We start from the raw sequence: 144,179 nt of genomic DNA on the forward strand, positions 1-144,179 counted from the left end.
AATTGAGTTAGGGTTGCCAAGTTCCTCCATGAGTCTCTTAAGGTAAAAGAAATGATGTTGCCATGCTTTTGAGCTCTTTCCTATTTGCCTCCTTCATTAGGATTAGAAACCCCACAAATAGGTCGAACTTTAGATGTTTCCTTGCTTTTCTGAGTAGATTTAGGAGGGAATATAGAGATATTTATGAGTCAATTCGCTCCTTTGACCTCTAGATGCTCATTAGGATCCACTAATGCTGTCCCCAAACCAACAAGTAGAGTTAGTAGGGTTACTAACGCTCCCTTAGGCTTACAGAGAAGCTTTATAAAGCATGTTGTCAGTGTATAGCTAGCGTTAGTGTGGAAAAAAGGCTTGTGATCTTGGTCTTTGCTTCAGCTATCATGTCTTTCCCCTCAGAGCGGATGAGGGGGCCATTTTGCTGTATAACAGATGCCCCCTAAAGTGTGAGATCAAAGGCTATGATGATGGCTGAAATACTTTACTTAACTGTAATTTTCCTTCTTTTACAAAAAGAGAGAGAGGATCAGAGCTTTGGGTGGTACGGGAAACCTAATACAACACATATATATAAAACAACTAAAATCATGTCCTGAGTCGGGCATTCCCATGCTCAGTAGCTATGTCAGAGTGATTTTCTCATAAAAGAGATATGACGATGCTGGCCTCTGATAAGTACAACGCGGATCCGGTGTCATAATAGGATCATTTTGATGAGTTGTCTCCAAAAAACAATATATGCAACTTGGGAGAGGAAACAAGGTTGAGTGATGAAAGCCTCTACCCAAGGTCTTGATTTCTGCTTCACTGAACAACATAGATCGATACATGTGAATATATGCATTGATGTTGAACATGCACAAAATCATGTGATTACCAGTCAATAATGGAGACTATTAACAGACGTGAAGAAGGCCACCAATAATGGTGATGGTCTCCAAGATGCATAGTACAATCTAGCAAGTGTGAAAAATGTTTTTGTTGTCAAACACTCGTAGAATCACTTAACTAGGAGCCAATAATGAGAACCCCTAATCAAACATAAGGTGACCTGCCACTAATGTCTGCAAGTACCAAGGCACTGAATGTGTTTCTGGGTTGTCTTCCTAGATAGAGTGTTGAAGTCGATAGGAAGATACCTGTCGAAAGGTAGGCAATAATGTGTCCTACATCAATCGACACGAAACGGGACAAGAATGATTTGTTTTTTGAGGAATATTTGAGCATTGGGTCTAAACGACAGAGGGCATGATGAAAGGATATGCTTGATGGGTTGATGGAGGAAACAAAAGGTTAACCCTTGAACAATAGAAGGCACGACAACGGTTTTAACCATGCAGCACTAGACTCATGAACACCAAAGAGTGTTAGGATACAAAGATGCAAGAACATCGGGGTATTTAGGCTAAACTCATAGGATGGTAGGATTCATATTGAGAGGCCATCACAAGGAAGGTTTATCTGAGGGAGTGCCATGTTCAAGGGAACGACTGCTGCCAAACCACACTTTCTAATACTGAATGCAGTTGTATTGTCTACTTTCCCCATTTGATTAGTTTAGTGAGTCCAGATGGGTAAACTCATCGATATTTTCATATTTTAAGAGTCTGAAAAGGACTGCACAAAGAGTGACTCTATGCTCTATCTGATTATTTTAATGAGTCCAGACAAGCAAACTCATCGATCTTTTCATGTTTTGAGAGTCTGAAAAGGATCGTAAAAAGAGTGAATCTATACCTTGTTTGTTTAATTTAATGAGTCTAGATGAGACAACTCGGTGGTATTTTCATATTTAGAGAGTCTGAAAAGATCGTAAAGAATGACTCTAGGGTGGTCCCTTTGTCATATTTTTTAACTGGGTGCGATAAAAGTTTAATAGTACACCCGGATCGGTTACTTTTCCATTAATCTATTGAGTCTGGATAAAGAGAAACCTATGCTTAATAAATGTTGACCTCATTTTGTTACGAGTACGAGGAGACAGACTAAACTCAATTTTCATCATGAATTTTTAATGAGTCATGCGACGATAAACTCAATATCTTCATCAAATTTTAATGAGTCAAATGAAGAAAACTCAAGGTATATTTTTTCAGTTTATTGAGCGAGGAAAAAGAGGTAAAAGAACTGCTCATTCCTTCTTTGTAGATTTAACGAGCTTGAAGAAGGGGAAAAACTTAGGGATTTTTCGATTTTAAGAGCGAGAAATGGTCCCAAAAAAGCAAGTGCTCTAGTTGCTACCGTAGATTTTTAACTAGCCCGGTGACAAAAACTCAGGATTTTTTAGTTTAACGAGTGAGAAAAGTACCTAAAAGAATGCTCGAATCATCTTTATAAGTTTTTTATGAGCCTAAAGAAAAAAATCGGGAATTTTTTCAGTTTTATGAGCGAGAAAAAGTGCCTAAAAAGAATGCTCTAATTAACTTTTTCTGTTTAATGAACTAGAAAAAGAGCGAAAAAGAGTTGCTTAGACCATCGTTGTATGTGTTTAACAAGTACAATGATGAAAAAATCGGGGATTTTTCAGTTTATTAGAGCGAGAAAATATCCCATAAAAGAAAGTGCTCATTGAGAATTGCATGCAGTGCTTTACTGCTTTTCATTCCTGAGGGTACTTTCATCAAAAAGTAAAAAAAATTAGCAATTCTGATCCGTATGCGTTCATGCATAATAAAAAATCATGGGGAATGGACTACTTCCTCTTTAATGATTTCAAAAAATCATGTCTCCAAAAATAAATATAAGGAAGTTCTTTGAGCTTTCACATTCACCATTTTCACTATTTGAGAACTATGAGAGCATTTTGGAGCCAAAGAGGAGCAGATTTTCCATGGACCATTGTAGGAGATCCAGGAAACCATGTGACGTGCCGTCAGTCTTAGGTAGAGGCAAAAACTTTGCTCTATGAATTTTTTAACCTTTCTTATCAGTTTCTAGGGTGGATTCTTGCAAATATTAGGAGCCCTAATGTAGTGTTTACACACTAACGCCCTCTGGGTGGCTTGTAGGGAGTGTTAAATGCCCTATACGACTTGCTGGAGGGCACTAATCCTCCCTGTGTACCACTGGGGGGAGCGTTAGAGCTTGAGGGCATAGTTTAAAACCCCATGCAGTGATTCCTGAATTTGTATTGCCCCATTTTGACTGATTTTTTTGGTTATTTTACATAGGTTTCAGGCCATAATGACTAGCCTACGGAGAGAACGGGCCCATGATACCCATGGATTGCTGATGCGAAATGATCCAACATGCATACTTGCATTATGTTGTGGTTTATTGAAGTATGCAAAGTTGGAGTTGATGAAAGGGTGGGAGGATTTATTGAGATGGATTATCCAACGCTGGGATGAACACGAGAAAGTGTTTAGGATTGTAGATCATGAGCTGGCTATTGATCGTGATGAAATATACTTTTTAACTGGTCTGTCATGCCGTGGGGCATAGGCAAACCTCACCAGGGGTAGGCTTGATCCATGATCTAACCTAGAGCTGGTGTAATCCTACTGCATCCCTGAGAGTGGACTTGTCAGCAACAGAGTCCCCATAGAGAGGATTAGGTCCAGATCTATGAGGGCCATTTTATGGTTTATTATGTGGTTGGCAGGGTCAAAGAGTCCCCATGTCGCGACAAAGGCCCAATTGTTGCTTGCTGTTGACTGTGTCCAGCCACAGATGTTCAACTGGTGTGAAGCAGTGCTTTGCCAGTTGAAGGCAGAGTTAACTGCATGCAAGACTCGAACCCAACAAATTTTTGGGTATGGTACTCTCATAGTCTCATTCATTCTTGAGAGGGTACCTTTTATGTGCCTAAGGATGAGCTTAGGTCCCTTTGATCCAAGGGATCCGAGATAGGGGCGATGGTCATCACTCGATCCTCACACAGGAGGAGGACCAATATGACATTTATTCGAGGAAGATTTCTTCTAGTGGTTTCATGGCCAGATCATGATGATTGATGACTATGATTATGAGGGCATGGACTTCACCAACGACCTTGACTTGATGTTGTCACCTAGGACCAATTGGGGTCCTCAAGGTGAGAATGATTTTTGAAATTACTTCAAGTATTTTTTAGCTTTTGAATGTTTATGTGATGTTTTTTATGGGTGAACAAGTATTGACATGAAGCTTTATGCTTGACACAGATGTGGCGCCATTACAACCTCCAGGTGAACCTCACCATATGAGATGAAAAGGCCAACCACCTGTTGGCATTATGATTCAGGTTTGGCACTATGACACAGGTGTTGTACTTGATGGAAACCCACTCAAGTGGCAAAACTCTGGAGAACTCTGTTCAGGCTCTCAAAATGATGGAAAATAAGGGGTTCACAGGTGCAACATTCAAAAGGTGCGGACCCGCAAGTATGCCGACCAAGAAGTGCGGACATATACGCAGGTGCTCCGTTCAGTAGGTGCAGACCCCAGTTCACTCACTCCAATGCAGAGAAGCACGCACACGTGGGGTTTCTTATGTTTGGCCCTTGGTATTTAGCCCGTCGATCATGATCCTATGGTTTTGGTCCGTGGTATAGGATCTAAAGTATTGAACCCCGGTTTGGATCCCTTGTATTGGTTTTCGATGGTTTTGTCCCATGGTGTGAATAAGGGCTTGCCTATTAAAAGGAAAGGAGATCACTTGGCTAGTCACTTGTGAAAATTTGAATATCTTAAGATCTGAAATTTTGGGTAATTGATTTTAAAAGTTAGATCTAAATCAAAGTGAAATCTGTAACGTGGAAGGCGGATCTGTTGATAGGGCGCAATCTCTTGGGTGTGTGATCAGATCGGTGGATCTGACAATCTGTGGTACATTGGTGGACTGTTAATTTGGGTCTATTTGGAGGTCCGCAGGTGATCCACAGCTCAGGTGCAGAGGTACACAGGACAGAAGAAGACACAGTGCAGAGGTACGCAGCGCATCAGAAGGCGCAAGTGCGGAGGTACGCAGGATAGAAGAAGGCAAAGTGTGGAGGCATGCAGCGCATCAGAAGGCGCAGGTGCGGAGGTACGCAGCGCGACAGAAGGTTTAGTGCGTGGGTATGCAGAGAAGCAGAAGGATCAGGTGCGGAGGCACGCTGTCGGGCAGACAGTGTAGGTGTGGATCTAAGCAGTGGCATGCAGTTCCGCAGAAGGGCTAAGTGCGGTGGTACGCAGAGCATAAGACGGATCAGGTGCGGATCTGTGTAGTCAAGGCACAAAAGAACTCCGGATATTCGCAGGCTGCTATTGGTGAAGTTGCGGATCCCTTTTGAAATAATTATTGACTGCCTTTTATCTATTGCTGCAGAGTTCTGGGTTTAGATTTCTGGTATTACTTTTCTGTTTACAACATTCTGAGAAGTTGGGTGATTCATTGGTTGATTGTATAAGGAGATTGGGTGATTCACATGTACTTGATGATTATTTGATCTTCTTGGATCCAGTCTGAAAATTAATGAAACATGTTCCTTAAAGAAGTAAAAGAGCTAACGGGGTTGTAGCTCCCTTCCAGGAGAGACTGGAAAATGAGAGAGGGTTGTAGCTCTCTGCAGGTTGCAGCCTGCGTACTGGTAAAGGACTGCACTAGTACAAAATCTTTGTAAAATAAGTTTCTAATTGAAAGAAGATAGAGACATATTGCAGCAGGTGGTTTTCACCCACATTGGGTTTCCACCTTATATCTGGTGTTCTTTGGTGTGATTATCTGTTTTTCTTGTTCTTTCTCATTATTATATCGTACTGACATACAAACTAATGATCAATATTTGAAGAATAAATTAATTGAAAATAATTTGATAATACTGATTCACCCCCCCGTCTCAGTATTATTTCCAACAATTGGAATCAGAGCAGGTCCTTCTGAAGAAGCTTGATCGCTTGAAGGAAGTTCTATCATCATGAGCAACTATGAGAGGGAAGCATCAATCAGGCCACCGATTTTTGATGGGACAAACTTCGTATATTGGAAGGTAAGAGTTACTGCCTATCTTCAATCTCTTGGTACAGAAGTCTGGGATATCATAGACACAGGGTATGCTTTTCCATCAGCAACTCCTACAGATCCGGCTGAGAAGAAGAAATATGAAACACATGCAAAGGTGGTCAATACTCTTCTAGGATGTCTATCTCAATCAGAATTTGTGAAGGTTATGCAGTATAAATCCGTAAAAGAAATATGGGACAAGATTGTTCTAAGCTATGAAGGAGATGATCAGGTAAAACGAGCAAAACTTCAAACCCTCAGAATTCAGTATGAAAATCTCAGAATTTACAATGATGAAAGTGTGGCTAACTATTTTCTTCGTGTAGATGAGATTGTTCATTGTATGAAAAATTTGGGTGAAGAAATAAAAGAGGCTGTTGTGGTTGAAAAAGTTCTAAGATCCTTGTCCCCTAGGTTTGAATCTAAAGTTTCTGCAATAGAAGAAAAAGAGAATCTACAAAACCTTAAAATGTCACAGCTGCATGGAATTCTAATTGCTTATGAAATGAGGAAAGGAGGTCCATCAGATAGGAGAGAAGTTGCCTTCAAGGCTTCAGGCAAAGGAGAGTACTATGAGTCAGGACACGTGTCAGAAGAAGAAGAAGAATCAAATTTTGTCAGAAATCTTCAAAAGGGTACTAGAAGATTCATAGGTAAGTTACCTTTAAAATGTTTTTCTTGTGGAAGAGTAGGTCACTATGCTGCCAAATGTCCTCATAAGGATAAGACTGATAAGGGGAAGGAACCTATTAGATGGAACAAGAAACAGAATGCAAATAAGAAAAGCTATTACACTCATGAAGACAGTGATGGACTATCAAATAGTGATGAAGATGAACAAGGTAATAACTATAAACTTTTAATGGCTTTTGAAGATGATGATTACATGGATGCTATAGATGTGGATGGCTTTTATGAAGAGATTTCTAGACTCAAGACATGTTTAGAAGAAAAGAATGTGATCATTGATACTCTGCAATTTCAACTTGATGAAAAAGAAAAATTTCTTGAGAAGTTAGAATGTGAAATTGTTGGCCTTAGAAAAGAAATTGAGAAAACAAAGGCTCTTAATCTTAAATTTGTTAAAGGATCTGAAACTCTGGATGAGATTATCAATGTACAGCGTTCTCCACTAATCAAGATAGGTCTGGGGTATAATGGAGAAACATCTCAAGCATCCACCTCAAAGAGTTATCTCAATGTAGCAAGAAGGAATGAGCAAAAGCCCAATGGAGATCACCAGGTAAAATAGGGACGAATTACATCAAGAATAAACAAAGACTACCAGGTAAATTAGGGGCAATCCACCTTAAGGATGAACAAAAGCTACAACCAGCCACAAGTAAAATCTTCTCAATTTGCCTCAAGAATGGATGACAATAGAAACTACAATCATTTGGCAGGTAGATTTGATAATCAAAGAAGTTTCTTCAATGGCCAATGTTTCTCTTGCCATAACTTTGGCCACAAAGCATCTCAATGTGTTGCCTATAAAACAATCATGACTAGAGAAGCTCAAAACCAAAGAAATATGACTGGGATCACGAAAAGGACTTATAACAACTTTTCGGCCCTTGAAAATGAAATTGAATGTTCTATTTGTAATAACTTTGGTCATGAAGATTCTGAATGCAGGAGAAGGTTTTGGCAGAAAAAGGAACAAGCCTCAAGTACTAGAACATGGAGAATAAAGGAACCACAACCAGAAAGATGTGGGATAGCTTTTTATGCAGAAGGACAGGAAAATCATTGATACATCGACAGTGGATGTTTGAAGCATATGACAGGTGATAAAGAAAAACTTGAATCATACTCTGCTTTAGAAAAGGGAAAGAAAGTTTCTTTTGCAAATGATACCCCTGCAGCCATAAAAGGAAAAGGCATTGCTCAGTTGAAAGAAAAGGTCAAAGCTGGAAATTTTTTGTATGTTGATGGCTTGAAGCATAATCTACTGAGTGTCAGTCAGATGTGCGATCAAGTAACCGAGGTAATATTTCGATCAAATGGATGTAGTGTTCATGATCTTGATATAGGAAAAACAGTGATCAAAGGCAGAAGAACTCCAAATAATCTATACATATTTGAAGAAGGACAACAACAATGCTATTTGAGCAAGGATGATGAACACTGGTTATGGCACTAGAGGTTGGGGCATCTAAGCTTTTCACAAATAAGGAAAGCATGCAAATACCAGGTAGTTCGTGGTCTTCCAGATATCAAAATTCCAGACAACATCATATGCAAATCATGTCAGTTTGGTAAGCAAACCAGAACTAACTTCCCTGAGAAGGAAGGATCAGCCAGCATGCCTCTTGAACTAGTCCATACAGATGTATGTGGTCCATTTAGGACAAGGTCACCTTGAGGAGAAGAATACTTTATATTATTCATTGACGACTTCTCCAGGATGGTTTGGTTGGGACTTATGAAACACAAGGATGAAGCATTCGAAAAATTCAAATATTTCAAAGCCTTGGCTGAAAACGAATCAGATCAAAAAATTAAGTGCCTCAGGTCTGACAGAGGTGGGGAGTTTACCTCAAATGAATTTTTCGATTTCTGTGAAGAACATGGAATAAGAATGGAATTCTCTACAGCTAGGACTCCTCAACAAAATGGAGTGGTGGAAAGGATGAACAGAACGGTTCAACAAATGGCTCGTGATATGCTTGATGAGTCTGGAACTCCCGCAACCTTTTGGGGTGAAGCTGCATTTGCTGCGGTTGTTATTCTCAACAAAACAAATGTCCGAGTGAACAGCACTCAAACTCCGCATGAGCTCTGGTATGGTGAGACTCCTTCGGTAAAGCATTTCAAAATTTTTGGGAGCAAATGCTATATTAAGAATAATGATGAACAGCTTGGCAAACTTGAACCTAGAGCAGATGAAGGCATTCTCCTTGGTTATTCTCCCCACAGCAAAGCATATAAGTGTTACAATAAAAGACTTGGAAGAATTGTTGACAGCATTGATGTGGTGGTTGATGAAAAAGGAAACATTCCTAGACAAGTAAATTATGAAAATATAGAAGAGGATGAAGACTACCCTCCAAATTACACTGAAGATGAAGAAGAACCTCAAGAGGCACCAGAGGAATAGACAAGGATAAAAGAGAAGACTCCATCCAGGTATGTTCAAAAGAATCATCCAGAATCTCAAATCTTGGGGCAAAAGGAGGCAGGCGTACAAACAAGAAGAACAATTGCAGAAGCTTCAAGCTATTTGGCATTACTCTCCTCCACTGAACCACAAAATGTAAGAGAGGCATGCAAAGATGAATGCTGGGTCAAGGCAATGGATGAAGAACTTGAGCAGATCGAAAAAAACAACACTTGGGAGTTGGTTCCTAGACCAAAAGATAAGAATGTCATAGGGACAAAATGGGTCTTCAAAAATAAGTTGAATGAAAATGGGGAAGTAATTAGAAACAAGGCCAGACTTGTTTGTAAAGGGTATGCTCAACAAGAAGGAATAGACTTTGAAGAAACTTTTGCTCCCGTTGCTAGACTTGAGGCCATTTGAATGTTCCTTGCTCTCTCAAGCTTTCAGAAGTTCAAAGTATTTCAAATGGACGTGAAATCAACCTTTCTGAATGGAGACTTAGAAGAAGAAGTGTACATTGAGCAACTAGATGGCTTCATCCTTGGGAATGATCCAAATCTTGTATGCAGACTGAAAAAGGCTCTCTATGGTCTTAAACAGGCTCCAAGGGTTTGGTATACCATTTGGACAAATATCTTCATCAACAAGGTTTTTCAAAAGGATCAGTAGATAGCAATCTTTATATAAAAATTGAAAATGACAAATTGCTAATACTTGTTGTGTATGTAGATGATATTATCTTTGGCAACAATGAAGAAGCTATGAGTCAAAGCTTTGCCTTGGTGATGCAGAAAGAATTCGAAATGTCTTTGCTTGGAGAACTGACATACTTTCTTGGTTTGCAAATCCAACAAAATGAAGACGGTATCTTTTTGTCTCAAACCAAGTATCTCAAGCAGATCTTGAAGAAATATGGCATGGAAGATGCAAAACCAGTATGTACCCCCATGGTTACAGGATGCAGCCTCAGTGCAAATGATGAGTCAGCAGCAGTGCATCAGCCAACCTATAGATCTATGATTGGAAGTCTACTTTATTTGACAGGTACCCGACCAGACATCATGCATGCAGTGGGAATAGTTGGAAGATTTCAGGCAAATCCAAAGGAAACTCATCTTCAAGCAGTGAAGAGAATTTTCAATTATCTTCAAGGAACTCAAAACTATGGCTTATGGTATCCTAGAGATACAGATCTCACACTTCATGCTTATACAGATGCAGATTGGGCCGGAAGCGTGGATGACAGGAAGAGCACAAGTGGTGGTGCATTCTTTATGGGTTCCAGATTAGAATCTTGGTTCAGCAAGAAACAGAGTTCGATTGCTTTATCTACAGCTGAAGTGGAATATGTGGCTGCTGCATCTTGCTGTACTCAATTCCTTTGGATGACGCAGACCTTGTAGGATTTTCAAATCACTTGTACACCACCTATCTCCATTCTATGTGATAATACAAGTGCTATCAGCATTTCAAAGAACTCGGTCATGCATTCAAAGTCCAAGCATATACCTATCAAATATCATTTTCTTCGGGAACAAGTGCTTGAACAAAAGGTCAAGTTGGAGTATGTTCCTTCTAAGGAACAAGTTGCTAATATACTCACCAAACCATTGCCCAGGGAGACCTTTGAATACCTCAGGCAAAAGCTGGGGGTTGTTGATGCATCATTTTGTTGTTGAATCTCATCTGTTTCAGAGATTGTTGGTTGTACGCAAGTTTCATATGGGGTATACACATACATTTGCTGGGTTACGGATTGGTCGAAGATCGAATGGCACAGGTTCAGGGGGAGCATATATTCTTCTAATAATGCATTGTTGGCATTATGGTAGAAGATCTTGGAGGAAGTACAGAAGGAGAACATGGATGCTGATCTGACTATTGCTGCTAATATGTCTCTATCTCTCTTGGTGTTTGGTGGATTATGGTTCTTCTTGAAGAATTTTTATTTTGCAGATCTGGTCTATAGTCAGGGGGAGCTCATTCAGAAATTTCAGCAGGCACTCAGGGGGAGTATGGACAGCAAAGGAAGAGAATACCTTGGTCCGCCCTTTGCCCTTGATGTCAAAGGGGGAGAATGACTTTGAGGATCTTGGGGTTGCCATCAAGTCCAAAGGGGGAGATTGTTGGCATTATGATTCAGGTTTGGCGCTATGGCACAGGTGTTGTACTTGATGGCAACCCACTCAAGTGGAAAAACTCTGGAGAACTCTGTTCAGGCTCTCAAAATGATGGAAAATAAGGGGTTCACAGGTGCAACGTTCAAAAGGTGCGGACCCGCAGGTATGCCGACCAAGAAGTGCGGACATATCCGCAGGTGCTCCGTTCAGAAGGTGCGGACCCCAGTTCACTCACTCCAATGCAGAGAAGCACGCACACGTGGGGTTTCTTATGTTTGGCCCTTGGTATTTAGCCCGTCGATCATGATCCTATGGTTTTGGTCTGTGGTATAGGATCTAAAGTATTGAACCCCGGTTTGGATCCCTTGTATTGGTTTTCGATGGTTTTGTCCCATGGTGTGAATAAGGGCTTGCCTATAAAAAGGAAAGGAGATCACTTGGCTAGTCACTTGTGAAAATTTGAATATCTTAAGATCTGAAATTTTGGGTAATCGATTTTAAAAGCTAGATCTAAATCAAAGTGAAATCTGTAACGTGGAAGGCGGATCTGTTGATAGGGCGTGATCTCTTGGGCGCATGATCAGATCGGTGGATCTGACAATCTGTGGTACATTGGTGGACTGTTAATTTGGGTCTATTTGGAGGTCCGCAGGTGATCCACAGCTCAGGTGCGGAGGTACGCAGGATAGAAGAAGGCACAGTGCAGAGGTACGCAGCGCATCAGAAGGCGCAGGTGCGGAGGTACGCAGGACAGAAGAAGGCATAGTGCGGAGGTACGCAGCGCATCAGAAGGCGCAGGTGTGGAGGTACGCAGCGCGACAGAAGGTTCAGTGCGTGGGTACGCAGAGAAGCAGAAGGATCAGGTGCGGAGGCACGCTGTCGGGCAGACAGTGCAGGTGCGGATCTGAGCAGTGGCACGCAGTTCCGCAGAAGGGCTAAGTGCGGTGGTACGCAGAGCACAAGACGGATCAGGTGCGGATCTGCGCAGTCAAGGCACAGAAGAACTGCGGATATCCATAGGCTGCTATTGGTGAAGTTGCGGATCCCTTTTGAAATAATTATTGACTGCCTTTTATCTATTGCTGCAGAGTTCTGGGTTTAGATTTCTGGTATTACTTTTCTGTTTACAACATTCTGAGAAGTTGGGTGATTCATTGGTTGATTGTATAAGGAGATTGGGTGATTCACATGTACTTGATGATTATTTGATCTTCTTGGATCCAGTCTGAAAATTAATGAAACGTGGTCCTTAAAGAAGTAAAAGAGCTAAGGGGGTTGTAGCTCCCTTCCAGGAGAGACTGGAAAATGAGAGAGGGTTGTAGCTCTCTGCAGGTTGTAGCCTGTGTACTGGTAAAGGACTGCACCAGTACAAAATCATTGTAAAAGAAGTTTCTAATTGAAAGAAGATAGAGACATATTGCAGCAGGTGGTTTTCACCCACATTGGGTTTCCACCTTATATCTGGTGTTCTTTGGTGTGATTATCTGTTTTTCTTGTTCTTGCTCATTATTATATGGTACTGACATACAAACTAATGATCAATATCTGAAGAATAAATTAATTGAAAAGAATTTGATAATACTGATTCACCCCCCCTCTCAGTATTATTTCCAACACCACCTGCTACGGGGGTGATGCCGACAGTCTTCGCGAGGTTTTGAGGAACTTGGAGGGCTTGAGCATGGGTGTGCCCTCCCTTCCTATGAGGGAGATTCCCGCTCATATGCAGTGGCACATAGTCGGTGTACCTGAGCAGTTTTTGGTTGCTCTTCAAAGGATAGCTAGAGCGGTTTTAGAATTTCAGGAGCAGTAGGCTCTTTTAGCAGGTTTTTTGGCATAGCCAATGGGTGTTTGTAGCTAGGCTTAGTAGCCATTTTGTACTTAAAAAATCCAAGTTTTGGAATATTTCGATGTAAAAGACTGGATTCTATCTATATATATACAAACATTTTGGTATTTTGATGGCGTAAATGTTTTTTAAATGTTTTTGTAAAATTTTTAACTATGTAAATTTGTACTTTTCATGCATGATTCTATAACGAATGAGATAGATGCCAATCTAACACATAGTTTTCTAATGAATCAGTAATTGTATTGAATTCTCTAGGAATGTGTTCATATGTGATAACTTCAAATTGACGTTCCAAGAGTCTTACTCTTAGATAATGGCGTAACAAGGTTGGATGACGAATGTGATAATGATTTGTCAATTGCATAACAACTAGCTGAGAGTCTAACCTAACCATGAGATTGGAGATGTCCCTCGATGACGCTTCAGCGAGAAGTGAAATTACGGACATGTACTCAACAATATTGTTGGTGGCGGTACCAAGAAAGACTCCACGTATCCTACGTATGCTAAGGGTAACGAAGACATCTACATTGCGAGAAGGATGTATGAGACAAATACTCCAATAAATACCAAAACAATCCAATCACACCAAAAAAGGAAGCAAAACTTATAAATACATAAAATTACAAAGCACATGCCTAGTGCAATACTAGGCATAATACTTTTTCAGATAGAGCCCATTTCTAGGCTCGGCGAGCAGGACTCCTTCCCAGTCCTGAAGTTCATATGCCCCTTTTGAGAGGGCTTTCTTGACGACATAGGGACCTAGCCATAAGGGTTGAAGTGTTCCTGCCCCCAAGAGGTCATGTTTTTTATCATAGAGCAAAACAAGATCTCCCTCTTGGTAAGAACGAGGCTTGACCTTTTTGTCATACTAGGCTTTTACCCGACGCTTGTGGGCCTCGAGTGCCAATTCAGCATCTTGACGGGCTTCATCTAGTTGATTGAGGTATAGCAGGTGCTCTTCTTCAACAGTAGTGCCAGGCAGGAGTTCAACGACTATTTGTAGGGAAGGGATCTAACACTCTATTGGTAAAACTTCTTCCAAGTCGTAAGCTAGTTGAAAATGTGTAAAACTCGTGGCAGTTTTGACTAAAGTTCGGTATGCCCATAGCGCCGAATATAACATCCAATGCCAGTTGGTTTTATTATGATTTCCTACCAACCTATAGATCATGGTCTTTAAGATGCCATTGACAGTCTCTACTTGACCATTAGCTTGGGGGTAGTAGGAGGATGATTGATCCTGATAAAAACCTAGCAGTGATGTTAAGTCAGACATCATGTGATTCTGAAAATGAGACCCATGGTCTGTAACGATCATGCGGGGTACATCGAAGTGACAGATAACCTGATTAAACAAGAATAGTGTCGTGGTTTCCCCATCGGCCTAGTAGGTGGGAAGGGCTTCGACCCATTTCATGAAATAGTCCACAGCTACAATGATATAGTTGTGTCCAGCAGAGGAAACGAGATTGCAAGTTACAAATTCTATCCCCCATTTGGCAAAGGGCTGATGGAGATAACCGGGTGTAGTAGGGCCGGAGGAGTGCACATTTTCTTTGTGAATACTTGACAAGGATGGCATTGCCAGATGGCCTTGACACAATCTTTGAACAAGGTCAGCCAGTAATAGCCTGCGCGTAAGATTTTATGTGCAGTAGATATGCCAGAAAGATGACCACCACATGCCCCAGCATGGCAGTCATTTAAAACATGTTCCGCCTCTTCATGAGTGAGGAAACGTCAAAGAACTGTATCTGCACCATGACGATATAACGTATCGTTAATCACTAGATAGTGTCGTGCTTGGTGGTGGATGCGACGATGGTCACCTGACAATAGTTCGAGGCAGAACCATTGTGCTTGGAGGTAGACAAGAATGTCACCATACCAAGGGTCAGTAGTGTCGATAAGATAGACAACTTCATCTGAAAGAGGATCATGGGCTATCTTGTTAGGATCGACAATGGGAAGGTCCGACAAAAGTTCGACGAAGACTAAGGAGTTCTTTGCCTTGGCAGTAGTGAAAACCAAATCAAATTGTTGGAGGATCACGATCCATTTTGAATATTTTCCTCCAATTACTTGACAAGACAAAATGTGTCTCATGGGATTCTCCAAGGTGATGACAATAGTTTGTCGCAGCAGTATGTAGTGTCGGAATCGGTTGAAAGCAAAGACTAATGCCAATGATAGATTTTCAACATATGAATATCTAAGTTCATGCCCATCCAAGCCTTTGGACAGATAATAGATCACATGTTCACTCCAGTCATCATGAGTTTGAACCAAGACCATTCTGAGAAAGGATGCAAGGCTGCCAGGTATAGAAAAAATTCGTGGCCATAGTTGGGAGCGCTAAGGAGTGGGGCTGATATAAGTGCCTTTTTCAAGGCATCAAATGATTGTTGAGCTTGATCATCCCACATATAAGACACTCCCTTCTTAAGTAGGCACATAAAGCCTTTTTTCAACTCAACATATTCTATGATGAACCGTCATACAAATTTTGCTTTCCCTTGCAAATGTTGGAGCTGCAGAACGGATTGTGGTTCGAGAAATTGAGTGATTTCCTTTACCTTATCAGGATCAATCCTAATCCCGTACTTGGAGATAATGAATCCAAGTGAGCGTCCAGACTCGACAAAGAAAACACATTTATGCGGCTTTAGACATATGTTATAAAACCGACACTTAAGAAAGATGGCTCTTAAATGGTTTAGGTGCTACGTTCGTTGCTTGGAATGGGCTAGAAGGTCAACCGAGTAAGCTTGAACAATATGCTTGATATCGTGAAATGTGTAGTCCATGGCTCTTTGAAAAGTTTCTCCAGCATTATTTAAATCGAATGGGAGTTTTTGATAGGAAAATATGACCCAGGGGAAAACGAAGGCGGTTTTGTGCTGGTCTTTGGGTTTTATATCAATCTAGTTGTAACCTGAGAATCCATCCATGAATGAAAATTATTCACAACCAGTGCAGTCGTCGATGATTTGATCGATGAACAGTGTCGAATAATTATCCTTGGGACACACGGTGTTCAAGTCTCAATAGTCGACACATACGCAAATGGTTCCTTGTTTTTTATCGACAGGAACCAGATTGGAAACCCGTTCCGTTAAAGGAATAGGATAGACGAAACTAGCATGTAACAACTTTTCCACCTCATTTTTTATGGCTTCAGTTTTGTGGGGATAGACCGGTCGAAGCCTTTGGAAGATAGGTTTAACATTATCGTAAAGCTTGATATCATGCTTGACAATAGATGGATCTATGCTGGGAATTTCCTCGTAAGACCAGGCGAATACATCATGGAATTCCTTATAAAGGAAGGTGAAGCTTGCAATTTCCTTAGGATTGCAATCAACTCCAATTTGGATGTTTTCCACGATGCATGTCTTGACAGAAATATCAATGAGCAATGTCTTTGAAATATTTCCCATGTTTCCTTCTGCATCCAAAGTTTGGATAGTCATATGGGGTGAGGAAATGATTTTTGTTATGTCAGGTGACAGGATTTGAAGAGGTATCATGTCTGAATCAGATATCGAAACACGATGGTGCGAGTCCTCCCATGGTCGCTCTTCTAAACTCATGATTTCTCTAATAGCTTTGTCTCTAGGTAGGACTTGATTGAGTGGATCAAAAGAAGGAGTAGTTATGGTAGGGGCAGTGGTACCATTGGCCATAACCAAAGTGACAAGAGATTCAGATGAAGATTGAATGGCTTGGTAGGCCAATTCAGCTGGTGACAACGACATTTTTTCTCTGTAAGTGTCAATGTTTGAAGGGGCCAGTAGGATCAATTGATTGGTCTGTTCATGAGTAATGGATGAAAGCATATTGACCATTTGTGAAACCTTGGGCGACTGAAGAGGGAAACAACCCATTAGGGAAGAAGCCTTCAGTAGACCAGTACCGATACTAACATAAGAGTCAGGTACACCACCTACTAGGGGTACAGAGTTGCTTGGTAAGGGGAATAATCAGGGGTGCAAAAGGACAGCTGGTCCACTATGACTACCTTTCCATCCAATGGAAATAGGATGATGCGAAAGATAGTGGACAGAATGGCCAACATGGCATACATCCAACTGTGACCCAACAAGAGATTATAGTCGAGTTTTTTATCGACGACTTGTATGTCCACCATTACCGTTTTCCCATACAAGGTGATGGGGTAGCTAGCTAAGTAACCTTTTGGGATGAAAGTGTGGCCGTCGAAAGATTTAAGGGAATTTAACGGTGGGGATAGGGTTGGAGAACCCAAAGCGAGCCAACATGAAGCCAACATGACGCCAGTAGAAGCTATTGAAATATGACAACAAGAATATTCCAATTTAATTTGTCCTTGAATTAAATTTTGAATTAAAATCGAATTTAGTCTTAATAGCTACTTGGAAATAATTAATTAATTCATTTTGGATTAATTAGTTAGAGAAATTCAAGTTAGAAGTCTTTCTGAAGTCATGAAAGAGTTATCCCTTAAATTAAGGAGATAAGATTAAGTTATATTTGAGTTGTAATTAGTTAATTTAGTTTACTGAGTTAAGTCCAATTAAATTAGTTCCAAACTATTTGAGGAACTAATGGTGAGTTATCAGTCAATTGATGCATGCATGCATCCAACTAGTGCTACTCTAGTTAACTGAAGATTCCCGCATCAGAAACTCATGCATGTCTATTCTGAGAAAGACCCAGTTGAGATTAATGTCATGGACAGTGTACTATCAGTTGTATGTGTTTTATTATAAATAAAACTCATGCATGCAGTCAAGTAATCATTCCTTGAGGATTGCAAAGTTCTGACAGTGTGTCAGAGAGTGTTACACTTGGTAACAGGAGATCATCCACAAGGAACAGTGCAAGGAAATAGGAGCTTGGAGGGTAGAGAGGAAGGCTTGAGAGAAGCCAAGATTGCCTATGATCATCTGTGAGGATTGTACTGAGAGCTGGCTAGATGTGAGAGCTAAGGCTTTGTATAATTCCTATGTATTTCCACCTTGTATGATAATACAAATAGTGGGGTTTTTAGCTAAGGCTTTCCCCAAAGTATTTTCATGTGTATTGTGCATTAATTCTTCTTCTTCTAGTTATATGTGTTCAGCTCGATATTTAAGCTTTCGCAAATTGATAATAGAAGTAGGTTATAGTATTCTGCTTTGATTTATATTGCATTATCGGGTTAACCTACAATAGATTTTCTACATGGTAGCAGAGAGCTAGATTTGTAGGAAATTTATACATGGTATCTGAGTTGTGAACAGTATCCTGAGAAGAGAATTTGAAGTTTGAAGTTCGGGGTTGCAGGTGCAAATTGAATTCATCTCATACTTCAAGGTTGGCCAATGGCATTCTATGGCTTGAGACTCGAGTATGCCTTGGAAGGTAGCTCAAATTACATAGCATGGAAATATAGAATGGAGGCTGTATTAGAAGACAATGGCTTGAAGGATTTCATTGATCAAGAAATCCAAAAGCCAACTTCAACTAATGCACAAGAGTTGACTGAGTGGAAGAAGTGTGTGGCGAAGGCGAGACAGATCATTGTTGAGGGAGTTCGAGACCGTATTGTCTTGAGTCTCCATGAGAAGGATACTCCATTTTCAATGTGGAAGACATTGAAGGACCTCTATCCAGAACAATAGCGACCAGAGGAAATTGGCGCTCAAGGATAAGCTTTGAAGAATCAAGACAGAGAAGGGCGATACTATTTCCACATATATGAACAACCTCACCACCTACAGAGATGAGCTTGGAAGTGTGGGAATAACTACTGCCGATGATGATATGGTGAGCCTCGTTCTCCTTGGCCTTCCAAAGAGTTGGAATAGTTACCAGGACTCTGTGAATGGAAGGGAGAAACTGCTGGATTGGGAATGACTGTGGTTGGATCTTATGTAGGAGGAGATCAGGAGGAGCACTTGAGATGGTTCTTCATCCAAGGATGATGATGAAGAAAATATAGCCTTAGTAAGTAAGGCAAGGAAAGGGAAGGGGAAGGCTTCCCATTCCAAATTGAATTCTTCTCATAGAGGTAAAAAGGGTGACATGTCTAAAGTAAGATGCTTTAATTGTCATGAGATGGGACATTATGCAACTACTTTCCCATCGAAGAAGTCCAAGAAGGGATCCTCAGAAGGATTGGAAGGTGAGGCATTAGCCTCTCGGTTCGAAATGGACTTTACCCTCATCGCATGCATGGTGTCATTGATGATGGGTTGTGTCTGGTATCTTGATAGTGGAGCCTCATTCCACATGAATGGTGATAAAATTTTATTCAGTGCCTTGGAGGAGAAATACCTCAAGATGCGCATAGAGATGGGTGACGATGGAAAGTATAGTGTTTCAGGAGTGGGCATGGTTGCTTTTTAGAGGGAGCATGGAGCTCCTCTCATCTTGACAAATGTGAAGTATGTGCCTGGACTGAAGAAGAACTTGGTATCGGTCGCGATGTTGGAGGAAAAAGGCTATGATGTTGTCTTCAGTAAAGGAAAGGCGTTCCTAAGACACATAGCCATGGGTCAGACTAAGAGGATAGGGATTCAGGTGAAGAATCTCTATAAACTAGAGGTAGATGATTATGCAACATTGAGTACGAAAGCAAAATTGGTGCAAAGCCAAGACATTGGCGAGTTGTGGCACAGGCGGTTGGGCCATTTGCATCATGGGGCTTTGAAGATAATGCAACAGATATCTATAGGACTTCCCAAAGGTAAACTTGAGAAAGTTGACACATGTCAAGGTTGTACCTTGGGAAAGTACACCAAGTCTTCCTTTCATGATTGAGACAGTTGAGCAGAGGCTATATTAGAGTGAGTTCATACTGACGTGTGTGGACCATTCTTGACGAAATCCACAACAAAGCAAAGGTATTTTGTGATTTTCATTGATGACTATTCTCGTAAATGCTGGATTTATTTCATGCAGAAGAAGGACCAAACCTTCACAAATTTTTGTGAGTTCAAAGCTTTGGTCGAGAAAGATTTAGGGAAGAAGATCAAGGCCCTGAGAAGCAAAAATGGTGGAGAATATGTCTCTCAAGAGTTTAAGGACTTCTATGCAGCGGAAGGAATTAAACAAGAGTTGACGGCACCTCATAACCCACAACAGAATGGGGTGGCTGAGAGGAAGAACACAACTATTGTAGGGGAAGCACGGGCAATGCTGCATGACCAAGGCCTACCACTTCACTTGTGGGCTGAGGCATGCAACACAATGCTCTATTTGCAGAATAGAAGCCCATATCGCATACTTGGGATGATGACACCAGAGGAAGCTTTCTCCGGTAAGAGACCAGATGTGGGTCACTTCAGGATCTTTGGCTCATCAGTATATTTCCATGTGACAAAGGATGCATGGAAGAAGCTTGAGTCGAGAGAAGAGTTGGGGATATTTGTGGGGTACACTGATACACCTCACAACTATCGGGTGTAATTTCCTACCAGTCAAAGGACAATGGTTTGCAGAGATATCAAGTTTGATGAGCAGAAGGCCATGCAAGTTTCCCTTGAGAGGGAGCTCCAACTACAGGCTGTGGAGGAATTGTTAGTTCCTAAGGAGGAGGAGCCTCGGACCGATGCGAAGCAACTGCATGCAGAGGTACCAGGAGTGGAGACATCCACTCAAGCAGAGTCTTCCAGATGGACGGAAGCACATAAGAGAAGCTGACAGATTGTTGGAGGATGCGAGAGAGAATGTGTGAGCACCACTTTCTCAGCGCAGACAGAGGAGGCCACTTGAGATGTACACTGGATACATGGCCCTTGCTGGGGAATGTGTTGAGACTAAGCCATCTTCCTTTGAGGAAGCAGTGCAGCAGCCGATTTGGGTTGATGCTATGGTGGAGGAGTATGACTCCATAGTTCATAACAGTGTTTGGGACGTGGTTCCAAGACTGAAGAACAAGTCAATTGTGAGTTCCCGTTGGCTTTATAAGGTAAAGCAAGCTGCTGATGGTAGTGTGGAGAAGCATAAGGCAAGATTTATTGCCCATGTCTTTTCATAGGCAAGGATGATCATGTTGCTTCAGTATATTTCAACAGAGGAGCAAGATGTTGACATTTTGACAAAGGCATTGTCAAAGTGTAAATTCGAGTTCCATAGAGACAGGATCGGGGTGGCAGATAATCCCTTTCTTGTTGAGAGGGAGTGTTGAAATATGGCAACAAGAATATTCCAATTTAATTTGTCCTTGAATTAAATTGTGAATTAAAATCGAATTTATTCTTAACATCTACTTGAAAATAATTAATTAATTCATTTTGGATTAATTAGTTGGAGAAATTCAAGTTAGAAGTCTTTCTGAAGTCATGCAAGAGTTATCCCTTAAATTAAGGAGATAAGATTGAGTTATATTTGAGTTGTAATTAGTTAACCCAATTTACTGATTTAAGTCCAGATAAATTAGTTCCAAACTATTTGAGGAACTAATGGTGAGTTATTAGTCAGTTGATGCATGCGTGCATCCAACTAGTGCTACTCTAGTTAACTGAATATTCCCTCATCAGAAACTCATGCATTTCTATTATGAGAAAGAACCAGTTGAGATTAATGTCAAGGAAAGTGTACTATCAGTTGCATGTGTTTTCTTATAAAGAAAACTCATGCATGCAGTCAAGCAATCGTTCCTTGAGGATTGTGCAGTTCTGACAGTGTGTGAGAGAGTGTTACACTTGGTAACAATAGATCATCCACAAGGAACAACGCAAGGAAATAGGAGATTGGAGGGCAGAGAGGAAGGCTTGAGAGAAGCCAAGATTGTCTGTGAGCATCTGTGAGGATTGTACTGAGAGTTGGCTAGCTGTGAGAGCTAAGGCTTTGTATAATTCCTATGTATTTCCACCTTGTATGATAATACATATAGTGGGGTTTTTAGCTGAGGCTTTCCCTAAAGTATTTTTATGTGTATTGTGCATTGATTCTTCTTCTTTTGGTTATATGTGTTCAACTTGATCTTTAAGCTTCTGCAAATTGATAGTAGAAGTAGGTTATAATATTTTTCTTTGATTTATATTGCATTATCAGGTTAACCTACAACATATTTTCTACATGGTAGAAGAGAGATAGATTTGTAGAAAATTTCTACAGAAGAACCTTCATCGGTGATAGTTCTATGTATATATTTTCCTTTCAAAAAGATTTGCACTTGAAATACAAGCTAGTGGGAAAGGGGAGGTTTAGATTTTTCCATGTCGAAAATTGCAAGCATGGAATCCTGTGGGTCGATACCACCAATCGCTGAAAGCAAAGCTTTCCTTGGACATGTTTGTAATACTCCGAGCACCGACATAGCCAACGACACTTGTGCCAAGTCTTCTACAATGTTGTAGTTTTGGGCAGCACGTGCAGATGTGTTGTGCATTGTGTGTCAAAGTGCCCCTTTAGGGGGACGAATCACAAGGTCAGCAACCGACCTTTCGATATGAAAATCGTTGGGTGGCAGTGGGTTTTGACTTGAGGAACATTCCTCTACATGAGGGACACGAGCTCCATAGCATTTGGCTCTTGTTTGTTGATCTACCATTTCAAAGGTGTAAACAGTAGAGGGTCCTTCACCAGCTGAAGGATGTTGTGAACCACTGTTGCCCCCTTGCGGGGGTTGGGGTTGGTTTGCAATGAGGTGTTACCACTGTTGAGTTGGGAAAGGATTATTAAGGACAGCGGGGGTCCTACCAATATCCCTTTTAGCAATGAAATCTATGAATTCCTGAAGACATGGGTAGCGATAGGTCATGTGGTCTTTAGCACAGATTTTGCAAGGGAATCTAGTGGGTTTATCCTTTCCATCATCAAGAGGCGCAACAACCTTCTGCTTTGGGTTTTGCTGCTTTGTTGACTGCTCCTCAGAAGGAGTGGTCTTTTTCTTATTCTTCTTGTTCTTACCACCGGTTTTTGCATAGACTGCACAAAGTTTATCGTGGTGGTAGGAAGAGCAGTCAATTTGGTAGAGGGGTCCACTGAAATCTAGGTAATGTAACCGCTGAGTTGTTTTATAATAGCTGTGGAGGTTGTGCTGATAATCCCATCAGCATGTGCTCCAGGGTGCTGAGTAGCAGAAGCATTGGAGTTGTGAGGGGCATTGGGGATTACATCGTAAAGAGTGCCAGACTGCGAATATATCAGATCTAAGTGCTGGGCACGACATATGGATTGGTCTTCTATGACTGCACCACCTTAGGCAACATACTTAGCTATTTGGGGGAGTAGGGAATTGCAGAACCAATCTGCTAAGAGATAGTCTGGGAGAGGAGCTTTGACTAACCTCCACCTACATCTCCATTTATGTATATGGTCAAAGATGTGGGTGGCAGTATCCTAACGTAATGAAGTGAGGAGTTCCGTCCCAGTCTCATAGTGGATGGGTAACTGGAAGTGCTTGAAGAATTCCATCGCTAGAGCGTCAAAGGTATTGACTGATGAGTGTGGCAAATCGATGTACCACTTGGCTGCATTGCCAGTAAGGGTACAAGGAAAAAGACGTAACCGGATACTATCATCCACTATGGAGTTAGAAACACACCAAAGATGATATGTGGTGATATGGGTAACCAGATCCTCCCCTTGTTTCCCTTCGAACTTGGGGATGTCTGTCGGTATTTTATGTGGGATTGGTGACCATAGTAAGTTATGATAGATGGGGTCATTTGTAAGTTTGTACAAGTCAGGGATATCCAATGTTTCCAAGAAAGGCAAAGTGTGTGATGCCCCCGAATCGGACCAAGGTGATGACATATGAATTGAGGATCCTTGCGGTCCTCCCATCGTTTGAGTCCAAATATTATACATAGGTTGCATCGTATAGTAGTTTCTTTGGGTTATGGCATTGCAATGTGGATTTCCATGGGGATTGTGGTGCTGGGGTATAGAATTTCCCCCAGGATAAGCAGTGCCCCCTTGACTCATTTGAGGTTGTGAGTAGGGTGCCCCCATGGATTGGTTGGGACCTCCTTGAGGATTCCCGCCCGCCACAGAACTAACCATATGTCCTTGACTGACATAAGGAGTGCTCATGTCAATCAATGACTAACCATGCATGCCTGAAAATGGAGGGGAAACTGTTACGTTCCCGACTGGTATATGCATATTGGGAGTGCCATAGATACTTGAATCTGGGGTTAGAACTATATAATGGATGCCAACCATATTGTTGGTTGAAGGGACCCATGCTAACTGTGCTATATTGAGTGTTATAAGGAGCACTGTAAGTATCACTTGTCAAAGGTAGAGTTTGACACTAGAGGGGTGGAACCTGGCATATGCTAGGTTCCACTCGTGGAGGGTGTCATGTGAGGGTTTGTACCTGGGACAAATGGGATAGTAGGGTTCGCCATCAATGGTGTGGTAGTGATTGTCGACTAGGGAAGTGGTGGGGGACCAAAAGTGTCCAAAAAGTTCCACGACTCGTTAGTCATTGATGGGATGGATGGAAATGTTCCAACTGAAGACAAAGGGGGTACAGGTGCAATGCGAACCAAGAGTGGGTCCAACATATTCGTGATTGGAGGGTTATAGGGAGGAAGAAATCCTACAGTAAAGAAATCCTCCAGTAAGCTTGAATCGTCGGTTGTCCAAACAGATTTTGTGTGAGATCGTGGAGACTGATTTCCCGAAGATGGGGAATTTGGTTCACTGGAGCTCGGTGGATCTTCCATAATGAGTGGAGGAAGTCCTAGCAATCGTCTAGATTGACGATGAGGGCCAGATGTAGACAAGGTGACCGATAATTTTTGTCAATAAATTTTATTGTGATATTTATTAAAGTCTCAATGATAACACTCGGGCGCCTAAAAAAAAAAAAATTACACTAAGTGAACCAATCAACAAATAGAGGGAAATGACCTTGTCTAATAAGCACCAATCATTGGAGATGAAACCCAGTATCACAATGAATAACAGAGAGGGTTGGACAAATGTACAATTACAATTACTATAGAGCTTTGCCCGAACCTCAAATTGAGGGGCCAAGTACTCTCGTGAAGACGAACACCCTCCCAAAAATTGAAGAAAAAGTAGGTCCGTGTATGTTAGGTACTAGGGCCGCCCGCCCCAGTCACCTTGTGTAAGTCCCTAAAAGTATGGCCACTAAGGATACCTCAGATCACAGACACTACTAGCGGAGACATAGTCGTAGACAGTACGTTGTGTGGGCAGGATACCTAAGTCCTCAACTCAACTCCGAAATCCCTGAAGGGATCCCCAATACAAAAAATACCCAAAGGAGTTGTAAGAGAAGGCGGGATACCTTCACTTACAATCTGATGTTGTCTCGTATTTAGCTCCGCTTTGACTGGAGTGGTCCTGGTAGTATGAGTGCAGAAGGAATTTTCTCTCTTTTAATGACACTACTTTTGGTTTCTAATCTTGGGCAGTTTACTCACACTGCCTATCCCAAGATCCTAGCCTGAACTAATGTTTGTTTGCTCTATAGAGAGTTACTGATTGATTTTAGGTAGATTTTGTCTGTACTTTTTTAGTGTCTTCGGTAGGGGTGTTGACGTATGATATTTCGCGGGACTCTAACTCAAAATAATGCAAAAGGCGATGCTTGAAAATATTTAATTCGATGAAATAAGTTGTATTCTACAGGTGAGAGTCTTTCATACATTCATATTTTTTCCATGCATCCTAGTCATTATACCACGAGCATAACCAACATAAATCTTTCCAATGCTTTCTAACAATTATTTGAAACCAAAATAAAGAAGATTTTAACCAGCTAAGTAGAAGAATGAATAAAAAATGTTTATTTTTCTTTTTATAAAATCTTTTTAAGAAAGAAAAAAAATTTGTTTCCTAAAATTTTTTTTATTTTAGGACACAGATCTTGCTAACAAAATACCACTGCAGATCCTTTTTCAGTCCATGAGCAGGTTCCCATCTCTTTGAGTTTACAGACACAACTGCATGTCAAAATTTGGGTGACTAACACTTTGTAGCAGAGGCCACAGAGAGTTACTAGTTCTACTAATGCACTGTTTATGCAGACACAGAGCTTTATAAGGATCTATTTGCTCTACTAACCTGCGTTAGTGTGGGAAAAGAGTTTAAAACAGGGCTTTGGGAATCAGATCTAGGGCTGAATATATGAGGGAAGAATGTAGTAAGGCCTTGATGGGCCAGAAAAGGAATGTAGAAGTATAGGGAGGTCTAGAAGGAGGAGGAAACTAGGAACTGTCCGGGTGAATCAGGAACTAATGTATAGTCCCCAGCGGAGTCACCAATTCTGTTATAGGATAAAATGCACGATGTATGGAGAATGGAGATACCCTCGAGGGTCTTCCCTAGACCCTTGGCAGACTGTAAAATTATTTGAAGCCCTCACAAAGTTACATGCATGTCCATAATCATTAACTAACTATCAAAGCAAAACATATTCATTACCTCAAGCCTCCGTGTAGATTTTCTAGAGAGTACAATGCAGCTAGATGGAAGTCCCCTGAGCTGGCTCCAGATCAAGTCCTACACATAGAAGAGACAAGCATAATCACAACATACAATCTTTATAATTAATACATGAATATATAAAAGACATCTAGTTACACATAACTAAGCTACTCATGCTAAAAGGTATTGGACAAACAAATAAATGAATGATACTACCAACACCACGGAGTAGATAGTACAACTGTAGTTCTATATTAATGTTGGAAGAGTGATTACAAACATCTATTGCATCAGCCTTCCCTTACCCCTCCAGCTCCTCTCTCTCTCTCTCCCTTCTTACCAAATTCTTATGCTTAGATTTGAGAATATGCTCGACAATCAAGTAAGCTATCCTTTCAAATGATCTGACCTCTATTACCATAGCCCTAGCTTTGCTTATGTAGAAATTGAGTTAGGGTTGCCAAGTTCCTCCATGAGTCTCTTAAGGTAAAAGCAATGATTTTGCCATTATTTTGAGCTATTTCCCATTTGCCTCCTTCATTAGGATTAGAAATCCCACATATAGGTCAAACTTTAGATGTTTCCTTGCTTTTTTGAGTAGATTTAGGAGGGAATATAGAGATATTTATGAGTCAATTCACTCCTTTGACCTCTAGATGCTCATTAGGATCCACTAATGATGCCCCGAACCAACAAGTAGAGTTAGTAGGGTCACTAACGCTCCCTTAGGCTTACAAAGAAGATCTATAAAGCATGTTGTCAATGTATAGCCAGCGTTAGTGTGGAAACAAGGCTTGTGATATTGGTCTTTTCTTAAGCTATCATGTCTTTCCCCTCTAAGTTGATGAGGGGGCCATTTTGCTGTATAAACGAACTGTACAAATGGGTGAACATAAATAAAGAAGATAATTTTTTCTTTCCAACCATGCTCGTCATGTATGATTCCTCCAATGAATGAGTGATAAGATTGTGTGATATAGATGGAGGATGTGAAAATTTTAAAATAGATGGATTTTAAATGTGTACAACAGAGTGATGAGGAGCCTAGAAAGATTCAACACATTTATGATCAGAGGTGAAACTGACCTCAATACTATGAGAACTTGACATAACCATCATCTTGGGCTAAAGTGCCTCGATAGCTTGGTGAAGTTCCAGTTCACCATAAGATGGATCATCAAATATCAGTGGTTTAGAAATATCGAAAATGGAAAAATTAGAATCATGATTAGATGAATCAATGAAAAGATCATGACAACCACAATCAGAAATTTCACAATTACAAATAGAGAAATCCTCACGATCTAGTGAATCATAAAGAGAGGATGATGGAAAATGAGAAATTTCACCCTCTATATTTATATAAAGATAAGATGAGAGATTGGGAGGATCATACAAAAAATATTTGTCTTCTCCACATTCAGATGAAAAACTGGTATTTCACATGTTCTGAGAATGATTGAAAGTAGTAACATCAATAAAATTAGATTTTGATTAGATTCAACAAGAATGACATAATCATGGAAAATGTCAGGATAATGTGGAAGAGGTGCGGGAGGAAGGAGGTCATCCTTCATCCCAAATTATTTTTCATATTTAGACTCCCACACATACTCATCGAAAATGATATCCTAGGTTGGTTTTTCAACACCAATTCCATCTAGAATTTAATCCTCATGAACATCAAAAGAGATATTCGAAATAATTGAAAACAACACATCACAATCTGGAGGATCTTAGGGACCAATGGATGGAGGATGAGGAGATAACACTTCATCATAACCATCAGACTCACCATCCATACCTGCACTGAAATTCTGAGTATGTGAGGTGGTAAGAGATGGTGGTAGATCAACAAATGAATTCTCAACTTCTCCCACCTCATCCTTTGGAACTAGAGCTATTTTATGGGAAGGGGATAGAGGGTCACTTGGAACAACAACCTCATTTGTCTCAGATTTAGAATCTATAATATCGAGGTATGTTGGGAGAGGTTCGAAAGATTCAAGCTCAAGTGGATTTCATGAAATGTGAACAAGATATAGAAATCTATCTACCAAGAAAGACCAATCAACATCATCTTCAGGAAATTCAAAGAAAAAATGGAAAAAATGGTCATGAAAATCTTGAACAAATTCATCAGGTTCTTTTTGCAAATTTAAAATATTCTTGCATAGAGTTTTACAATCGTAGAAATCAAAAGCACGACACAAATCTATGAAAATTTGTTCAAAAGAGTGAATGGAGTCATTAGGCAATGTGTTGCACCATTCTTGTATGTGCCCTTCAAACATGAGAACGAACGAACTACAACCAACATCCTCACAATGGATATCATGATTTGTGCATAAATAAAGAAATTGTGCGGTGTGCTCAAATAAGGTTGTTTCACCCTCACCATCGAATTTCAAATTGGAAAAGTCATCAATAATTCTCGTCACCACTTTAAGGTTTGTGTGTCTAGAAAAATTTTCCGGGGTTATGATCTGCGAAGGTCGTATGGGAGGCTCATGGTATAACGGATGATCAGATGAAGAAAGAAATGTTGGTCACTACTTTATAGGAACGCACATTGACATGGTACATTAAGTACTGCACTGATAACCCGATGGCTTCATTAACATATATTCAAACCGCACTGAATAAGGAGTTCAGTAGGCCTAAGTTTGAAGCGCAATCAATTGTGGGATTCAAGGAGATCATGATGAAGTCTAGTGAGAAACCCTGGGATCTGGAAAAAAGGTTGAAGAGCACAATCCACAAAGCCAACATGAATCTTATGGATGGGCGACACCGCGAATGGTCTGTGGCTTCGCTCTTGCCTCATCTTAGGTTACTTTATCGCAACAAAAGATTGGGACCCAGGCAGAAGCCTTGGAGATTGCGATGAGATTGCATGCGGCACTGATGCATGATTCTAATTTGGGAGTTCAGCAGATTCACATGCAATTGCATAATCTTTGCCTAGAATTTCAAAGTCTGAAGAAGGATAGAGCAGTTTGGCTAGAGGTGCATGAATAAGTTTGGTGCCTGAAATGCAAAAGTCGGGGGCATGACAAAGATCACTGCCTAGTCTTCACAAATTATGTTGCAGCAGGAGGGCCAATGCCTCTGAGGCCAGAAGCTCAAGAAAGGCCAAGTACAGGTCCCATGCTATGGTGTGCTATCTGTCAGGTAGTTGGAAAACATGTGACAGAAAATTCTCACCTGCTGCAGAAATTTGTACAGACACTGCAACAACTCTTCTGCAACTTCTGTCAATCGGTGGGTTATGATGAGCGTAAATACTATTGTTATGAGCTAATTATGGATAGAACGCTTGGATATAGAGTGCATTCAGAAACTCGACCTTCGGATCAAACGTTGGGGGAGTGTGAGGAGGATTTCAGGGATGCGAGCGAGGCTGAGGTGGAGGAGGACCTAGTAGGGGTCGAGGACAAGTGATTTGCTACAACTGTGGGGGGCTAGGACACTACGCGTGAGAATGTATGAAATCGACGTGCCTGTCATGTAGATACTGCACTCAGTTTGACCATGCGGCAGAAGATTGCCTTGTATTACTAGCTAAGATACGTGAAAAAGGGGCACAACCTTAGTAGCCTACCTAGAATCTGTAAATGATGAGGGATGAACCCCGTGAAGAGGATCCTAATGTTAACATTGGACTACAAAGTGGAATGAAAACTGGTGAAGATAAGGGAAAGCAGTATGAAGAAGGTGAATGGGTTTGTAAATCTCCATAAAAGGAGGTCAGGTTTGATTTGGAGTGTGCGAGGGAAACATTTATGGAAGCAAAGAAAAAATTTGCTGAGGCTTCTACCTCAGGAAGTCAAGATAAGTAGTTTGAAGAAATGGACCCATCCATGCCTACTACATTTTTGGAGACCTGTATGAAGTTGCTTCGAGATAGCAAGGTCGTAAAGGGATTACATGAGTTGATCAATAAATGTGCTGGTAATACTCTTGACGGACCGCGCGTGGTCAGGAAAATTGGTAAGCATAAGGCAAGAACAGGGTGGGAGATGAGACTCACCGCGAAAATAGGAGAATATGAAATGGACCAAGTTATTCTGGATCTAGGGTCCGACGCGAATGTTTTTCCTAAGTAGACATGGGAGAGAATGGGGAGACCTATGCTGCAGTGGTCTCCTATTCAATTGAGAATGGAGAATCAACAAAAGATTATCCCCATGGGAAGATTACGGGGAGTGACAGTTGATATTGAAGGCATGAGCACGTTGGCTGATTTTGAAGTGATAGATATTGTGGATGACAGAAATATCTACCCTGTGCTCCTTGGAATCATCTGGGCTATCAACATGAACGGGGTGATCAATTTGAAGATGCGGACGATGTCATTTGAAAGAAAATCGCTCTGCATAGTAGTACTATTGGACCTTGTAGAAGGACCGCGCTACATTGAACCTGTCCGTGATTATGAAAGAGATGATGATTTGGACCAGATTTATAAGATAATGATGCGAGATCAATATTGGGTGAATCCGGCGACAGCTGATGGGCATATTGCGTGGGACCACAACAGCTCCTACACATCAGATTCAGTTGAGGAATTAGAAAACTAGCATAATAGATTGCACGAAGTGTCTAGACTACCATGTAACATGATGACCAAATCGCTGCACTATGTATCGTCAGAGGTAAGAAGTATGACTTACTATGATGGTTTAACTGACGTCGATAAGTTTATGGATGAATTTAAAAGGGAAGTGTCAGATAAGCATCGCTTCCAAGCCTTGGACTTGGCACTGCGCACTACGCTTGCAATATGGTGGGGTACGCATAAAGAAAAATTTGTGTTAGAAAATTATATATTATAGAGCAATGGAACACATAGAATATTGCATAAACATAAACACAGAAAATGCATAAAACCAGAGAGACACAGATATATGTGGTTCACCTAGTTTGGGCTATGTCCACCCCGAACAACTAGTCCTTCCTTTCTATTATCCAGCAAAATGAAGAGACACAACCTACAACAGATCTGCTGTAATATCCTCTATTTTTCCTCACAGTCTCACCTCTCTGTTTCTCGCTCATAGAATACACATCTATTACACATCCTCAATACAATGCCCTCATACAAAGAGATGGGTTTCCTTCTAGGGAAAAAAGCCCTAAACTAAACATAAGTAATACCGTCAGATCATCCGCCTAGTGAACGGTCCAGATTGACTAGAAATTACTATACTTTTACAAGGCAATTTTACATCTACTTTTAGCTTCAGGGACACTGCCCCCGAAACCCCCGCTGGGGGACTGCTGGCCCCCGGACCCCCCAGCCGAGCGGGGGGGACAAGTCCCCCCTACACCCCCCCACGTGGAGGGGTGTACAAACTTCCTAGGGTATGCATTTGGCTGAAACAAAGACCTCTAAATAATCATGCTCCACACCCAACAATCTCCCACTTGGAGAATGATTGTAGCAACTCCACCGCTGCTTCATTTGCTGGACAATGACTCCTCTTTGGACCTGGTTGTTTCTCATCTTCATCGTCATCCTTGAAGACCAATTGAAACTGAGCATATTCTCAGTTTCTCCCTGATTACAACTTTTGTTAGCATATCTTCAGGATTCTAGATAGTGTGTATCTTTTGCAGCTTCAATTCTCCATCTTCCAACACTGATTGTATGAAATGATACTTGAGCTGTATGTGTTTAGTCCTGGAATGAAATGCTGAGTTCTTTGCAAGATGAATGGCACTTTGGCTATCACTGTATAACGTGCCCATATCATGCTTCTTACCCAATTCACTCATAAACCTTTGTAACCAAATCATTTCTTTACTAACCTTTGTAGCAGCAACATACTCTGCTTCTGTTGTTGAAAGTGAAACAACACTTTGGATTTTTGAAACCCAACTGACAGTTGTTCCACGTACAGTAAATACATATCCTGTAGTGCTCATCCTGTTATCTCTGTAACCTACCATATCTGCATCAACATATCCCTGTAGAGAAATGTTTGAACCACCAAAGCATAATGCTTGATTTGTGGTACCTTTCAAATATCTGAGAATCCATTTCACTGCCATCCAATGTTCCTTTCCTAGATTGTTCATGTACCTACTTACAACTCCCACTACATGTGCAATATCAGGCCTTGTGCAGACCATTGCATACATTAAGCTTCCAATTGCTGATGCATATGGAACTTTAGACATATAATTGATGTCTTCTTGGGTCTTTGGGCACATTTCCTTACTAAGTTTGAAATGGCTAGCAAAAGGTTTACTAACTGGCTTTGCATTGTGCATATTAAATCTTTTCAACACCTTTTCTATGTACTCATTCTGAGACAATGTTAATTTGTGATTTTTCCTGTCTCTAGTTATTCTCATACCAAGGATTTGTTTTGCAGCTCCCAAATCCTTCATTGCAAATGAATTTGCCAATTTTCTTTTGAGCACATTTATTTCCTGCATGTTAGACCCTGCAACAAGCATGTCATCTACATACAATAAAAATATAATATAACTGCCATAATTTTACTTTTTTAGATAAACACAATGATCAGAGTGACATCTAGTATAACCTTGTTCAGACATAAACTTGTCAAATTTTAGATACCACTGACATGGAGCCTGTTTTAAGCCATACAAGCTCTTCTTCAACCTGCACACTAGTTTCTCCTTCCCTTTTACCTCATATCCTTGTGGCTACTGCATATATATCTCTTCCTCCAAATCCCCATGGAGATATGTTGTCTTTACTTCTAACTGCTCAAGATGCAAATCTTCAACTGCTACTAGACTTAAAATAATTATGATTGAAGTCATTTTAACAACACGAGAAAATATTTCATCAAAATCAATACCTTTCTTCTGTGCAAACCCCTTCACCACAAGTCTAGCTTTGTACCTTTGTTTTCCTCCATCTTCTTCCTTCAGCCTGTAAACCCATTTATTCTTCAATGTAGTTTTTCCTGCAGGCAACCTGACTAAGTCCCAAGTCTGGTTATGCATTAAGGAGTCCATCTCTTCTTCCATGGCTACCTCCCACTTCTTCCTGCTTTCAACCTGCATTGCTTCTTCATAACATTCGGGTTCATCAGAATTAGTCAACAATAAATAATATAATGAAGGAGAGTATCGTTGAAGGGGTATACTTATCTTGGTAGATATTCTAACATCACTTTTAGGTTGGGGTGCCTGTTGCAGTTGTGGTGGTTGCTGTTGTTGATTATTATTATTTTCAGGCACCTTTACTTTTTCAGTGATTTCATCAAGAATTGCGTATTCCTTGTTTTCTTTTTCCTGTTTCTTTTCCCGCAACTGATTCTTATACAAGACCTTTTCATTGAATATTACATCTCAGCTCCTAATGATTTTGTGATTTTCGTAATCATATAAGCAATAACCAAAATCATTAACACCATATCCAATAAAGGTACATTTCTTTGACTTTGCCTTAAGCTTTGTTCTATTTTATTTATTAATATGGACAAATGCCTCACAACCAAAAGGCTTTAAAAAAGAGTAGTTTACCTTTTTACTTGTCCATGCTTCCTCTGGAACACCACCATCCAAGGAACTTGAAGGCCCTCTATTTATTAGATAAACAATAGTATCTACAGCATCTGCCCAAAATTGTAAAGGCAATCCTACATGCAATCTCATGCACCTTGCACGCTCCATGATTGTTCTGTTCATCCTTTCTGACACACCATTTTATTGTGGTGTTCTTGGAACTGTCTTCTCTCTATGAATTCCATGCTCTAAACAGTACCTATCAAACTCTTTGCTGCAATATTCACCTCCATCGTCTGATCTTAGACACTTCAATTTCTTTCCTGTCTCAATCTCAACCAAAGCTTTCCATTTCTTGAAAGTATCAAATACATCAGATTTATTCTTAATACAATAAATCCAAGTTTTTCTAGTTGATTCATCAATAAAAGTAACATAATAATGAGAGCCACCGAGAGATGATACCTGAGCAGGTCCCCATACATCTGTATGCACAAGCTCTAATTTTTTGCTCTTCTTTTCTTTCCCAACTCTGAGAAATTTGACTCTCTTCTGTTTTCCATAAATGCAATTCTCACAGAAGTCCAAATCAACATTCTTCAAACTCGGCAACAAATTCCTTGAGTGAAGAATCTTCATCCCCTTCTCACTCATGTGTCCAAGCCTATGATGCCATAATGCTGCATCTGCTCCTTTGGAAGTTAAAGCATTAACAGAGTTAGAAATACCATTGCATAAATACAATGTACCAACCTTTTCGCCTTTTGCTATTACCAGGGCTCCTTTAGTGACCTTCCAAGCTTTATCTATGAAAGTTGTCACTCAACCTTCACCGCCTAACTGCCCCGTTGAAATCAGATTTTTCTTCAGATTTGAAACATGCCTTACCTCCTTTAGTAGCCATTGGTTTCCATATTGTTGTTTTATAAGAACCTTACCCATTCCAACAATTTTATAGGGTTTATCATCACCCAAACAGACTTGTCCAAAATCTCCTTGAACATAGTCATGAAAATATTTCTTATCAGGTGTGGCATGGAATGAGGCCCCTGAATCTACCACCCAGGAATCAGTAATATTTTCGAAAGAAAGAATCAAAGAATCTTGTAACACCTCACCTGTCACATTTGCTTCATGATTGTTTTCTTGTTGTGCATCTCCTTCTTTTCCCTTCCGAGATCTACAGTCTTTCTTTAGGTGTCCTTTCTTTCCACATTTCCAACACACTATCCCCGATCTGGACTTGGATTTGCCTTTCCTTGATTTATTGTGATATCCTGAGCTCTTTCCTCTTTCCATTTTTCTTCCCCTAGACTCTACACTTAAAGCATTACCTGATGTCTCACCGGAGCTTTTCTATCGCATTTCCTCGCTAAGGATAGCACCGACAACATCATCAAACTTTAAAGTACTAGATCCAGAAACAGAGTTACTAATGGGCATTACTAAACCATTCCAACTTTTTGGAAATGAGAATAAGAATAACAGAGCTCTAACTTCATCATCAAATTCTACCCCTTTAAAACTTAACTGACTTGTAACAGTATTAAAACCATTTAAATGGTCTGCAATAGATCCACCTTCCGACGTCTTCATATTAAATAACTGTTTCATAAGAAATACCTTGTTTGAGGCTGCGGGTTTTTCATATAGTTTTTCCAACGCCTTAATCAAACCCTCTATCATTGTTTCCTTCGAAATGTTGAAGGCGACCAACGCTGCGAGGCACAACTGTACTATTCTGAGTGCCTTTCTATCGAGAAGGTTCCATTCTTCATCTGTCATACCTATCGGCATCTTTGTTTTTCCGCCCAATGGTAGGTACAGATCTTTCTGATACAGATAATCTTCCATCTGCATCTTCCACAATGAGAAGTTTTGGCCGTTAAATTTCTCGACCCTAAACTTACCATCTTCCGCCATTGCTCCCACTCGAACGAGGAACCCTTCTTTCTTGTGAGTTTATCAGCCAAATATACCTTCGACTTTGATACCAGTTGTTATAAAATTATATATTACAGAGCAATGGAACACATAGAATATTGCATAAATATAAACACAAAAAACGCATAAAACTAGAGAGACACAGATATACGTGGTTCACCTAGTTTGGGCTATGTCCACCTCGAATAGCCAGTCCTTCCTCTCTATTATCTAGCAAAATGAAGAGACACAACCTACAACAGATCCGCTGTAATATCCTTTGTTGTTCCTCACAGTCTCACCTCTCTGTTTCTCGCTCAAAGAATACACATATATTACACAGCCTCAATACAATGCCCTCATACAAAGATTGCCTTCTAGGGCAAAAAACCCTAAACTAAACATAAGTTCTACCGTCAGATCATCTGCCTAATGAACGGTCCAGATTGACTAGAAATTACTATACTTTTACAAGGCAATTTTACATCTACTTTTAGCTTCGAGGGCGCTACCCCTGAAACCCCTGCTGGGGGACTACTGGCCCCCAGACCCCCCAGCCGGGGGGGATCAGCCCCCTCAAATCCCCGCGGGGGGGGACAAGTCCCCCCCACGTGGAGGGGTGTACAAACTTCCTGGGGTATACATTCGGCTGAAACAAAGACCTCTAAATAATCATGCTCCACACCCAACACTTTGATGGATGGTGCAAATATAGAAGGATGATGAGGGTGTGGTTTTGTCATCCAAAGGTATGATTAACAGAGAAATATGATGGAAGGAGTGACCTATGCAATCACTTAGCGAAATGGACCAATGCTTATGAAGCAGAACCACAACTTGAGTGGGTGCATCTGTTCTGTCACGCCTTGGATGTAATACCTATGAATTGGTACTTGGAGATAGAGCTTTGCCATGGCACAGATGAATGGGATATTTTGAGACAGGGATTCTTGAAGACGTTTAGATTTGAATATGGATTTGAATGCATTGATGAAGCATTATAGGAGGTCAAAGCAATGATCTTCAGAATACCGCACGATCCCTTGGATTTTATTCAACCGGATTGGACCACCTAGCTGCACCATGCACTAGAGTGCTACAATGTGACTGCTGAAGAGGAAGACAAGGATCCGAGGAACATTAATATCCCGGAAACATAAGGACGCCATGAAGTTGAGGGGCCGCAGATGGAAAATCCAGATATCACCGCACCGCTGAAAACAAGACAAGTGAACATTGGGACAAAGGTGGAGCTAAAGTTTGCAGAGACAAGGGACTACTGGGATGATGGTACGGTGGATAAGGTCATTGAGTTACTCTGTGAATACCAGGACTTGTTCCCTATGAATTTCTCAGACTTAAAGGGGATAATAGGGGACCTGGGAGCTATGAAAATTAGGTTGAAACCAGACGTGAAGGTGATCAAGCAAAGGCCTTATTGCCTCAATCCAAAGTATAAAGAAAAGGTCTGCTTAGAGTTGGATAAAATGCTTGCAACAGGTATTATTGAACCAGTGGAAGAGTTTGATTGGGTGTGCCCAATAGTAGTTCAGGAAAAGAAGATGAAGGATGAAATAAGGATATGCATAGATCTCAGGAAGCTGAATGACGGTTGCGTGCATTATCCTTTTCCAACTTCGTTCACTGATGAAGTTTTGGATAATTTAGGAGGACATGCAGCATATTCATTCACTGATGGGTTCTTGGAGTACCATTAGATCATGATCACGCTGGAGGATAGAAGTAAGATGACCTTTGCAACCGAATGGGGATACTTTCAATATACTGTAATGCCTTTTGGACTGAAGAACGCGCCGACAATATTTTCGCGCGTAGTTATTATGGCATTCAAGGACTTCATTCACAAGTTTTTGGAGGTATATTTTGACGATTGGATGGTGTTTGGGCTACTGAAGCGCCATGTAGCTAGTCTATGATTGATGATGGATACATGTTTGAGGCATAAGATCACACTCAATTTGAGGAAATGTTTATTTTGTGTTCCCTTCGGAATCTTGTTGGGCCATGTGGTATGCAGACAAGGATTAATGGTGGACCCAACTAAGATAATAGTTATAATTAATTTGGAAGTGCCAAGAAGTGTGAAACAACTGCGCGCAATGTTGGGGAATATGAGATACTATAAAAAGTTCATCAAGAGTTATGCCTAGATTACCGCACCGATGGAAAAGATGCTAAAGAAGGATGCTACATTCTGTTGGAATGAGTAATGTCAGCAAATCCTAGATGTGTTAAAGGAAAAGAAGGTCACCGCATTGATCCTAGTATTCTCAGATTGGAAGAAGGAATTTCATGTGCATGTGGACATGTCATGTATTACACTCGGAGCAGTACTAACACATGCCGGTGAGGGAGAGTTGGATCACCCTATAGTGTTTGCAAGTAGGAAGTTGTCTAAAGCTAAGAAGAACTATTCAATGATAGAGTGCAAAGGTTTGTCTACGGTGTACGTGCTCCAAAAGTTCATACACTACTTGCTAGGCAGACACTTTAAGATGTATACAGGCCATTCTGCATTAAAGTACTTGGTTAAAAAGCATGTGTTTGGGGGGAAGATATGCAAATGACTGTTGTTGTTTCAGGAATATGATTTCGAAGTCATTGTGAAGCCAAGACGATTGAATCTAAGACTATATCATCTGTCGTGCATTGAAACAGGAGAAGAGCCTACTAATTTGGAGGAAGGACTGCCTGACGTGCAGCTCTTTGCGGTACGTGTAGCTGACAATCACTTTGAAGATATCATACACTTCTTGATGATGGGAACGACTCCAAAAGGGTATATTAGTCAACAAAAGAAGGAGCTGGTGGTGCGCACGAAATTTTTTTCTGTCATTGCAGGAAATTTATATAAAATGGGCTCGAATGAAATTCTGTGATGTTATGTACTTGAGTTTGAATAGAACAACATCCACGCTGAAGCTCATGGAGCAGCTGTGGGAGGACATTATGCAGAAAAAGGAACAATGCAGAAGATTTTATGTGATGGGTTGTGGTGGCTGACACTGCATAAGGATTCCAAGGCTTATTGTAAGGCATGTGATGCATGCCAGAGGATGGGAAGTCCATCATAGAGGGATGAGCTGCCTTTGAATCCGCAAGTGTCATTATAACCATTTGAAAAATGGGAAATTGATTTTGTAGGCCCGATTTAGCCTCTAGGAAAGAAGACGGGTGCGTGGTATATCATCACCGTGACAGAGTGTTTGACCATATGGGTGGAGGCATAGCCCATGAAGGACTGTATAGTGGCAAAAAGTGAAGTTCCTCTTTGAATATGTGTTGACTAGGTTTGGCTGCCTGAAGATTTTGATGAGCAATCGCAGTACACATTTCCTTAATTAAACAATCAGTGCGCTGACGGAGGAGTTCCAAGTTTATCATCAAAAGAGAACGCCATATCACCCGTAGGCTAATGGGATGGCCGAAGTATTTAATAAGATATTGGAGAACACACTAACGAAGTTTTGCAATGCACAAAGGAATGATTGGGACATGCACGTACCCGTGGTGCTATGGGCTTATAGAACTACTTCTAAGAAGCTGACTGGACAGACACCCTTGAGGCTGGTCTGTGATGTAGAAGATGTGATGCCAATGGAGTATATTGTACCTAGTCTATGCATAGCAGTGTTCACAGGAATGGCGGATCATGGAGCCCTAGAAGAGAGGCCGGCGTAGCTGGCAGAGCTTGAAGAAGATAGATTTTTGGTGGATTCCATAAGCAAGTTTAGTAGGAGAGAAAAAAGGCATGTAACGGTCGACACATCAAAGTGCACATCTTCAAGGTAAACGATTTGGTTTTATTATATTACAAGAAGTTTAATAAATTTCCATGAAAATTTCAGATGCATTGGCTGGGGCCATATGTCATCAAAGAGATTACCGATGGTGGAGTAGTTCAACTGGTGAAATTGAATGGAGATCCATTTCATGGAAAGGTAAATGGCAGCCAATTGAAGCCATACATCGAGGATCCGACCAGATGACTGTATGATGTAAGCACAGTCTTAGTGCTCCAGATAGCTAAAAGGAGTCGTGGGACTATAAACTACATTGTCTGCGTTGTAGAGTTGCGTGACTGGGGGACTATGGGGGATGGAAAAATGTCACAACATCAATAGAAGCGCGATGGGAGCTGTGCTATAGAAGAAGATACCATTTAGGGAAGCCAGAAAGTGACCGTTACGATCACTGTTCATGATTTGACAGTGAAAAAATGGCTAAGAGGAGCGAGGGGGGGAAACATTTAAGGTTGAAATTAAGAGCGAGATCATTGAAGATCTCCAACCAATCTAGCATTTATGAGTGGATTTTTTGGGGAACAGTCGGATTTGAATTTGAATTTGCCTATAAATTACAAATGGCTTCCCAACGAAAAACACTTTACATGTTGAGAGCTTATGTGTCATGTTATCGATTGTGCATGAATCTTGCAATTTTTGAGGATTTGGTGGCTAGTTCAGTGTTTGACAAGTTTCCTAAGGAAATCCAGGAGCTTCTGAATAGCCTTATGTCAGCGCCTGTAGAAACTGCAAGTGTTGGAGGTTCTATGGCCTTTGAGGGAGATGCCCCTAAGATTGTAAGTGTGGAGATGCCCACCACGGTGCCAAAATCACCGAGGTCATCTAAACCGAAGCCTATGTCAGTAGGAGAGGCTTCCAAGAAAAATAAATACAAACAGAAAGTGACACAGCCAGTGCGCGAGTCGCTAAGGAAGCACCAAAAGAAAGAGAAGCCCATCGCGTAGGAGAAAGGCAAGGTGGTAAACTTAGAATTTGATGAGGACGCAAAATAAACTATTATGGGTGCAGAGGAAATTTATATCGAGGGCATAGAACATATCTCAAAGCTACCAGAATACATCCCTCCACGTTAGGGTAAGGTGAAGGTCCCAAAGGACCTAGACGAGGGAAAGTTTCTACTTAATACACCCCTACTGCTAGAGAAGATCACATTTGAAGGACCACACTTGGCTCACATCCCCCATATAAAGCTTGAAAATTAGGACTTGGTGGACATGGAGTGGTTCCGCCACCTGAGTACTGATAATATCATGCAGAGAGTATTCTATAAGGATTCAGGTGTCACCGCGTTGGAGCTGGTGACATGGATTCATGGGGTGGAGAAGACTAGATTGCTGAATCTGCTATGGGTGTCGCATTACCACCACGCACCCGTAAATCTGATAGTTATCAAACAATTGTTATGCCTGGTGCATGACGGGTGCCTATGGTTGGAAGAGTCAATCCCTATAACTGACATGTTGATCCATAGGATCACCCTACTAACCCATTCAAGACTAAATCCAACCAAAGCATTTGGTAGAAAGGTGGGCGAGCGTGACCTCACTGAAAGAATGAAGGACAAGTTTAAGATTGTTAAGAAGCCGTGCGTATATTCAATTTCAAGCATAACCAACCCTGTGGTGAAGGTGGCCACCCATATCTTGGCTGGGAAGGTAATGAGGAAATGTCGCATAGATGAGGTGCCGACACTAGTTGTTTCATTAGTGGCCCAGTGCGAGGAGGGCATACAATTCAATTGGGCGTGCTACTTCTGCAGCGAGTTCCTTGCGAACTGCATGGAGGCGCAGGACCACAACAAAACATTCCAATATTCATGCCTGTTGTTTTCGATTGTGTTGGTCGCATGGTAGTTACCAAAGGACAGTCAATTTCCTCCAATCGTGACATATTTTCCAGAAGCAGGGAAGTTTTCTTTGCTATGGGCCACGAAGGACATTAAGCGGGTCCGTGATAGCAAGGTATTCTGGGTATTGATGAAGATGAGCATCAATATGGCCATCAATTGAAAGGCAAGTCTGTCACCAACTTCCTTTGAGAAGTTGTCAGGATACGCGGAGTTCAAAGCGGACTTCCACTGTATCTCCATTTGGGCACGAAAGGACCCAGAACATAAGTGGTATGATCTCCCATACCTTGCGAGTGGTGCAAGACCTTAGATTTGTCAGACGAGTCTAGTAAGTCTATAGGAAAGTAGAAGAAGGAAGAGGCCCAGTAAAAAATGTAGTAGTTGGTTGAAAAATGAAAAAAGGAGGCTAAGCAAAAAAGCAAGAGCAGAAGCAGAGCGTGTCGCAAAGGAACGGGAGGAAGAGCATGACTCTGACAGAAGTCAGAAGTCTCCTTCACTGCATATGGAGGAAGAGGAGCAATCTGAACAAGGTGGTGGAGACTAGGAGAGCACCCCCTTTCGAGTGAATTGGAATCGAGAGTAGGATAAAGAAGAGCTGCAGAAGAAGACCAAGGCTGTTAAGTCGTTGTTGGACCTAATCACCTTGACAGAAGGTGACTTAAATGACATTAGGGATAAGGTCAGGGACGTGACCGCAGAACTGTTGTAGTAGTTCAAGGAATAGTAAAAGCAAGCCTTGGTGGGCATTCAGATGGGTCTGCATGAGCTGCAAATCCAAACTACTCAATTGTAGGCCAGTGTAGGGAAGAGTAGCGCGACGTCGACTAGTTTGGCGTTGGAGACCACTGGAGTAGCGAAGATGGTTCGATCTTTGGATTCTCATGCTGTCATGCTACCTAATGGAGCCCTAAGCATGGAGACAAAAGATGACAAGGTTTCTTTAAGGAACATTGGTATCAACTTGGCCACGCTCCCCAACGAATTCCTTCACACGTTGCAAGTAGGTGTGATCGTGGAACTGAGGGCCTGAGAATAGTGCGCGCTGAGTGTGATTAGCGAGCAGAAGGTTAACAACGAATAATTGTTTGTTGAGAAGACTTCAGTGCTTGACACATGGAAGATGGTTCAGGAGAAGAATGAGCCCACTGCAGCTGTGATCGTTGAAGCATGTAGGACCATTCTGAAATTGCATATCCCTGAGGAAGCACTGGTGGAAGCCAAGATTCAGAAGCTGGTTTCTGGTGTGCGTGACACAAAGACAGAGCTAGCCAAGGTTTAGTTTGAGTTGAACCTAAAGATTACAGAGCTTGAGTTGAAGGCATCGCCTTCAACTCCTCCAAAAGTCAAAGAATAGTGTGAGGTAGCTGTCAAGAATGCAGTTACTGCTATAGATTCTGTGGTGATGGATTGCATTGCGCTTTTCAAGCAATCATTGGAGGTAATTACTAGTCTGTAGGAAGATCCCAACATGTAGAGGTTAACAACTGAGGTGAGGGAATTTTAGAAGCAGTATGACGAGGCAAGAGCGGTGATGTGTGCCGTGGCTATCACGCAGAAATTGGCAAAGCTATAGGAGGCAAAGGAATTGAAAGAACAGGTGGATGCAATGCAGCAAAGAGAGGAAGTACTCAAGGCCACATTGGAGCCTTGGCTGGAGGAGGCTTATGTGATCACTGCCACCATTGCGAAAAAGTTGACTAACCTGCAAAAAACACAGCAGAAGATCCAGGTAGATAGCACAGGACCAACAACGAAGTAGTTGGTAGAGCAGGTTAAGCAGGCAGCGACACAGTGTATTGCTGAACTTGCAGTGGTGAAAGTGGAGTTGGGAGGCCTTCGCAATAAGATCTCTGCACCTGCAGAGTGACTCAGGGGCCAGTAACCATATTTTTTTTGGGGGCCTATTGGGACAGGGTCCCCTAGGGTCAATTTTGGGGTTAAAATCCCAAGTTTTAGGGCAGAAAGCCCAAGTTTTGTATGTAAAGTGTAAATTCTCTACAATTTGTGGTTGCAGAGTGTGTATATGTAAAGTTTCAAAAAGGGTTTCTGCCCTTCTTTTATGTAAGTTATGTTAGCTTTAGAAGGTCCACCCATGATCCGCGGACCATGGGATTGTATAAAAAGTAGAGTCTTAGAAGAGTCTAAGGCAATTAATTCATTGATGTGTCAGTAAGAGCTAAGAGCGAAAAGTCTTAGAATAGAAGAAAGGCTTTGCAGCTATGTGTGCAGAGGCCTAGGGTAGGAGTCCACAATTGAGTGCGTAGACCCCTAAAGCTGAGTGGAAGATCTGAAGTACTAATAACGAAGATTAATCTGGAATTATCTGTGTTTTGATCTATTTACTTATGTTATGAATAAATGCAGTTATGTTATGCTGAATAATGGTTGCATGATTTAATTCTGTATTAATGTGCGAATCTATATGTTTTACATTGTTATTTGTACGCAAGTAATAATATCTATTTATGCGAAGGACACATTAATGCATATTGAATTTATCAGATACTTAAGATGATCTGGTTAAATACGGAAGTAAGAGTAATTACAGAAGCACATAAGTGGTTGATTCGCCTGGTTAGGGTTTGCGAATGACAGTCGTATACCTTCGCGAAGGTCTAGAGGCCGATTAAGAGAAGTATATCGATAAGCCCTAAAAGGCTTATCGATCTACACAAAGGTAGAGTTAGGGCACAAAACGACATCACTACCATCTCTAGGTGTGGAAACTTGGTTCCAACATCCCCCCATACTACTTCGGGTGAGATTTTAGTCCACCCTCCACGGATTGATGCCAAAAGGGCTAGTAGTGTAGTGATTTGTTTAGCTAAATTAACGCTGAACTTGGGCCAAGGCCCACTAAGCCAACATGTGACATCTTCATTAGAGTGTTTGACAGAGAGAAGCCTTCGCATGTGCTACCAAGCTATGCCTCTGAAAAACTAATCATGCAAGAATATTCATATAACCTCGCTAGAGGGTTGTCAGCAGGGCTTCATAGGAAGAAGAAACCACCATGGCTCGTTCTCTATTTGAAGATCGGATTATATGAGATTAAGAGCTTGAAATATGCAGATGTCAAGGCTAAGGAAATAGTGAAGTTTGAGTTCAACACCAAAGACTTTAATTTGTATGATCCTCACAGCATTTGCAAGGAACACTGTAAGAGAGTGTACTTTCTATGGATACACGAGACATTTCTTTGGCTAGAGGAGGACCCTTTGAAGTACTACTGCAATGCCTCCAGAATCAATGAGATAGTAAGTATAACAAGAAATTGGAAGGCTAATTGTTGGGAGCAGGATCCCCCAAGGGCAGTTTTGGGGCTAAAAGCCCATGTTTAAGTCAATTTTTGTAATATCACTATGAAGATTCTGCATTTTGTGGTCACATAGCACGAAGGTGTTATGCGTCATAAAGGGTAGTCCGCCCTCGGTTTTGTAAAGTAAAGTTAGCTGTAAGAGATCTACCTATGGTCCATGGACCATGGGATTGTATAAAAAGAGCTAAGCTCTAAGTAGTTTGGGAGACACAACATGTAAGAGAGTCATAGCCTTAGAGCAAGAAATCTAAGTCTTGGGTTGTAGCGTAGGTAGAGGCTTTGTAGCTGAGTGTGCATAGGCCTAGGGTCGAAGTCCATAGTTGAGTGCGCGGACCCCTGTAGCTGTGTGCACAAGCTGAATAGAGTCTATAACACTTGGAAGATATTAATAAAAGGAGTTATTCTACAATTTCTGTGTATTTGTTCTGTTGATGGGTTTGGATATTTTGTGTATAAATTTTAGTAAGCTTATATGACGTGTGAATGAATACAATTACATTGAATAATTGAAAACAAATATGAATATCTAAATACACGGTAATAACTTCAAGAATTGGACAAGATAAAGCAAAACACTTAGGATAATTGAGGAATTTACATGGCACGTTGCCATAGGAGCATGAAAGTACCTCAGCCATAGGTTAGGGCTGTGCGAAGGTCGATCGTATACTTTCACGAAGGTATTGAAAGCCGCAATAGAGGGTTTGTCTTACAAGCCCTAAAGCGAGATCACCTGCGTGAAGGTAGGGATCGAAGAAATAAAACAACATCACAACCATCTTAGGGTGCAGAAACTTGGTTCCAGCATCCCCCCATACTACTTCAGGTGAGACTTCAGTCCGTGCTCCGTGGGTTGATACCGAAAGGACCAGTAATGTAGGGATTTGTTTGGCTAATTAACACTGAGCCTAGGTCAGGCCCCCTTAATCCAACAAATGGTTTCGTTGTCGGGACCAAAATTTTCATAAGAGATGTGTGATGTCGTATCACTAGAATCCAACTAAGAAGCAGATTCGAGATTGGTTGGATAGAAAAATCCACAAATTTGCAACACAAGAGAATGGAAACCCACGACTAACAAAAGAATAGTGGTTGGACAGATACCTATATACAGATATCCATGAGATCTTTTTCTACTCCTTCCCTATCGAGCTATATGAGTGGATCGCGAAGCTAGTAGATAGACAAGGAAGGTGGAAACTTGACGGTCCTATTGTGTGGATCCCGGAGCTAGTACGGAGGTTGGAAGCATTAGAGGTTAAGATTGCCCGCACTGTCGATCATAGGAGGATTTGTGAATGAATTCGCCGTCGACACCTCAGTCAGCTACAGCGAGGCGGAGCGACGATTTTTCAAAGGACCACGAGGTAAGTACGTAAAATATTTGAATACCTGGATTAAAATTCTATGTGCCAAAAATGGGTTATGTAGCTAACTTGATGTTCGGGACTACGCAAAGCGGAAAAACTTGCAGGAATGAAGGAAAAAGGGTCAGGAGTATAGCCCCTTCATTTCACCTTTGTGAAGTGATGAAGAAGGGATAACAAAGGTTTCTTCATGAAGTTCTATTCAGTTAATAAGACAAGGATTCTCGCGAGTACCACCTTCGCCCACACCACCTCCAAATTCACCACCCTCACCTCCAACTTCACCCATACCACCTCCACCTCCATCGTGATTCAGTATGGCAAATAGAGCGAAGTTGCCTTTGTTCAAAGACTTGGGAAATGAGGACCCAGACCAATTCTGGTTCATTGTGAGGGCTGTATGGGAAGCTCAAGGTGTTACAAATGATCATATAAAGAAGGCGACACTGGTTAGTGCTCTGCAAGATCATGCACTAACCTAGTATATTAAGTACTCTAACGATAACCCGAATGTTGGAGTAGCAGACATCTAGGTAGCACTAAATAGGGAATTTAGTAGGCCTAAATCTAAGGCGCAGTCGATTGTGGGATTCAAAGAGATCGCGATGCAACCAGGTGAGACACCTTGGGAACTAGATCAGAGGTTGAAATGTACAATCCGTGAAGCCAACATGAATTTTATAGATGGACAACATCACGAGTGGTTTGTGGCTTCGCTACTACCACACTTAAGGAGTGCATTGTCGCAACAGAAGATAACAACTCAAGCAGAGGCCTTAGAGATTTCCATGAGACTACATGAAACTTCGATGCAAGATCCTAATCTAGGAGTTCAACAGATCCATGTGCAGCTGAAGAATCTGTGCCTTGAGATGCAAAGTCTGAAGCAGGACAGGACGGTTCGACTAGAGGTACGTGAGGAGGTATGGTGCTTGAAATGCAAGAGTCAGGGTCATGACAAAGACCATTACCCGGTATTTTCAAATTACATTGCAGGAGGACCGATTCCTTTAAGGCCAAAAGCTCAAGCAGGACCTAGCGTGGGGCCTGCATTATGGTGCACTATCTGTCAGGTAACCAAAAAACATGCCATGGATTATTGTCACTTGCTACATAAGTATGTACAAGCACCACAACAACTGTTCTAAAACTTTTGTAGGTCGGTAGGACATGATGAGCGTACTTGCAGGAGCTATGAATTGATGATGGATAGAACTCTTGCCTATAGGGTTCAAGCCGAAATGCGCCCCCTTGACCAGAATGCAGGGATGGTGCAGATGAGGCTAAGGCGGAGGAGGAACTAGCAGAGGTCGAGGACAGTTGATTTGCTATAATTGCGGAGGACCAGGACATTATTCCCGCGATTTCACTAATCCAACGCATTTGTTGTGCAAGTATTGCACACTGTTTGATCATGAAACAGAAGATTGTCCTACGCTGATAGCTAGGATACATGACAAAGGGGCACTACCACCTCTGCTAACTCAGAACCTACAGATGATGAGGTCTAAGCCACGCGAGGAAGATCCAAACGTAAATATAGTGCTCAAAAGTGGAATCATGACAAGAGATGACAAGGGGAAACAACCAGAAGACAGTACATGGGTTTGCAAAGCCCCAGCAAAGGAGGCTGAGTTCGATTTGGAGCGTGCTTATGAAGCCTTCATGGAAGCTAAGAAGAGCTTCGCTGAGGCCTCCACCTCAGGAAGCAAGGATAAGCCTGAGCCGAAGATGGAACCCTCTATGCTCACAACTTTCCTAGAAACCTGTATGAAGTTATTGCACAATATTAAGGCTGTGAAAGGGTTACAAGAACTCATTAATAGATGTGCTGGAACCGCGCCAGGTGAGTCGTGCATAGTACGAAAGATTGACAAGCATAAAACAAGGACGGGACGGGAGATGAGACTGACCGCACAGATAGGAGAGTATGAAATGGATCAGGTCATTTTGGATCTGGGGTCAGATGCGAATGTCCTACCAAATAGATTTGGGAGTGAATGGGGAGACTTGTGCTACAATGGTCTTTGATTTAGCTAAGGATGACGAATCAATAGAAGATCATCCCCATGGGGCACTGCAGGGGGTGACCGTGGATATTTAGGGAGTGAGCGTGCTGGCTAATTTTGAAGTAATAGAGATAGTAGATGACAACAATCCCTATCTTGCGCTCCTGGGAATTGGCTGGGCTATTGATATGAACGAGGCAATCAATCTGAAGAAGTAATAGATGATCTTTGAGAAGAAACCATTGCATGTAATAGTACCCCGCGATCCTGTTGAAGGATCGCGCTATACTGAACCTATCCGCGATTATGAGAGTGATGACAACCTAGAATGTATCTATAAGATAACATTGTGAGACCAAGATTGGGTGAATCCCACCGCAGATGGATGGATTACATGGGATCGCAAGAGTTCCTGCACTTTGGACTCTGATGAAGAAATAGAACGCTGGTAGAATCGGTTACATGAAGTAACTACACTGAATTGCAACATGATGACCCTGTTACTGCACTGTGTGTCGTAAGAAGTAAGAAATCTGCCTGCTTATGATGGTCTAAATGAGGTAGATATCTTCTTGGATGCATTTGAAAGGGAGATACCAAAAAAGAAGCACTTCTAGGCCTTGGACTTGGCACTGTGCGCTATGCCTGCAAGATGGTGGGGTATGCACAAGTGAAGCTTTGATGATTGGCGCGAATGTAGGAGGATGATGAGAACACGATTTGGGAAGCATAAGATGTGACTGACAGACATGTACGATGTGCAGAACGATCTGCACATGCATTTGGCTAAATGGACCCATGCTTATGGAGAAAAGCCCCAACCTAAGTGGGTGCACCTGTTCTGTCATACCCTGGATGTTATCCCAATGAATTGGTATATAGAAACAGAGCTCCACCATGGGATAGGCAAATGGGATGTTCTATGTGAAGGATTCATGATGACATTGAGTTTTGAGGACTGGTTTGACAATATTGATGAAGCACTACAAGAAGTGAAAGAAATAATATTTAGGATACTGTAGGATCCTTTAGACCTGATTCAGCCTGAATGGGCTACTCAACTGAGTCGCACATTGGAATGTTATAATGTAACTGCTGAAGAAGAGGACGAGGATTCACAGAAGATTAACATTTTGGAAATAGAAGGTCATTGCGAGGTTCAAGGATTGCAGATTGAGAACTCTGATATAACTGTGCCATTGAAAATGAAACAAGTAAACATTGGTATGGAGGCAAAACCCAGATTCACGAAGATTGGAGACTACTGGGATGACGTGACGGTGGATAAGCTCGCTGAATTCTCTGTGAATATCAGGACTTATTCCCTACCAAGTTTATGGATCTGAAAGGAATAATGGGGGACCTAGGAATGATGAAGGTCACGTTAAAGCCCAAAGTGAAACCATTTAAGCAAAAGCTTTACTGTCTCAACCCGAAATGTAAAGAAAAGGTCCACTTAGAGCTAGACAAGATGCTCATGGTCGACATCAATGAGCCTGTGGAAGAATCTGATTGGGTAAGCCCAATGGTGGTGCAAGAGAAGAAGCAGAAGGAAGAGATAAGGATATGCGTGGATCTCAAAAAATTGAATGACGTTTGTGTGCATGATCCTTTCCCGACTCTGTTCACTGATGAAGTATTGGAAAATTTAGGCGAAAAGAAAGCATATTCCTTCACTGATGGGTTTTATGGGTAGCACCAAATCAAAATCGTGCTGGAGGATAGGAGCAAGACAACCTTCACAACTGAGTGGGGTTGTTTTCAATACATTGTAATGCTGTTTGGATTGAAGAATGCACCTACAATCTTTTCACGCATGGTTGTTGTGGCATTCAAGGAATTTAATCATAAGTTCATGGAGGTATATTTTGATGACTCGACTGTATTTGGGATGGTTAAGTTCCATGTAGCAAGCTTGTGCCTAATGGTGGATACTTGTCGAAGATACCAAATCACGCTCAATCTCAAGAAGTGTCTGTTTTGTGTTCCTTTTGGAAACCTATTGGGGCATGTGGTTTGCAGACAAGGACTGATGGTAGATCCTACGAAGATCGTGGTGATATTGAACTTGGAAGCACTGAGGAGTGTGAAACAACTGTGTGCTACTCTGGGACATACGGGATATTACAGAAAGTTTATCAAAAGCTATGCCCAGATCACTGTGCCAATGGAGAAATTGTTGAAGAAGGATGTCACATTCTGCTGGAACGATGACTGTAAGAAGAGCTTGGATATATTGAAATAAAAGATGGTTACCACACCAATTCTAGTCTTCCTAGACTAGAAGAAAGAGTTTCATGTACATGTTGACGTGTCATGTATAGCATTGGGAGTAGTATTGACACAGGCTGGTGGAGAAGGCTTGGACCATCCTATCACGTTCGCAAGCCACAGATTATCCAAAGCAGAGAAGAACTATTCTACCACTGAGCGCGAGGGGCTAGCTATGGTGTATGTGCTCTAGAAGTATAAGCACTACTTGCTAAGAGGCCATTTTAAGATGTATACGGATTACTCTGTGCTGAAGTACCTAGTCAATAAGCTTGTGTTGGGGGGGCGAATCTGCAGATGGCTCTTATTGTTCCAAGAGTACGATTTTGAAGTTGTTGTGAAGCTTGGATGATTGAATGCAGGACCAGACCATCTATTGCGCATCGAAACAGGGGAGGAACCTACTAACTTGGAAGAAATATTGCTTGACGTGCAACTATTTATAGTGCGTGTCACGGATGGTCATTTTGAGGATATAGTACACTTCTTAACAATAGGAACTGCACCTAAAGGATACCTTGTCCATCAAAAGAAGGAATTAGTGGTGCATGCAGCAGATTTCTCTATTATTGTTGGGCATCTATACAAGATGGGGATTGATAAGATATTATGATGGTATGTACCTGAGTTCGAACAAAGCAACATCCTCACGAAAGCTCATGGGGGCGCCACGGGAGAACATTATGCAGGGAGAGAAACAGCGCATAAGATTCTACACGCAAGGTTGTGGTGGCCAACCCTTCATCAAGATTCAAAAGCATATTTCAAGGCGTGTGATGTATGTCAAAGAATGGGCAAGCCATCGTGGAGGGATGAAATGCCTTTTAATCCACAAATGACGTTGCAACCCTTCGAGAAGTGGGCGATAGATTTTGTAGGACCCATTCAACCACAAGGGAAGACAATAGAAAGGTACATTATCACTTCGACAGAGAATTTGACTAGTTGGGTAGAAGCATAGCCAGTGAAGGATTACGCGGGTGCAACTACCACGAAGTTCCTATTTGAGCATGTACTGACGCGATTTAGATGTCTGAAGATCCTGATGAGTGATCATGGTACGCACTTCCTGAATGAGACGATTAGTGCACTGACGGAGGAATTTCAGGTATATCACCAAAATAACACACCTTATCACCCATAGGCTAATTGGATAGTGGAGGCATTCAAAAAAGTGCTTGAAAATGCACTGACCAAGTTTTGCAATGCTCGACGAAGTGATTGGGACCTACGCATGCCTGCAGTACTATGGGATTATCATACGAAATGTAAGAAGTTGACTGCACAAACCCATTTTAAGCTTTTCTATGGTGTGGAAGCAGTAATTCCTATGGAATACATCGTACCTAGTCTATGCATAGCAGTGCTCATAGGTATGACAGATCGCGGAGCCCTGGAGGAGAGGCTTGCACAGCTGGATGAGCTCGAAGAAGAAATATTTTTGGCTGGATTTCACTAGCAAGTCCAAAAGCAACACGAAAAGGCATGGCATGATCGACACATCGAGCTGCGCACATTGAAGGTAAATGACCTGATTTTTTTATATGATAGTAAGTTTGATAAATTTCTAGGGAAATTTAGGATGCCCTGGTTAAAGCCTTATGTTATTAAGGAGATTACAGATGGAGGAGTGGTACAACTAGTCAAATTAAATGGAGAACCCTTCACAAGAAAGGTGAATGGTAGTTGCTTGAAGCCATACACCAGCAGTCTGGACATGTGACTAAATGAAAGTAGCATAGTCTTAGCCCTCCAGGCAGCTACAAGGAGGCGCAAGACTATAAACTACACTGCCCGGATTAGAGAGCTGTGCAATTGGAAGATGGTGCAGAGTGAGGACATGTCACTAGGTCTGCAGCAGCGCAAAAGGATGTTGGCTTATGGGGGCCTGAACCAGGTTCAGAGTTATTTAGCCAAACCAATCCCTACACTACTGGCCCTTTTAGCATCAGCCCATGGAGCACGGAGTGAAGTCTCACCCAAAGCAGTATGGGGGGATGCTGGAACCAAGTTTCCGCACCCTTGAGATGGATGTGATGTTGGTTTAGTCCAACTAAAGCTAAGTTCGCACAGGTTGCTTCGCGTACTTTTCTACCGTTCAGTACCTTCGTGATTTGTTATAATTGACTTTCACGCAACCCTAACTAGGGGTTAAAGTCCTTTCGTGCTGCGAAGGCAATGAACTGTGATATCTCCTAAACTACGCCAAGTATCTTACTTATCTTATTAACAGGTCTTGATTATCTTCGCGTAAACAGATATTATATCTTGCGTTCACTTAGCCAATAAAATTAAACACATTCACGCATCATATAAGCATTAAAATTTAAATTCATACCCACTATAACAAATGCATAAAATAGGAAATAAAGATGCAGAATTGATAGAAACTTCTCTTTATTAATACTTCCACTGTTTACAGACTCGACTCGCCCTATGCACTTAGCTGCAGACTACTAGGCCTCTGCACACTCAGCTGTAGGGGTCCGCGCACTCAGCTGCAGACTACTAGGCTTCTACGCACTCAGTTGCAGAGCCTCTTCCTACGATATGACGCAAAACTAGACTTTACACTTCAGCACTATCTTGCATACATCATTCTTCCTTAGATATTCTGTTGTTAATTAGTTGCCTTAACTACTTAGAGACTTGCTCTATTTATACCATCCCATGGTCTACGAACCATGGGTAGGTCTTCTACAGCCAAAATTACATTATCAAAATAAGGATGGACAACCCTATGACTCTTTAACAACTATGTGCTCCACGCCCACAAAATGTGGAGTCTTTACATTGGAATTACAAAATTGACCAAAATCTGGGCTCTAAGCCCTAAAACTTCCCTTGGGGGATCTCGTGCCCAACAATCCCCCAACAAAAAAATATTGAATCGCCCTTGAGTCACTTTGTAGGTGTGGAAATCTTTGTGCGAAGACCTCCCATCTCTAATTGGATTGTTGCAAGTTCGGTAGTGCACTAAGTGGCTGCCTGCTGAACTTCCTCTACGCGCTGTTTGGTGACTGTTGTCATCAAACTGTTGCCCTGAATCCTCTCCTGAGTTACTTGAAGCTGCAATAGCTTTGCTTCAATGGAGGTTGTAATGGTATACGCATCATCAATCCACAATTGTAGGTGTGCTTTCAAAAATTCTTCCTTATGCCGAGCAACATCCACTTGCTCCTTGAGCGCCTTTGCATTTTGCATCCTTACGAGCCTCTGCATAGTGGAAACCGTCTGTGCAGTCCCTTTTACCTCGTTGTATCTCTACTACAACTCACGCACCTCTATTTCTAGGCACTCTATGTTCGGGTCCTCCTGCAGGGTGGTGAGGACCTCGAATGACTGCTTGAACAACTTCATGTAGTCTATCACTATACTGTTAACCACCGCCATTGCTATTGTGATCGCGGTGGTGCACTATTACTTAACCTCCAGCAAAGTGGAAGGTTGCATCTTCAAATGTAGTTATGTTATATGAAGGTTTAGCTCCATCTAAACCCTGGCCATTTCTGCTCTGGTGTCGCATACCCTTGCTGCTAACTTTCGGACGCGTGCCTCCACCAATTCCTCTGCTTGGATGGCCAACTCCGGGACCATCTGGTAGGCTTCCTCCACCACCTACACTATCTGTCTGTTCTGCGCCACTGCCTCATTGCATTGCAGGCTCAACTACTCAATGTTGATGCACTTCTCGCTCATTACCTGTAGCGCATGACTCTCCCTGGTGTGTAGTTCTGTAGTGACTCCATCCTACAAAATATAGAGTGTCTCCCGAGGGAGCGCAACCATGTTTAACCCGATCCCTTTCAAGCTGCTGACCATAGGCCTGTCGGCCTCATTTTCTGTAACAAGTGCTCCATCTGGCAGCACTATTGTGTTGGTCATCCTGGCATGCAACATTTCCTCAGCCACGGATGTGCCGACTGTGAGGCTGGTTGACACTGTGCTAGCCTGCGGAGTGCGCACTTGAAACTCCTGTCTTTGTGTCCGGAGAGTCCCCAATACCATCTGGTGTTGCTCCTCAAACTACCGAAGGGCCTCCTGATCCAGGTGGATATTAGTGGCCACCTACCAAGTCCACTTGGACCCCCACCATTGTTTCTTTTAGCTTTTTAGTTTCCTTAATTGTATCACAGTTTACTATTTTTAGCAGTTTTTTGGGTCTTGAAATTCGGAGCCGTTTTGAGACCTTAAACGACATTTTTTTGGGAAAACTAGGAGCAACATGGGTCCATGGATCAATGTTGCTCTTCCCAATGTTGTAGTTCTCGGATAGATCTTTCTAACGAGATATTGTGCGTGTCAAATGGAGATCGTATGCCAAAGTTACGACCTCGGGAAGTTGATGTACCAATTTACCCAAACGGGGTCCACAGTTTGGCATTTCATCTTCTAGGGTTAGGTTTTTGGATGTTTAAGGTTTTCCATTATTTCTCAAAAATAAATAGGCCTTCAAGCCTCATTGTAACACAGTTCAAAGGCATGTAGCCGCCACATCTCTTCTCAGAGATAAGCTGCCATCGCCCTAGTTGGTTTATTTGCATTTGCTGTTTGTAAGCATATTTCAGTATTTTACATTAATGAAATGAAGTATTATTTCCACTGCATCTTTGTGTTTATGGTTATCTCTATAATTTGTTGTGTTCTTGTTTAAATCTGGATCAATGGTATCAGAGCAATCTGCTTTTTCTCTGTTTTTCTTTGCATGTCCCCAACGAGGTTGGGATATAAGGAGTTATGGCTTGAACTGGTCAAACCTTTGCAAGATCAGCCTTGCAAATCCCGGTGGCCTCCCATGGCGGATGAAAAGAAAGATGAGGGGGCAGGAGATCCTATCAAAATCTTGCTCGAAGAAGCCCTCGAGCGACAAAGGAACGCGATGATGGACAACTTTGCCCACATCCTTTAGCGGCTACCCAGGGGTGATGCATCGACTTCCAACAGCTACTCTGGAAATGCCACACCGTTTAACGTACAAGTTAATTTTGAAATCCCCATATTCGAGGGTTGGATAGATGCAGATGCCGTCGATAAATGGTTAAATCTATTAGAGGGTTATTTTTTTGTTCATGATTTTTCCAGTCGGGTAAAGATTATTTTCACTCTTCTCAAAGCAGCCCCCCACATCAAGAACTGGTGGGAAACCTACCATGAGCAGAAGAATGAAAGTATAGGCTCACTATTTTTAGCCGCACCCACTTTGGATTCATTTCGGGATGCCATCAAGGAGCAATACTACCCTCTCAGAAGAGATGAGGATAAATACATTAAGTAGACCACACTGTGGCAGGGAAGGGACCAAGACATGTCGAAGTTCACCGATATTTTCCATAACCTTCGCACAAAGTTGGGTATCAAGGATTTAGAGCAGCATTTGGTACTCAAATACTACGACTGCCTGCACAAGTACATCCACGAAGAAATAGAATTCCTGAACTTCCCCTTGCTTGGCATGGCATACAGATATGCCGTCAAGGTCAAGCAAAAGTTTAAACAGAAGAAGCGAGACTTTGGATCTATGAATCCGAAGCAAGGGAAAGGTGCCCCCAAACCACAAAACAAAGGACAAAGCCAAGGCAAGGTGGCCCAAGACAACCTGCCAAAGCTGCAAGAAAAGAACAACGCTGTGAAGTCGAAAAAGGAGACGGGGAAGTGGTGTGAGTTCCATAAGAGATCCACTCACAACATGTAGAAATTTTGAATAATATGACACTTATTCATAGATATTATCCTGATTATACACTATTTGCGGAATGCATGCATAATACATAACCTCCTCTATGTTGATCATCAATTTGCAGAATCAAAACATTCGCATGTGCACATTGAAACACATCAATAACACATATCAACACAATATGTAACCAAGGAAAGCATACAACTGAAAACCCCCAAATATCTGTATATTATAATGATAGAGAACATGTAACAATACATAGTACAATACTCCTCACAAGTACTCAGTACTATCTCCACCTGTTACACACAAACTAGCTCAGATCTGAATCAATCACAGGTTCAAATCTCCTCTGCGGCTTGCTTGCCTCCATTGCACAATCCCGCATGAGAATAGATGAGAATGGCTGATCCAAACTCGTATTTCCCTTGGCTAAACCACGCAATCCTCATTGGCAATACTCAATCCATTGATTGTGCAAATCTCATGCACAACTATAGTCACAACTGACAGCTGTCTTGCCCTTTCACTCACCTCTAAAACTTGTCTCAACTGAACTGTCCATGCACTGAGTTAACTGATGGATTCTTTAGTTGATTTATGATTTAATAATTAGTCAATTAATTAATAATTAATTCACATCACTCATCACTAGTGTATTCTGCAGTTAGACTAAATACAACTAGTTCAACAAAGTCAAACTAAACACAACTCCATCAACTCCTCAATCAACTCCACCAAACTCAATCACTTGAGTTCTAACTGAAGTCCATCATGCAATAGCTCAACTGACCCATAAGAAAAGTGTATTTCCTTCTGACAGTTGCATGTGCCACATTCGTAGCTTTAACTGAAGTGCTCCAAGAGGATAAGATAATGTTTATAGTCCAAATATTATTAAGAGCTAATAATATTCGACTGTTCTATTTTTAGCCTGGCAGTCTAAAAATAGACTCTGCCCATATGTCTAAAAATAGAAGTCCATTTATTTTTACCAACATGACCAATCATCCACAAATAGCATCTTGCAACTCATAGACAATGATCTATATGTCTAAAAATAGACATAGTCTAAAAATAGACATAGTCTAAAAATAGACTTTGCGCCAAAAATAGCCTGTGAGCCCACTTAGTGAAGGTGACTTCTTTTCACTAAGCTCCATCATCTTGTTGCATTTTCAACACTCCCTCTCAACAAGATATGGATTATCTGCAACCCCTATCCTGCAACTCTGGAAGGTTCTGCATGCAACACATTTTCCCAGTCCACTTGCTCCAACAACACTTGGAACAAAAACACTCCCAACTGACCACTCTGTTGGGCTAGGAACATACTCTGATGCTGAAGCTCTACCTGCTGTTGAAAAGTGCTCCCTCTCTGACATCTACGCTACTGCAACATCTCCATGCATCTCACACCATTGCACACCTCTCTGTGCCACCTAGCATTGTGTAAAACACTTGTGCCTCTCGCATTGCTGCAGCCTGCTAGTTATGCGCTGTCCTAGGATTCCATGCACTGTCACTCTCTCTGCCGCTCCATATGCATCTGTCTCTACCCAATCAATCTAGTTCCTACTACTCCACATCGGGGCTCCCGTATCAAGGTCTCATCCAAGAGGTTGGGTACCTCAAGGATCCTGCCCCTCCTCCTTGGGACGATCAATCCACATCACCCCACCTCCTACCTGGAGGTATGGCTGCATGCGATCCCTCAGCCCACCTGGCTCGAATTTCCCCCCTACTGGAGGTCTCTGCATGAGTAGATGTCTCTACTCGATCTCCTCTCAGCTTCCCTTGTTGTGGCTGCTCCACAACCTCCTGAAGCTGCTGCACCAATCGTGGCTCCTCCACAATCGTCTGAGACTTCTTTTGGCTCTGCATGTTGAGAGGTAATATACACTCCCTCTCAACCACCAAGTCTCCATTAGTTGCCTCGCTGCTCAAGGCTTTGCATGCATCTTGAACCTCAAGAGCATACAGGTTCTTGACCCGTGAACCAATCTGCTTCACTTGTCTAGTGATGATGTGTCTAAGGAAAACCTTTCCCTTACTGAAGACTACATCATAGCCTCTGTCTTCCAGCATCGCGATTGACACCAAGTTTCTCTTCAGTCCTGGTATATACTTGACATCGGTAAAGGTAAGGTGAGCTCCATGCTCCCTCTTAAAAATAACCGTGCCTACACCTGAGACACTATACTTCTCATCATTACCCATCGCTATGAGTATCTGGAGATCATTCTCCTCCAAAGTACTGAACAAACTCTTGTCGCCGGTCATGTGGAAAGAAGCTCCACTATCAAGAAACCAACCACTTCCCACCATGGACGAAACCATGCATGCAAAGAGTGTGAAATCCAACTCAAACTATGAAGCAAGTGCCTCACCTTTAGATCCTTCCCCGGATCCCTTCTTGGATTTCCTCCGTGGACAATTTGCAGCATAATGGCCCACCTCATGACAACGAATGCATCGCACTTTCGATTTGTCAACCTTCTTCCCATCATTGGAAGAACTGGATTCGAAAAGAGAACCCTTCTCCTTCCCCTTCTTTGCTTTGGCAGCCAAAGTGCAATTTTCTTCATTAGATGCCTTTGATGAAGATCCGTCCCTGGTATTCCGCTTGATCTCCTCTTGCACAAGATCCGACCAAAGTCTCTCCCATCCTGGCAATTTCTCCTGACCATTGACAGAGTCCTGATAGGAATGCCAACTCTTTGGAAGACCAAGGAGAGCCAAGCTCACCAAGTCCTCATCATCGACAGTCACCCCCACACTTCCCATCTCATCCCTACACTGGGTGAACTTCATGAGATACTTGGGCATACTGTCTCCTTTCTCACACTTAATGTTTCTGAGTTTATCCTTGAGCGCCAACTTCCTCTGGTTGCTCTTGCTTTGGAATAAATATGTCAACACTTTCCACATCAAGTATGGAGAAGCCTTTCCATGCAGGTTGGACACAATGTGATCCTTCACGCCCTCCAACAGAATCCTTCGACACTTTGCTGTCTTCTTTTGCCAAACCTCAACGTGAGCAGCATTAGTAGGCTTTGGGACCTCAACCTCTATGAACTCCTTCAACCCATTGTCATCTAACACTGCCTCCATCCTGTATTTCCATGCAATATAATTTGAGCTGCCTTCAAGAGCATACTCCAATCGCAATCTGTTGAAAGACATTTCAACTTTGACACCAAGAAAACACTACTGCAAATTTGAATTCCACCAGCTCAAAACTCAACCGCTTCTGATCTAAAATTCATGAGAACAAAGTATTTCTCATATAGAGATTGACTGTATGGGCGTTCACTGGATATATCACCTTCCAAAAGAAGGATGAATCCAGAGGCTACCTGGCCCGATTACAGACTCTGCCTGAAGAAATAAAATGTAACCACTTTCTGAATAATAGATCTGATGATCAACTCTGCTTTGATACCATGTAGAAATTTTGAATAATATGACACTTATTCACAGAGATTATCCTGATTATACACTATTTGCAGAATGCATGCATAATACATAACCTCCTCTACGTTGATCATCAATCTGCAGAATCAAAACATTCGCATGCGCACATTGAAACACATCAATAACACATATCAACACAGTATGTAACCGGGGAAAGCATACAACTGAAAACCCCCAACTATCTGTATATTATAATGATAGATAACATGTAACAATACATAGTACAATACTCCTCACAAGTACTCAGTACTATCTCCACCTGTTACACACAAACTAGCTCAGATATGAATCAATCACAGGTTCAAATCTCCTCTGCTGCTTGCCTGCCTCCACTGCGCAATCCTGCATGAGAATAGATGAGAATGGCTGATCCAAACTCGTATTTCCCTTGGCTGAACCATGCAATCCTCATTGGCAATACTCAATCCATTTATTATGAAAATCTCATGCACAACTATAGTCACAATTGACAGTTGTCTTTCCCTTTCACTCACCTCTAACACTTGTCTCCACTGAACTGTCCATGCACTGAGTTAACTGATGTATTCTTTAGTTGATTTATGAGTTAATAATTAGTCAATTAATTAATAATTAATTCACATCACTCATCACTAGTGTATTCTGCAGTTAGACTAAATACAACTAGTTCAACTAAGTCAAACAGAACACAACTCCATCAACTCCTCAATCAACTCCACCAAACTCAATCACTTGAGTTCTAACTGAAGTCCATCATGCAATAGCTCAAATGACCCATAAGAAAAGTGTATTTCCTTCTGACAGTTGCATGTGCCACATCCGTAGCTCGAACTGAAGTGCTCCAAGAGGATAAGATAATGTTTATAGTCCAAATATTATTAAGAGCTAATAATATTCGACTGTTCTATTTTTAGCCTAGCAGTCTAAAAATAGACTCCGCCCATATGTCTAAAAATAGAAGTCCATATATTTTTACCAACATGACCAATCATCCACAAATAGCATCCTGCAACTCATAGACCATGATCCATATGTCTAAAAATAGACAGTCTAAAAATAGACTTTGCGCCAAAAATAGCCTGCGATCCCACTTAGTGAAGGCAACTTCTTTTCACTAAGCTCCATCATCTTGTTGCATTTTCAACACAACACAAGTGAGTGTTAGGCCAAGTAGTCACTGGTGGCCACACTAAAGGTTTCAGAATTAGATGCATGTTCCGACTCTGAGGCAGAACCCGACAAGGGGAATGACAAAGGGAAGTAGATTATTGATGCGGAGCCCAACGCCACCGTTGCAACCACGAAGATCCAGAAGGAGGAACTCGAAGATCCATAAGAGGAGGAGTGTCTCTTTCACTCCTAGATGTGGGTAAAGGGCTCCCCGCTACAGTTCATTGTCAACAGTGGGAGCCAAAAGGACCTCATTTCAACTGAGGTCGTGAAGCGGTTGGGCTTACAAACCACAGCACATCCACAACCGTACACCATCGGGTGGCTTCACCAAGGATAGGATCTTTGTGTGAGCCAACAGTGTTGCCTTCCACACAACATAAAGCCCTTCACAGATGAGGTATTGTGTGACATTGCTCCCCTTGAAGTTTGTGATGTATTATTTGGACAACCATACTTGTGGAAGCGACATGCTGTGTATGAATCAAGGCCCTGTGTTGTTATTGTTACTTTGGGAAATAAGTTGTACATGATACCGGAAGTAGCACTGCCTACCGCCATCTCTTTGGTTACTGCAAAACAAAGCAGTAAGCTCATTTCCAAAACTGAGAAATTTGTTTTCCTGAGATACGCCCTCAAAGAAAGAAGAAGACAATGGCCACCAGCTCCAGACAGGGGCCCTCCACACGAAAACTACAGATGGAAAAGGTCGTGGAGGAGTACGAGGACGTCTTCACCTCCCCTGCAGGGGTTCCTCTGCACTGTCAGGTCAAGAACTCCATCGATCTGACCCCAAGTGCGCCACTGCCCAATGGACCAATCTATCAGCGCTTCATTATGGAGAACAATGAAATCAAGAGGCAAATTCAGAAGCTGCTACACAAACGTCACATCTTTCCGAGTTCATCACCCTGTGGGAGCCCGATCATGTTGGTACAGAAGAAGGATGGGACTTGGAGACTCTGTATTGACTATTAAGTGCTGAACAAGATCACTATCTATAATAGGTACCCGATCCCATAGATTGGTTACCTCCTGAACCAACTGAAGGGGGGGAAATATTTTAGCAAGATCGATTTGAAGTCAAGATATCACCAGGTACCAATCAAACCCTTGGATGTGTGGAAGACTGCCTTCAAAGCCAAGGAGGGCCTTTTCGAATGGTTGGTTATGCCTTTCAGATTGACGAATGCTCCTGCAACCTTCATGAGGCTAATGGATGACATCTTGCAGCTATTCACCAACTCATTTGTAGTGGTATACTTGGATGACTTCCTGATCTTTAGCCAGAGTTGGGAAGAGCACCTCCACCACATCTGACAGGTTCTCCAAACATTGTGACAACACAAGTTATGTGCCAATTTGGAGAAATGCACTTTTGGCATGACCCAGGTTCAGTATCCGGGATACATTATTAATGGACATGGGGTGCATGTGGATCCAGCCAAGATCCAAGTCATTCGGGATTGGCCATATCCAACCACTCTGACAGAGCTCCGTAGCTTTCTAGGTCTTTCCAACTTTTACCACAGGTTCGTGTTGGGATTTTCTCATATCACTTGGCCCTTGAGTCAAGTCACCAAGGGAGGAGCAAAAGCAAAATTATTTTGGTCTAAATCTCAATAGAAGGCATTCACAGAGTTGAAATATCACCTATGCATGGCACCAATGCTCACATTACGAGAATTGCAACAACCATTTGAGGTCAAGACAGATGCCTCTGACTATGCTATTGGGGCAGTCCTTACTCAACACGGGCATCCAGTGGCATATCAAAGTGAGACACTTTCAGAAATAGTCTAGAAGTATCCCACTTATGATAAAGAGATGTATTCCATTGTGTAGGCCTACTGACAATGGAAGCATTACATTCTGGGGAAGGAAACGATTATCCACACATACCACTGACCCCTGCAGTTCATACTGACCCAAGGGAAATTGTAGAATGATCGCCATCAGAAGTGGTCCACATACCTGCAACAATTCCATTTGAATATCAAGTATAAGAAGGGAAGCACCAATAATGTTTCATATTGCCTCAGTCGACCACCAATCATGGCGTTAACCACCGTGCTCAAATCTTGTGGGCATAAGACTTCTGATTGGCCACTTCTCTACAAAAGCGACCTAGAATTTGTCCACACATTCCAGACACTCTTGGAGGGTCAACATATTCCATATTTTCACCTCCAGGATGCCCTGTTATGCCACCTGGGTCACTTTTGTGTTCCTTCAAGAAAGTATGCCAAGATGATTTGGGAAGCACACTACAGTCGGGCTGTTGGGCATTTCAGGGTTGAGAAAACGTTGGCAGTACTACAGAAGTATTTCTATTGGCCAAATATTTGATAGGATGTCAGGAAGTACATAAGATCATGCATTGCCTGTGCCATTGCAAAACCGACCATCAATAATTAATGCCTCTATACCCCACTGCCTACCCCTAGTCAACCTTGGGAATCCATCTCCATGGATTACATGTCAGGCCTTCCTTCCACTAAGCATGGATACGACTGTGTTTTTGTGGTCATCGACAGGTTCTCGAAGATGGCCATTATGACGACCTGCAAGAAGAATATCACAGCTGAAGCCACTGCTAAACTCTTCTTTGAATGAGTGTGGGTACACTTTGGGATCCCATAGTCCATCATCTCATATCGGGACAACAGGTTCCTCATTACATTTTGGTCTAGTATTTGGTCGATGCTGGACACCAAACTCACTAAGTCCATAGCCTTCCATCCTCAAAATGATGGCCAGACAGAGGTTGTCAACAGGATGATCATACACATTCTACGCATGTAAAACTCAAAGCATCCACACACATGGGACGAGAGCCTCCCCTATGTTCAGCATAGTTACAACCGAGCTCTCCACAACTCGATTGGCCACAACCCTTTTCAGGTGGGCTTGGGATTCCAGCCACTATGTCTCATTGATGTGGCCCTACCATTTGTAGCTACTCACGCAGATTCGGCTCATGTCTAGTCCTAAACAGATAAGCCAAACAACTTCATTGAGCACATCCAACATATTTTCTAGCAGGTCCATGACATTTTGGAGAAATCAAATGCCAAGTACAAGCAACGACATGATCAACATCTGGTGCCGCACAAGTTTCAGGTGGGTGACAAAGTTTGCTTGCATTTGCAAAAGGAATGCCTTACTGGAGCCTATTGGAAACTCAGACCACTCTGATATGGTCCTTACACCATTACCAAGGCTATGGGAGACAATGCATTTGAGCTCAGCATTTCCCCATTCCTTGGCCTACACCCAGTGTTCAATGTGGACCGCCTTTGGCCATACTTTCCACCTTTAGTAGACACATCCGACATTGCAGAATAGCTCACACCCATAGAGTTAAATCCAAATTGAATGGAACCAACTGCAACTGATCGGATCATGGACACACAGATCAAGCACACTCGCTAGCAGAATATCAAACTGTATCGAGTTGTCAAAGCAGGCCAACTCCTTCACCAGGGCAAGTGGCTCACCAAGGACCAAGTTCAACAGAAGTTTCCTCATCTCATGGAGGAACTCAACGCAATGGGGACCATTGCTTCGTAAGGTGGGGGGGGGGGAATGATCTAGGTGGATATTGGTGGCCACCTACCAAGTCCACTTGGACCCCCACCATTGTTTCTTTTAGCTTTTCGGTTTCCTTAATTGTAGCATAGTTTACTATTTTTAGCAGTTTTTTGGGTCCTGAACTTCCGGAGTCGTTTTGAGGCCCTAAATGATGTTTTTTGGGAAAATTGGGAGCAACATGGGTCCATGGACCGATGTTTCTCTTCCTAAAGTTGTAGTTCTCGGATAGATTTTTCTAACGAGATATTGTGTGCATCAACCAGAGATCATATGCCAAAGTTACGATCCCGGGAAGTTGATGTACCAATTTACCCAAACGGGGCCCACAGTTTGGTGTTTCATCTTCTAGGGTTAGGTTTTTGGATGTTTAAGGTTTTCCATTATTTCTCAACAATAAATAGGCCTTCGAGCCTCATTGTAACACAGTTCAGAGGCATGTAGCTGCCACATCTCTTCTCATAAATAAGCTACCATCGCCCTAGGTGGTTTATTTCCATTTGTTGTTTGTAAGCATATTTCAGTATTTTACATAGATGAAATGAAGTATTATTTCCACTACATCTCTGTGTTTATGGTTATCTTTGTAATTTGTTATGTTCCTGTTTAAATCTGGATCACCTCCATGGTGACATCGTGCATCGTTTCATCGTCGATATCATGTAGATCCCCCAAAGTTGTAGTTCTCAGTTCTAACGATATATTGTGCACGTCAAACGGAGATCATATGCCAAAGTTACGACCTTGGGAAGTTGATGTACCAATTTACCCAAACGAGGCCCACAGTTTGGCATTTCATCTTCTAGGGTTATATTTTTGGATGTTTAGGGTTTTCCATTTTTTCTCAACAATAAATAGGCCTTAGAGCCTCATTGTAACACAGTTCAGAGGCATGTAGCCACCACATCTCTTCTCAGAGATAAGCTACCATCGACCTAGCTGGTTTATTTCCATTTTCTATTTGTAAGCATATTTCAGTATTTTACATTAATGAAATGAAGTATTATTTCTGCTGCATCTCTATGTTTATGGTTATCTTTGTAATTTGTTGCGTTCCTATTTAAATCTGGATCACCTCCAGGGTGACATCCTGCACCATTTCAGCGATATCATGTAGATCCCCCTCCGTGAGGGTGATTGGGTTGAATGAAGTTTTTGAGGCCTTTGTCTTCTTTTGCGGCCTTATCTGCTCTCTTAGGCACAAAAGTTTTAGTTGGGTGGATGTTGTCTGCAGGTCCACGCCACCTTGTTCTGTGTCTGTTTCTGGCTTGAGCGAAGGTGACTCTTGTCCTTCGCTCTCTTCTTCTGCTGTTCCTCAGCCAACTTCGTAGCGTCGTGCGCCACCTGGACCTTAGCCACTGCTTATTCCTTCCTACACTTTTCTACCAGCTGTGCCATCTGCAGTTTCATCTCTTCCTTCTTCCGCTGTGTGGTAAACTTCTCTGCTTCCACCACGGAGCTAGCTGGAGCACGCCACTCCAGTGGCCAAGAATCAAGAACCGTGAGAATTACATCATCAATCGCTAAGTAAGGTAGCTCATTCCACGTCTTCGTAGGGTCCTTCTGTGCCCTGATGAAGACATGGTGGAAGTCTGCTTTGAACTCCATGAATCTATGCAGACTATTGTAGACTATGGGCAATAATGACGGCTTGTGATTAGTCCCCATTCTGATGTTCATCTCCATGAGCAGCCAAAAGATCTTACTTTCCCTTATTCTCTGTGCATCCCTGGTTTTCCACAATGAAGCGTACTTCACTGCCTCTTGAAGGTCCTGTGCGGTCAACGAGAACCGACTATCTTCAGGAAACTCCCATGCCACCATTACTATTTAAAATAGGAACCATGCATAATGGAATGTTTTACTGTGCTCCTGTGCCTCGTGGAAGTTCTCAAGGAACTCACCGCATAGATAGTTTGCCTAGTTGAACTGGACCCCTTATGTGCATTGCGCTGCTAGGGCAACCACTGGTGCAGGCACCTCATCCACGTGACACTACCGCATCACCTTCCTTGCCAATATCTATGTCGTGATCTTGACTGCAGGGTTGTTGATGCTGGAGATGGTGTACCCTCGCTTCTTCTTCTCCAACTTAAATTGCTTTTTCATGGCCTTTGCAATGGCCAAATCATCACTCTTTCCTTCTAAAATGTTTACCGAGTCCTCCCCTGTGCAAGGGAGCCATGTAATCTTGTGAATCAGATGTTCTGTGATGGGGATGGGTTCTTCTAGCCACAAGCACCCATCATGCACCAAGAAGAGCAGTTGCTTAATGACGAAAATGGTCACTGGGGCGCGGTGGTAATGTGACACTCAGAGTAGGTTTAGAAACCCTTCTTTCTCAACACCTCTGAGCCATTTGTGTGGCTCCAACTCTATTATTCCAGTCAACGTGTCTTTCTTCTGCTGCATTAGCTGCGTGGTCGCTAAATGTGGGAACTTTTTGTGGTCCACAAGGTCCTAATCTTCAAATTTTAGTATGGGCACCTGTCCCAAGTGTGATCCTTCAAACACAATATCATCTGGGAGCAGCAGAGTTTGTAGAGAGCCCTTGCTCTCATATATATCCTTGGGCACCTTGGCTTTACCCTTCCGCAAAGGAACATATTCAGGCAACTTGGTGAGAGGGTCCGCACCCTGGGTTTCGACTTCCATCTCTACATCCTCCTCCTCCACCAGGATCTCTTCAAATTCTTCCTCCTCATTGGCCTCCAAATTAATGGCCTTCCCCTTTTCCTCCATTGTGAGCTTGGCCCTCAGCAGATTTCTAGGCGAGACGTGCACCAATATCATGGCCTGCTTATCCTTCTTAGGTCTCAACATGCGCATGTTGGGTTGTGTTATATTCTTTCCATGACTAGCCCACATAGTTAACCAGGGGGTTAGAGGGGGCATGGAGCCCCCCCCCCCCCCCCCTTCATTGCGTCGATTGCATAGCGGGGGGGGGGGGGGGGGTGTCACAAGGGGTTTGAAGGGTGCAGGTAGCCCCCCTCTATGGGTTCTGGGGCGAAAATTTTGTTTTTGGACCCTATATTAGGTTGGCCAGACCTACCTATGGTTTTGTGCATGATTTTCACACATGGTTTTGGACGCGATGGTTTTTCAGTCCATGGTTTTGGATGCGATGGTTTTCAGTCCATGGTATTGGATGCTTCAGCATGTATAAATATCTACTGTAACATTGAAAGGAATATAATGAAAAATCAAGCTGGTAGTCCCGGTTTTGGGATCCAGGGGAAAATATTCGTGTATATGTGTTTTATGTGTTATTCTCTCGCATTGTTTTTTTTCTGTGTTTTAAGAATTCGTATGCAGGTAATTTCTGTACAGGGTTAAAACCTATATTTGGTATTGGAGCTGTTTTGGCTTCAAGGGGACACCTTTGTTGCTGAGGAGTTTCGCTCGGGCCTTTGGTAGACCCTATTCAGTGGGAGATCTGCGGGATTGATTCTGGTGGTGAAAAAATATGGCGAGCAATGGAGAGTTTTGCAGAAAGGAATTTGAAGAATTCTATAAGAAGTGTGGTATAGCGCGGCAGAAGACTACTCCATACACACCTGAGCAAAATGGAGTTGCAGAAAGAATTAACAATTCGTTTATGGAAAGGGCAAGAAGCATGCTCAGTGGTGCCGAGTTAGGATAGGAATTCTGCATAGAGCCGGTGGAGACAACATGTTACCTGGTCAACAGATCACATTCATCAGCGTTGGAGGATAAGACTCCACAAGAGGTATGGAATTGTAAGAAACCCTCTCTTTCACATCTGAGGGTATTTGGATGTGATGCATATGTACATGTACCAAAGGAGAAAAGAACCAAGTTGGATAGTAAATCTGAAAAGTGCATCTTTATTGGGTATAAGGATGGTTTAAAGGGTTATAAGCTTTGGAACCCAGTAACAAGGAAGGTTGTGTACAACCGAGATGTGGTGTTCAGAGAGGTGAAAGATGTTATTAAACATGAAGTCCAACCAAAGGAACATGAGAAGATATAGTTTGAGCTTAAGGAGGAAGAATCAGACTCTACATTAGAGGAGGAATCAGAAGATGAAGAGCCACAGACTCCGAGTGTGAGAAGATCAGTTCGAGAAAGAAGGCAACCGGAAAGGTATAGTCCATCTACTTTCTATTCAAATTTTTCTTTATCTATTACTGATGATGATCCCAGAACTGTGAAGGAAGCAGTAGATTCAGAGGATGGCAAACTATGGAAAGAGGCCATGGTTGATGAAATGACATCTTTGCACAAAAATGAGGCTTGGGATTTGGTGGAGTTGCCGGCTGGAAGGAAACCCATTGATAGAAAATGGGTGTGCAAGAAGAAGACAAATGTAGAAGGAAAGGTGGAGAAATAAAAAGCTTGGTTGGTAGCAAAAGGTTATTCCCAGGTGCCAGGAATTGATTTTGGTGATATTTTTTCCCCTGTTTCCAAGGTGACTTCTATTAGATTACTTTTATCTGTTGCTGCTGCTTTTGATTTTGAGGTGGAATAGATGCATGTGAAGACAACATTTCTTCACAGGGATCTAGAAGAGGAGATCTACATGAAGCAATCTGAAGGCTTTGCAATGAAGGGTAAGAAAGAACCGGTATGCAAGTTAAAGAAGTCTCTATATGGGTTAAAACAGTCACCAAGGATGTGGTATCATAAATTTGATACATTTATATGGGGACTTGGCTTCACCAGAAACAAAGTAGATCATTGTGTGTATTTTAAATTAATTCATGATTGTGTTATTTATTTGGTCTTGTATGTGGATGATATGTTGCTGGTTGGAAATGACAAAGAAATTATCCAGGATTTGAAGACCCAATTGTCCTCCAAATTTGACATGAAAGATCTTGGTGTTGTAAACTATATTTTGAGCATGGAAATTAAAAGAGATTAGGAAAATAGGAAGCTCTGGTTAAACCAAAGGAAGTATGTTGAGACAATATTGCAAAGATTTAATATGCATGATAGTAAACCAGTGAAGGTTCCTATTCTTGTAGGTGTAAAGTTATCTGCTGAACAATGTCCCAAGACACATGAAGAGGAAGAGGACATGTCCCGTGTTCCATATGCAAGTGCAGTCAGTAGCCTAATGTATGCAATGGTCTGTACTAGACCAGACATTACACATGCAGTGGGAGTATTGAGCAGGTTTATGTCAAAACCAAGAAAGGAGCATTGAACAACAGTGAAGTGGGTTTTCAAGTATTTGTGTGGCACTAGTGATTATGGTTTGTGCTACCAAGGAAGACCAATATTGGACATAGTGTTGGATATTCATGGCTTTGTTGATGTAGAGTGGGCTGGAGATCTAGATCAGAGAAGATCTACAAGTGGCTATGTGTTTAACCTATTTGGAGGTGCAGTCAGTTGGATGATTAAGCAACAATCTGTAGTGGCACTATCAATTACAGAGGTAGAATACATGGCAGCCACTCATGCAAGCAAGGAATCATTTTGGTTGCAGAGATTGTGTTCAAGTAAGGGGTTAATATAAGAAGCTATAAGGATAGACTGTGACAGCCAAAGTGTAATTTTATTAGCAAAGAACCCTGCATATCATTCAAAGACAAAGCACATTGATGTTCAGTATCACTTTGTGAGGGATACGATAGAAGACAAAAAGTTGTTGTTGGTAAAGGTGGACACTTTGAAGAATAATGCAGATGCATTGACAAAATCTATGAGCTTTGAGAAGTTCTCTTGGTGTAGAGAAACAATAGGCATTGGAGGACTAGATAAATGACTAAGCTCTCTTGTGGCCCCTTGTGGAAAGAAAACAACAAGTGGGAGAATGTTGGGTTGTGTTATATTCTTTGCATGACTAGCCCACGTAGTTAACTGGGAGGGTTGTGGGGGGGTGGAGACCCCCCCCCCTTCGTTGCGCCGATTGTGTAGCGGGGGGGTCATAGAGGGTTTGAAGGGTGTGGGTAGACCCCCTCTATGGGGTCTAGGGTAGTGCCCCGATTTTTTTTTTTTTTGGACCCTATATTAGGTTGGGTGGACCTACCTATGGTTTTGTGCATGATTTTTGCACATAGTTTTGGATGTGATGGTTTTTCGGTCCATGGGTTTGGACACGATGGTTTTTGGTCCATGGTATTGGATACTTTGGCATGTATAAATATGTATTGTAACATTGAAAGGAATATAATGAAAAATCAAGCTGGTAGTCCCAGTTTTGGGATCCAGGGGAAAATCTCTATGTATATGTGTTTTATGTGTTATGCTCTCGCATTTTTTATTTTCTGTGCTTTAATAATTCGTATGCAGGTAATTTCTATACGGGGTTAAAATCTATAACGTGGTGATTTAGGGATCTTAACGACTATCGTGGCGCTCTCTGGGGTTTCCACTTCCATAATTTCCTGCGTGGCTTCCTTGGCGGTCATTGCTCCGATATCCATGACTTCTTCGGGTGCTTCCATAGTGCGATTCCACAGTTCTCTCAGCGTCTCTGGTAATTGGTCAAGTAATAAATTTACCTTTAGAATATCGAACAAGTCTCGATTCATGAATATCTGAGCGTGCAACAACTCAGTTCTCAAATTTCCAAATGTTGTTTATTGGACAACCCTTTGAAATTTATAGCGCCTTTTGAATTTTAATTCAACATTCCCCTCACATTCGGTCCATTATTGCTAGATTGGAGGCAAATTTTCAAGAATCTAGCCCATAAAGTTTGCCTTAAATGCATGTTGTTTACTCCATTTGGTCTCAAACCAAGCATCACATTGTGAATAGTGACTGTAACGGTCATTTTCTGGTAGAACTGTGCACCAGCACAACTGTCTTTGCGCTATCACGAACCCTATGAAACTTCGTTACTGCGCATAGTCCTGACATCGCACAGTTCGCTGGGCAGAGTAGTTTATAGTCTCACGCCTCCTTTCAGCTACCTGGAGCACTAGGACTGTGCTTTGGTCGGCTAGTCAGGTGGCCAGGCCACCTGTGTATGGCTTCAAACTACTGCCATTCACCTTTCCTGGGAAGGTCTCTCCATTTAACTTGACCAACTGTACCACGCCTCCGTCGGTAATCTCCTTAATAATATACGACCCTAACCAGTGCATCCTAAACTTTCCTAGGAATTTATCAAACTTACTATCATACAAAAACACCAGATCATTTACCTTGAATGTGTGTAGCTTGATGTGTCGGTCGTGCCATGCCTTCTCATGCTGCTTTTGGACCTGCTGGTGGAATCCGGCCAAAAATCATTGTTCTTCAAGCTCTTCCAGCTGTGTAGGTCTTTCCTCCAGGGCTCTGCAATCTGTCATACCTGTGAGCGCTACTATGCATAGACTAGGCACGATATATTCTATAGGCATTACGGCTTCCACTCCATAGACAAGCCTAAAAGGTGTCTTCCCTGTCAGTTTCTTGCATGTTGTTTGATAAGCCCATAACACTGTAGGTATGCGTAGGTCCCAATCACTTCACTATGCATTGCATACCTTGGTTAGCATGGTTTCCAGTACCTTGTTGAACACTTCGACTGTCCCATTAGACTGTGGGTGATACAGTGTGCTCTTTTGGTGATACACCTGAAATTCCTCTGTTAGTGCACTGATCGTTTCGTTCAGGAAGTGTGTACCATGATCGCTCATCAAGATCTTTAGACATCCAAATAGCGTTAGTATGTGTTCAAATAAAAACTTTGCGATAGTGGCACCCGTCAAATCCTTCACTGGTTGTGCTTCTGCCCAATGAGTTAGATACTCCATCGTAGTGATAATATACCTTGCGCCTGTCTTTCCTTGCGGTTTAATACGTCCTACAAAATCTATTGCCCATTTTTCGAAAGGTTGCAACATCATTTGTGGATTCAAAGGCATTTCATCCCTTCGTGATGGCCTTCTTGTCTGCTTACATACATCACATGCCTTGCAATATGCTTTTGAATCCCAATGAAGGGTTGGCCACCACAACTCGACACGTAAAATCTTCTGCATGGTTTTTCTTCCCGCATAATGTCCTCCCGTGGCACCCCCATGAGTGTCCATGAGGTTGCTACTTCGTTCAAATTTGGGTACATACCTTCACAATATTTCATCATTCCCCATCTTGTATAGATGCCCAACAATGACAGAGAAATTTGTCGCGCACACCGCTAATTCCTTCTTCTGCTAGACAAAGTATTCTTTTAGCACAGTTCCAGTTGTTAGAAAGTGAATTATATTTTCAAAATTTCCATCCACTAGGTGCACAAAAAAGAGTTGCACGTCAGGTAATCCCTCCTCCAAATTAGTAGGTTCCTCCCCAGTCTCAATGTGCGATAGGTGATCTAGTCCCGCGTTCAACCATCCAAGCTTCACAACAACTTCAAAATCATATTCCTGGAATAGTAAAAGCCATCTGCAAATGTACCCCGCACAAGCTTGTTGACGAGGTATTTTAGTGTGGAGTGATCTGTATACATCTTAAAGTGGCCTCATAGCAAGTAGTGTCGATAATTCTGGAGAACATATACCATAGCTAGTCCCTCATGCTCAGTGGTGGAATAATTCTTCTCTGCTTTGGATAATCTGTGGCTTGCAAACATGATAGGGTGATCCAAGCCTTCTCTAGTATCTTGCATCAATACTGCCCCCAGTGCTATACACGACATGTCGACATGTACATGGAACTCTTTCCTCCAGTCTAGAAAGACTAGAATTTGGGTAGTAACCATCTTTTCTTTCAATATATCTAGGCTTTTCTTACAGTCATCGTTCCAGCAAAACGTGACATCCTTCTTCAACAAATTAAACTTTTTGTAATATCTCGTATGTCCCAGAGTGGCATGCAACTGTTTCACACTTCTCGGCGCTTCCAAGTTCAGAATCACAACGATCTTCGCGGGGTCTACCATCAGCCCTTGTCTACAAACCACATTCCCCAACAGGTTCCCGAAAGGAACAAGGAACAAACACTTCCTGAGGTGGAGCGTGATTTGGTATCTTTCTGTAGGTATCCAACATCAAGCGCAAGCTCACTACATGGCACCTAACTAGCCCAGATACAGTTTAGTCATAAAAATAGACCTACAAGAACTTATGAATATATTCCCTGAATGCCACAACAACCACGTGTGAAACGATAGCAGGGGAATTCTTCAATCCAAACGGCATGACAGTATATTGAAAGCAACCCCACTCAGTCACGAAGATTGTCTTGCTCCTATCCTTCAATGTGATTTTGATTTGGTGGTACCTCGAGAACCCATTAGTGAAAGAATATGCTTCCTGACCTTCTACATTGTCCAACACTTCATCCATGAACGAAGTTCGGAATGGATCATGTGCACAAGTGTAATTCAATTTTTTGAGATCCACGCATATCCTTATCTCATCCTTCTGCTTCTTCTCTTGTACCACCATTGGGCTTACCCAATCGGATTCTTCCATAGGCTCAATGATGCCTGTTGCGAGCATTTTGTCTAGTTCTATGCGGACCTTCTCCTTGTATTTCGGATTTAAGCGGTAAGGCCTTTACTTAACTGGCTTTGCGTCGGGCTTTAACGTGATCTTCATCACTCCTAGATCTCTGATTATTCCTTTCAAATCTGTAAACTTGGTCGGGAATAAGTCCTGATATTCATGGAGTAATTCAACGACCTTATCCACCGTCACGTCATCCCAGTAGTCTCTAATCTTCGCGAATTTGGGTTCTGCCTCCATACCAATGTTTACCTACTTAGTTTTCACTGGCGTGGTTATATCAAGGTTCTCAATCTATGGTCCATGAACCTTGTGGTGGCCTTCTGTTTCTGGAATGTTAATATTTCGTGGATCCTCATCCTCCTCTTCAGCAGTGACATTATAACATTCCAGCGTGCATCTCAGTTGAGTAGTCCATTCAGGCTGAATCAAGTCTACCGACTCCTGCGGTATCCTAAAGATAGTTGTTTTTACCTCTTGTAGTGCTTCATCAATACTGTCCCACCCATCCTCAAAACTGAAGGTCATTACAAACCATTCGTGTAGGATATCCCATTCAACTGTCCCATGGTGGAGCTCTGTTTCTATATACCAATTCATTGGTATAAAATCTAGGGTATCACAGAACAGGTGCACCCACTCAAGTTGTGGCTTTTCTCCATAGGCCCACGTCCACTTGGCCAGATGCGCGCAGGGATCATCCTGCCCATCATACTTGTCTGTCAGTCGCACCTTAGGCTTCCCAAATTGTGTGCGCATCATTCTCCTACATTCAGGCCTATAATCAAAGCTTCCTTTGCGCAGTACCCAGTCCAAGGCCTGGAATTGTTTCTTTTCCTGCACCTCTCTTTCAAATACATCCAAGAAAGTATCTACCTGTTAAAATTGGAAACTAGGGCAAAACTTCATGTGGGTCATCTTATTCATGGCTAATAATATTTTTATTAGATTCCTCTTGTCGAGAGGTGTAGGATTGATATAAAGATCATCCAATTCCGATAAGTATTCATGGAGATATGAATTTATTTTGATTATGGAATTATTATCAAGCCGACCTACAACTCATCTAGGCTCAAAAGCCCAACAGTCGCATCTATTCACCCACCAACGTTGTGTATAAATATAAGAGGACTTTTCCTCATTTGGACTCACTCATCTCATCACATCTCTCTCTCTCTACTGCGCAGATATGAGTCTCTTCTCTACTGCGCTGAAATGGGTCTCTCTCTCTCACACATGTGAAGCCGGAAGCTGTTGAATTTGAAGCTGCAACTGCAGAAGTAAAGATTGACTTGCGTGGCCTAGAAGATCTCCTCTTTGGAACTGTGCTGTAGGTTCATCTGAACCTCCTTTGAAAGCCACAACTTTTGGTGGTGGAATGAAGTTAATCCGACGAACGGTTTGCAAGATATCGACTGCCCTAGTTTGAAGCCAGAAACTGCTGAAACTGAAGCTGCAACTATAGAAGTAAAAATTGACTTGCGTGGCCTAGAAGATCTCCTCATCTGAACTGCGCTATAGGTTCATCTGAACCTCCTCTAGAAGCCGAAACTTCTGGTGGTGGAATGAAGTCAATCCGACCATCGGTTTGTGAGATATGGTCTGCCCTAGTTTGATAATGAAGCCGCTAATGCTGATGCTACTGATCTAGGGTTTGCTACTGCTGATATGAATCAGATTTATTGTACTATTTCTCTCTGCTGAATTATTGAAGATAAAAGAAGATTTGATCAAAGGGTTTCCCCACACATTGTGGGGTTTGTCCCTAGCTAGCCGCCACATCTTGTGTCTCTTGTCTTGGCTTGTTTTCTGTCGATCGTTTAATGTTCTATCTGCACTTTACTTTATGTACATGTGATTGCTAATCGGTGGAATATAATAAGAAAAAGAAGTAAAATGTTATAAGAATAGAACATACCATAACTTAACATGGTATTAGAGCTGAGGTGAAGACAAAGCCCGAGCAAGAGCAAGAGCAACCATCGAAGAGAAGATTGGCAAGGCTATCCTAAAAGAACTATGGGGTCCTCAACACTCTTTCCTGCCGAAGACAAGCTCCGTGAGAAAGCTGACTGTCATGGATGGAAGATGTCTATCGATCTAACCCTTGAAGATCAAGGAGTGCTGGACCATGTAAGAGGCAATATTGTTGAGCCTTCATCAAATGCATCTACTGCTGCTTGGAACAAATGGAAAAATGGAGAAGTCAAAACAAAGAAGATCATCCGGGACTCTATCGACAAGCGCTTGGTGGCCTACATCTCTGATCTAGACACCTCCAAGGAAATCTACGACAGACTGGTGAGTTTATTTAAAGTTAATGATGCAAATCAAGTTTTGTTTCTTAGAAATAAGTTGAGGGAAATCAAGAAGGGTAAAGATGAAAGTATGCAAGCATACTTCTTAAGAATCACCGAGATCAAGAACGATCTCCTATCTATTGGGGAAGCCATTACTGACAGAGAAATGGAACTCACAACTCTCAGAGGATTACCATCTGAATGATATGTGTTCAGGACTACTCTTCTAAACAATAATGTAATTCCTAGTTTTGAGGAATTAATGGCTAGATGCATTCAAGAACAAACAAGGGTAGAAGAGCAGGAAATGCCCTTGTCTAAAGGTCCTCCTGCTGCTTTTTCTTCTCATGCTAAGAAGAGAAATAATTCTGGGTCTAAATCGAAAAGAAAGGCTGGATTTAAGGGTGGAAGAAAAGGATGATGTTTCATTTGCAATAAAGCAGGTCACTATGCAAGGGAATGCCCTGATAGAAAGGACTCTCACTGTGACGATGATCAAAATCCCTCTCATGGTAATCGAAGGAATGGAAAATTCAACAACAAAGGAAAAAGGAATGCGGGAAATCAAGGAAGAGGGCAACCATTCAAGAAGGCTAGAAATTCCAGGTATGAATCTAACACTGTTGATGATAAGCAGGCTGAATATTATCTACCAGCTGCTCTATCTACCTCCGCTCCTTCGGACTCAATGGGAATTTGGCTCATTGATAGTGGTGCCTCAAGACACTTCACTGGTTACAAAGAAGTACTCTATAATCTGGTAGAGAAAGAAACTAACCTGGAAATTGTCCTTGGAGATGACATGAAATACCCAGTGAAAGGTGTAGGCAATGTTTCTCTTAAACTAAATCAAGGTAATATGATTCACTTACAAGATGTATTATATGTACCTGATCTCAAAAAGAACCTGGTATCCATCTCGGCAATGGAAGACAAAGGCTATAAGGTAACCTTCAGCGATGGTAAGGTATGCATATGGAAAAATAATATTAAAGATGCTTTCACTTTTGGGTTTCGAGTTGATTCTTTATATCAAGTCGGTGGAAGTCCGCTAGGTGTCATGTCTTGTGACACAACGCTTTAGTCCGAACTTTGGCATCGAAGGTTTGCTCCCCTTCATTATAAAGCTCTACTCGGTGTAAGACAAATGGTGACAGGGATGCCCGAATTTTGAGTAGAGAAAGAAGGTGTATGTCTAGAATGTGCCGAAGGAAAGCTCAAAAGGGGACCATTCCCCTCAAGCCAAAGCAAGACCTCCGATATATTACAGTTGGTTCACTGAGGCATATCTGAGGCTGGCATTAAGAGGGAGACTACTACACCATATACTCTTGAACAAAATGGTGTGGCAGAAAGGAAGAACCGCACAATTATGGAAGCTGTCCGGGCCATGCTACATGATCAAAGTATTCCTAAGTTTCTATGGGCTGAGGCTACAAACACTATTGTATATGTACAAAATCGATGCCCTCATCAAGCATTGGGTTCCAAGACTCCTGAAGAAAAATTCACCGGTAAGAAACCTGATGTTTCTCATTTTAAAATTTTTGGAAGCCCTGTATACTTTCATGTGCCGAAAGAGAAAAGAAATAAATTGGGAGCATCTGGAAAGAAGGGAATTTTCGTGGGCTATGGTGAAAATACTAAAGGCTATAGAATCTATGTAGCCGGTCAAAGGGAAGTCATAATTAGTCATGATGTCACCTTTGACGAAGATATGGCTCTCAGCAAGGTGATCAATCTTCCGACTTTGAGGAGCTCTCAAGAAGCCGACACCAGGGAACCAAAAGAAAAGGATGATGAATCAATGCCTGATGTTGAAGAACCCATGGATCCAATTGATCCTCCTCCATATGACCCTTCCTCTTCTAGGAAGAGGCCTTCATGGCTTAAGGGGTTACTTGATGATGCTGAGGGACATGCTGCACCCCGAGGAACCTTTCGTGAAAGTAAGAAACCTAATAGGTATCAAGGGTACCTGACCATCATGAGCACGATCATACAAAATGAGCCTTCGTCATTCTCAGATGCCATCAAGCATCAAGTATGGAAGGATGCTATGACCGAAGAATATGAGTCTATCATAAAGAATGATGTTTGGGAAGTAGTTCCCAGACCCCAGGACAAGACTGTTGTTACTTCCAAATGGCTTTACAAGATAAAGCATGTAGCAGATGGAAGCACGGAAAAGTATAAGGCTCGTTTTGTTGCTCGAGGTTTCTCCCAAAAGGAAGGTATAGACTATGATGAGATATTTGCACCTGTTGCCAGATATACGACCATCCGCTCGATCATAGCCCTTGCCGCTTCACAAGGATGGAACCTACATCAGATGGATGTCAAGACTGCGTTCTTGCATGGCTCGATCAAAGAAGAGGTCTATGTGGAGAAACCCGAAGGATTTGAGATTTATGGTTGAAAATCTCATGTATGCAGGTTGAATAAGGCTCTCTATGCGCTGAAGCAAGCACCCCGAGCATGGTATGAGAGGATCAATAGCTACTTGATGAAGCTGGGATTCACTAGGAGTGAAGCCAATCCTAACCTTTACTTTAAGGTTGAAGATGACAAGCCTCTCATACTGGTGCTATATGTGGATGACCTCTTTCTAACATGTGTATACCCTCTCATTCACAAATGTAAGAGGGAGTTGGCTTCTGAATTTGAAATGAAGAACCCAGGACTTGAAGTGTGGTAGAAGCCAAGGGAAATTTTCCTATCTCAAGGAAAATATGTGGTAAAGATATTGGAAAGATTTGGTATGATGGACTGCAAGCCTGTGACTGCCTCAAGGATCTTAACTTTTAGAAGTTATATGGTAGTGATGTCAGACCAGATTTGGGAAATGCCTCTGAGTTTCATAAACTCATTTGCATTGATGTTCTTGGTGAACCTCCGTCTGAACATATGTTTTGCAGTTAGCATTGTGAGCTCATATTTGGTTGAGCCTCACTGGATTGATGCCAAGAATCTTCTGAGATATCTTCGTGGCACAATTACTAATGGGTTAAGATACACTGCCGGAGATGTGAGACTACTTGGATATACTGATGCTAATTGAGCAGGCAGTGTGGTGGACCGTAAGAGCACTTCCAGGTGTTGTTTCACCTTGGGATCTGCTTCGATATCCTGGATGAGTAGGAAGCAGAAGTCGGTGGCTTTGAGCACCACCGAAGCAGAGTATATTGCTGCTAGCATGGCCTCCTGTGAGGCAGTCTGGTTGTGAAAGCTCTTCAGTGAGCTGTTTGGATTTACATTAGATACCACTATGATTCTCTGTAACAACCAGAGGTGGGATTCGATTATTGAGGAATCTCGTATTCGTCGATTGCTCCAGCAGATAGACATCATCTGGGATATGGTAAGTCGATGAGCAAGGAGGCTTCATCGCATTAAGATGATGTACAGGTCGATACACCTTGTCAAAGCCCCGAGGAAAGATCTAATCTGTGATTTTCCCAAACGACTTGGAGTCGTCAAGAAACCCTTGTACAAGGGTCCCTGCATGTTGCATGCATTGAGCTCTGGGAGCTCTGAGGGCTTGCGGTTCTTACTGGAGCAACATACGACCACAGGGTGACTCACCCTCCCCTGGTGGTGCGTAATGGAACAAGATGATTCGCTCTCTTGTGGGACAAGATGATTCACTCTCTTGTGGAACAGGATGATTCGCTCTCCTGTGTAGCAGGATGATTAGTTCTCCTGTGAGGCCTGGATTGATGTGTTCTCCATGGCAGCCTGGATTGATGTGTTCTCCATGGCAATTGTAGCAGGATTGATGTGTTCTCCTGTGAGGCCTGGATTGATGTGTTCTCCATGGCAATTTTAGCAGGATTGATGTGTTCTCCTGTGAGGACAGGATTGATTAGTTCTCCTGTCGAGGCATCCTACCCATACAGTCTGAGACTCATGGGAAGTACCTCTCATCTGATCAATGAGCAGGGAAATGAAGTTAGGGACCATAGTAGTACCGATGGACGCATCGTTGTAACTACCGTACTCCCTACACTAGGATGACCTCCATTGATTTGGGATCAATGATACTGGTCTGGGACCAGTGGTAGGAGTTGTACCATACTATGACGCTGACTTCGGGTCGGTTGAGACTGGTCTGGGATCAGTGGTACATACTTTGAGACTGACTTTGAGTCAGTGGAGGATGATATTGGTCTGGGACCATTGGAGTTGTACTCACTATGACGCTGACTTTGGGTTGGTTGAGACTGGTCTGGGACCAGTGGTACATACTCTGAGACTGACTTTGAGTCAGTATGATACATCCTCGATCATTTCTTCTTCTTCATAATTCGGAAAAAAGCAGAGTAGAACAGAACAATGCAAGAGCAGAGCAGAACAGAACAAAACAGTACAGATCAGTGCAGGGCAGAACAAGACAAAGCAGAACAGGCAAAATAGAGTAGAGCAGGGCAAGGGTCAGGCTGTACAAGGCAGTGCATTTGATGGATGAATAGTAACGACCGATAGACAGATTGCAGATGAAGTTCTCCATGGTTGAGAAGGAGTGTTAAAATTGGCAACCAGGGCAAAACTTCATGTGGGTCATCTTATTCATAGCTAATAATATTTTTATTAGATTCCTCTCATCGAGAGGTGTAGGATTGATATAAAGATCATCCAATTCCGATAAGTATTCATGGAGATATGAATTTATTTTGATTATGGAATTATTATCAAGCCGACCTACAACTCATGTAGGCTCAGAAGCCCAACAGTCGCATCTATTCACCCACCAACGTTGTGTATAAATATAAGAGGACTTTTCCTCATTTGGACTCACTCATCTCATCACATCTCTCTCTCTCTACTGCGCAGATATGAGTCTCTTCTCTACTGCGCTGAAATGGGTCTCTCTCTCTCACACATGTGAAGCCGGAAGCTGTTGAATTTGAAGCTGCAACTGCAGAAGTAAAGATTGACTTGCGTGGCCTAGAAGATCTCCTCTTTGGAACTGCGCTGTAGGTTCATCTGAACCTCCTTTGAAAGCCGCAACTTTTGGTGGTGGAATGAAGTCAATCCGACGAACGGTTTGCAAGATATCGACTGCCCTAGTTTGAAGCCGGAAACTGCTGAAACTGAAGCTGCAACTATAGAAGTAAAAATTGACTTGCGTGGCCTAGAAGATCTCCTCATCTGAACTGCGCTGTAGGTTCATCTGAACCTCCTCTGGAAGCCGAAACTTTTGGTGGTGGAATGAAGTCAATCCGACCGTCGGTTTGTGAGATATGGTCTGCCCTAGTTTGATAATGAAGTCGCTAACGCTGATGCTACTGATCTAGGGTTTGCTACTGCTGATATGAATCAGATTTATTGTACTATTTCTCTCTGCTAAATTATTGAAGATAAAAGAAGATTTGATCAAAGGGTTTCCCCACACATTGTGGGGTTTGTCCCTGGCTAGCCGCCACATCTTGTGTCTCTTGTCTTGGCTTGTTTTCTGTCGATCGTTTAATGTTCTATCTACACTTTACTTTATGTACATGTGATTGCTAATCAGTGGAATATAATAAGAAAAAGAAGTAAACTGTTATAAGCATAGAACATACCATAACTTAACACTACCTCATCTAGACCATCATAAGTAGGCATATATCTCACTTCTATAGACATGCAGCACAGCGACTGGGCCATCATGTTAAAATTCAACGTAGCTACTTTGTGTAACTGATTTTACCATCATTCTACTTCTTCGTTGGAATCTGAAGTGCAGGAACTTTCATGCTCCCATGTAATCCATCCATCCATGGTGGGATTCACCCAGTCTTGGTTTCATGTTGTTATCTTATAGATGCAGTCCAGATCATCATCACTCTCATAGTCGCGGACCAACTTTGTATAGCGCGATCCTTTAGCAGTGTCCAAGGGTATAATTACGCATGGGGTAGGGATTGTTGTCATCAGCAATATCTACTACTTTGAAATCTTCTAGCGCACTCACTCCCTCAAAATCCACAATTATTCCTTGCAATCGCCCCATAGGTATTATTTTCTGCTGATTCACCATTCTCAGCTGAATCAGAGACCATTGCAGTGTAGGTATTCCCATTCACTCCCATGTCTACTTTGGTAGGACATTCACATCTGATCCCAAATCTAGAATGACTTGATCCATCTCATATTCTCCGATCTGCGTGGTAAGTCTTATTTCTCATCCTGTTCTTGTTTTATGTTTTCCAATATTCTATACTACACGTGGTTCTCCTGGCGTGCTCCCAAAGCATCTGTTGATGAGTTCCTGTAACCCTTTCACAGCCTTACTGTCACGCAGTAACTTCATATATGTTTCAAGGAAAATTGTCAGCATGTATGGGTCCATTTTCAGCTTCGGTTTATCTTTGCTTCCTGAAGTGGAGGCATCAGCGAAGCTCATTTTAGCTTCCATGAAGGTTTCTTGAGTGCGCTCCAAATCAAACTCTACTTCCTTCGTTAGAGCTTTGCGAACCCAAGTACTATCTTCTGGATGTTTTCCTTTGTCATCTCTCGTTGTAATTCCACTTAGGAGAAAAATGTTTACATTCGGGTCTTCCTCGCATGGCTCAGACCTCATCATCTGCAGGTTATGAGTTGGGGGAGGCGGTAGCGCTCCTTTGTTGCATATCCTAGCTATCAGTGTAGTACAATATTTTGTCTCATGATCGAACAATGTGTAATACTTGCACGATGGGCACGTTGGATTAGTGAAATCGTGGGCATAATGTCCTGGCCCTCCAAAATTGTAGCAAATCAATTTTCCACAACCTCTACCACGTCCTCCTCTGCCTCGACCTCGTCCACGCCCCTGAAATCCTATTCGTGCCATTCTTGGATTTTGGTAAAGGGGCCGCGTTTTGGCCTGAACCCTGTAGGTGGGGGTTCTATCCATCATCAACTCATAACTTCTGCAGGTACGCTCGTCATGTCCCACCGACCTGCAAAAGTTGCAAAACAACTGTTGCAAATTTTGCGTATACTTCTGTAACAAGTGACAATTGTCTGTGGCATGTTTTCCAGCTATTTGACAGATCGTGCACCACAAAGCAAGCGCCACACTAGGTCCTGCTTGAGCTTCCGGCCTTAAAGGCATCGGTCCTCCTCCTGCGAGGTAATTTGTAAAAACCAAGCAGTGGTCTTTGTCATGACCCTGGCTCTTGCATTTTACGCACCACACTTCTTCGTGCACTTATGGTCGAACCATCTTGTCCTTTTTCAGACTCTACAACTCAAGGCACATATTCTTTAGCTACACGTGGATTTGCTAAACTCCCAAATTAGGATCTTATATCGGGGCCTCATGTAACCTCATAGAAATCTCTAAGACCTCTGCCTGAGTCATTATCTTCTGCTGCGATAGCGTACTCCTTAAATGTGGTGGTAGTGAAGCTACAAACCACTTGCGATGTTGTGCATCTGTTAGATTCATATTGGCTTCACGAATCATACATTTTAGCCTCTAATCCAGCTCCCAAGGAGTCTCACCTAGTAGCATCGTAATATATTTAAATCCAATGATTGACTGCGCTTCAGATTTAGGCCTACTAAATTCTCTATTTAGCGTTGTTTAGATATCCATGACTCTCACATTTGGGTTATCGTTGGAGTACTTAGTATACCAGGCCATGAACGATCCTTTAGGGTGCTAACTAGCATCAATTTATTTATATGGTCATCTGTAACACTTTGCACTTTCCATACATCCCTTAAAACGAACCAGAATTGGTCTGGATCTTTGTTTCCCAAGCCTTTGAACATAGGAAACTTCACTGTGCTTGCCATATTGAATTACGGTGGTGGTATGGGTGATGATGGAGGTGATGGAGGTGAAGCCAGTGGTGGTGTCAGTGGAGATGGTATTCGTGGAATTTTTTGTCTTATCAGATGAATAGCACTTCATGGAGAGACATTTGTGAGATCTTCCTCATTTCCTCGCAGAGGTGAAATCAAGGGGCTATTTTATGGACCCTTATTTCCTTCATTCTTAAAAATCTCTTTTCACTTCACATAGCCATGAACATCAAGGTAACTGCATAACCCGCTTTTCGGACAACAACATTTTAATCCAAGTATTTAAACACTTTATGTACTTACCTCGAGGTCCTTTGACAAAGTGTCAGTCTGCCTTGTTGTAGCTGACTGAGGTGTCAACCGAGAACTCAGTAACGAATCCTCCTATAATATGATCGAGCCAATGATCGATCGTGCATGTGATATTATCCTCTGATTCTTCCAATCTCCGCACTAGATTTGGGGTCCACACAATAGGACAGTTAGTAGGGAAGGATGCGAAAAATATTTCATGGATCTCTGTATACAGGTAGCTATCTAGCCACTCTTCTTTTGATAGTCATGAGTTTTTGTTCTCCTGCGCTGCGAACTCGTGAATTCTTTTGTCCAACCAACATTCAATTTATTTCTTAGTTGGATTCCAGTGATACAACATCAAACATCTCTCATGCAGATTCTGGTCCCAACAATGGAACCATTTGTTGGCTTATGGGGGCCTGACCCAAGTTTAGAGTTATTTAGCCAAACAAATCCCTACACTACTAGCCCTTTTGGCATCACATGGACTGAAGTCTCACCCGAAGCAGTATGGGGGGATGCTGGAACCAAGTTTCCGCACCCTTGAGATGGATGTGATGTTGGTTTAGTCCAACTAAACTTGCCTTTGCGTAGGTTGCTTCACACACTGTTCTACCCTTCAGTACCTTCGTGATTTGTTATAATCGACTTTCGCGCAACCCTATCTAGGCGTTGAAGTCCTTTCGCACTGCTAAGACAACGAACTGTGATATCTCGTAAACTACGCCAAGTATCTTACTTATCTTATTAACAGGTCTCGATTATCTTCGTGTAAATAGATATTCTATCTTGCGTTCACTTAGCCAATACATTTATACACATTCATGCATCATATAACCATTAAAATTGAAATTCATACCCACTATAACATATGCATAAAATAGGAAATAAAGACACAGAATTGATAGAAACTTCTCTTTATTAATACTTCCATTGTTTACTGACTTGACTCACCTTGTGCACTCAGTTTTAGGGGTCCACACACTCAGCTATGGACTACTAGGCCTCTGCACACTCATCAGCAGAGCCTCTTCCTACGCTACAACCCAAAACTAGACTTTACAGTTCAACACTATCTCACATACATCATTTCTTCTTTAGATATTTTATTATTAATTAGCTGCCTTAACTACTTAGAGCCTCGCTTTATTTATACAATCCCATGGTTTGTGGACCATGGGTAGATCTTCTACAACCGACATTACATTATGAAAATAAGGGCGGACAACCCTATGACTCTTTAACAACTACGCACTTTGTGCCCACAAAATGCAAAGTCTTTACATTGGAATTACAAAATTGACCAAAATCTGGGCTCTAAGCCCCAAAACTTCCCTTGGGGGATCTTGCACCCAACAAGGGAGCTGTGCTACCCAAGGAGAAATTACGCAGGTCAGCTGGAAAGTGACCGTTAAAGTCACTATTCATGAAAAGACAGCAGAAGTGAGGCCAAATGGAGTGGGTAGCCGACATTTAAGTTGAAATTTATGGCTTAGATCCTTGAAAATATGTTGCCAATCCAACATTAATGAACCGATTTTGGGGGGAATGGTAAGATTTGAATTCAAAATGCCCTATAAATTACAAGTGGTTGTCTAGTGAAAATCACTTGTAATTTTTCGAATTGAGTTGTTGTGCTCTCAGGTGCACATGAACTGTGAATTCTTTCAAGATCTAGTAGCGATTCCAGTGTTTGAACAATTGTCAAAGGAGACACAAGCACTAGTAAATAGCATCATGTTGACACATGCAGAAGCTATGAACACCAAAGGAGTGGCAACCAAGGAGAATGTGCAGGAAATTGATATGGGGGCCAAAGTAGCTGCCCCAAAAGTAGCCAAAGTATTGGCGAAGGTCCCTAAATCCTTGAGAATGACGAGACCGAAGCCAACCCCAACCAAGGAGACCATGAAAGACAAGTAGGGCAAGCAACCTTCCATACTGGTGCGTACATCACCAAGACGAAACACACCAAGTCCAACTTCCTAGGAGAAAGGCAAGGCCATAAACCTAGAGGCAGAAGAGGAGGATATCGATGACATCCCCATGGACGATGAGGATGTGGGAGTGGAAATAGTGGAGGTTGAAGCCCAGGGTGTGAACCCTATCACATGATTGCCAGAGTATGTCCCTTTGCACAAGCCTAAGTCCAAGGTCTCAAAGGACATTGTTGAAAGTAAGACTCCCCTGCAAACCCCTCTATTACCAGATGAAATCAGTTTTGACGACCCGCATTTGGCATGGGTGCCGATTTTGAAGCGCAAAGACTGGGATTTGGCAGAACATGAGAAGTTCCCGCACTTGGCGACTGAACAGTTAATGCACCACATCATAGAAACAAATGTGGGGATGACTACACTGGAGCCACAGAAGTGGCTCAAAGGAGTAGAGAAGGCAGGGTTACTCAACCTGCTATGGATGCCGCACTATAACTGCACCCCCGTGATAGTTTTGGTCATCAAGCAGTTGTTGTGCTTGGTGGATGATGGGTGTCTATGGTTGGAGGAGACAATACCCATCACTAATATGTTGATTCACAAAATAATGCGCTTGCTGTATATAGGTGAAAATATAGCTATAATCTTTGGTGGCAAGGGTGGCAAGTAGGTGTTCGCAGAATTAGTGAAAGAGAAGTTCAAATTGGTGAAGAAGCCACATGGGTACGCTATCTCTAGCATCTGCGACCCCATTGTGAAGGTGGAAATGCAGATCCTTGTAGGGAAGGTGATGCGAAGTGCTATACCGATGAGGTGCCGACGCTTATCGTCACGCTCACACAGCAGTGCATGGAAGGATTCCAGTTTAACTGGTGAGACTACCTTCGTGGAGAGTTCATGGCGAAATTCCATGAAGCGCAAGAGAAAAGAAAGACCTTCCACTATGCATGGATCTTGCTGTCGATCATGCTTGTAGCATGGGAGCTACCAAAAGAGAGCCAATTCCCCTCAGTCGCGCCAAACCTTCCTGAAGTAGCAAACTACGCTTCACTGTGGGTGACCAAGGATGCGGAGCACATTCAAGACAACAAGATATTCTGGATCTTGATGTAAATTAATACCAGTATGGCTATCAACCGCAAGCTACTATTGTTGCCCATGGTATACACTAACCTGCAGAGCTATGCCGAGTTTAAGGCTAATTCCCTTCAGATTTCAATCAGGGCACGGAAGGACCTTGCGCAGAAGTGGTACGACTTGTCATACCTAGCCACAGATGATGCCATTGATGTGGTGTTAGATAAATGGCCGGTTGAGTGGTGCACCACCATGGACTTGGCGGTGGGTGGAAGCAAGTCTACCACAGAAAAGAAGAAGAAAGAGGCCAAGTTGAAGATAGCACAACTGGTCGAAAAGAGGAAGAAGGAGGATGCTAAGAAGGCCCATGCATAACAGACAGGAAAGGAGGCAGGAAAATAAATAGGTGGCATAGAGTAGGGCTCTAACAAAGGTGTGTGGTCGCCTTCACCTGAGACCGAAGAGGAGGACACAGAGCAACATGGCGCGAACCCTCAAGATACGTCCACCCACATTAAGTACCTGAGAGAGTTGGAGAAGGGAGGGTCCAGAAAGAAATCCAAGGCAACCAAAACCTCATTGGACCCTATCACATTGACGGAGGGAAACTTATATGACATTGGTGACATAGTCCAAGATGTCACCGTGGAGGCCCTGCAGTAATTCAAAAAGTAGCAGCAGCTCATCCTAGGGGCCATCCAGATTGGACTACAGGATTTGCAGACCCACATGTTGCAAGTTGGTACAATGTATACCATCTTGGCTATCGACATACCAGAGGCTGCCGATATGCTGTGCATGAAGGCTTCCAGTGTGCTAGTGCTGCCAGATGGAACATTAACAATAGAAAATGAGGCTGACAAGCCCACTGTCAGTGCCTTGAAGGGAGTGGGATTGAACTTGGCAGCACTCCTACATGAAGAACTCCACCTCTTGAAGGATGGAGTCATTACAGAGCTGAGGGCCCGTGAGCACCGCGCCCTCCAGGTGATTAGTGAACAGAAGATAAATAATGAGTAGATGGCCCTGCAAAGGAATGCTGCCATTGCCGTTGAGGCCAAGGCTACCAGCCAGAGTAAGAAGATCCTACAAGTCATGGAGGAGGCATGCAGAATGGTCCCAGAGTTGGCTATTCTGGAGGAGGATCTAGTTGAGGTCTGCATCTGCAAATTGGCCACTGGTGTGCGCGACACTCAGACAAAGATGGCACGAATTTAGTTGGAGCTGAACCTACAGATTACAAAGCTCCAGTTGAGGGCCCAACCTTCAACACCACCAGAGGTAAAGTAATAGTGGTTGACCATTGTCATAGAAGCAGTCACGACAGTGGAGAGTGTAGTAGCAGACTGCACATAGTTTTTCGAACAATCGTTTGAGGTCCTGACTAGCTTACAGGAGGACCCAAACATCTAGAGGCTAGAGATGGAAGCGCACGAACTCTAACAATGCTATGATGAAGCTAAGGGCACAACGTGAACCATCGCGCTAACACAGAGGTTAGCCAAGCTACAGGAAGCCAAGCAGTTGAAGGAACAGGTGGACGCAGCGCTGCACAAGGAAGCAGTGCTAAAGGCGTGACTAAAGCCCTGGTTGGAGGAAGCTTATGTAGTCATAGGAAACATTTAAGGCAAGCTCGTGACTCTGCAAGTGACACAACAACATCTTCAGGCTGGTAGCACAGGGGCAGTAACCAAGAAAATAGTTGAAGATGCGAAGCAACCAGTAGCTCAGTGCACAACTGAAGTTGTGGTCATCAAGGTCGAGCTAGACTGGCTTCGCACAAAGATCTCCGCACCTACCAAGTGCCTCAAGGGCAAGTCATAATGTTTGTGTTGGGGGCTTGTTGGGAGCGGGATCCCCCAAGGGTAGTTTTGGGGCTAAGGTCCCATGTTTAAGTCAATTTCTGTAATATCACTGTAAAGACTCCGCATTTTGTGGTCGCGGAGCGTGAAGGTGTTATGTGTCATAAAGGGTAGTTTGCCCTTAGTTTTGTAAATTAAAGTCGGCAGTAAGATATCTACCCATGGTCTGCGGACCATGGGATTGTATAAAAATAGCTAAGCTCTAAGTAGTTTGGGAGACACAACATGTACGAGAGTCATAGACTTAGAGAAAGAAATCTAAGTCTTGGGTTATAGCATAGGTAGAGGCTCTACAGCTGAGTGCGCAGAGGCCTAGGGTCGAAGTACACAACTGAGTGCACAGACCTCTATAGCTGTGTGTGCAAGGTGAACAGAGTCTGTAACACTTGGAAGATATTAATAAAAGGAGTTATTCTGCAATTTTTGTGTATTTTTTCTGTTGATGGGTTTGGATATTTTGTGTATAAATTTCCTTTAGTAAGCTTATATGATGTGCGAATGAATGCAATTACATTGAATAATTGAACGCAAATATGAATATCTGATTAAGCAGTAATAACTTCAATAATTGGACAAGATAAAGAAAATCACTTAGGATAATTTAGGAATCTGCACGGCACACTGCCATAGCAGCACGAAAGTACCTGAGCCACAAGTTAGGGATGCGTGAAGGTCAATCATATACTTTTGCGAAGGTATTGAAAGCCAGAATAGAGGGTTGTCTTACAAGCCCTAGAGCGAGATCACTTGCACAAAGGCAGGGATAGAAGAAATCAAACAACATCACAACCAACTCAGGGTGTGGAAACTTGGTTCCAACATCCCCCCATACTACTTCGGGTGAGACTTCAGTCAACGCTTCGTGGGCTGATGCCGACAGTGCCAATAGTGTAGGGATTTGTTTCGCTAATTAACGTTGAACCTAGGTCAGGCCCTCTCAAGCCAACACTACTGTTTAAGTCAATTTTTGTAATATTACTATAAAGACTCCGCATTTTATGGTCACAAAGTGTGAAGGTGTTATACATCATAAAGGGTAGTCTGCCCTTAGTTTTGTAAAGTAATGTCAGTTGTAAGAGATCTACCCATGGTCCATGAACCATGGAATTGTATAAAAAGAGCTAAGCTTAATGTAGTTTGGGAGACACAACATGTAAGAGAGTCATAGCATTAGAGAAAGAAATCTAAGTCTTGGGTTGTAGCATAGGTAGAGGCTCTGCAGCTAAGTGTGCAGAGGCCTAGGGTCGAAGTCCGCAGCTGAGTGTGTGAACCCCTGCAGCTATGTGCGCAGGGTGAACATAGTCTGTAACACTTGGAAGATATTAATAAAAGGAGTTATTCTGCAATTTATATGTATTTGTTCTGTTGAAGTGTTTGGATATTTTGTGTATAAATTTTAGTAAGCTTATATGATGTGTGAATGAATGCAATTACATTGAATAATTGAATGCAAATATGAATATCTCATTAGGCAGTAATAACTTCAAGAATTGGACAAGATAAAGGAAATCACTTAGGATAATTAAGGAATCTGCACGGCACGCTACCATAGTAGCACGAAAGTACCTGAGCCACAAGTTAGGTCTGCGCGAAGGTCGATCATATACTTTCGCGAAGGTATTGAAAGTTGGAATAGAGGGTTTGTCTTACAAGCCCCAGAGTGATATCACTTGCGCAAAGGTAGGGATATAAGAAATGAAATGACATCAAAACCATCTCAGGGTGCGGAAACTTGTTTCCAACATCCGCCCATACTGCTTCGGGTAAGACTTCAGTCAACGCTCCATGGGTTGATGCCGAAAGGGCCAATAGTGTAGGGATTTGTTTGGCTAATTAATGTTGAACCTAGGTTAGGCCCCCTCAAACCAACACTACTGTTTAAGTCAATTTTTGTAATATTACTGTAAAGACTCTGCATTTTGTGGTCGTAGAGTGCAAAGGTGTTATGCATCATAAAGGGTAGTCTGTCCTTAGTTTTTTAAAGTAATGTCGACTGTAAGAGATCTACCCATGGTCCACGAACCATGGGATTGTATAAAAAGAGCTAAGCTATATGTAGTTTGGGAGACACAACATGTAAGAGAGTCATAGCGTTAGAGAAAGAAATCTAAGTCTTGGGTTGTAGCATAGGTAGAGGCTCTGCCGCTGAGTTTGCAGAGGCCTAGGGTCGAAGTCCGCAGCTGAGTGCGTGAACCCCTGCAGCTGTGTGCGCAGGGTGAACATAGTCTGTAACACTTCGAAGATATTAATAAAGGGAGTTATTCTGCAAACTTTGTGTATTTTTTCTGTTGATGGGTTTGGATATTTTGTGTATAAATTTTAGTAAGCTTATATGATGCACGAATGAATGCTATTACATTGAATAATTGAATGCAAATATGAATATTTTATTGCACGGTAATAAATTCAAGAATTGGACAAGATAAAGCAAATCACTTAGGATAATTGAGGAATTTGCATGGCACGCTACCATAGCAGCTTGAAAATACTTGATCACAAGTTACAGCTGCGCGAAGGTCAATCGTAAAATTTTGTGAAGGTATGGAAAGCCAAAATAGAGGGTTTGTCTTACAAGCCCTAGAGTGAGATCACCTGTGCTAAGGCTGGGATAGAAGAAATCAAACGACATCACAACCGTCTCAAGGTGCAGAAACTTGGTTCCAACATCCCCCCATACTACTTCAGGTGAGACTTCGGTCCGTGCTCCACGATCTAATGCCGAAAGGGCCAATAGTGTAGGGATTTGTTTGGATAATCAATGCTGAACCTGGGTCAGGCCTCCTCAAGTCAACACTACAGTAAAGGCATCAACAAATTTGGAAGCAAAAACAACAACAATAGAAGGAATCAATCCAGTTCAGGACAAGGGAACGAGGAATACCACTGACAGTCAAGAGGGAGAGAAAATCTACAAGATGAAGGCAAATCCTATCCTCTAGAATGTAGCTTTCGAAACAAAAGAAAAGAGGAGCAGTCGATCAGGAGTGAAAATCAAAGGAAGAGATAAAATTAGAGGTTGCAGGAAGTAGAAATGAAGCTGCAGGAGACAAAGAAGAAGCTGAAGGAAGTATGAGACTTGAGGAGGATAGAAATTAGAAGTGTCAATATTGGAATATGAAAATTCTCCATGTAATGTGATTTTTCATTTAGTGAATAAGTTGAAAAGTCATGAGGGTAGTCCAAAGGTCACAAAGGGGGAGTTGAAGAGTCACCCCCCTCTTGTTATAAATAGAACCTCATAACTCATGTAATTAGCTTTTGGCAGCCAAGATTTTGGCTTAGCTTAGGCTTAGAAAAGGCTTCGGAGTATTGTGAAGCACCTTGGATTCTCCATAGCGTGGAGCGAGTATAATTCTATGGAGAAGTATATGTTCTTGACTATAATGTTCCACTATTGGGGCTAGTGGTCGTCAATGGTGTATGTATGGATGGAACTTTCACTTATAATAATAAAACCAGAGCCAACACGCTTTCATGCATATGTTGTTAATATAGTAGGAATACTCTTGTTGTATTGGAAATGTATGTTATTTAACTTACACATATGCTTTTGAACTATTTTGTATGCATTTGTACGAATATTGTTGAATGCATGTTGTTGGATTAACTCATAACTTTAACTTATGGACTATTCTTCATTTTATCTTGTGATGTCATTTCGCTCATATGTTCCTTTCAAGCTGCGTTCTATTTCAAGATTCCAAGGGGCACACTCCCTTTTCCTCTCTGTGTGTTAGAACCTTCATGCATTTCACTTGAATCTCCGTAGGGTCACACAATTTCTCTCCCCCAAAGCTATAATACTTTTCTCTGTGCGCTACCATGGTCAAGGCATTACACTACCACCCATAGCTGGGAATCCTACTCCAAATCGTGTGACATCTAGTTGGGACTTCATATAGGGGAGTTCCTCTAAATGTTGGTGGGTCTAATGCCGTCAACATTTATGGCGCTAGAAGGAGGTCTAGATGAAAAGTTGAGCCCCTGAAGTTTGTTTTGAATTTATGCACATATTTCATGAATTCTTCCCAAATCATAACCCCGACATACTTTTCCAACTCTACACATTTTGAAGTGTCGGTGAGAATTTTAAATGACTTGTCCTGAATTAAGTTCAATACTGAGGGTGGAATAGCCTTGCTTAGGCATGCAATCACTTTTCTTGGTTTTTATGACATGCATGACATCCAGTTTGAGGAAGCTTCCTGTGGGTTGTTTGCTCTCATGTACAAAGGGTGTGCAAAGAAATGGTGTCACACATTGCCAAAAGCTTCTATACACTCTTTCAAGAAATATTTTGGTGAATCATGCCGTGCTTTCATTCTTTATGACCAAAAATCTCTTAATAGAAAACAATTAACATTGCAAAAATCACTTGATGAATCTCTTCAATATTTTCATGATCGTTTTGTTAATTACAATTTTGAATTTCCTGAAGGTGAACTTGATGGGTAATTCTTAGATGAAATATTTCAATATCTTGTTCACGCGTCTCAAAATCCACATGTGTTAGAATCTTTCGAACCTCTCCCAACATACCTCAGTGTTAGAGATCCTAAATCTGAAATGGACAAGGTTGTTGTCTCAAGTGAACCTCCATCCCCTTCTCATCAAACAACTCTAGCTCCATAGGTCAAGGTGGGAGAAGTTGGGAATCCACCTGTTGATCTTTCACCATTTCCTCCTACCCCACTTGCTCTGAATTTATGCATAGATTTGGACTGTATCCCCGATGACTGTGTTGAAGTGTTATCTCCTCATCCTCTATCGTTCAGGCCCAGTGATCCTCTAGAATTTGGTGTGTTGTGCTCATCTATCTCGAATCTCTCTTGTGATGTTCACGAGGATCAAGTTCTGGATGGAGCTGGTGTTGAAAAACCAACCTACAATATCATTTTTGATGAGTATGCATGGGAGTTTGAAAAAAAATCTGCGATGAAGGATGACCTCCTTCTATACACACCTCATTTACTTTACCCTAACATCTTCCATGATTCTGTTATTTCTGTTCAATCTTGTCAAATTTCATTTTCGAATGTTTCTACTTTGATCTTTCCAAAAATTCGTGGAATGACAATTTTTCATTTGAAAGTGGAGAGGACAAATCTATCTTCCTGGATCCTCCCAATCTCTCATCTTACCTTTCCAGAAACATAAAGGGTGAAATTTCTCATTTTCCATCATCCCCTCTTTACGATTCGTCAAATCATGAAGATGCCTCTATTCATGATCTTGAACTTTTTGATCATGGCAGTCATGATCTTTTCATACATCCATTCGATCAAGATTTTTATTTGTCCACTGTTGATCTTTCTAAGCCATCGGTATTTGATGATCCATATTATAATGAATTGGAACCTCCTGAAGTTGTCGAGGCACTTCAGCCTGAGATGATGGTTATGTTAGGTTCTTGTAGCCTTGAGGCCAGTTCCACTTTGGATCAGAATTGTGTTGAATCTTTCCAAGCTCCTCGTCATTCTGTTGTTCAAATTGGAAATAAATATATCATACCATTTTCTCATCCTCCATTTGTAACACACAATCTTATCGCTCAATCATTGGAGGAGTCATCCGTAGTAAGCATTGTTGCAAAGCATAATGTTTCATCTTTCTTCATGTTTGCTCATCTGTCAAGTTCGAAAGTGTGTACATGCTTGTCTTCCACTCGTAATGTGTCAGGACACCATGGTACATCCGTAGAGTGCCTTTCATTGCTATTTTTTTGCGAATACATTCAAACTTCAAAATTTCTAGTTTGGATTGTTTTATCTTTCTTGTTTGTTGGTTTGCTCATATATCTTTCTTGACATTCATGCCCTTACCTACATGGGCCAACCAATGCACCGATGACTGCATTGGAAGTATCACTTTATGTGAGTTGGCCCATGTTCTGCTTAGGTTAGGAGTAGGAGTATTTTCATTTTTTGTCTTTTGTTTACTGATTTTATTTACTTTGTTTTTCTTTTCCCACTTCTTTCCTTTGCTTGTTTTCTTTTTTACCTATAGATTAGTGTTTGCATTAAACTGTGTTTGGCTTCTTAGATAGGCAGGGTGAATTTCAAGAGTAACTTGTACTACTATCAACACTTGTTTATCTGTCTATTCCCCCTCTTTATGTGAACCTTTCATTTATTCTAGTTGATGATACCCTAATGGAAAATACATTCCTTTTAGAGAGAGTCATGGTGGAAGAAAAATTCTTGCACTCTTAACTAGTGCTGCCTACTCTAATCAGTTTTCTATTTTTAGTTAACCCTTATCAACTCAGTCAAGTAGATTAAGGATAGGGGGAAAATATTAACAAGTATGTCAGAGGTATATATAAATATCCTTGTCTAAAGGGATAACCTCTTCTGCTCTCAGTAAGTTGGGATCCCTCTTCCACCTCATGAAATAAATAAGTGTCTATGCATAGTTCTTTGAACAAATGGAAAATGAAAAAAAATATTAAAGGGCGAAAGAAGAGAAATGATTCCTACGTAGAGAGGTGAAGCAAGTAACTCTGTCCATGCTCACTAGTAGAGGGACAATTCTTGTGTTCCTGAAGTGACTCCACCATGGTAATTTCTAGGCCTATGGGCAATAGAGAAACACCAAAGATGAAACTAAAAGGTTCTATTTTACTTGTACATCTATATACCCCTCATCCCAAATTGAAACAACTTAGTTTGACTTGGCTTGGTATGTGTGTTGCTGATAAAGAGAGTGGTGGGGACTAAATATTTAACTCAAGCTAAGTGAAGAAGCTATGATAATCAAAGAAGCAAACAATACTTCTAGAAGAGTTAGACTCACTTTGCACGAGACAAGGTCCATACAGAGAGCTGGAGTTCTACTAGTGTGTCACCAATGTTGTAGTAGCTATAACCACCCTCCAAAATGTTTCCTAAGCCTCGATTTTGGAGCCTTCTTTCTAAACCTCAGCAACTCATCTTTCCTTTGATAAAATTTCTGTAATATCCCGTATATCCCAGAGTGCCGCTCAACTGTTTCACACTTCTTGACTCTTCGAAGTTTAGAATCACCGCGATCTTCGTAGGGTCTACCATCAGCCCTTTTCTACAAACCACATGCCCCAATAGGTTCCCAAAAGGAACGAGGAACAAACACTTCTTGAGGTTAAGTGTGATTTGGTATCTTTGGCAGGTATCTAGCATCAAGCACAAGCTCACTACATGGCACCTAACCAGCCCAAATACAGTCCAGTCATCAAAATAGACCTCCAAGAACTTATCAATATATTCCTTGAATGTCGCAACAACCACGTGTGAAAATATAGATGGGGCATTCTTCAATCCAAACGGCATGACAATATATTGAAAGAAACCCCACTCAGTTGTGAAGGTTGTCTTGCTCCTATCCTCCGGTGCGATTTTGATCCGGTGGTACCCTGAGAACCCATCAATTAAAGAATATGCTTCCTGACCTCCTAAATTGTCCAACACTTCATCCGTGAACGGAGTTGGGAATGGATCATGCACACAAGCGTCATTCAATTTTCTAAGATCCACGCATATCTTTATCTCATCCTTCTGCTTCTTCTCTTGTACCACCATTGGGCTTACCCAATCAGATTCTTCCATAAGCTCAATGATGCATGTTGTGAGAATTTTGTCTAGTTCTATGAGGACCTTATCCTTGTATTTCAGATTTAAGCGATAAGGCCTCTGCTTAACTAGCTTTGTGTCGGGTTTTAATGTGATCTTCATCATTCCTAGATCTCCGATTATTCCTTTCAAATCCGTAAACTTGGTTGGGAAGTCCTGATATTCGCGGAGTAATTCAACGACCTTATCCACCATTGCGTTGTCCCAGTAGTCTTTGATCTTTGTGAATTTGGGTTTTTCCTTCATACCAATGTTTACCTGCTTAGTTTTCATTGGCACGGTTATATTAGGGTTCTCAATCTGTGGTCCATGAACCTCGTAATGGCCTTTTGTTTCTAGAATGTTAATATTTCGCAGATCCTCATCCTCCTCTTCAGTAGTAACATTATAACATTCCAGCACACGACTTAGCTGAGTAGCCCATTTAGGCTGAATCAAGTCTACCAACTCCTTCGGTATCCTAAAGATGGCTACTTTTACCTCTTGTAGCACTTCATCAATACTGTCCCAACCATCGTCAAAACTGAAGGTCATTATGAACCCTTCGCATAGGATATCCTATTCACATGTCCCATGGTGAAGCTTTGTTTCTATATACTAGTTCATTGGTATAACATCTAGGGTATGACAAAACAGGTGCACCCACTTAGATTGTGGATTTTCTCCATAGGCCTGCGTCCACTTGGCCAAATGTGCGCATAGATCATCTTGCCCATCATACTTGTCTATCAATCACACCTTAGGCTTCTCAAATCATGTGCGCATCATTCTCCTACATTTGCACCAATCATCAAAGCTTCCTTTGTGCATACCCCACCATCTCGCAGGCATAGCGTGCAGTACCCAATCCAAGGCCTAGAAGTGTTTCTTTTCCAGCACCTCTCTTTCAAATGCATCCAAGAAGGTATCTACCTCATCTAGACCATCATAGGTAGGCATATCTCTCACTTCTATCGACATGTAGTGCAACGACTGGGTCATCATGTTACAATTCAACGTAGTTACTTCTTGTAACTAATTATGCCATTGTTCTACTTCTTCGTTAGAATCCGAAGTGCAGGAACTTTCACGCTTCCATGTAATCCGTCCATCCGAGGTGGGATTCACCTAGTCTTGGTTTTGCACTGTTATCTTGTAGATGTAGTCCAGATCATCATCACTCTCATAAACCTGGACCAACTCCATATAGCACGATCCTTCAACAGGGTCTAGGGTTATAATTATGCGGAGTGACTTCTTTTCAAATATCATTTTTCACTTCTTCAGATTAATTACCCCATTCATATTAGTGGCCCAGTCAATTCCTAGGAGCGCGAGGTAGGGATTGCTGTCATCAACAATCTCTATTGCTTTGAAATCTGCTAGTGCATTCGCTCCCTCAATATCCGCAGTTATTCCCTGCAATCACCCCATAGGTATTATTTTCTGTTGATTCACCATTCTCAGCTGAATCGGAGACCATTGCAGCATAGGTTTTCCCATTCTCTCCCATGTCTCCTTTTGTAGGACATTCACATCTAATCCCAAATCTAGAATGACTTGATCCATCTCATATTTTCCGATCTACATGGTAAGTCTCATTTCTCGTCTCGTTCTTGTTTTATGTTTTCCAATCTTCTGGACTACGCGCGGTTCTCCTGGCACAGTCCCAACGCATCTGTTGATGAGTTCTTGTAATCCTTTCATAGCCTTACTGTCACGAAGTAACTTCATTAATGTTTCAAGGAAATTTGTCAGCATGTATGTGTCCATTTCTAGCTCTGGTTTATCTTTTCTTCCTGAAGTGGAGGTATCAACAAAGCTCTTCTTAGCATCCATGAAGGTCTCCCAAGCACACTCCAAATCAAACTCTGCTTCCTTCGCCAGAGCATTGTGAAACCAAGTACTATCTTCTGGTTGTTTTCCTTTATCATCTCTCATCGAAATTCCACTTGGGAGAACAATTTTTACATTCGAGTATTCCTCGCGTGGCTCAGACCTCATCATCTGCAGGTTCTGAGTCAGGGGAGGTGGTAGCACTCCTTTGTCGCGTATCCTAGCTATCAGCATAGGACAATATTTTGCCTCATGAGAAAACAACATGCAATACTTACACAACGGGTGCGTTGGATTGGTGCAATCACAGGCATAGGTTCCTGGCCCTCCGCACTTGTAGCAAATCAACTGTCCGCGACCTCTACCAGTTCCTCCTCCACCTCGGCCTCATCTGCGCTCGTGAAATCCTGTTTGTGTCATTCCTGCATTTTGGTCAAGGGGCCACATTTCAGCCTAAACCCTATAGGTGGGGGTTCTATCCATCATCAACTCATAACTTCTGTAGGTATGCTCGTCATGTCCCATTGACCTGCAAAAGTTACAAAACAATTGTTGCGAATTTTGCGTATACTTCTGTAACAAGTGACAATTGTTTGTGGCATGTTTTCCAGCTATTTGATAGATCGCGCACCACAAAGAAAGTGCCACATTAGTTCTTGCTTAAGATTCCGGCCTTAAAGGCATCGATCATCCTCCTGTGAGGTAATTTGTAAAAACCAGGTAGTGGTATTTGTCATGACCCTAGCTCTTTCATTTTACGCACCACACTTCTTTGCGCACTTCTGGTCGAATCGTCTTGTCTTGTTTCAGAATTTGCATCTCAAGGCACAGATTCTTCAGTTGCATGTGGATTTTTTGAACTCCCAAATTAGGATCTTGCATCGGGGTCTCATGTAACCTCATAGAAATATCTAAGGTCTCTTCCTGATTCATTATCTTCTACTACGATAACGCACTCCTTAAATGTGGTAGTAGCAAAGCTACAAACCACTCGCGATGCTTTCCATCTATCAGATTCATATTGGCTTCACGAATTGTACATTTCAGCCTCTAATCTAGCTCCTAAGGAGTCTCACCTGGTAGCATCGTAATCTCTTTAAATCCAATGATCGACTGCACTTCAGATTTAGGCTTGCTAAATTCTCTATTTAGCACTGTTTGGATATCCACGACTCTCGCATTTGGGTTATCGTTGGAGTACTTAATATACCAAGTTAGCGCGCGATCCTGCAGGGCACTAACCAGCATTTGCTTTCTTTATATGGTCATCTGTAACACCTTGCGCTTCCCATACAACCCTTACAATGAACTAGAATTGGTCCTGATCTTAGTTTCCAAAGCCTTTGAACACAGGAAACTTCACTGTGCTTGCCATACTAAATCATGGTGGTGGTGGAGGTGGTACGGGTGACGATGGAGGTGATGGAGGTGAAGCTAGTGGTGGTGTGGGTGGAGGTGGTATTCATAGAATTCTTTGTCTTATCAGATGAATAGAACTTCATGGAGAGACCTTTGTGAGCTCTTCCTTGTCTCCTCATGGAGTTGAAATCAAGGGGCTATTTTCTGGACCCTTCTTTATTTCATTCCTATAAACCTTTCCACTTCACGTAGCCACAAACATCAAGGTAACTGCATAACCCACTTTTCGCACAACAACATTTTAATCCAAGTATTCAAAGACTTTACATACTTACCTCGCAGTCCTTTGAGAAAGTGTCGCTCTGCCTTACTATAGCTGACTGAGATGTCAACCGTGAACTCAATAACGAATCCTCCTATAATGAAATCAAGCTAATGATCGATGGTGTGTGCAATCTTATCCTCCGATGCTTCCAATCTCCACAGTAGCTCTGGGGTCCATACAATAGAACTGTCAAGTTTCCACCTTCCTTGGTTATCTGCTAGCTTCGTGATCCACTCGTATAGCTTAGTAGGGAAGTACGTGAAAAATATTTCATGGATCTCTGTATACAGGTAGATGTCTAGCCACTCTTCTTTTGATAGTCATGAGTTTCTGTTCTCCTGTGACATGAACTTGTGAATTCTTCTGCCCAACCAGCCTTTGATTTCTTTCTTAATTGGATTGCAGTTATACGACATCACACATCTCTCATGCAGATTCCAGTCCCAGCAACGGAACCATTTGTTGGCTTATGGGGGCCTAACCCAGGTTTAGAGTTATTTAGCCAAATAAATCCATACACTACTGGCCCTTTCCGCATTAGCCCGTGGAGCGTGGACTGAAGTCTCACCTAGAGTAGTATGGGGGGATGCTGGAACCAAGTTTCCGCACCTTTGAGATGGATGTGATGTTGGTTTAGTCCAACTAAACCTACCTTCCATAGGTTGCTTCACACACTGTTCTACCCTTCAGTACCTTCGCGATTTGTTATAATTGACTTTCGCGCAACCCTAACTAGGGGTTGAAGTCCTTTCGTGCTGCTAAGGCAGCGAACTGCGATATCTCCTAAACTACGCCAAGTATCTTACTTATCTTATTAACAGGTCTTGATTATCTTCACGTAAACAGATATTCTATCTTGCATTCACTTAGCCAATACAATTATACACATTCGTGCATCATATAAGCAATAAAAGTGAAATTCATACCCAATATAACAGATGCATAAAACATGAAATAAAGACACAAAATTGATAGAAACTTCTCTTTATTAATACTTCCACTATTTACAGACTCGACTCGCCCTGCACACTCAGCTGCAGGGGTCCACGCACTCAGCTGTGGACTACTAGGCCTCTATGCACTCAGCTGTAGAGCCTCTTCCTATGCTACGACCCAAACTAGACTTTACACTTCAGCACTATCTCGCATACATCATTCTTCCTTAGATATTCTGTTATTAATTAGTTGCCTTAACTACTTAGAGCCTCGCTCTATTTATACAATCCCGTGGTCTGCAGACCATGGGTAGATATTCTACAACTGACATTACATTATCAAAATAAGGGCAGACAATCCTATGACTCTTTAACAACTACGTGCTCTGCGCCCACAAAATGCGGAGTCTTTACATTGGAATTACAAAATTGACCAAAATCTGGGCTCTAAGCCCCAAAAATTCCCTTGGGGGATCTCACTCCCAACAAGGGAGCTGCGCTACCCAGGGATAAATTGCACAGGTCGGCTGGAAAGTGATCATTAAAGTCACTATTCATAAAAAGATGGCAGAAGTGAGGCCAAATGGAGCGGGCGACTGACATTTAAGATGAAATTTATGGCTTAGATCCTTGAAAATCTGCTGCCAATCCAACATTAATGAACCGATTTTGGGGGGAACAGTCAGATTTGAATTCAAAATGCCCTATAAATTACAAGTAGCTATCTAGTGAAAAACACTTGGCATTTTGTGAATTGAGTTTTTGCGCTCTCAAGTGCACATGAACTGTGAATTTTTTTAAGATCTGTAGCGAGTCCGACATTTGAAAAATTGTAGAAGGAGACACAAGCACTAGTAAATAGCATCATGTCAACACACGTAGAAGATATGAACACCAAAGGAGTGGTAGCCGAGGAGAATGTGCAGGAAATTGATATGGGGGCCAAAGTAGCTACCCCAAAAGTGGCCGAAGTGTTGGCGAAGGTCCCTAAATCCCTGAGAACGCTAAGACCGAAGCCAACCCCAACCAAGGAGACCATGAAAGAAAAGAAGGGAAAGCAGCTTGCCATACTGGTGCATGCGTCACCAAGATGAAACCCACCAAAGCCCACTGCCCAGGAGAAAGGCAAGGCCATAAACCTAGAGATAGAAGAGGAGGGTATTGAAGACATCCCCATGGATGATGAGGATGTGGGTGTGGAAATAGAGGAGGTTAAAGCCCAGGGTGTGGACCCTATCACACGATTTTCAAAGTATGTCCCTCTGTGCAAGCCTAAGTCCAAGGTCCCAAAGGACATTGATGAAAGTAAGACTCGTCTGCAAACCCCTCTATTACCAGATGAAATCACTTTTGACAGTCCGTGTTTGGCACAGGTGCCGATTTTGAAGCTCGAAGACAGGGATGTGGTGGACCATAAGAAGTTCCTGCACTTGGCGATCGAACAGTTTATGTGCCACATCATAGACACGAATACGGGGATGACTGCACTGGAGCCGCGAAAGTGGCTTAGAGGAGTATAGAAGGCAGGATTACTCAACCTACTTTGGGTGCCGCACCATAACTGCACCCACATGACAGTTTTGGTCATCAAGCAGCTACTGTGCTTGGTGCATGATGGGTGTCTATGGCTGGAGGAGCCAATACCCATTACTGATATGTTGATTCATAGAGTAACACACCTGCCATATACAGGCAAAAATCTAGCTATGATCTTTGGTGGAAAGGATGGTGAGCAGGCGCTCACAAAATCGATGAAGGAGAAGTTCAAACTGGTGAAGAAGCCATGTGGGTACGCTATCTCCAGCATCTGTGACCTTGCTGTGAAGATGGCAATGCAAATCCTTGCAGGGAAGGTGATGCAGAAATGCCATGCTGATGAGGTTCCGACACCTTTCGTTGCACTCAAACAGTAGTGCGTGGAAGGAGTCCAAGTTAATTGGTTAGACTACCTTCATGGAGAGTTCATGACGAACTAACACGATGCACAAGAGAAAAGCAAGACCTTCCACTACGCGTGGCTCTTGCTATCGATCGTGCTTGTAGCATGGGAGCTACCAGAAGAGAGCCAATTCCCCTTAGTCGCACTAGACCTTCCTAGAGCAGCGAAGTACGCTTCTTTGTGGGTGACCAAGGATGCAGAGCACGTTTGGGATAGCAAGATGTTTTGGATGTTGATGGAAAATAATATCAAGATGGCTATCAATCACAAGCCGAGATTGTCGCCCATGGTATACACTAACCTATAGAGCTATGTCGAGTTTAAGGCTAATTTCCATTGTATTTCAATTAGGGCGCAGAAGAACCTTGCGCATAAGTGGTACAATTTGCCGTACCTAGCCATAGATGATGCCATTGATGCGGTGTTGGATAAATGGCTGGCGGAAAGGTGCACCACCATAGACTTAGCGGTGGGTGGAAGCAAGTCCACCACGCAAAAGAAGAAGGAAGAGGCCAAGCTGAAGATGGCACAGTTGGTTGAAAAGAGGTAGAAGGAGGCCACTGAGAAGGCCCAAGCATAGCAGATAGGAAAGGAGGCAGGAAAACAAATAGGTGGCGTAGAGCGGGGCTTTGACAAAGGCGCGCAGTTGCCTTCACCTGAGATCGAAGAGGAGGACATAGAGCAACATGGTGCGGACCCTTAGGAGACGTCCACCCGCATTAAGTGCTCGAGAGAGCTGGAGAAGGGAGGGTCCAGAAAGAAATCCAAGGCAACCAAAACCTCACTGGACCTATCACATTGACAGAGGGTGACTTATATGACATCAGTGACATAGTTCAAGATGTCACCATGAAGGCCCCGTAGCAATTCGAAAAGCAACAACAGATCATCCTAGGGCCATCGACACTGGACTGCAGGTGTTGCAAACCCGCGCATCGCAAGTTGGTACAGTGTCTACTAGCTTGGCTATCGGCACATCAGAGGCTGCCGATATGCTACACATGAAGGCTTCTAGTGCGCTAGTGCTGCCAGATGGAGCACTGACAACAGAAAATGAGGCTGACAGGCCCACTATCAACACCTTGAAGGGAGTGGGATTGAACCTAGTAGCACTCCTGCACGAAGCACTCCACCTCTTGTAGGATGGAGTCATTGCAGAGATGAGGGCCCGTGAGCACCGCGCCCTCCAGGTGATTAGTGAACAGAAGATAAACAACGAGTAGATGGCCCTGCAAAGGAATGATGCCATCACCGCTGAGGCTGAGGCGACCAACCAGAGTAAGAAGATCCTACAGGTCATGGAGGAGGCATGCATAATGGTCTTGGAGTTGGCTATTCTAGAGGAGGAGCCAGTCGAGGTCCACATTTGCAAATTGGCCATAGGGGTGTGTGACACTCAGAAAAAGATGGCACGGGTTCAGTTGGAGCTAAACCTATAAATTACAGAGCTCCAATTGAGGGCCCAACCTTCAACACCACTAGAAGTAAAGGAACAACGGGCGACCACTGTCACAGAAGCAGTCACGACAGTGGAGAGTGCAGTAGCAAACTACAATAGTTGTTCAAACAATCATTTGAGGTCCTGGCCAGCTTACAGGAGGACCCAAACATCCAGATGATAGAGATGGAAGCACATGAGCTCTAACAATGCTATGATGAAGTTAAGGGCACAACACGAATAGTTGCGCTGACACAGAGGTTAGCCAAGCTGCAGGAAGCTAAGCAGCTAAAGGAACTAGTGGACACGGCGCTGCACAAGGAAGCAGTGCTAAAGGTGTGACTAAAGCCTTCGCTGGATGAAGCTTATGCAATCACAAGAAACATTGAAGGTAATCTTGCGACTTTGCAAGTGATGCAACAACAACTTTAGGCTGACAGCACAGGGGAAGTAACCGAGAAAACAATTGAAGATGCGAAGCAGGAAACACCTCAGTGCACGACCAAATTTGCGGTCATCAGGGTCGAGCTAGACGGGCTTCACGCAAAGATCTTGCACCTACTGAGTGACTCGAGGGCAAGTCATGATGTTTGTGTTGGGGGCTTGTTGGGAGCAGGATCCCCCAAGGGAAGTTTTGGGGCTAAGAGTCCATGTTTAAGTCAATTTTTGTAATATCACTGTAAAGACTCCGAATTTTATGGTTGCGGAGTGCGAAGGTGTTATTTGTTATAAAGGGTAGTTCGCCCTTAGTTTTGTAAAGTAAAGTCAGCTGTAAGAGATCTACCCATGGTCCACACACCATGGGATTGTATAAAAATAGCTAAGCTCTAAGTAGGTTGGGAGACACAACATGTAAGAGAGTCATAGCCTTAGAGCAAGAAATCTAAGTCTTGGGTTGTAGTGTAGGTAGAGGCTCTGTAGTTGAGTGCACAGAGGCTTAGGGTCGAAGTCAACAACTGAGTGCACGGACCCCTGCAGCTGTGTGCGCAGGGTGAATAGAGTTTGTAATACTTGGAGGATATTAATAAAAGGAGTTATTTTGCAATTTCTGTGTATTTGTTCTGTTGATGGGTTTGGATGTTTTGTGTATAAATTTTATTAAGCTTATATGATGTGTGAATGAATGCAGTTACATTGAATAATTGAATGCAAATACAAATATCTGATTACGCAGTAATAACTTCAAGAATTGGATAAGATAAAGCAAATCACTTAGGATAATTGAGGAATCTACACGGCACGCTGATGTACCCAAGCCACAAGTTAGGGTTGCGCAATGGTTGATCATATACTTTCGCAAAGGTATTGAAAGCCGGAATAGAGGGTTTGTCTTACAAGCCTTAGAGCGAGATCACCTGCATGAAGGAAGGGACAGAAGAAATCAAACGACATCACAACCATCTCAGGGTGCGAAAACTTGGTTCCAACACCACCCCATACTGCTTCGGGTGAGACTTTGGTTCGCGCTCTGTGGGCTTATGCCAAAAGGGCCAATAGTGTAGGGATTTGTTTGGCTAATTAACACTGAACCTAGGTCAGACCCCTTCAAGCCAACACTACTCTAAAGGCATCAACAAATCTAGAAGCAACAACAACAACAATAGAAGGCATCAATCCAGTTTAGGACAAGGGAAAGAGGAATACCACTGACAATCAAGAGGGAGAGAAAATATGCAAGATGAAGGTAGATCCTATCCTCAAGAATGTAGCTTTGGAAACAAAAGAAATGAGGAGTAGTGGATCATGAGAGAAAAGCAAAGGAATATAGAAAATTAGAGGTTGCAAGAAGCAGAAATGAAGTTGCAAGAGACAAAGAAGAAGTTGAAGGAAGAACAAGACTTGAGGAGGAGAGAAACTTGAAGTGTCAATATTGGAATATGAAAAGTCACCATGTAATGTAATTTTTCATCTATTGAATAGGCTGAAAAGTCATGAGGGTAGTCCAAAGGTCACAAAGGGGGAGTTGAAGAGTCACCCCCCTCTTGTTATAAATAGAACCTCATAACTCATGTAAATGGCTTTTGGGAGCCAAGCTTTTGGCTTAGCTTAGGCTTAGAAAAGGGTTGGGATTATTGTGAAGTTCCTTGGCTTCCCCATAGTGTAGAGTGAGTATAATTCTATGGAGGAGTAGATGTTCTTGACTGTAATGTTCCACTATTGGGGCTAGTGGTCATCAATGGTGTATGTATGGATGAAACATTCACTTATAATAATAAAACTAGAGCCAACATGCTTTCATGCATATGTTGTTAATATAGTAGGAATACTCTTTTTGTATTACCAATGTATGTTATTTAACTTACTCATATTCTTATGAAATATTTTATATGAATTTGTACGAATCTTGTTGAATGCATGTTGTTGGATTAACTCATAACTTTAACTTATGGACTATTCTGCATTTTAGCTTGTGATGTCATTTCGCTTGTGTGTTCCTTTCAAGCTACGTTCTATTACAAGGTTCCAAGGGGCATACTCTCTTTTCCTGTCTATGTATTAGAACCTTCATGCATTGCACTTGAATCTCCATAGGGTCACACATTTGATCTCCCCTAAAGCTATAACACTTATCTCTGCGCACTACCACGATCAAGGCATTACATTACTACCCACTGCTGGGACTCCTACTCCAAATGGTGTGAGGTCTAGTTGGGACTTCATATTGGGGAGATCCTCTAAATTTTGGTGGGTCCAACACCGTCAACATTTATTGTGCTAGAAGGAGGTCCAGATGACAAGCTAAGCCCTTGAAGTCTGTTTTGAATTTCTGCACATATTTCATGAATTCTTCCCAAATCATAACCCCAACATGTTTTTCCAACTCTACACATTTTGAAGTGCCAGTGAGAATTTTAAATGACTTGTCCCGAATTAAGTTCAATGGCAAGGGTGGAATAACCTTGCTTAGGCATGCAATTGCTTTTCTTGGTTTTTATGACATGCATGATATCCAGTCTGAGGAAGTTTCCTGTGGGTTGTTTTCTCTCACGTAGAAAGGGCGCGCAAAGAAATTCTGTCACACATTACTAGAAGATTTTATACACTCTTTAAAGCAATATTTTGGTGAATCATGTTGTGCTTTCATTATTTATGACTGAAAATATCTTAATAAAAAACAATTAACATTGCAAAAATACCTGACAGATCTTTTCAAGGTTTTCATGATCATTTTGTTAATTACAATTTTGAATTTCCTGAAGATGAACTTGACCGGTAATTCTTAGATGAAATATTTCAATATCTTGTTCATGTGTCTCAAAATCCACATGTGTTAGAATCTTTCGAACCTCTCCCAACATACCTCTGTGTTAGAGATCCTAAATATGAAATGGACAAGGTTGTTGTCTCAAGTGAACCTCCATCCCCTTCTCATCAAACAACTCTAGCTCTGTAGGTCGAGGTGGGAGAAGTTGGGAATCCACTTGTTGATATTTCACCATCTCCTCCTATCCCACATGCTCTAAATTTATGCATAGATTTGGAATGTATCCCCGATGACCGTGTTGAAGTGTTATCTCCTCATCCTTTATCCTTCAGACCCCCTGATCCTCTAGACTTTGGTGTGTTGTGTTCATCTATCTCGAATCTCTCTTGTGATGTTCATGAGGATTAGGTTCTGGATGGAGTTGGTGTTGAAAAACCAACCTACAATATCATTTTTGATGAGTATGCATGGGAGTCTAAACGAAAATTTGCTGTGAAGGATGAACTCCTTCTGTCTAGACCTCATCTGCTTTATACTGACATCTTCCACGATTCTGTTATTTTTGTTCAATCTTGTCAAATTTCATTTTCAAATGTTTCTACTTCGATCATTCGCAAAATTCGTAGAATGCCAGTTTTTCATTTGAAAGTGGAGAGGACAAATCTATCTTCCCGGATCCTCCCAATCTCTCATCTTACCTTTATAGAAACATAAAGGGTGAAATTTCTCATTTTCCATCATCCCCTCTTTGCGATTCGTCAGATCATGAGGATGCCTCTCTTCATGATCTTGAACTTTCTGATCGTGGCAGTTGTTAGACTCAGTCTTGTCAGTCCTTTGTCAAAATCAAATTCACCAAAGTTCATTTCTCGTCATTTGCAGTCGTCAAATTCCATTTTGGTCAAAAAGAGTCACTTTAATTCTTGAGTCTAGGTTTTTGTCTCCAGAAATGGGAAATAATGCCCGCAGGCCATGAGGATGGTTTTCGAAGAGGTTCTTAGTTCAAAAATTCATCATCAAACACATTTGAGGACATTTCTTGTTCAAAACTCTGTTTTGAATAAGAAATTGTCGAATTCATTTTTTGTAATAATCATGTATTTTTTCCGCCATGGAGTTTTCAAAGTAGGCTCTGGTTTTCCTTTGCCAAACATCAACGCCAATATCCCTGTAAAAAAAAAAAAACCAAGTTCATTAGCTCAAAGCTTAGAAAATCAGTATGGAAAGCAAGCATAACAGAGTGGGTATTAAAAATGAAAATGCCACATTTGACACATTACAAAGACAGAAGCGAGAAATAAAATCCTTTTGATACATGATATATTTCCCATAGTCATCAAATCCATTTGAATTGCAAGAAATTGTCAAAACCCAAGAGGAAAGCTGTGAAGGGCAAAAAACAAAGTTTTAGAGGCCGATTGTGTTGAAACGGAGCTGCGCGGCACATAGGAAGAAGGCGCAGCGCACATGGGCCACGCGGCGCATGGGGTGCTCCTCCGCAGTGTAAAATTAACACTAGCGTGGCGCACTCACCAGGCGCGGCGCACTCAACAGGCGCGGCGCACTGGGAGTGCGCACGGCGCACAGAGCCCTAAGGCCAAAATTCATCATCGATTCATCAAAAACTCAATTTGTTTCAGCTCAATTCTTCTCCAAATAAGTCAATAGGGCCTGTTCAGTGATTTTATTCATGTATGATGTGTTTAGAAGTGAAAACATTGGAGTTTAAATGGTGAAAGGACCGAAAGCCAAAATTAGAATGCAAATATTGTGGCAGCTATAGATCAGTGGACGTCTTCTTGATAGACAACAGTATGAATTGGCGAGTCTTTGCACATGTTTATTCCAGGCAACTCAAGATGGGGTTGATATATTGTCTCTATCAACCATACCTAACAGGCCACCTTCTGGGATTGCGACTTTCTTTAACCAAATAGACATGGCTTTATTGTCTGCTGTGAAAGTTGGAATATTTGTCGTTCAAGCTGCAGGAAAACGCTGGACCTTTTCCAAAGAGTATTTGGCCCTTCAGCCCATGGATATTCATAGCGGGAGTTGCTACCGATGATCATAGTTATAATAATTCTATAGTTCTTGGCAACAATATCACAATCTTAGGAGTTGGACTTGCTCCTGGAACAGATGATGATGATATGTACAGTCTAGTTGTTGCAACTCATGCCCAGAAGAATGGAACTGATGATATGTATGCCAATGAATGCCAAGATCCCAGTGAGCTGGAACAACATCTAGTTGAAGGAAACATCTTGATCTGTAGCTACACAATAAGGTTTGTCCTTGGTCTATCTTATGTGAGACAAGCAGTTATGACTGCTAACAATTTGAGTGCAGTGGGCATCATCTTCTACACAGACCCTTTTGTGGTTGGGTTTCCGTTCAATCCAGTCCCTTTGACGATGTCGGGATTGATCATTTCCTCTTCAGATGATTCTAAGACTTTTCTGAAATACTACAGTGACTCCATAACTAGAGATGAATCTAACAACATTGTTAAGTTTGGAGGAGTTGCCAGAGTCCTTGGAGGATTGAAAGCAGATTACAGCGAGAAAGCACCCAAAGTCGTGTATTATTCTTCAAGGGGACCCAATCCACAGGACAATCTTTTAGATGCAACAGATATACTGAAACCAAATATAATAGCTCCTGGTAATCTCATCTGGGCTGCTTGAAACTCTGTTGGCACAGATTCAACTGAATTTGAAGCTACAGCATTTCCATGGCAGCACCTCATATAGCGGGAGTGTCAGCTCTAGTGAAATAAAAATACCCCAAATTTAACCCAGCAGCCATTGCTTCTGTACTATCCACCACTGCATCACTCAATGACAATCAAGGGTTACCAATTATGGCACAACATTCCTACAACAATCCAGATGCCGATGCAATTCCAACCACACCTTTTGACATGGGAAGTGGATTTGTGAATCCAACTGCTGCCTTGGATCCCAGACTCATCTTCAATGCAGGTTATGAAAATTATATTGTGTTCCTATGTACCATAAATGGATCTGCACCTCTTGTTCTCAATTACACCGGTGTTGTATGTAGTTCAAACGTTGGAATTAGTTCTGACCTCAACGTTCCTTCAATCACAGTAGCTAGTTTGATCAATTCTCGTACCATTGAGAGGAGCTTTCTGAATATAGCAGTAAATGAGAGTTACAAGGCTCTTTGGAGTGCGCCATTTGGTGTTTCTGTTTCTGTTGCACCCACATCATTTACAGTTTCACATTGGGAGACCCAGAAGCTTACAGTATTCCTCAATGCCACCGGTAATAGTACTGCACCTAGCTTTGGAAGAATCCTTCTGCTTGGAAGTCATGGAACACCTTGAAACAGTTAGTCTGACTAAATGCGTGGTACCCAAATGGATATTTGGACTTCAGAACCTCATGGACCTGGAGTTACAATACGATGACTCCATGGCCAATGTTTATAAAGGACTGCAAAAAATTTCCTAATTTGAGAAGACTACAGCTGTCGCACAATGACAGATGTGTTGAATTTCCAGAGGAATTTGGAGAAGCTACAGCATTTCCACAGCAGAAAGAATGGAAATAATATAGAGCATATAGCGGCTATGAAATGCTCTTAGGACACGTTGGGAGATATGCTTGCAAAACTAGACATCTGGATGCTGATTATAAAAAATTGGTTTTGATTCAAATGGGGAAGGTGATAAGTCAAAGCCCGAAACGCCACAAAGACATCTACCATGGCAAAGAAACAAATAAAAGAGACCAACCGATGTTCCACACCGTCTGATGTGAAGCTTTCATCAAAATTTATTTGGAGAACGAATGGAAATCACGCTTCATCCGGTAATCCAGATATCTCCATAAATAGTGCATATGCAAACAAGAACGTTGAATTAAAGGCTGAGTGTCAAAGAATATAACAACTTTCGTAATGTTGCTGAGCGCTCTTCGAGTTCTCCTGCTTGGTCTTCAAGAACGACTGTTGATATGACCAAGGCGTTTAAGGGATTGGCAAATAATAAGGCCTCAACTATTGTCGCTCAACCTCATGACTCTACAGGTTTATTGGGAAATTTAGGATCATCCTTGCATGCTAACAGTTTTGGACATGATTTGCCAATAGCTGGAGATAGAGTACCTTCAGATTTGAGCTTGAAAGTTAATATGTGCCTAATTTCTTCCTCTTCACTTGAACTGGTGCCAGATGTTGAATAATACTATGTTGCAGAGAATGAGTTCCTGTCAAAACGACAATCAGCCTGGGAAGATTCATTTCGTTCCATATATTACATGTTTAGGAAAAAGACATGTGATATCGTTTATTTTTGCACTCAACAGTTTATAGTCATGTTTGTGGGAGGTAGTTTAAATGCGAAATTGGAGAATACATGTGTTGCATATCTCACAAGATCCACTCGTGGAACTCGAGCTTTTCTAAAGAAGCATGATATAGATTTCTCTATGCCTCTCTGTAGCATGGAAGTGGAGCACGCTACAATAGAGGATTTGCAGGAGCTAAACCAAGTACTCTGCGAGAAGTTAGAAGATAAATGAAGGGCATAGCTGGTGAGGATACAATAAAGCATCTATTTGAAAGACATCATTTGAACTACATCGAGTGCGTAAATGTGGATTATAAATCTACAAGGAAGGAATCATTATATGATCTACAGCTTGATGTTAAAGGCTACCGAGATGTCTATGCTTCATTTGATAAGTATGTTGAAGTTGAAAAAACTTGATGGTGATAACAAATATCGCGCAGAGAAATATGGACTTTAGAAGGCAAGAAAAGGTGTTCTTTTCCTCGGTTTTCCCCGTACCACAACTTCAGTGAAGCGTTGAATATGATTTCATGCGAGACACAATGGTCAAGATAAATGATCGAAATGAATTTCTACTTCACTTGACTCAGACAGAGACAATGGCAAATATCTCTCTCCAGATGCTGATAGAAGTGTGCGTGATTTATATACTCTTCATAGTGTTTTGGTTCATAGTGGAGGTGTGCTGGGTGGTCATTGTTACGCTTTCATTAGACCAGCTCTCTCAGACCAGTGATAAAAGTAATTTCTGCAAAATGGAGACACGTGTTGAGCTTAGCAAATTGCAGCTGGGTGCGTTCATTAAAGGTGAAATTTTAGTGGAAAACCATTTATTGAAAAATTAGTTTTTGATTCAAAGGGCCAGCGTAAGGTGAAGAGTCACCGCAGCAGAAAGATAGGAACCGATGGTATATTTTTAACTGCAGTTGCAATTCAAAGGGTCTACGCTCCAGATTCTGTCTTTTAATTGGCCATCAACAAACAAATGTAACGTTGCTCCTTTTTAGAGCAGACCTTTCCTATTCTCATGATTTTAGGTGAAACGACCCCTATTCTCAAATCGATCTGTTTTCCCATTCCTGAGTCTATTTATTGTATGAAAATTATGTGTAAAGAGTTCTGAGTTCTGGGAAACGGTGGAGGAATAACTCAGTGTTTGGCTGTACAGATTGACAGAGAAATAATTAAATGGTGCAACTCTGATTTATAAGATTCTTGTGGTCTAAGTTTTGGAATGTGTTTTTCTCTCTGTTTCATATGTATCCTATGATGTTTTGCATTTCATTCATGATCGTTTCCAGCTGAATACTTTTAAGTGAGAAAGGTAGAATTCAGTCATTGCTCTGCCTTGAGGAAGTGTTCAGTCTTTATGTGTTTTCTTCTGCCTGGAAAGGATTCATACATTAATGCCCTTTTTAGCTTTCTTAAACAGTCTTTTCACCCCATTTAAATTCAATTCAATTGCTAAAACCTCATGCTTATCTCGCCTTATGAAATATCCTGTGCCTTTGGTTAAATCTCTGCTCACGCTGTCCTTGTCCCATGTAGCCCAGCAACTTAGTCATTAAATCAAATATCCCTCATTCAAATTCATTTTACTAGCCTAAATCAGTTCCCATTTTAAGTCATCTCGGACTCTATTGATCATTTTATCGAGATAGACTCGGAGAGAGCCCTCTCCTACTCTAGTAGGACTAGCTACCAGACTGAGCATGGTTTGTGGTTACCCTAATTTTTGCCTTCCTTCAGCCTAAGGCAGATTTAGGTGCTAACATAGTGGCGACTCCACTGGGGAAGAAAATGGTTTGCTTGAAGATTGTTTTGCTCTAGTACATATCTCAAGTTCAGAGCTGGTTGTTGATGGTGAACAACAATCAGACATAGGAAGATGGCTAAAATCATTCACCTGGTGACTCCTTTCACTGAAGAATTCAGCAACTGGTGCTTCATGGTGACTCCACTGCAGAGAGATCAACAGCTTTGACATTTTCAAGATGGATCGGATTGCAAGAAGATACGCTCCCATGAGCCGAGATCACATCCCAGGTTTTCCAAATAAAATGCCCAAGGTAGATTGATCAAAGAATTTTCTTGTGTTCAGAAATGTGGAAGGTAATGACTCTGCTCTTCATCTGGTGAAATTTCACATCCATGTTCATAGATTAAAGATCAAGTTTCCTGAAGATCGTTTGATGAAAATGTTTATGGCTACCCTGGAAGATGAAGCCCGATCTTGGTATGAAAGTTTGCCGCCTGCTTGTATTTACTGTCTAAAGGATTTTCATGCCCTGTTCATTGAAAGATATAAAGACTCTTATCCATTATTAAATCTAGTTCATGACTGTCGCAAACATGCTTCTACTTTCATTGAGAGCCTTGAAAAATACTATGAGGATGATAATTTTATGGATGATGAGATCATGGAAGCCTTGTACGAGAATCCATTTCAACAACATGAAGAGAAACTAGAGGAGTCCCATCAAGATGCTCAGGAAAATTTGCAGCAGAATCAAGATCTTTGTACGATGGAAAATGAAGGAATTTTGCATCTTGATAGTCAACATGAATTACATGAAATAGATCAGCAGGTTGAAGAGTTCCATATGGCCAAAAATGAGTAAAGAAGAAGTTTTATTTCAAATCTGGTTGAAATAAATGAGGATACGCAGGAAAATGATGTTCCAATCTCAGAAAATGATGATGATAAACCAGATCGAGAAACAGATTGTGATGAGGAAAAACATGTTGTTCCGGATCTCATAGAAGAGAATTGCATTGTTGAGGCCGCCTCAAATGAAGAAGACAGAGTTACAGACCTAACTGCCCTCATCTCATCAGAACACAACCTTCCTAACGAGGTAATTCAGTCAATTCATGAACAGCAAGAGGATATCTTTGTTCAAGTAGGTGAAAAAGTTTCTCTGGATGAATTTATGATAGAGGACAGAAAGGTCATGCTTGAGTTTCACGAAGCATTTGAAGTTTCTTTTCTTATGATTAATGAATGTAACGAGAATCTGGCTGTCATATCATATGAAGATAACCTGCAAGATGTTCAGACTACCGAAGATCCGACCATTCAGGATGCCATTTCAGATTCTTCTTCCTATGTTTGATGTCTTGAAATGTTCTTTGAAGAGGAAATCCACTCAAAAGCTTGTTCAAAATTTTTTGAGGACCAGGAGCATACTTTTTCTGAAGTATATTATGAAAAGAGATCAACATCACAAGAAATGGACCCCTTGTTTCTTCAGCATGAGGTAAATCTTCATGTTTTTCAGGATCCAATGGAAAATCTGTTGCAGTCAGCAATGATAGTGATTATTGCAGTATTCAGTGATGAAGGAGATCATGGTCAACTGTGTTTTTGGAAGCCCAGTTACCAGTATCTGTTGTTGACCAGAAGATCTCATCCAGAGAATCAATCAAGGAGGCATCTACTTGATTGGTTACATTGGAAGATACATTACACATGATTGTACATATTTCATTAAGTACATAGGTGGTTTTCATCATGATTTGAAACCCTCGAATCTTGATGGACTACTGCCATTGAATAAGTTTTGTCAGTTCTTGTTTTAGTTAAGTCAGTCATGAGTCATTTCCTTTTGCATAGAGTCAAGTTTTTTGGTCATGTCAGTTTGCATTGAGTCAGTTTGAGTCAAGTTTCAGTCAATAAATTGAGTCATGTTGGTTTTTCAGAATAATGGACTCCATAGCCCAATGGACGAAGGCACTGTCTAGCTCTCCCAGAGATTTGATGTTCTTGGCACCTCCACGGAGCGGCAGCTGCCATCCTAATTGGAGCCAATGTTAGACTCAGTCTTGTAAGTCCTCTGTCAGAATCAAATTCACCAAAGTTCATTTCTCGTCATTTGCAGTCGTCAAATGCCATTTTGGTCAAAAAGAGTCACTTTAATTCTTGAGTCCAGGGTTTTGTCTCCAGAAATGGGAAATAATGCCCGCAGGCCATGAGGATGGTTTTCGAAGAGGTTCTTAGTTCAAAAGTTCATCATCAAACACATTTGAGGACATTTCTTGTTCAAAACTCTGTTTTGAATAAGAAATTGTCGAATTCATTTTTTGTAATAATCATGTATTTTTTCCACCATGGAGTTTTCAAAGTAGGCTCTGGTTTTCCTTTGCCAAACATCAACGCCAATATCCCTGTAAAAAAAAAATAACCAAGTTCATCAGCTCAAAGCTCAGAAAATCAGTATGGAAAGCAAGCAGAACAGAGTGGGTATTAAAAATGAAAATGCCACACTTGACACATTACAAAGATAGAAGCGAGAATTAAAATCCTTTTGATACATGAGATATTTCCCATAGTTATCAAATCCATTTGAATTGCAAGAAATTGTCAAAACCCAAGAGGAAAGCCGTGAAGGGCAAAAAACAAAGTTTTAGAGGCCGATTGTGTTGAAACGGAGCTGCGCGGCGCATAGGAAGAAGGCACGGCGCACATGGGCCGCGCGGCGCATGGGGCGCTCCTCCGCAGTGTAAAATTAACACTGGCGCGGCGCACTCACCAAGCGCGGCGCACTGGGAGTGCGCGCGACGCACAGAGACCTAAGGCCGAAATTCATCATCGATTCATCAAAAACTCAATTTGTTTCAGCTCAATTCTTCTCCAAATAAGTCGATAGGGCCTGTTCAGTGATTTTATTCATGTATGATGTGTTTAGAAGCGAAAACATTGGAGTTTAAATGGTGAAAGGACCGAAAGCCAAAATTAGAATGCAGATATTGTGGCAGCTATAGATCAGTAGACGTCTTCTTGACAGACAACAGTATGAATTGGCGATTTTTTGCACATGTTTATTCCAGGCAGCTCAAGATGGGGTTGATATACTGTCTCTGTCAATCATACCTAACAGGCCACCTTCTGGGATTGCGACTTTCTTTAACCCAATAGACATGGCTTTGTTGTCCGCTGTGAAAGTTGGAATATTTGTCGTTCAAGCTACAGGAAACGCTGGACCTTCTCCAAAGAGTATTTGGTCCTTCAGCCCATGGATATTCACAGCGGGAGCTGCTGCCGATGATCGTAGTTATAATAATTCTATAGTTCTTGGCAACAATCTCACAATCTCAGGAGTTGGACTTGCTCCTGGAACAGATGATGATGATATGTACAGTCTAGTTGCTGCAACTCATGCCCAGAAGAATGGAACTGATGATATGTATGCCAATGAATGCCAAGATCCCAGTGAGCTGGAACAGCATCTAGTTGAAGGAAACATCTTGATCTGTAGCTACACAATAAGGTTTGTCCTTGGTCTATCTTATGTGAGACAAGCAGTTATGACTGCTAACAATTTGAGTGCAGTGGGCATCATCTTCTACACAAACCCTTTTGTGGTTGGGTTTCCGTTCAATCCAGTCCCTTTGACGATGTCAGGATTGATCATTTCCTCTTCAGATGATTCTAAGACTTTTCTGAAATACTACAGTGACTCCATAACTAGAGATGAATCTAACAACATTGTTAAGTTTGGAGGAGTTGCCAGAGTCCTTGGAGGATTGAAAGCAGATTACAGCGAGAAAGCACCCAAAGTCATGTATTATTCTTCAAGGGGGCCCAATCCGCAGGACAATCTTTTAGATGCAGCAGATATACTGAAACCAAATATAATAGCTCTTGGTAATCTCATCTGGGCTGCTTGAAACTCTGTTGGCACAGATTCAGCTGAATTTGAAGGCGAGAATTTTGCAATGTTATCGGGAACAAGCATGGCAGCACCTCATATAGCGGGAGTGGCAGCTCTAGTGAAATAAAAATACCCCAAATTTAACCCAGCAGCCATTGCTTCTGTACTATCCACCACTGCATCACTCAATGACAATCAAGGGTTACCAATTATGGCACAGCATTCCTACAGCAATCCAGATGCCGATGCAATTCCAGCCACACCTTTTGACATGGGAAGTGGATTTGTGAATCCAACTACTGCCTTGGATCCTGGACTCATCTTCGATGCAGGTTATGAAAATTATATTGCGTTCCTATGTACCATAAATGGATCTGCACCTCTTGTTCTCAAATACACCGGTGTTGCATGTAGTTCAAACGTTGGAATTAGTTCTGACCTCAACGTTCATTCAATCACAGTAGCTATTTTGATCAATTCTCGTACCATTGAGAGGAGCTTTCTGAATATAGCAGTAAATGAGAGTTACAAGGCTCTTTGGAGTGCGCCATTTGGTGTTTCTGTTTCTGTTGCACCCACATCATTTACAGTTTCACATTGGGAGACCCAGAAGCTTACAGTATTCCTCAATGCCACCGGTAATAGTACTGCACCTAGCTTTGGAAGAATCCTTTTGCTTGGAAGTCATGGAACGCCTTGAAATGGTTAGTCTGACTAAATGCGTGGTACCCAAATGGATATTTGGACTTCAGAACCTCATGGACCTGGAGTTACAATACGATGACTCCATGGCCAATGTTTATAAAGGACTACAAAAAATTTCCTAATTTGAGAAGACTACAGCTGCCACACAATGTCAGATGTGTTGAATTTCCAAAGGAATTTGGAGAAGCTACAGCATTTCCACAGCAGAAAGAATGGAAATAATATAGATCATATAGCGGCTCTGAAATGCTCTTAGGACACGTTGGGAGATATGCTTGCAAAACTAGACATCTGGATGCTGATTATAAAAAATTGGTTTTGATTCAAACGGGGAAGGTGATAAGTCAAAGCCCGAAATGCCACAAAGACATCTACCGTGGCAAAGAAACAGATAAAAGAGACCAACTGATGTTCCACACCGTCTGAGATGAAGCTGTCATCAAAATTTATTTGGAGAACTAATGGAAATCATGTTTCATCCGGTAATCCAGATATCTCCATAAATAGTGCATATGCAAACAAGAACGTTGAATTAAAGGCTGAGTGTCAAAGAATATAACAACTTTCGTAATGTTGCTGAGCGCTCTTCGAGTTCTCCTACTTGGTCTTCAAGAACGACTGTTGATATGACCAAGGCATTTAACGGATTGGCAAATAGTAAGGCCTCAACTATTGTCGCTCAACCTCATGACTCTATAGGTTTATTGGGAAATTTAGGATCATCCTTGCATGCTAACAATTTTGGACATGATTTTCCAATAGCTGGAGATAGAGTACCTTCGGATTTGAGCTTGAAAGTTAATATGCGCCTAATTTCTTCCTCTTCACTTGAACTGGTGCCAGATGTTGAATAATACTATGTTGCAGAGAATGAGTTCCTGTCAAAACGACAATCAACCTGGGAAGATTCATTTCGTTCCATATATTACATGTTTAGGAAAAAGACATGTGATATCGTTTATTTTTGCACTCAACAGTTTATAGTCATGTTTGTGGGAGGTAGTTTAAATGCGAAATTGGAGAATACATGTGCTGCATATCTCACAAGATCCACTCGTGGGCTTCGAGCTTTTCTAAAGAAGCATGATATAGATTTCTCTACGCCTCTCTGTAGCATGGAAGTGGAGCACACTACAACAGAGGATTTGCAGGAGCTAAACCAAGTACTCTATGAGAAGTTAGAAGATAAATGAAGGGCATAGCTGGTGAGGATACAATAAAGCATCTATTTGAAAGACATCATTTGAACTACATCGAGTGCGTAAATGTGGATTATAAATCTACAAGGAAGGAATCATTATATGATCTACAACTTGATGTTAAAGGCTACCGAGATGTCTATGCTTCATTTGATAAGTATGTTGAAGTTGAAAAAACTTGATGGTGATAACAAATATCGCGCAGAGCAATATGGACTTCAGAAGGCAAGAAAAGGTGTTCTTTTCCTCGGTTTTCCCCATACCACAACTTCAGTGAAGCGTTGAATATGATTTCATGCGAGACACAATGGTCAAGATAAATGATCGAAATGAATTTCTACTTCAGTTGACTCAGACAGAGACAATGGCAAATATCTCTCTCCAGATGCTGATAGAAGTGTGCGCGATTTATATACTCTTCATAGTGTTTTGGTTCACAGTGGAGGTGTGCTGGGTGGTCATTGTTACGCTTTCATTAGACCAGCTCTCTCAGACCAGCGATAAAATTAATTTCTGCAAAATGGAGACACATGTTGAGCTTAGCAAATTGCAGCTGGGTGCATTCATTAAAGGCGAAATTTTAGTGGAAAACTGTTTATTGAAAAATTAGTTTTTGATTCAAAGGGCCAGCGTAAGGTGAAGAGTCACCGCAGCAGAAAGATAGGAACCGATGGTATATTTTTAACTGCAGTTGCAATTCAAAGGGTCTACACTCCAGATTCTGTCTTTTAATTGGCCATCAACAAACAAATGTAACGCTGCTCCTTTTTAGAGCAGACCTTTCCTATTCTCATGATTTTAGGTGAAACGGCCCCTATTCTCAAATCGATCTGTTTTCCCATTCCTGAGTCTATTTATTGTATGAAAATTATGTGTAAAGGGTTCTGAGTTCTGGGAAATGGTGGAGGAATAACTCAGCGTTTGGCTGTACAGATTGACAGAGAAATAATTAAATGGTGCAGCTCTGATTTATAAGATTCTTGTGGTATGAGTTTTGGCATGTGTTTTTCTCTCTGTTTCATATGTATCCTGTGATGTTTTGCATTTCATTCATGATCGTTTCCAGCTGAATACTTTTAAGTGAGAAAGGTAGAATTCAGTCATTGCTCTGCCTTGAGGAAGTGTTCAGTCTTTATGTGTTTTCTTCTGCCTGGAAAGGATTCATACATTAATGCCCTTTTCAGCTTTCTTAAACAGTCTTTTCACCCCATTTAAATTCAATTCGATTGCTAAAACCTCATGCTTATCTCGCCTTATGAAATATCCTATGCCTTTGGTTAAATCTCTGCTCACGCTGTCCTTGTCCCATGCAGCCCAACAACTTAGTCATTAAATCAAATATCCCTCATTCAAATTCATTTTACTAGCCTAAATCAGTTCCCATTTTAAGTCATCTCGGACTCTATTGATCATTTTATCGAGATAGACTTAGAGAGAGCCCTCTCCTGCTCTGGTAGGGCTAGCTACCAGACTGAGCGTGGTTTGTGGTTACCCTAATTTTTTCCTTCCTTTAGCCTAAGGTAGATTTAGGTGCTAACAACAGTCGTAATCTCTTCATTCATCCATTTGATCATGATTTTGACTTGTCCACTGTTGATCTTTCTAAGCCACTAGTCTTTGATGATCCATATTCTAATGAACTGGATCCTCCTCAAGCTATCATGGCACTTCATCCTGAGATGATGGTTATGTTAGATTCTCATAGCCTTGAGGCCAGTTCCTCTTCAGATTAGAATTGTGTCGAATATTTCCAGGCTCCTTGTTATTCTGTTGTTCAAATTGGAAATCAATATATCATACCATTTTCTCATCCTCCATTTGCATTACACGATCCTATCGCTCAATCATTGGAGGAGTCGTCCATAGTAAGCACTTTTGCAAAAGATAATGTTTCATGTTTCTTCATGTTTTCTCATTTGTCAATTTGGAAAGTGTGTAAATGTTTTTCTTACACTCGCAATGTGTTAGGACACCATGGTACATCCGTAGAGTGCATTTCATGTGCCTTTCATTGCTATTTTTTTGCAAATACATTCAAACTTCGAAGGTTTTGGTCTGGATTGTTCTGTCTTTCTTGTTTGTTGGTTTTCTCGTATATCTTTCTTGACATTCATGCCCTCACCTACATGGGCCAACCAATGCACCGATGCCTGCATTGGAAGTATCACTTTATGTGAGTTGGCCCATGTTCTGCTTAGGTTAGGAGAAGGAGTAGTTTTGTCTTTTCTCATTTGTTTATTGATTTTATTTACTTTGTTTTTCTTTTCCCACTTCTTTCCTTTGCTTGTTTTCTTTTTCACATTGTCAAGTGCTGGGTGAAAGAGCCATCGAAGTTTAGACGGACACCCACCCATGTTTACAAGACTACAGAGAAAGAATCAATGTTCGATATTCAAAAGGAAAAATAAGTATTTATGGAGGCGAAGCAAAGATTTGTGGACACATGGGCTTTGACATCTAGCGTGCAGCTGAAGCAAAAGAATAACAACGACATAGTAGTGGTTGCGACACAATATATGGACCGAGGTATTTTAAAATATTTCCTACAAACATGCATGAAGTTGTTACGAAACCAAAAAGTTGTAGAAGGATTGCAGGAATTGATAGACTCCTGCGCATCTAAGGAAGTACTGTGGAGTGAAATGTGTGAACTAAATAGTTTATATCAACAAAAGAGAACCAGAAAGGAAATGAGGCTCAATGCACAAATAGGAGAATATGACATGGACCAAGTTATTTTAGATATGGGATCTGAAGTCAATGCCTTGAGGAAGCAAACATGGGAACTAATGGATAAACCGACGTTTCAATGGTCACCTATTCAGCTGAGAAAGGCGAATCAACATAAAATTGTTCCTTTAGGAAGGTTATCAGGCATTACAGTGGACATTGAAGGGGTGCACACTATTACTGATTTTGAGGTAATAAAAATTGTGGAGGACAATAACCCCTATCTTGCATTACTTGGATTGGATCGGGAATTTTCTAACATGGCTATAATCAATTTGAAGAAGAGGCAAGTGATATTTGTAAGAAATAATATGAGAGTCATTTTTCCATTAGATCCATCAGAATGAGTGAGGTATACCGAACCTATTAAAGAAGAGTAAAACATAGCTGATATAGATAACATCTATCAAGTGACAGAGAAAGAAGAAGAATGGATTAACCCTACTGTAGATGGAAAGTTGAGTTAGGATCATGACAACTCCTGTGCTTCAAATTCAGAAGAAGAATTAGAAAATTGGCAAAACAGGTTACATGAAGTGTATATAAGGTGATGTGCAAGAATGACTAAGTCACTTCGCTGTATAACCTTTGAGGTATGTAATTTGCCTTACTATGATGGTTTGGGTGATATAAATATTTTTCTTGAAGAATATAAAGAACAGGTACCAAAATGTCAAAGATTGTTAGCCATGGATATAGCCCTAAGAGATACTCTTGCTAGATGGTGGGGTACACATAACAAGAACAGAGGAACTTGGAAAGAATGTTGAAGGTTGATATGGGTAAGGTTTGGTCAAGTAGAAACAAAGCTGATAGATAAATATGATGGTAAATCTAATGCTAGAAATAAAATCCATATTTACATGATAACATGGAAGGAGATTCAATGAGAAGAATGGGTGCATGGGTTCATCCATACATTGGAGACAATTCCTCAAAACTAGTATTTGGAAACACAAACTCATCATGGTACTGTGAGCTGAATAGAGATGGTTGATGGGTTTATTTTGACATTTAGCTTTGAATATGACTGTCCATATATAGATTCAACCCTTCATATAGTTAAAAATAATATTTTTGAGAATGAAATTCCACTCACTTGGCAGCCTGATTGGGCCGCGCAACTACAAAATGTACTAGAATGCTACAACATCACTACTGAAGAAAATGAATACCCTCACAATATTGACATTGTAGAATCTAAAGGCCATTGCAAAGTGAATTGACCTGGGATAGAAATTCTTGATATAAAAAAAGGCATTAAAGACAAAGAAGGTAAATATAGGTTTAGAAGATGAGTCAGAGTTTGCAAACATAGGATATTATTAGGATGAAGACACAATTAGCAAGGTAACAAATCTTCTGCATGAATATCAGGAGTTATTTCCCACTAAGTTTTCATATATGAAGGGCATTGTAGGAGATTTAGGAGTTATGAGGATTCCTCTGAAGCTTGATGCAAAGCTAGTTAAGAAAAGGCCTTATAGAATGAATCCAAAATACAAATAAAAAGTGAAGAAATAACTTGAGAAAATGATCGTAGCTGGAACCATTGAACTTGTGGAAGAATCAGAGTGGGTAAGTCCTCTGGTAGTACAAGAAAAGGAAAGATAGGGTGAAATCAGGATTTGTATTGATTTAAGGAAGTTAAATGATGCATGTCTACATGATCCATTCCATACTCCTTTCACTGATGAAGTATTGGACAATGTAGGAAGTCAGGAAGCCTATTCATTTATAGATGGATTTTCACAATAGCATCAGATTATAATTGCACTAGAGGATTGACATAAGACCACCTTCATTACAAAATGGGGTTCATATCAGTATATAGTGATGCCTTTTGGGTTGAAGAATTCCCCTGCCATATTTTCAAGAGTAGTGGTTGCAGCTTTCAAAGAGTATATTCACAAGTTTTTGGAAGTATACTTTGATGATTGGACAATGTTTGGGTTATTGAAGAAACATGTTGTGAGCTTAAGGCTGATGCTCGACACATGCAGGCACTATCAGATTTCTCTAAATATCAAGAAGTGTATATTCAGTGTACCTTTTGGTATATTTCTAGGACACATTATTTGCAAGCAAGGATTGATGGTGAATCCTGCGAAGATTGCTATCATTGTGAATTTACCTCCACTGAAGACCATGAGGCAGCTTTGCACCACATTGGGACATATAGGATATTACATAAAGTTTATCAAAGGATATACATAGATCACTGCGCCTATGGAAAAATTGCTGAAGAAAGATGTAACATTTATCTGGAATGAAGAGTGTCAAAAGAGCCTTGACACACTAAAAGAAAAGATGGTAACTACATTTATTTTAGTTTTCCTAGAATGGAATAAGGAATTTCATGTTCATGTGGATGCTTCATGCATAGCTTTAGGAGTAGTACTGGCACAACTTGGTGCAGGAGAAATAGATCACCCCATAGATTTTGCAAGCAGGAAAATGTCTAAAGAAGAAAAGAACTAGACAACTATAGAAAGGGGAGGTCTAACTATGGTCTATGCATTACAAAAGTTCACACATTATTTGTTGGGGTCACATTTCAAGAGGTTCACATATCACTCTACACTAAAATATTTGGTAAAAAAGTCTATTTTAGGAGGAAAAATTTGCAGGTGGCTATTACTATTTGAAGAGTATGATTTTGAAGTTATTATTAAGCCAAGAAGACTAAATGTTGGACCTGATCATTTGTTGAGGATAGAAATAGGAGAAGAACCAAAAAATATAGAGGATAATCTTCCTGATGCACAATTGTTTTCCATTAGAGTACTAGAGAGAAATTCACTAATATTATTCAGTTCTTAACAGCAGGAATGGCCCCTTCAGAATACACTATGCAGCAGAAGGAAGAGAAGGTGGTTAAGGCAACGAATTTTTCACTGATAGCAGGGCATTTCTATAAATTAGGACTAGATGAAATACTGTGCAAGTATGTTCTTGAACATGAAAGACATATAATTTTAATAGAAGCTCATAGTGGCACAACTTGTGGACATTACGTAGGGAAATCCATTGCACATAAATTTATAAGAGCAGGACTATGGTGGCCTACATTACACAAATATTCAAAGGAATACTGTCGAGCTTGTGATATCTACCAAAGAATAGGAAAAAATTTGAGAAGAGATGAAATTCCAGTAGTACCACCAGTAACATTATAGGCTTTTGAAAAATGGGCTATTGATTTTGTGGGAACGATTAATCCACCAGGGAAAAAGACTGGTGCGAGGTATATAATCACTGCAACCAATTATCTGACTAGGTGGGCCGAAGCACAACCTGTGAAGGATTGCAACACAGAAACTATTGCAAAGTTCATATTTGAGTATATTTTGTCCAGATTTGGGTGTCCAAAGATATTGATGAGTGATCAAGGGTCACATTTCTTGAATCAAACCATTGAAGCATTAACTAAGGAATTTCAAGTTTACCACCAGAAGAGCACTCCTTATCATCCTCAGGCAAATGGAATTGTGCAAGAATTCAATAAGATTATGAAGAATTCACTCACAAAAGTGTGCAATGTGAACATAAATGACTGGGATCTAAGGATTCTAGTGGTGTTGTGGGCATATAGGACAACATGCAAGAAACTGACAGGACATACACCTTTTAGGTTGGTATATAGATAAGAAGAATTCATGCCTATCGAGTATATTGTGCCAAGTTTAAGAATTGCAGCCTTCACAGACATGGCATACTTCGATATAATGGAAGAAAGGATGACACAATTACTTGCTCTAGAAGAAAAAAGGTTTATAGTAGGTTTTCATTAGCAAGTGAAAAAAGTAAGGGAGAAAGCTTGGCATGACAGGCACATCAAACAAAAGACATTATGGGAAGGAGATATTGTACTTTTATGTGATATAAAATTTGTGAAGTTCGTAGGAAAATTTAAAATTCATTGGTTAGGACTGTATATCATTAAACACATCTCTGATGGTGGGGCAATTCAACTTGCGAAGTTGAATGGTCATCTGATTCCAGGATGCATGAATGGTAGAAGATTGAAGGTATAAAGGGGCGACTTTGTCCCTGGAGCTTCGTGCTAAAGGATGAAAGGAGAAGAGTCTTAGTGCCACCTGCAGTTGAAAGTGGGCAATGAACTATAAAATACTATGCAGAAGGGAACATCGCTAAAGGAATATTACTGTGCGATGTTAAGGAGTATGTCAAAGTCCAAAAGAACCACGATGAAGGAAGCATTGTTGTGCTGCAAGGGAAGGTTCGTCGAATTTCACTGGAAATATGACCATTCGAATGAAAACATTGCCATTAAAAGAAATTTTATGTTAAGAGGCGCGGGAGAAATGCATTTATGAAGCACAACTGACCAGATCTAGTGGCATATCTGCATTAAATGAGAAATATCCAAGCTAATCATGGGGTTCAAAATTCAAATTCGATATAAAAGCCATGTCCCGATCCACATTTTACACTTTGATATCTAGACAATTTAGTTTGAGAATTTGTGACCAAGTGTGACATAAGTGTGCTGCTATATGTCCGAGAGAAGTTTCGAAGAGATTTATGGAGAGTTTGCAGAGAAAGGCTTAGCAGGCATCATGGAAGCCAAGACTAGTAAATCACAACATCAAGTGTACCTATGGCCCCAACGCACATGATGTTGCTGTGAAAAAAAGTAGCCACCAAAGAATAGCCATAAAGAAGACAAGAAAAGAGACCAGCTGAAGCCTCTGGAGTAGATATGAGGACATCCCTGAGAAATTAGGTAGCGAAAGAGCAGTGGACAAAGAACAAGTAGGATAAGAAACCTGCGCAGAAGGCAATGAAACAAGTGCAACAAAAAAACCAGAACAAATCCATGATAGTGAGGAGGCAGCCAAAATGCACTAGATGGAGACAAAGGGTGCATAAATTCCCTCTATGCTGCCACCATATTTTCCACCAAGGAAACCGGATGCCAAGCTAATTAAAGATCCCAAACACATGAAATTCGACATTTTCACATCGCTTCTACTAGAAAAAGTTCCATTTGAAAGAAAATTACTGGGAAAAATTCCACAAATAAAAATGGAGGATTGGGAATTCAATGACCAAAGTAAGTATCTTAGGTTCAAGCCAAGAAAGTACCTACAATAGGTATACTATCTAGATAGTGGACTTACAAGGTTGGAGCCACACCAGTGGGCTCAGGGATTGGAAATATCGGGCTTGTTGAACATGTTAAACGTGCCACACTTCGGTAGAATCACATCTAACACAACCTGTGTTCGACAGTTACTAGTATTAGTGCATGACGGATGCCTTTGGCTAGGGAAGAGGATCTCGATTGATGAAATGTTAATATGAAGGATTACTAGATTTCCCTACCAAGGAAAGGACCCCGCTGAAGAGTTCGTTGGAAAAAACCAAGACAAGGCAGTGGCACAAACCATGAAGGACAAGTACGGGCTAATAAAAAAGTCACGAGGTTATGATATTAACTCCATTAACAACCAAGGAGTGCACCTCTCCGCACACATATTAGCCAGAAAAATAATGAGGAAACGTAGAGAAAACAAAGTCCTCGCGACTGTGGTTTCCTTAACCATGCAGTGCAACGACGAGGTTCAGTTCAATTGGACTAGATATTTATGTAGGAATTTTTTGAAGGACTGCTGTGAAGCACAAGGAGAGGGTAGGACATTTCACTATGTGTGGTTGATCTTGATCATCGTGTTGTTAGCATGGAAGGAGTTAGAGGATTCACAGTTTCCTCCAGTCGAAGCTAGAGTAGGCAAAGCTGCGTGGTATGCCTCACTCTGGCATACCAAGGAGCTAATGCACCCATAAGAGAACATGCTATTCTTTGTACTATTGGACACGGACTTGGACATGATGGTGAAACAACATCCTAGGCTATCACCAAGTTTTTATGATCAATATCACAATATAGTAGAGTTTAAGGTAGAATTTCACAGGGTATATGTAAAGGCTCGAAAGGATCTAATGGATACATGGAATCCTCTGCCATATTTGGTCACTGAAGATGACCTTCTTGGCATAATACAACACTGTTCAGCAGAGTGGATGACTCCAACCATAGAAGACATTGAAGCAGAGAAGGACACCTTACAGCATGTGGGTCCAAGTGGAAAGGACAAAGGAAAAGACGCAGAAGAGACAAAGCCAGAATAGGAACAAGGTACCTAAGACCCTCTCAATGAAGAAGAGGCAACAAAGGAATTTCCATTCATCATCAAGAAGAGGGTACCTAAAGCGCTTATGACAAGCACAAGGAAGAAGAAGGTAGACAAATCTAAGGGCATAATACCAGTTGTCCTTACTGATGGGGACATCGATGAAATTGGAGACAAAGACCAAGAAGTAAAAATAGAAACATGGGATAGGATTGATAATCACTACAGAGCGCTCTTCAACCAGAACAAACTGGTCAACCACTGCAGCCAGAGCAACGGATAGAAACAACATTTGGATTAAGGATTATGCAGGTACTAGCTAGAGAGTTACAGTTTGAATCAATCGAATAAAAGAGCGAGAAAAAAGATGGGACTATGTCAATATGAGCATCGTTGCACTGCCAACTCAAATATTGCACGAGTTCCACAAAGGTATAACAACTAAACTGCAGAAGCAAGAATAATGCACTTCATTGTTAAATATTAAGCTGGAAAAGGAAAGGGCTTCATTAAAGAAGGAGCTTGATAAACTAAATAAGGAAACAGATGGAGCATGCCAAAAACAACAATAGCTTGAGGAAGTCATCACAAAAACTTGTAATGAAGTTCCAGACGTAAAGGTCTGCGAAGAAGAATCACCAACAAAGAAGGTCGTGAAACTTGACCTCACAATAAGGGATTCAAAGAATAATTTTGTAGAAATGAAGTTCGAGTATGAAGTAAAGATTATTGGGATGAAAATGAGGTTGCATCTAGTCATGCCACCTAAATTATGTGAGCAAAGGGAAATGGATCTAAAATCTGCATTGAAAGGCATCTCTGACACAGTGGCGGACTGTGGAAAACTACTAGATGAAACTATGTATATTTGGACCTCACTGCAAGAGGATCCAAATATTTAGAGAATTGAAGAGGAGTTCTAGATGAAGCAAAAGCAGTTGGAAGAACTCCGGGAAACTGCAAAGACCTTACCAGTCTCATAGAGGCTCACCAGAATCACTGAAGGACAGACTCTTCAAAAGCAGATTGAAGACCTTCGGAGAAAAGAGTAGATTTTGACAGAGAGGACTCAGCCATGGCAAGATGAGGCCCTCCAACTTTCATAGGTAGTAGAAGATAGGCTCAAAGAGATATGATAGAGGGAGAAAGAAATGCTACAAAATATTTCCATGCCAACAATAGAGGCACTACCAGAAGAAGTGCACCAAGAGGAGAAGAAGGTAGTAGAAATACTTCAGTGGTATAATGATGCCTACATGAGAATCGTAGCAAATATTTGGGGCACAATGATTGAGTGACTCAAGATGAGTCACATGTGAGTGTTGGGGGCCTGTTGTGTGCAACCCAACTTGGCTAGATTTTGGGTATATTTTGGGAAGAAATCCAAGTTTTGTGGAAGCGTGCAGTAGAAAGGATGCCACGGAATATGAAGTGAACCACGCAACAGAGAAGCAGAGCATCACAAAGACCGTGCAACAAAGTCACCACTCAGCATTAGGGCGTCACAACAAAACCCCTTCCTTTTTTTAAAATCATTAAAATATTGTAAATTTATTGGTTTTGGGCCATAGTTCCTTGTATTTTGGAAACCATGGTAATGTAATGATGTAAATCCCTCATGTGGGATGAATAATAAATTAGGAAGGCATGATGTCTTGGAACAAATCTATGTTTATGTGATATTTTAGTGGTCTGTACTTTGGAGGAAGGGCGAGGCTCCACAACTGTGTGCGCGGAGGCCTATGTCTATAACTTAGTGCGTAGACCATCTCCAACTTAGTGCGTAGACACCCCTGCAGCTATGTGCACAGGGAATAAAAGTTTGTTGTAACAAATTCATATTATAAGAAACAATTCTTGTGGACGTAGTCCCACATCAGGATGAACCACAGTAAACTATGTGTCTCAATTTTCCTTTTCTTATTATCTGTGTGAAAAATCCTGAATCTAACACATTAGAAACCCCTACTGCAATGTATGGTTTACTATCTCCTACTTTTTCTTTACATTAACAAGTTATTTAATTGCATAAACATCAAAGAAAACACAAATGCAGCATTCATAGATATACAGATCATTCACTAAAATAAACTGAGACAATCACACAAGGGACACCATTATTTTTGGATAATCATCCCCGGAAATAACCAATGCAGGAAAACCAGTGCAACATATAGAGGGTTTTATTATTAAGCATATTCCTGAATACAACTAGGGTGATAGAAATGGCTCACCTTTCAGAGAATATCCTTGGCAGTAGTACCTGTCTCTGGAGACAGATATTCTGGAAAATCAGCAACTCATGATCAACCCCACAATGACTTTGACTGTTCCTTGTGTTGGACAGCGAAAAATAATCCAAGAACTACTCTGGAACTACATCACCCTCTCTGTAACTATGTCACCCTCTCCTGGCTGAGCATCTGTTGATCAGCTCCCAGTCTTCCCCACAAAATCTCTCAGCGTTGCCTCTAAAGCCCTTTGCATCCTTTGTATTAGCCTCTATGACTTTTGTGTCAGCCTCTACGACCCTCTGCATCCTCTGCGCTAGCTCCTCAGGCCTCTGCGTCAGGCCTTCTTGCACCTGTGCTGCCTCTTCCGGCACTTCACTGCCTCTATACTATGTATTCTTTAGCCTTGGATCGAAATCTCTTGCTGAATTTCCCCTCACTACAACTGATCTCTAACTCGATTTCCTCAGCAAACCCAGTCCCAGAAAATCGAACTCTTGATCTCTCTTGGTGTGTCTCTAACTGACCCTCAAGCCTCCCCTTATACTTTTCTTGTTGACGATTCAATGATCAATATTAAGTCCCTAATCAATGACTAAGATTAGATATGGCTTTATCCTCGTCTCTTAGAACTTTCTCACCCATTTTATATTAATACACATTAGTATTTTAATTTTCCTAAGTTTAGACCTAGGGACTCATTAAAAATATTAATTATTTTACTATCTCTTCATCTGGGTTGAATTTATCCAAACAATTTCTGGATCTTCGAGATCTCATGTGCCTTAGCCTCTCCACCAAATTTCATGGCTATAGCACCTATGATGCTACCAAAAATCAACACTCCCTCTTAGCGAGGAATGTTCTCTAGTAATGCCTCACCATAAAATAATCACATTGATCCTTCACATCAGTCCTCTGTGTTGGTGCTTGGCCTTCTGCCCCACATCCACTGCACTACTACTTCCTGTACTACTATCCATGACATTGCCACTACCACTGCTACATCTGTACTACAATTCCCTCTCAAAATGGTGCCTCATGCCGCCCATAGTATTGCCACTACTAACTGCTGCACTGCAACTCAGTTACCAAGAAGTGAGTAACTAACTTCACCCAAACAATGACATCCCGATCAGTCTGGAAGGCTCATGATTCTGAAGCTACCTTAGCTACTATCATGTTCTCTCTTTTCTGCCTCAGTGCTACTTCAACCTCTTCTATGCCTCTCGCACTACTGCAACCTCTACTGTGCTACTACAAACTTCTGCACTCTAGCACTGCCTTTCCGCTCCATCACACCTTGCTCCACCCAACATCTATCATCATTCTACTATTGTTAAGGGCCCCTGTAGCTAGATGTTATCCAAGGGTTTGGGCCCCTCAAGGATCCTGCCCCTCATTTTGTAGTCCTCTCGACTATAGCTCTATGTCTCCCCACCTCTTCTCTAGAGGTGCATGAGCACTCATGGCAAAATTGTCTTCAGTATCGACATCCTTCTCTACCTTTGCTGGAGAAACCTTTGAATCAAAAGATTCTCCCTTTCATTTCTTCTTGGGGCACTAAGATGCATAATGTCCTAGCTCCCCACAGTTGAAGCACTTGACCTTGGAGATGTCTTTCTTCTTTCTCTTTTGAACCCCCTACTATCCCACATATGCTAGAGCTGCATCCTCCTCCTCCTCCTTGATTCAAACTCCTTTCCTACTACTCCCTACCTTAATAATTGTCCCGAGCTCTTCCTGTCGAAGAGTTGCCCACATCTCCTCCCAATTAGGGAGAGTCACTCTGCCCAAGATGCTTTGGACAAATGTCTCCCACTCCTCGAAGATTGCATTTAGGGCATTCTTGACCATGAACTCAGGATCTAGTGTAGACCCCATAGAAGTAAGTTGGTCAGGAATCCCTTGCAACCTGAGAAGGAAGGGATCTATCTCCTCTCCTTTCTACATCTGATATGACCTCAGCTGATTTTCCAATAACATCTTCCGCTGCATGAAAGAGCTCTGGTATAAGGTGGTTAGGGTTTGCCACATCTCCCTTGCTGTGTTCTTCTCAGCATATGTGGTATGACATGATCCTTGACCCCATCTAGAATCATGCATTTCGCCTTCGCTTGGGCCTCCTCATACTTATCATTTTCATTAGAGTCAACTAGGACAACTACGATTCTCAAGGCATAGTCCTTGATGTGATGTTTATCCAGGATTGCTAGGATCTTGGCCTTCCAGATGAAAAATTGGAAGCCCCATCCAATCTTTCCTGATCCCTCAATCTGTTCACTACCATCTCTGCTCCTCTTCTCTAGACTCCCTCTGAGTCCTTATTTCCCTCTTGGAAATCCTCCGGTCAACTATCGAATCACTCCTCTCCAATCCTCCTTTGTTATTGCAACTTGGATCTAGATTTCTTGGCTAGAAATATATCGAGGTAGTTCTTCCCTCTACCTTGGTTCAGTCTCCTTAGACATTGTTCTGCATTGATAGAAACAACATCCCACTAGCTCCTCAAATCAAAATATTTAGAACTCCCTTAGCCCTGACAACTTGAATAATCTGAGCCCTTCTGGCTTTACGCAATCATAGTGAGAACTAGATCAGCTCCTCCTGGCCACTGCATCAATCCTCCTAGCTGAGAAAGATGACTTGGCACTATGTAGGCCTGATCTGCCCCACCTCTGTTGGCTTGGACTATTGATGCAGCTACTACGTGGGTTCCCCCCATCTATTACGTCTTTCTCTCCTGGCTCAAAATGTTGACACACGCACTGTGTGAGCCTCTGTGTCACCTTCTCTGCACTATGTCACCCTTCCTCCTACATCTCTGGCTTTGGAACAATGTTATCTCTCGGGACAACTGCTTCTTTTCTGAAAACTCTTAGATTTCCTGGTTAGTCCTTTCAGTCTCCTATGATCTACAATCACTCTAATACCATGTGAAATTTCTTGAATCTAACACATCTGAAACCCCTACTGCAATGTTTGGTTTACTATCTCCTACTTGCTCTTTACATTAACAAGTTATTTAATTGCACAAAAATCAAAGTAAACCCAAATTCAACCTTTGCAGATATATAGATCATGCACTAAAATAAACTGAGACAATCACATAAGGGACACCATTAGTTTTGGACAATTGTCCCTGGAAAAACCGAATGCGGGAAAATTCGTACAACATATAGAGGGTTTTATTATTAAGCAATTTTTTGAATACAACTAGGGTGCCAGAAATGGCTCACCCTTCAGAGAATATCCTTGGTAGTAGTACCTCTCTCTAGAAACATATATTCTAGCAAATTAACAATCAGATGATCAATGCCACAGTGACCCTAACTGTTCCTTATGCTGGATAGTGAAAGCTGCTCCAAGCACTGCTCTGGAACCATGTCACCCTCTCTGGAACTGCGTCACCCTCTCTCAGCTCACGATCTACTGATCATCTCCTAATATTCCCCATAGAATCTCTCAGCACTTCCTTTGAAGCCATTTGCAACCTTTGCGTTAGCCTCTATGGCTTTTACATTAGCCTCTACAGCCCTCTACGTCAGCCTCTATGACCCTCTACATCCTCTGCATTGGCTCCTCAAGCCTCTGTGTCAGAACTTCTTGGGCCCGCGTTGCCTCTTCCGACACTTCACTGCCTCTCTGTTATGTATTCTTCAACCTTGGATCGAAATCCCTTGTTGAACTTCCCCTCACTGCAACTAATCTATAACTCGATTTCCTCAGCAAACCCAGCCCCAGAAAATCAAATTCTTGATCTCTCTTGGTGTGTTGCCAACTGACCCTCAAGCCTCCTCTTATACTTTTCCTGTTGACAATTCAACAAATGAGATTAAGTCCCTAATCAACGGCTAAGATTAGATCTGGTTTGATCTTCATCTCTTAGAACTTTCTCACCCATTTTACATTAATACACATTAATATTTTCATTTTCCTATGTTTAGAATTAAGGACTCATTAAAAATATTAATTATTTTAATATCTCTTCATTCGGGTGGAATTTCTCCAAACTATTTGTGGGCATTGGATATCTCATGTGCCTTAGCCTCTCCACCAAATTTCATGGCTAGAGCACATCCAATGCTACCAAAAATCAACAATATGCACTTCATTTCAGTACTGTACAGTTTATGAATGTTTAGGTTGTGCTTAAGAGATGACTGTAATTATGCGAAGTAATATATGAGTGTGAAGTTTTTTATTAATGAAAAGTTGTTTATAAGAATTAAAGCATAAAGAAAATACAACGGTGCCACAACGCGGTATCCCTCAGGTTGCAAAAACCTAGTTCTACAACCTCCCATAATCACTTCATGTGAGACTGCGATATATTTTCAAATCATTGCTGAGAGGGCTAGTGGTTGAGGGTTTTGTTGGTGCTCAACACACTTTGAACTTGGGTCCATCTCACCTATGCCAAAAAGAAGAAGATGAAGCCACATGTAGAGCTAGAGAAAGCGAAGGTTCGAATGTTCTTCCAGAACAACGAGCAACTCGCCATTCATTGGTAGCATATAGGCCTCACATGTGTGGTTGTACAATAATTTGGATGCCATAGTAAGAAAGAAATGGATCCCATCATTCGGTTCCCTCACCGATTCCAAACCCAAGAACCAAGTCTGGTTGGAGATGGATCAGTACTTAAAGCAGCTAAGACACGAAGCCACCAAGGAGGACTTGGAGCTAAACGTACACGACATGTAGAAGTACATCGGTGGTCCTATCAAATCAAGAAAATCCTGCCCATGATCCATAACGAGTTGGACACAGGTTCCAAGACAATGTACTCGGATGCCATGGAGGCTAGATTTCACTTCTAGAAAGACACTGTCAAGTAGTTTGGGGACACTATCACATAGTACCAAGCTTGGCACCAATATGTGACTGAGAAGCACCAAATGGGGGTTATCAAGCTAAACTTTCCCCAAACTTTGAAATTATAGTGTTGTGTCTTGTTAGGCTATATCTACCTTATTTTTTCTTATATGGGTACATGTGGAAAATGTAATATTACTTGTAGTTATATTGTAAGTGAAATTCAAAGTGTCAATATTGGAATATGAAAAGTCACCATGTAATGTAATTTTTCATCTAATGAAGAAGTTGAAAAGTCAGACGGTAGTCCAAAGGTCACAAAGGGGGAGTTGATGAGTCACCCCCTCTTGTTATAACTATAACCTCATAACTCATGTAATGGGCTTTTGCGAGCCAAGCTTTTAGCTAGGCTTAGGCTTAGAAAGGACTTGGGAGTATTGTGAAGAGCCTTGGCTTCTCCATAGCGTAGATCAAGTATACTCCTTTGGAGGATCATGTGTTCTTGACTATAATGTTCCATTATTGGGACTAGTGGTCATCAATGGTGTATGTATGGATGGAACTTTCACTTATAGTAATAAAACCAGATCCAACACGCTTTCATGGACATGTTGTTAATATAGTATGACTACTCTTGTTGAATTGGAAATGTATGTTATTAACTTACGCATATGATTATGAACTATTTTGTATGCATTTTTACGAATCTTGTTGAATGCATGTTGTTGGATTAACTCATCACTTTAACTTGTGAACTATTCTGCATTTTAGCTTGTGATGTCATTTTGCTTGTGTGTTCCTTTCAAGCTGCATACCATTACAGGCATCCAAGGGGCACACTCTCTTATCCCATCCATGTGTTAGAACCTTCATGCATCACACTTGAATCTCCATAGGGTCAGACACTTGATCTCATCCAAAGCTATCATACTTATCTATGCACGCTACCGTGGTCAATGCATTACAATACCACCCACTACTGGGACTCCTACTCCAAATGGTGTGAGGTCTGCTTGGGACTTCATATTGGGGAGATGCCTTTAATGTTGGTAGGTCCAACATCGTCAACATGTCCATATAAATAAAATCATGATAAAGGAAAAGGAAAGGATTTTGACAAAAAAAATTGGAAAATTCTCTACCAAGAAAAGTTTGTATTCTAATGAAGATAGTCAAAGCACATATGATGATCAAGAAGATTCAAATTCAGATTCTAACTCTTGTTACCAAATACTTATGGCTCTTGAATATCAATCAACTAGTGAATCAAATATTTGTAAAGAACATTATTTAATGAAAACATTGAAGGAAATTAATAAACTCAGGAATGCAAACAAGGAATTGTAAAAAAAATAAAGTAGTATTGCTAAGGAAATTAAATTTATAAAGTATTTATTAGTAGCAACCAATAGAAGAATATAAGTCTTAGAAAAACAAATTCAAGAAAAGGAAAGGCATTGTGAAAAATTAAAATCAAAAGTTGTGACTCTAAGGAAAGATTATGAGAGAATCAACAAATAGGTAAAGGCATATGAATCACTAGTGAAGAATATCAATGAACACCACTCTCCTTGAATCAAGATAGGCGTTGGATACAACCACATGGCTTTAGATTCACAGTGTAATGACAAAAAATAGCATAAGGTTTTTAAAAATAAAACCGAATCAAGTCACTCATATGAAAGGAAAAACCCAAATCAGAATCAAGATAAGTCCCTAGGTGTAAAGGATGGTTTCATGGATATTGTTTTTCTTGTAACTCATTTGGGCACAAGGTTACTGATTGTAGGTCAAGCAGTTGGAATGGAAGAAAAAGATAGGATAAGTTCCATAAATTCGAGCACATGATTAGAAATTGCAAGCAAATTTGGAGGAAGAAGGAACAATCGTTAGAGACGTAGGGAATATTTTGACCCTACTACAATCCATTGTTCTTAAAGCATAATTTTAATAGTGATTACATAAGTGAATGTGACATACATAACCTCATGAAGAACAAATTATTACTATAAGCTCCATAGGATCAATGGTGCATGATCTCAGGGGGAGATATGGATGTGTATTTGGATCATGATTTCATATGTTATTATTCTTTTTATATTACTGATGTTGCATTAATGAAGAGAATGTGAACAATAACATACATGACATGTTCAGGTGGAGATGTGGTTATGAAAAATCAAAATTTTACATTATGTATGTTGTTATTATAAATTAAATTCACATTTATACACAACTTTGGATCTAGACAGTTACACATGCTTCTCAGTAATGAAAAATAAATGACACAGATTCAGGGGAGCTTCTCATATGTTTCACCAGTCCATTATTGGCATTCTGGTTCTGATATTGATTTATTATAGATTGTTAATGATGCCCATATGCTGCTTAGGAATGATGTTGGTTCATGATGAGTTTATGAGTTGTTGCAAAATCTTATGTTATTGCTGCTATTCAAATGGTTGTTTGATGCATTTCTTGCTAGTAAGAAGAATATGATTAGATTAGAAGAATTGGCACAGGTTCAGGGGGAGTATCAGCTATGCTTCTAATGGTTCATTATTGGCATTATGGTTTCTTAAGCACTCCTTGTTGCATGATGTTGTCTATGATGAGTTCATGATTATTAATGATGTCATCAGTGACCTTAGTTACTGTTGTAAATATATGTATGTCATGGGTATCAATGATGCTTGAGTTGCACATGATAAATTTATGGATGGTTCCTTATTGATGCACTTGATAAGGAGGATATGTATGCTATGGTCATTGTTAATGGCTTATGATGTTGGAGGTTCTCTTTGTTTTCACATATGTTGTTAATACATAGAAAGAGTATGTTGTTTTTTCCGAAGAAAAAAGCTGTAACCTTTTATTAAAAAATGAAAAGTTACAATTGCAGATGCATGATGCATTTCCATAAGCTGCCCAAAGGGCTCAAGTGCCATGGCACCCTTCGCATCGTTACAGAGCTAACGAGCAAAAAATGATGAGAAAAGAAGAGAGAGAGAGGAGAGGAGTGAAAGAAAGAGAAAAACTGAGAATCACTTCAGGTTTTCCTTCCTTTTTTCTTTTCGACCTTGCGCCACTCTCCTTGAGTGGGCTCGATCGAGGCTATGACTAGCTGTGTTTCTGCTTTCTGTGTGCCTAATTCCTTGTCTGAATCTGATGTGTCTGATTGATGGTGCCTCTTTATCCCTCCCATGTTCTGGTCATCAGTAGTCTTCTCTGCCTGATTTGGATAAAGCTGTGATGCCTTGGTGTCTGATGTGGTTCCCTTCTGATTCCCCATTTCTTGGGAGACCTCCCCTTTTTCTGTGGTGGGATCTTCCTCTTCGGCTTCTGATTCTTCATCTTCTGAGACCGGAGGGGAGAAGAGCCATCCTTTCTTCTGTTTCCCTTTCTGCTTCCTTTTGCTGTTTACTTTTTTAGCTTCTGGACATGTGCTTTGCAGGTGCCCTGTTTGTCTACAGAGTCTGCACCTAAAAGCAGTGTTTTCGTAGTCTAATGTTTGCAGCCAGTTTTGTTGTTTGTAGATCAGCCTTATGTTGTCCGGTAGCCCCTGACTTAGATCCACTTCCACACAAATTCGTGCATAAGTGAAAATCCTTTCATCAATCCTTTCTGTATCTGTTTTGATGTATTTCCCTATGCTGTTCCCGATTCCTTCTAATACTCGTTCGCTCCAGAAATGTAGGGGAAGGTTGTGTAAACGGACCCAGACCGGCATTTTGGAGACTGTCATTTTATTTGGATCGAAATCTGTAAACCATGGGGTCATGAACAGCCCCGCCGTTCCCCAAAACCAAGGCCCAGCATTGATGATTGTATCTCTGGCTTCCCTGGATGCAAATCTGACTATGAAGAACCCTTTGGAGCATAAGTGTATCTCGCATTCCATGGTCCAATTGACAAAAATCCAATGAAATAACTTCGTTGGTGTTGGCCAAAAGCTGTTGAATCGGCATATTAGGGCCTGCGATTCATATGTCTCAACATAGTTATCCAACCCTGTGGAATCAACATTAAGGGCTGGGGTTTGCCCTAGCTGGTCTACTATGTATGGCCGGGGTGTGTATCCGCCTTGATCTGGGGAGGATCCCGTTTCTCTGTTACCTTGGAGGATATTTTTATAGGATGGAGCTCCTTTAGAATTTTGCTGGGGTGCTGATTTCCCCTTTTCCCCTCCTGTATTGCTTGGCTGTCCCTGAGATGGTGCCCCTCCTCTCAGCCTGAGATTCAAGCCAATGGTTTCTCCTGAGCTGATCTCGTAGCTCCCCAAGGTTCTATTGTCCTGGAGAGACCACCTGCCACTGACTAAATGTTGGATCTGGCTAGGATAGCCAGTCAATGCACAGATCTGCTGCTTTAACAGCGAAACATAGCTATCTCCACTTACCCAGATTAAGATGGAATTCTTTTCAGGGGTTTTAATGAAAATCTGGAAGCGGTTGTTGTTTACCTGATGTCTGCAATTACGCTGAGTTCCTACTCTGCCTGCGAGGGAGACGTTGCTGGTTGCCTTGTGATCTGGTTGTCGGCGTTCTTCTAGATCTGAGCTACCATTGAGATCTGGCCTCCTTTTGGTTCGATCTTCAAAACCTCTGCTCAAACTATGCGTTTCCCCACCGATCCGCTGCCTAGGTTCTGGGTAAGCTTGAGACTTGCTCAGATAGGGTAGATCCGGCCTGTGGCTGCAAAGATTGGGCCATGCAGATGTGTGATGGAGCAGATCTGCTACATGCAGACCCATATCTTTGCATGCAAAGGGCAGCCGCAGGGAGAAAGACCAGATAGTCGGCAGGCTGACGGATCCTGCAAAAAACAAGCCATAACCTAACGGTTTTCTGCCCCCGAGATGGAATCTGAACCCAGAAACGCAAAATGTCTGCAGATCTCTGATCTCGTGACGCTTCTCAGACTTCGACTTCAGATCTTCCTTTGATATGTTTAGTCCTTCGAGCAAAAACGCTACGCCGAGGCCGTCGAGTATTTTTCTGGCGTTTGGCCATAAGATCAATACCTTACCGGCAGCTTGGGGTTCCGAATGGTCCAGCTTTACGTTCTTGAGGCCGCTCCTGAAGAGCACTATGGCTTTGGCCGCCCCTGCCTCGCCGCCTCCAACTGCCGTATTGGCGTTGAGTCGATTCCCATGGCAGGAGGAAAGCGCTGCGATGGCCATCTACGAAACCCTGAAGATCAATCTCCGAATTCGAACAGAAAGAGTATGTTGTTGTATATGTTGCCTATGGTATTGTGGTCCAGGAGATTGATATATTTTTTCTATTTGGGGAGTGTGGCTCCTTCTATATGTGGAGAGACTAGGTTGACCTTGATGTCACGAGTATGGGTTTCCTTATTACACAATATTATGATTCTCATATAATTTCTTAGTGATTCTTGGAAGCATTGCATATTTGGTCACATGTTGATGATATTGGAGAGATTGATGCTACACTGTCTTATCTTACATTGCTTCTTGATGATGAGGATGTTCATGTTGTTGTCATTATGACATTTATGTTGCTACTATCAGATGATTATGTTTAAAATTCCTATATGGTGCATGGTATTTGTTGATGAATATCATGGTTTTTCTACAAAGGATACTTCATTGTTGAGATTCCTGTTTATGGTTATAGATGTCATATATGTCTCTTGATGTAAAGGTCATGAAAAGACCCATGTTGTAATCATTGTAAAATTCAGTCATGTATGGGCTATTGGGTCAAATGTGTAACCCCATTATGTTGGGTGATTGATGTAATCATGGGAGCATAGAGTCATTGGTGATAGGAAAGGTCATATTTGTTTATGGATAGCCATGTATTTGAGTCATAAATCCTCGTGATTTATTGCATATATTTAGAAGGTTCAACATATGCTTAGGGGGAGCATGGTCAATATGTAGATTTCATGGTTCATATCATCAAATCAGAGTTACAATGATGAGATATATAAAGGGAAGTAATTCATTCAACCTGGTTCCACCCTTTTCCCTTGATGTTAAAGGGGGAGATAAGACTTGGTGTTTGTAGGTGTTTTCAGGTTGTTTTAAAACACCAAAGTGGTTGCCATCAAGTCCAAAGGGGGATATTGTTGGCATTATGGCTAAAGTGTTTTCCTTGATGGTAACCTTCTTGATAAATATCTCCTTGATGTCAAATTGATGATTATAGAATTGTTGCTAATGAAAAGAATGTTGGTACAAGTATTTCAGAACAATGAGGATGTATGTTGGCAGCATTGGTACATGTTTCACCTGAGAAAAGATGGTAATTGTTTACTAGTGTAACCCCTTATTGTTATTAGTACAACCCCCTTATTATATTGTTGTGCCCATGTAGTCCCCATAATGTTATTATGGTGCCCCATAGAAGCCCACTATTGTTATTATTGTGCCCTTACATTATTATTGTTATGTCGACTCTGATTGTATTATGACCCCTTAGACTCCTATATATAGAAAGGAGGTCTTGTCGTTTGTATCATCGAAGAATTGTTCATTTGTGTAATGTAAAGGAGGTTTCCCCCTCGAAGAGGCTTATTTCTAAGGCATTGATATATCTTTTCTATCTTTTTGTGAGCTGGTTTCATAACATTTGGTATCAAAGCTTTAGATTCTAGGGTTTTGCTGCTCCAAACAGGTCAGTGTGGAATTTTCGCTATAATTTTTTTTTCTGTGATGTTTCAAAAGCATAAAAAAACCCATTTGAGACGAACTCTCGCTAAACCTCAGGTCCAAATTTCAGAGCTTTTCCCACTACATTTTTGGAGATATGATCTAAGGAAGTTATGGCTTTTGCAAGCTCCAGAATTGCATCTCAAATAGGTCATCATGGAATTTTCACTATAATATTTTTTCTACGTAGGTTTAGACTCTAAAATTAAAACCCACTTGAACCAAAATATTGATGAAGCTCGGGTCTAAATTTCATATCCTATCTCACTATATTTTAGGAGATATAATCTGAGGACGTTAAGGTTATTTTAGACTCCCAAATTACATTATAAATAGGTGAACTTGGGAAAATCGTCATAAATTTCTCTCTGAGCATCAGATTCACATTTCGTAAGAAGTTATAGATAGAGGATGAACTGCAATTTTCTGTGTATATTTTTTAGATCCTAAGGTTGAAACAGTGACACGTGGCACTTCGTACTTGTGCACTCTACTGAACCAGTGTATAATCAGGTCATCGTGGGAGATTTGACATAACTCTTCCTTTCAGAATCCAATCTTGATTAGACTTGTGGGGTTAGAAAGAGAATGAAGAGAGCTACTGCAGGATGAAATTGAAAAACTTGGAGATCTGAAATTACGAAGTTACAGTCATTTCAAGGTCAAGATCCTAAAATATATAAAAGGCGATATGAGGAAGTTTGATGGCAAGGATCTAGTAGATTGGATACTACAGATGGAGCAATATTTTGACCTACATGAAGTGCAACTGTTACAAAGGGTACATATTGCATCTTCATATTTAGAACCAGATCAATTTTTATGGTATAAAGGTCTTTTTTCTCGTAAACCACTTGTTACATGGTCAATTTTCATGGAGGAAATGATAGCACATTATGAGGATACAAAGAGAAACACCTTCTTTAGCCAATTGATAAATCTCAAACAAAAGTGTTCAATGGCAGAGCACATTGAGGACTTTCAAAAATTGAATATAAGGGAAAATTATATTCCAGAGAAGCAGAGGATTGATGTCTCCATAGGGACTTTAAAGGATAACATTCAACATGAGGTTCATCTTTGGGAACCTGATTCATTGGAGAATGCATTCAGGTTGGAAAGAAAAGTGGAAAGAAAAATTATGGCAACAAGGAAGTCTACCCCTCGTAACTATAAAGATGGAAGTGTTGTTTCTCCTAGCCTTCCAGAACCTACAAGGTTGACACCACAACAATTGGAAGAAAAAGGAGCAAAAGGGCTTTGTTATAATTGTGATAACAAATACATTAAAGGTCATAAGTGTGCTGAGAAGAAATTATTTTACATTGATTGTGAAGAGGAGGAAGAACAGGATCAAGAAATGTCAAAAGAAGAGGATATACACTGGGAACCAACCCCAGAGAAAGAAGAAATGAATCTAAACATATCTTGTAAAGCATTGGCAATAATTACCACTCCTCAAAATCTCAAGATAGAAGGACATATCAAGAAGAAAAAGGTTTAAGAAGTGAAAGATCACATCGAGAAAGAAGAAATGATTCCAACCATATCTTGTAATGCATTGGCTAAAATTACCACTCCTCAAACTATCAAGATAGAAGGATGTATCAAGAAGAAAAATGTTCAAGAAGTGAAATATCACATCAAGCATCAAGAAATGAATCCAACCATATCTTGTAATGCATTGGAAGAAATTACCACTCCTCAAACTCTCAAGATAGAAGGACATATCAAGAAGAAAAATGTTCAAGAAGTGAAACATCACATCGAGCATCAAGAAATGAATCCGGCCATATATTGTAATCCATTGGAAGAAATTACCACTCCTCAAACTCTCAAGATAGAAATACATATCAGGAAGAAAAAGATTCAAGCAGTGAAATATCACATCGAGCATCAACAACAAGTTATCCAACTTTTAAAGGATAATGCCACTTTGGTGCAAAATCGAATGAAACAATAGGCATATCAACATCGCAGTGAAAGAAGTTTTGATGTAGGCGATTGGTTA

The 144,179-nt window shown here is 41.4% G+C and overlaps 2 pseudogenes; both read left to right on the top strand.

Moving 5' to 3' along the window:
* The first annotated feature begins 42,375 nt into the window (after window positions 1-42,375).
* Window positions 42,376-111,019, top strand: LOC149183932 (subtilisin-like protease SBT2.3; annotated as a pseudogene).
* A 5,802-nt stretch (window positions 111,020-116,821) lies between these two features.
* Window positions 116,822-118,342, top strand: LOC149183933 (subtilisin-like protease SBT2.3 pseudogene; annotated as a pseudogene).
* The last annotated feature ends 25,837 nt before the right edge of the window (window positions 118,343-144,179 follow it).

This window comes from Pinus tabuliformis, chromosome 3_2 (assembly GCF_031772625.1).
Source record: "Pinus tabuliformis cultivar Carrire ecotype Pingquan chromosome 3_2, CPIR1, whole genome shotgun sequence".
Classification (NCBI taxonomy): Eukaryota; Viridiplantae; Streptophyta; class Pinopsida; order Pinales; family Pinaceae; genus Pinus; species Pinus tabuliformis.